The sequence below is a fragment of the Chanos chanos genome, chromosome 8 (assembly GCF_902362185.1).
Source record: "Chanos chanos chromosome 8, fChaCha1.1, whole genome shotgun sequence".
Lineage (NCBI taxonomy): Eukaryota > Metazoa > Chordata > Actinopteri > Gonorynchiformes > Chanidae > Chanos > Chanos chanos.
In genome coordinates, this window is record NC_044502.1 from 27,327,106 (window position 1) to 27,449,001 (window position 121,896).

The 121,896-nt window shown below is 41.1% G+C and overlaps 6 protein-coding genes and 1 long non-coding RNA gene across 7 annotated transcripts; 1 reads left to right on the forward strand and 6 right to left on the reverse strand.

The window, feature by feature from the left end:
• Positions 1-8,324: 8,324 nt before the first annotated feature.
• Positions 8,325-9,203, reverse strand: LOC115819846 (uncharacterized). Its single transcript, XR_004025549.1, has 3 exons — positions 9,097-9,203; positions 8,791-8,995; positions 8,325-8,429 (listed from the first exon to the last, which is right to left on the reverse strand). It is a non-coding gene; the product is annotated as an uncharacterized LOC115819846 (long non-coding RNA).
• Positions 9,204-9,382: 179 nt separating this feature from the next.
• On the reverse strand, positions 9,383-16,789 carry cchcr1 (coiled-coil alpha-helical rod protein 1). Its single transcript, XM_030783035.1, has 16 exons — positions 16,726-16,789; positions 16,033-16,183; positions 13,625-13,721; positions 13,235-13,426; positions 12,971-13,134; positions 12,732-12,846; positions 12,199-12,309; positions 11,592-11,729; positions 11,084-11,194; positions 10,808-10,914; positions 10,521-10,633; positions 10,316-10,391; positions 10,050-10,171; positions 9,669-9,836; positions 9,475-9,576; positions 9,383-9,387 (listed from the first exon to the last, which is right to left on the reverse strand). Exons 1-16 carry the CDS (start codon positions 16,787-16,789, stop codon positions 9,383-9,385), a joined length of 1,836 nt encoding a protein of 611 aa, XP_030638895.1.
• Positions 16,790-21,867: 5,078 nt separating this feature from the next.
• LOC115818072 (THO complex subunit 2) lies at positions 21,868-43,557 on the reverse strand. The gene is made up of 32 exons (XM_030781327.1): positions 43,470-43,557; positions 40,515-40,570; positions 40,250-40,341; positions 38,670-38,721; positions 38,464-38,534; positions 38,071-38,192; positions 37,758-37,891; positions 37,167-37,327; positions 36,864-36,956; positions 36,362-36,517; positions 36,021-36,193; positions 35,622-35,817; positions 35,473-35,511; positions 34,753-34,883; positions 34,455-34,556; positions 34,118-34,202; positions 33,501-33,594; positions 33,147-33,227; positions 32,846-32,942; positions 32,553-32,670; positions 31,505-31,684; positions 30,877-31,041; positions 30,066-30,341; positions 29,832-29,973; positions 29,503-29,660; positions 29,230-29,358; positions 28,882-29,013; positions 28,205-28,389; positions 26,537-26,709; positions 25,795-25,891; positions 25,407-25,603; positions 21,868-22,529 (listed from the first exon to the last, which is right to left on the reverse strand). The coding sequence occupies exons 1-32, from the start codon at positions 43,532-43,534 to the stop codon at positions 22,459-22,461; spliced, it is 4,023 nt and encodes a 1,340-aa protein (XP_030637187.1). The 5' UTR covers positions 43,535-43,557; the 3' UTR covers positions 21,868-22,458.
• Positions 43,558-45,473: 1,916 nt separating this feature from the next.
• stag2a (STAG2 cohesin complex component a) lies at positions 45,474-64,178 on the reverse strand. Its single transcript, XM_030782268.1, has 34 exons — positions 63,996-64,178; positions 62,468-62,600; positions 62,177-62,255; positions 61,834-61,974; positions 61,278-61,374; positions 60,887-60,963; positions 60,340-60,544; positions 59,876-60,027; positions 58,903-58,976; positions 58,623-58,746; positions 58,276-58,374; positions 57,742-57,821; positions 57,401-57,508; positions 56,639-56,747; positions 55,404-55,521; positions 55,029-55,132; positions 54,816-54,908; positions 54,574-54,663; positions 53,839-54,042; positions 53,626-53,696; positions 53,399-53,486; positions 53,083-53,163; positions 52,076-52,168; positions 51,294-51,468; positions 51,008-51,147; positions 50,427-50,528; positions 50,029-50,177; positions 49,725-49,853; positions 49,311-49,519; positions 48,625-48,844; positions 48,141-48,233; positions 47,788-47,917; positions 46,698-46,775; positions 45,474-46,605 (listed from the first exon to the last, which is right to left on the reverse strand). Exons 2-34 carry the CDS (start codon positions 62,509-62,511, stop codon positions 46,582-46,584), a joined length of 3,780 nt encoding a protein of 1,259 aa, XP_030638128.1. The 5' UTR covers positions 62,512-62,600; positions 63,996-64,178; the 3' UTR covers positions 45,474-46,581.
• A 2,607-nt stretch (positions 64,179-66,785) lies between these two features.
• On the reverse strand, positions 66,786-81,504 carry acsl4b (acyl-CoA synthetase long chain family member 4b). The gene is made up of 15 exons (XM_030782269.1): positions 81,381-81,504; positions 77,541-77,775; positions 77,009-77,186; positions 76,387-76,496; positions 75,832-75,970; positions 75,206-75,356; positions 73,174-73,297; positions 71,723-71,794; positions 71,302-71,441; positions 70,723-70,895; positions 70,428-70,502; positions 70,063-70,251; positions 69,760-69,874; positions 69,200-69,357; positions 66,786-68,437 (listed from the first exon to the last, which is right to left on the reverse strand). Exons 2-15 carry the CDS (start codon positions 77,766-77,768, stop codon positions 68,280-68,282), a joined length of 2,010 nt encoding a protein of 669 aa, XP_030638129.1. The 5' UTR covers positions 77,769-77,775; positions 81,381-81,504; the 3' UTR covers positions 66,786-68,279.
• A 4,480-nt stretch (positions 81,505-85,984) lies between these two features.
• ercc6l (excision repair cross-complementation group 6-like) lies at positions 85,985-92,305 on the reverse strand. The gene is made up of 5 exons (XM_030783036.1): positions 92,286-92,305; positions 91,293-91,334; positions 88,904-90,662; positions 87,110-88,270; positions 85,985-86,848 (listed from the first exon to the last, which is right to left on the reverse strand). The coding sequence occupies exons 1-5, from the start codon at positions 92,303-92,305 to the stop codon at positions 85,985-85,987; spliced, it is 3,846 nt and encodes a 1,281-aa protein (XP_030638896.1).
• An 8,664-nt stretch (positions 92,306-100,969) lies between these two features.
• arap1a (ArfGAP with RhoGAP domain, ankyrin repeat and PH domain 1a) lies at positions 100,970-121,685 on the forward strand. The gene is made up of 36 exons (XM_030783038.1): positions 100,970-101,091; positions 101,275-101,391; positions 101,549-101,618; positions 101,772-101,892; positions 102,346-102,539; positions 102,701-102,807; positions 103,030-103,229; positions 103,610-103,695; positions 103,893-104,075; positions 105,047-105,221; positions 105,548-105,655; positions 105,751-105,886; positions 106,359-106,461; positions 106,565-106,742; positions 106,888-107,100; positions 107,268-107,480; positions 108,122-108,227; positions 110,922-111,069; positions 111,274-111,342; positions 112,820-112,937; positions 113,247-113,354; positions 113,446-113,581; positions 115,085-115,187; positions 115,645-115,822; positions 115,968-116,180; positions 116,813-116,954; positions 118,031-118,178; positions 118,410-118,478; positions 118,575-118,658; positions 118,763-118,880; positions 119,184-119,297; positions 120,119-120,249; positions 120,444-120,526; positions 121,303-121,338; positions 121,448-121,511; positions 121,653-121,685. Exons 1-36 carry the CDS (start codon positions 100,970-100,972, stop codon positions 121,683-121,685), a joined length of 4,527 nt encoding a protein of 1,508 aa, XP_030638898.1.
• Positions 121,686-121,896: the final 211 nt, after the last annotated feature.

The window sequence follows — 121,896 nt, forward strand, 5'->3', positions numbered from 1 at the left end:
AATTTTTGTCTTTTTACTCTGTCCTGATAAAATATTAAAAGTGCATAAAAAATATCAGATTTGTTAGAATCTGACTTAAATCTTTAACACACAGCTGTCTGTCTCAGTAACCACTGAGTATGTGTGTGCCTGTGTGTCTGTATAATGAGTCTGATACTTTTTATATTATCTGCTGTTGAGGTTATTGCATCACCAAAAAAACAACAACAACAACAACAAAAAAACAGTGTTATATCCTCCTACAGCATGGAGAACTATGGAGAGCTAGGTTCAGGCCCATGGTGAAATAATTCTCTATGGCACCTACCATTCAACTGAGTGCCGTTTGTAAAAAGTTGCACCTTCTGTTTTCCTGTTCAGTCTTTGCCCATTTAGCACTGCCCAATGTGGAAAAAATGCACTACAATTTTCAACTGTGACTTTTTTAAATATTTAGAGAGAAATTCATGTAAAATATTGTAATACCTTTTCCAAGAGTAATGATCTGCATGTGCAAAAACTTTTTCGTTTTTTAATTATTAACTTATTTATTACATGGTACTGTGTGAAGTAGAGGAGAAGTGTATTATCAAACAGGTTTTTTATGGAGTAGCAACATATAGAGAACAGACAACATGAGTAGAAAATTCTGTTTATTTTTGAGAACGCTTGGGTGAAATCCGAATCAGCTCTGAAAACACACAAGAAGTCACCAGGATGTTTTATCAGCACAGCTGATAAGAGAGAGACTGATTTCCTGTTTGTTTGTGTGTGTGTGTGTGTGTGTGTGTGTGCCTTTATGCGGGCTGAACCAAATTGAGTTTCCCTGTCAGACTGGGTCATCACACTGAGACAAAGTCAAGTCCATTGATCTCTCTCTCTCTCTCTCTCTTTCTCACTTAGCCACACGACACTACATTTATGCTTTGCACAGTGAAGTAAAACTAATAAAACACAGCACAAAAATTCATAAAGAACAACAGCTATAGCTTATAAAAGACACATTGAGTCTCTACTTGTCAGACATTTATGTTGTTCCAGACAAACCTGAACCACACACACACAAACAGATGCATCTTAAATCTAAGTGCTGTCTTAGACCACACAGATGCAGTTTTTCTCTCTTTGAAGATATTAGACAGATTACTTGCATGGTCAGCTGTGCTTTAATCTGTGTTTGTGTTCTTTCATTTCACATCTCTTTGTCAGACACAGCAGTCCTACACAGTTAAAACTGGCTGTGTTCATTTAACATGTCAGAGTTCACCTAAACATTCACTCTGAATCAGTTCACTCTGAGAAAATAAAAACACAAATTACTCATGTGTTTACTTTCAAAAAGCACTTGAGGACTGAAGCGAAGGTTAAATTGCATTTAACATAGAAAACATACGCCACTTCCATTTAACTTGTAAACTCATCAATATAAGGACAAACCCAGTGATGTGGAGAAACTCCTCACATTAAGGTTATTTATTTGTTTTTGTTTGTTTGCTTGTTTTCTGTACTCTGTTTGTTTGTCTGACACAGACGCAAGTTGTTGATATGAACTCATGTGTTGTCAGTGTATAAGGCATGCCTGAGGACAGTTTGTGTCCATAATCATTTCTGAGTTGCTGATGTTGTTTTGTTTTTTGTTTTTTATAATGTTGTAGGTTATTTATGTCAGCATTAGAAAAACATGTAATTACATTCAAAGCTACACTGAACCCAAAGCACACCCCGAGGAACAGTGTTGCAGCAGTTTCCAGCCAGTTCTCTGTTTCTTCACCAGTCACTCCCAATCTGGCCTTGCTCCACCTACCCTGATTATTAGAGACACCTGCTGTTCGTTGGTTCACTTCCACTGTTTTGTATATATGCATGTAGATAGACAGATAGATAGATAGATAGATAGATAGATAGATAGATAGATAGATAGATAGATAGATAGATAGATAGATAGATAGATAGATAGAGTACTCACTGCATTTGCTAGACTTTCCTGCTTGGGTTTCTGACTTGGGCCTGGAACTTTTGGTATTGAACTTTATTTTTACGCTTTGGATCCAGACTGTTTCCCGTGGATCGATTCAGCCTGTTTGTTATTGACTTGAGACGGTGTTTTGACCTCAGCTCTTGGATTAAGTTTTGGATTTTTATAACCTATACTGTAATGAACTTGTGGCTCTGCACTTAGATCTTTGCACGTCTTCTTTCCACACACTCACACACACACACACACACATACACACACAGCGACAGAGAGAGAGAGAGAGAGAGAGAGATTTGCAGATTGCACATTGGCGTGATTCCTATAACAATGAACGAGGAAAGATCTACATTTACACAGCATTAAAAAGGTTAAAATGTAAATGCCACCCCCCTACACACACACAAATTCAAACATAAAAATATAGCTTTTTTTCTTTCTCTCTGTCTGTCTGATTTTGATACTAACTCAAACCAAAGACGTTATTTATGGTCATTTAGCACCTTGTCTAAACTCCTGCTCAGCCTCAGCATGCTTTCTGTGAAAGAGAGCTCGATTTATTTAAAACACACATGCACACACACACACAAACACACATGTAACACACACACATACGCGCACACACACACCGTGGAAGCCTGAGGGACATAGCTGGCCTATATTCAGTTGACTGTTCAGTGTTCAGCTCTGCATTAAGACGGAGAGGGAGAGACCAAACCCTCTCCATTCCTCTCTAATTAAGACTGTTGAAAAAACCTGCTTACTCTCTCTCTCTCTCTCTCTGCATTTTATTTTTGAGTAGGTCAGACTCATGAATTTTGCATGATGGGAGATCAGATGAAATGTTCAGTCTCTGCTTTACTCTACACACAGTGTGACGCAGAGGGGGTCCAGTCATGGCAGTGTTTGGAGCTTGCATGAGCTTTTGAACAAGTGTGTGTGCATGCGTGTGTGTGTGTTTATTTAATCTCTGTCAGAATCCAATTGCTTCCATACGTTGACCAGTCTGTGAGTACGTGTGTTTGGCCATCTATTTCTCAGAGAGTGGGAGTGTGTGTCGTGTGGTTATGTGTGTATACCTCTCAGACAGCTGAGGTGTGTACATTACAAAGTGAGATTATGTGTCACCCCAGGAGTATGAAAGTTTGAGTGTGTGTGTGTCTGTCTTGGAGCACGAGTGTGTGAAATTGGATTCGGCTGTTTGCTCGCCTCATATGTCTTAGTGGTGACTCTTCCCCTCAGATAGAGGGTGATGGAGTTTATGAAAGTGTGTGAGTGTGTGTGTGTGTGTGTGTTTGTATGTGTGTGTGTGGGGCTGGTGATAGAATTGGCAGACACAAACTAAAAGGAACTTGGTCGCTCCACTGCTCTTGCCACCCTCCTCAGGCAGGCAGCGTATGTGTCTGTGCGCGTGCGTGTCTCCGTGAGTTTAATCAGACTCGACTCTGACTAATTAAAGGAGATATACGCATTCATAAACATGCTCTTCTTCTGTCTCAGTGGGCACATCTCACCATGGCGACAACACAAAAATACGCCATGCAGAAACATTTTGAGCGTGACCCGTTGGGTTGGCGGGTGGGCCGCTGTCCAGTCACACACGAGGGAGACATTTATCATCTAACGGCGAGAATATTCACAGAAATTAATAAAACTACAAACCACAATGCTGTCATGTCCTGTTACATCACATTAAAATTACACGTGTTACTATCTGTGCAGAGAAAATATCGCTTGATTAATTTATTGAGAGAGGTTTTTTTTTGTTGTTGTGTTAATCTTTGATAAGTATGATTATTAACATGTAGTTTGGCTGATTTTTTCTTTATCTTTGTCAGATATAAAACACAAACTATGAGAACAGTGAACAGAATAAGTCCATTACTTAAGATATAGTTTGTGGCGGTCTAGTCTGATTTAATGAGTATATGTGAGTTGAAAAAAGTTGTCTAAGCAACGCTGAAAGCTGAAATATCATTGCCTGAATATATTTGTGTGTGTGTGTGTGTGTGTGTGTGTAACTTACTCATGTAAGTCATTCTGTAATTATACATGATGGCTGACACTGTTTATTAGTCATTTTTCTGCTGAGAACACACACACACACACACACTCTCTCTCTCTCTCTCTCTCTCACACTGATGGAAAGTTGTTTCAGTGACAATATCCCATGTCTAATTCGGTCTTGGCTGATGCATTTTGGCAGGTTTAAAACTAGTTGGCTTTTACTCACAATGAAAAAATCATCAGCTATTCCCAAGATATGCTTAATTAGTTTTTCACTTTTATACCATGCAATAAACTGACACAGGTCACAATGTGTCCCTACACACCCGCCTCGATCAGCTAATATACAACACACCCGTACCTGTACACCATATAATACAGTCTACAACAGTACCACTAACGGATACCATTACTACCCATAATACATGACATACCACCATGCACTACACTGTAACAGATGATAGTATATTAATACCATATTAATGTCCCATGACTCAATGACAGAGTGTACTGTGGAACACGGTAAAGCACACCTCCACACATCCGTCCTTCTCTTCACAGTGTTCTTCCTCTTTTTTCTTTCTCTCTCTCTTTTCTTACTTCTTTGCTTATTTCTTCTTTCTTTCCATCCTTGTTTTTTGTTTGTTCCCCCACTCACTGAAATTCCATTCTTTGTCCTTTTATCTCACCTCTCCCCTTCCACCCGCTTCCCTTTCTTATTCTCTTACTTTCTCTGTCTTTATTTTTTTTTTCCGGCTGATCTTTCCTTTAGTTCCGGGCTAAGACGGCTCTCTGCTTCACACTCAGTCGAGCATTCAATCCTCCCCTCAGCAGCTCGCACACACACGCACGCACGCACACACACGCACGCACAAACACACACACGCACACGCACACACATCCACACGCGCACACACACACGCACACAGAGAGGAAAGTAGTCTGTCAGGAACACAGACGTGTTTCTGCTGTCTCCTACAGTTCCTCTCAACTTCAGTGAACAAACACTTGAATAAAATATATGAGACTGAAAATCTTGTCTTTTCTCTCTGTTAAAAAATACAGAAACTGCAGAGCCAAGCAAGCACAGCGCACAACTCAATCACTGCACAGTAAGCAGCAAAGAGGGAAAAGAGAAAGGTGAGAGACAGAGAGAGAGAAAGAGAGAGAGGGAGAGACAGAGAGACAGAGAGAGAAGGGGAGTGGGAAGAGAGAAAGAGAGTACATCAGACTAGCCATTAAATGAGGTTAGTTTGCTATTGCACTGTATTTCATTGTATAATGAGTAAATATTTATGTTTTTGTCCCTTTTTTTTACTATATTTTGATACCATTGAGCTTCAGTTTGGTTTATTGCCAAGAAACTTAAGATAATGTCGTCATGAAATTCAGTGTAGTGTTTTATTTTGTTATAGTGCTTCTGTGTGTGGTTTTTATAGAGTGTAGTGTGTTTTCTTATAGCTAAGTCTAAGAATTTAAAGTTTTGCTAAGTTTAGCATGGTGTTAAGTAATGTAATGTATCTTGCTGTAGTTATGTTTGCATGTGATTTGATTGATTAAATTTGTAACTATATCTGAGGAGAGATTTCGCTTTTTGAAGTCACTGGTGACACGCATGCACGCACACACACACACGCACACACAACCACACACACACCACAAAACATCTTAAAAACCTAACTTACACAACCACACGGCCGCACTGACAGCTTGATCGATGACATCACTAAGTGTAAGTGATATCTCTCCATCCACCTCAGTAGTTTCAGAGCAACACATAGACGCGCATGCACATGTGCACACACACACATGCACACACACACACACACACACACACACAAGCTTGTTTCGCTTATACATCACACAGAATAAAGTCTTCATCAATCAACACGTCCGTCCTCTATAACAGCCCCCGGGAAACAACAGGAACCTCTAATGTTCCCACAGAAGGGAAAGAAATCAAGCATCCATCAGCATGTCCGTCCTTTAAAACAGCCCCAAGGGAAACGCGTGACCCGTCCTTGCATGTCTTGCCTTTGGTGCCTGCTCAGCACATTCGGGTTGGGTCCATCTGTTCGCCAGAGCAAAACCCTCAATGCATGTGTCAGTACACGGCCCCCAGGGTCCAGCTCCCCATGTGGGAGAAAGAGCGTGTGCATTTAAGTGTAAGAGCACCTCTGAGATGATGAAAACCTTCTCTTCTCTCCTTTTCCCTCTGTAGCATTTGAAAATGAAGCGCTTTGCTTCTCTTTCTCTCACATTCTCTGCATTTTATTTTTGAGTAGGTCAGACTCATGTAAAAGACTCATCTTTCTCTCTCTCCCTCACACACACACACACACAGAGCAGGCAGGTTTTATTGAGGCCCAGTAATGTTTGTAGTAACCAAATGAAATTAGTAAAATCATATTAAGGCTTTTAGATGCCTGAGCAGGACATTTAACTGAAACAAAAGCAAGTCTCTCTCATTCTTCTTTCTTTAATCCAGGAGCTAAGCAGACCAAAGAGGCTGCAGTGAAATATGAATCATGTCCTCAGCTGCCAGGCCATTTAATGCTTTTAAATCAAATACCACTAAAATCAAACCAATTTTATAGTATACAGGAAACCAATATAATTATCCATGAACAGATGTGAAAGTTTTTTTTCAGTGTAGTTAGAATGTGTGGATGGTTACAGAGAGAGAGAGAGGGAGAGAGAGGGAGAGAGAGAGAGAGAAAGATTGCTGGCAAAAGAGAGAGCAGGCAAACAATGTAATCTGTAATTACACCCCATCTCTCTAATCAGCAGAATGGGATAGGACAGACAGAATGGGATAAAAAAAAACGTTTCAAGGTCAAAGCATTAGGAGAAAATGGTTTTATGATAGCTAGAACATAGTCAGTATTTTAATATCAGAGTAATCATAGAAAGAGAGACATGACTGCAATTAAGCCCACAGGAGACAGAGGCAAAAGTCAAAATACGTTTTCTTCATCCCCCTCTGTGAAATAGCTGTACTTTAGCAAGGTTTGTAAAGATCAGATTCAGTTGCATTTTTTTAAAGTGAAGTTAAAACAAGCCTAATATTAAGAACTCTTCTGTCAGTCAGCAGACAATCTTACCTGTGTGGACCTCAGATACCAATGCCAATCTCTCATTTTAGTGGCTTATACGCATGCGCACACACACACACACACACACAGTCCCAAATCAACAAATACACACACACACAGAGTCCCAAATCAATGAATACACACACAGTCTCAAATCAATAAATACACACGCACACACAGTCCCAAATCAACACATACACATGCGCACACACACGCACTCACAAACACAGGAACCAGCCCAGTTATGTTGGTTATAGCCCACTTCAGATCATTGATTCAATAGAACTGGGTCAGATATTCATTATAGGTCCTCCCACCCCTACACATACACACACACACACCATTTCTAAGAGGAGGGTAATATATTGATGTATTGACCTCCTTCCAGGCATTAGGAGAGCAGACTGTTTGGTCATCAGTCACAACCTCATCAGAGAGAGAAGAGAGCGAGAGAGAGAGAGAGAGAGGAGAGAAACAGCCAATAAGAGCAGCCAATCTGTGCTGAAAGCCTGTGGTTCATTCAGAAGTTCAAAGTGACTTTAATATCAAAATGGCCACAATCATCAAAGCTCTCACAATAATAACAGTTAATGGGAAAAGTAGTCATTGCAATGCATAGAATATAATAACTCCTGATAAACCTTAATCTGGTCAAACTGACCACGCTGTTATACAGGATTACTGTAAATATTCTGCATCAGTGTAAATTTACTGTTAAGGAAAGCAGAACTGTGTTTCATCAAAAACAGATTCAAAATAATCCATAAAATGCTTCCATAAAACTGTAAAAGGCTCCAAAGCTGAGCACAAATAACACATGAACACCGTGGATTCATTTCTGCAGACATTACGACACCCTCGTTTAGTCACGTGGGTCTGGCGGTAGTCATCGCCAGCGTTTACTTCATTAATAAAGTGTCTTGGTGCACACATTCCTCTTCAGAGCAGAGACTTCTAGAATGTGGCCACCTGGTTGCTAGGTGATGACTATATCACTTTAACTGCATGCTGATACATTTTTTAAATTCATTCCAAGAAGTATAACTGGGTAAGTGGCAAGGCGACAGGAAATCACATTCACAGACACTAATTTCAGACTTTAAATAGTATTTTTATTATGGTTGTATAAAACATTTTACAATGGCACACACATTTGGGTAAAGCATCAAAAGTCAAATTGGCACAATCCTCTGTCTTTTAATCTAATCAGTTATTTTCATGTGTCTGTGTGTGTGTGAGAGTGACTCCAGTTTTTCCCTTTCTGTGGAAAAGAAGACTGTCGCCCTGAGCACCTTCATCTTCCTCAGTAGAATCAGAACTGTCAATCACAGCAGCACTCAGAGACTGCAGTTCACCCAAAACATTCAGCAAAGAGTCTGAGAGAGAGAGAGAGAGAGAGAGAGAGAGAGAGAGAGAGAGAGAGAGAGAGAGAGAGAGAGAGAGAGAGACAGATTTAGGTGGACATTTTATTGAAATACAGTCTGCTCTACTGAGGATGCCTTGTCAAACTGGGGTCCAAATCATAGTCACCACTGGTAAAGAAAAAATGGCACTGATTTTTTTTTTTATATAGAGGATATTGTTGTTATTGTCAAAACTAAAAGTGTGGAAGTTGTTATTTGGTTAGGGTGAGAGTTCTTATGCTGCACATTTGTTAAACGGAAGTCAATGGAGGGTACCCAGAATCTACATAAGGTGTGTGTGTGTGTATATGACAGAGAGAAAGGACAAACTTACCTTTACACAGACTTGGCTGTTCAGACACTCCTCTGTCCATTTGCTCCACCTGTAGTCCATCACCACCTGGACTGTGCTGGGACAGTCTGTGTTTGGGTTTGGGTTTGTGTGTCTGTTGGTTTTCCAGCAGGGCTTTTGACGTGTAGATCGCCGCCTTTCTCATCCTCTTATACTCATCCATGAAACCTCGCTCCTGTACCACAGCCTGCGTAAGCACACACACACACGCACTTAAATGAAGCACGTGCGAACGTGTGTATGGGAGTAAACGCCTGTCAGTGTGTGTGGAGAAGGTATGACACTCACAAGCAGTATGTTGCAGTCTCTGTTCTTGTCTCGGAGTTGAGTGTGTAGTTGTTTGATTTCTGTCTGTGTATGTTCAGACTGCAGCCTCTGAGTCTCTCTGAGTTGTTCTCTCTCCCTCTCTGCCTGTCTCTGCACCTGACGCAGAGCAACAACTACACACACGCAGAGAGAGAGAGAGAGAGAGAGAGAGAGAGAGAGAGAGAGAGAGAGAGAGAGAGAGAGAGAGAGAGAGAAACACAAACACAATGTTTCTACACAAATCAATGTGCACATAAAGTTGTCTGTGTTAAACTTTGTAATGCACAATGTTGGCCCTCATAAATAAAGTATATGAGTGTTTGTGTGTGTGTGTGTGTATGAAGCAGAGAGTGTACATACCTGTTTTAGTGTGTTCTCTCCTGGCTGTGTTGAGCTGAGACTCCAAATCTCTGAGCTGCTTGGTACAAGTTTTTTCAACCTCTGACAACCTCTCCTGTAAAACTACGCAGACAGTCACACTTACACACACAGTCACACACAAAACACACACACAAACACAGTCTCAGGGTTTTTCCGATAAAAACTCTTCTTACCTCTCGCACTGTGTTGTTGTAAGTGGAGGGCCTCAGTGCGGAGCTCCGTGATGGTCCCCTCTAGTTGCTCACACTGTGTGTGTGCCTGTACACGGCCTGCTTCACACTTTTCCAACTCCTCCCTGCTCTGGGCCAGAGCCTCCGTCAGGCGCCCCACTTCCCTATCGCCTACAGCACAGTACACGCACGTGCACACGCATGCACACACACACACACACACACACACACAAACAAATACGCGCCTAAGAATCACGGTGAAGCTGTGTATCAGTGTGGCTGAGTCTACTGAGGCTCTAAAGGAGATGTTTTGGGGTTTAGGGTGTGTATGTGTTTGTCAGTGTGTGTTTGTGTGTCCGTGTATTTCTGTGTGCATGCTCTTACGCTGCTGTTGAAGGTCTGAGAGGGCGTTGTGGATGAGCTCTGGAGTTTTCTTCAGTTCCTGTGCTAGTTTATCTCTTTCCTCACTCAAAAGCGCCACCTGTGCCTTCAGGTCATTAATGCAACTACGACACAGAGACAGCCAGAGAGACACATGAGAAAGAATGAAATATACACAAACATTCATAAAGGAAAGAGAAACCAAGAAAAGAGTGAGAGAGAGAGTGACTGGCTGTGTGTGCGAATATATATCTATAAAGTTATAGCACCTCTCAGATGGGTCATGTCCTGGAGGTTTAGTGGCCTGCTGGACTTTCCGTAGAGCCTCTCGTCTCACCAACAACCCTGTCAGAGCACATACAACAAACAACACACACAAACAGTCATCATTAACTCCTCAGTTTTACAGGTTTCACATCTCCACACCAGCCTGCGTGGACATTTCTGTGTGCAGTTGACTGCACAAACACACACCGTGTACAGTGTCCAGTCTCTTGGTGGCAAAGATGAGTCTCTGGCCCAGACCACTGAGATGAGACAGGGCGGAGTTCATGAGCCCTGCTCTCTCCTCACAGACAGCACTCAGCCTAAAAGAGAGAGAGAGAGAGAGAGAGAGAAAATGGGCGCTGATGCTGTTTTTGTGTGGATTGTGACAGTAATAATAATGGTAATAATAATAATAATGATGATGATCATATTCAGATGAAGAAAATAACAGGTGTGGCAGTGAGGAACTGATGGTGAGGATGAAGATGTGTTACCTGTGTATGGTCTCTGTGATGGTACTAAGTGATGTTTCCAAGGTCTGGTTCTTCTGCTTCAATTTGTCCTTCTGCTCTATAGCACTGCTCAATTCCTGCTGCACTGCCTGACAGTACACACACACACACACACACACACACACACATCAGGACCAAGCAAAGAACACTGATAACAGGAGCTGGAATGCCACAGACAGGGCACAGTCTGACATGTAAGAGGTGTGTATGCATCCTAATGGGAAGGTTAAGACTCTGTAGGCTAGGGCAGAGAGTGACCTGTGTTTGGAGCACCTGCAGCTCCAGCTGGGCTGTCCTGTCCTGTAAACTGTTCTTCAACACACTGTTCTGTGACCTCAACCCCTCAACCTCCTCCTCCAGAGCATACACCTGAACACACACATACACACACACACAGAATCTAAATCAGAAATGCTCACACTTCAAGTTTCAAAAGTCAACTACAAACTCTGACTCAAATCCAATAACCAGTTAGTTTGAGTAGCTATGTGCGGGTCTTTGAGGTGCTGTGTAGCTATTAATAATCTGCTCTGGGTGAGAGTATCTTGAATGGAAAAGTGTAGTTATTTGTGGATCTAGTCAGTGTTTCGAGCAGTAATTTGACTCTTTGCCATGTTGTGTATAGAGTGGGGTATTGACTATTTACCATGTTGTGTAGTTGGTGTTGTTCTGCTCTGAGTTGTGTTTAGAGTGGTGTATTGACAAGTTGTGTAGTTGGTGTTGTTCTGCTCTGAGTTGTGTTTAGAGTGGTGTATTGACTCATTACCATGTTGTGTAGTTGGCGTTGCTCTGCTCTGAGTTGTGTGTCTCTGGAGCGGAGCTGCACTAGCAATGCAAACACCTTCTCTCTCCACAGACGCAGCAAATGAGTGCTTTTACTCCCACCTTTCAACACTGTGTCATACTGCAGACACACACACACACACACACACACACACACACACACACACACACTCGATTAAATACACTCTAGTTTTTAAAACATCAAAGGATCATAACACTGTGACACATAATCAGAATGTTCCATGAGACATTCATTAACACGTCGCAAGGGTGGCTTTGGATCGCCTTGGCTTGTCACCGTTTATTACAGATTTTAACAACAGATATAACAGAGTACAGCAGCATATGTCCTACATTACGTGGATCAGTCATGATACAGATCAAAGAGATGCTGGCTCTGATGTCATACACCAGTCCTGACAAAGCCAGTCAGATATAAAAGAACACTTGGGATGAAGCAGAGGACTCACTCCTGATTTATCTGCTATGTATTTGTTCATTTCCTGGTGTGAAGCATGTTTCTCTCAATTCAGATTTGTTGCCTTTGTAAGCAGAGCTGTGGTCAGTTTGGTGAGTCAATGACTTCTTACCTGTTCTCCCAGTTCCTTTTCCTGGATGGCCAAAATGTCGTTCACAGATTTTACTCGCACATTCAAGAGTTCCACTGACAACTGCAGAGCCTCTTTCTCCTTTTCCAGCCGCTAACACACGTACACACACACACACACAACTTCACATCAGTTTGAACTCGTATGTTACTTCTATTTATTTATAGACATAATTGTGGTAGGAGGCGATATTTATTTAGCATTATAAAACACTAATGCATGCCCATATAAAACATTACACCAGAGCGTTACAACAAAAATACCAAGCCAAGTTTCAGCTGTAGGGATTCAGATAAGTGAGCCCAACTCTTCATGGCATAATTCCTCTGTGTATATTGTGCTGGACTGAAGTCTACAGCATGTGCGAATATTAATCAAACTTCTGAAAGCCCTATCACACACAGAATATTTGACCAAAGCATAAGTTGTATTACTGATTTGGTACAGGACATGGTGACCATCTGTGTGGTACACCTATAGCATTTTTGTCTCCTTCTCCTTCTTTCTTTCTGTACCTTCACTTTATCGCTGAGCTGGTCTTCGGCCCCCCTCTCTGCTGCGAGCGTTGCGATGTAGTTGCGTAAATTCTGCAGTGTTTCTGACTGACTGGCCAAATTGTTCTTCAGCTGACTGAACCAGGAAATCACATTAGAGAAGGAATATTAATCATTATTATTAAAATCGGGATAGTTCTCCATTTCCATGGGGGCACGCGAACTCAGGCTACCCTTAAAGCAGTAAGCAGGTTTGTTACCTCAGCTGGTCTCTCAGCTCATCTCTCTCTGAGCTTGTGTCTTCCAGACATCCCTTCAGTGAGGAGACCTCCAGTGTAGATTTGCTAAGCCTGTTCTGTAGGTCTCCAATAGTCTGGTTTAGAGAGGCCACTTCAGTACTGTGGCTTTCATTCAAGTGTTGTAACTGGAGGTGGGGGACAGACACAGATGCCTTAGTCTGTTTGAAAATTCCCTGTGAAACACAGTTAGATGTGTGCTGTGTGTGCATATAATTGAGGTTTTACCTGTGTTTGGTGTTTACTGGTCATGTCGTCCAGGTGCTGCTGAAGCTCCCTCTCTCTCCTCATGTGCTCCCCCAGCCGCAGGCTCTGCTCCTGGACTTCACCCTTCAGGCACTCTGCCTCCTGTCTGGAACTGTGGAGCTCTGTCTGCCAGCTTTCACGCTCTGTAACACGCTGTCTCTGCAGATCAGCCAGCTTCACACACAGACACGCACACACATTCAAACACACACGCAGACACACACGCACACACACACACACACACACACACACACAGAGTAAGCAGAGGGGCTGAGGATCATTAGGCCCTGCAGTAAACCAGATTGTGTTAGTGTTTACTGGTTGACTTGTGATCATGCTCGACTGCGTGTAGTTGTTGACTAGCAGTCTGACCTTCTTCCGGAGTGTCTCCTGCTCATTTTGACTCTGTGTGAGTTCAGCTCTACAGCGACTCAGCTCCACACCTAGCTCCTCACGGTCTACCGACAACCTGCAACACACAGAGACAGAGAGAGAGAGAGAGAGAGGGAGAGAGAGAGGACCATTTTCTGTTAGGAGAGTGTTTGTTAACTAAAACTACAACTGTATGTATCCACAGACTGCGCTTATATATTACTTGTATGTATTCACATTTGCATGCATGTGATTGCTTTCTTAGAAATGAATCAGTTATTTGTCACAGAATCATTGTGCTGTTACAGTGCAGTGTGTTTCTACCTGTTGATTTTGCTTTCTCTATCTCTAATCTCCTCTCTCTGTTTGTCTGCATTCTCTTTCAGAGAGTCCAACTGTCCTCTTAACCTCTGTGTCTCATATCTCCAATGCTCAACATCCGTACCCCACTTGTCATCTGACTGTCTGCTGAGAAAGAGGGAGAGAGAGAGAGAGAGAATTAATTCCTCACATCCAGAGTAAAAAGACAAACAGCACAATAATACAAACAGAAAAACAGACTGTCCCTGACTAATGAGAGTTTCTGCTCTGACAAGCCAGAAAGTCAAAAAATCTCCTTCTATTATATTAATCATAAGGATATAAACAATTAACATGCATGAATACTACATTATACAACTGGGCTTTGTTATATTTTTCACTAATTTCACACATTGTTCCTGTCACAATAATACTAATGCAGTACAAATCCTATAAATGCACTGCAGTAATTATACAATGAAAGGTAATTCTTGAATAATGTGGACAATACTACACAGTGCTATTAAACAATTAATGCATACTGTACGGTGCTAATTAACGAGTAGTGAATACTACCGTGGACTTACCACGGATGCAGTCAGCTTCATGCACCGTCTGTTTGAGTAATTTCTTAATTAAACATGTAAATCAATTGGATGAAGCAGAAGAAGACACGGCTGAGGATGGATCTTCAGTGCCACTCAGTAAAACAGAGAAATCTGTGGATGGCTAACGGCCTTCAAAGGCACTGTCAGAGAGTCTTGAGTTCTCTTCAGTGGATGAAGAGACAAACATGTCCCGTTTAGACTGCACACATTGCCTTTTCTTCTCATTAAAAATCTCCATGTAGCAGGCAAGTCCCTCTCGGATCAGTTTGTCAGCTTTAGAAAATCTCTCTATGTTAGGATCCATTCCCTCTAACATTTGCATTCCTTTATTAATAGAAGCAAAAGCCTCTGCCATTTCATTAACTGAAAACCTTTTGGGGGATTCAGCAACATCATCTTTTTCTGCACTTGGTCTCTCTCCTTCCTCTGCAACTATCTGTTCCTCCTTGATTGCCTTCAGGCCAGGCATGTTTTTTGCTTCTTTGTGGACATATGTATGCTCTTGGTCAGGCACAAACTTTTCCTGGAAAATGAGACCGTCTGGCTCCTTCTTCAAAGCTTTCCCTGCATGCACATGAGCACTGGCTGCCTCTCCACCGCTCAACTTTACACTGCGTAGATTGTGCCTGTTTTTAAATCTTTGGAACCATCCATGACTTGCTGTAAACGTCTGATCATAGTCATCACCTGCCTGTTCTTTTAGGGTTTCAAAAAGGCTCCTTGCTTTAGCCTGTATGGTCAGAAGGCTTAAAGGCACATGCTTTCTGGTCTGTTCTTCCATCCATGTCACTAGCAATTTTTCCATTTCTTGAATAGGCCCTTGTCTCTTTTTCGTTATTATCGTAGCTTTAACTGGCGCTGATCCTTTCACTGCTTCACGAATTCTCTCCTTGTCCTTTAAAATCGTCGATACCGTCGAGTTAGAAAGGCCTACGTCACGTGCGATGGTCGATACCGATTTCCCATTTTCATGCTGCACGATTATTTTCATTTTCATTTCTAAATCTATAGCTTTTCGCTTTCTCGTTTCAGCACCAGCAGAACACTCGCTTTTTCGCTTGCTAGCCATTTTAAATAAAAAGTAACTTGAACGGAATCACAAACTAAAAGTTTTATAAACAAAACACACCAGGCCAGACACCTAACCACACTGAGACCCAAACATTAACTAATATGGCTGTCTTGTTTTCGTACAGCAGATGGAGAGGTCTTCGCTAGACTTTACGACCAAACGTCGCGACTTGAAAACAATATAATAAGGATAACAGGACTGCCGTCGTAAGTCTGAGTGCTGGTAAGGCGCATACGTCGTAAGTCGAGAACAGTCTGTGTATATGAACATTTGAGCGAGAAAGTAAATGACCCACTGAGTATTCTGATGTCACTAGCTATACATCACACAGCACTTGCTACTGCTTCACTGTTACCTCCCTTTTCACTGTGAACGTGCTTTTGCTTCCTAGCTGTGTGTGTAAGTGTGTGCGTGTTTGCGTATGTTACCTGACTGCTCTGTTGTCTCTGTACTGCAGTAAGATTCTATGGTTCTCTCTCCGGAGCTCCAGAATCTCTTGTTGGAACTGAGCGACGGCCAGCCAGGGGTCCGAAGTGGTAGAGGGCACCGTGGGTATACACCCCAACCCTGCACCCCTCCCTCTGGAGGATAAAGACTCAGGGACCACAGAGACAAGGGGAGGCTCGTACACTGCTCTTGTAGTGGGTTTAGGTGCAGTAATGAATTGAGATGGAGTCATTAAGCTAGGCGTTGTCTCGTGTGCCACCCCTACTGAGTAAAAGTGACAAAGGGTAATTTATAAAAACTTCCCTTGCTAAGAAACAAACCTTAAGCTGTTCTATAGCTGGTCTGGCATGGGTAATAGGCTACACACAGGGGGTACAAGGTACTGCTAAACAACGTCATCTGATCTCCAACAGATGTCTTAGCAGTGTATCAGTCTCACGTTTATGCTAGCATTGACAAGTGTACAGGTGTGAACCAAGTTACTGTAAGCAACACAAATTTGCGACGCTTTTATCAGTGCTATGTTAAACATAACTATTCGTTAATATCAAGTTAATTTCAGCAGTGACGAACAACCAAGAACATAAACTTACAACTTATAACGACAGCTATGTTTGTGTTGTTAATCGTAGCATATTTTCGTTAGCTTCTGTAACTAACCTCAGCTAACTTACTTTGTGCAGGCGTTGTCACAAAGTCGGAAGGCGCGTTCAACTTTTCAGATTGTGGGCGATCCATTCTATGTTTGTTTCACGATTACACAAACACCACGTTTAATTTATAGATGAAAAGAATGCCATCTCCCTACAGACAATTTTCATTAAGGTTCAGTTATGGCGGTAGACGCTCCAAAACATCTCAACAGCAACGGTTCCTAATAACTTACTGCGCATGCTCTACACACACTACATCCATTCGCTCACGTGTTTCATACCAATACATGATATTTAAAAACAGACTTGTAGTAGTAGTAATCGCCTTTAAAACGAGAATGAGAAAATTTAAGGAGACAGAAGAGAGCGACAGAGCAGAAACCTATTTTTATTTTTGCAATTAATTTAGCACCAAACAAACTGATTCGCTGGTCCTTCGTTACTCAACAATTCAGATTATGTTCCAGAGCATCGTGCAATGTACGTGCCTATTCGAGCAACTCAGATTAAGGTGACACAATTCACTTACAAGTCTGTTACGTCAGAAGTAATTTAAAAATTAAAGCCTTAAAATTTGAGATCGAAAAAATTACAATAAATTAAAATATCAACGCAGCACAGATCAAGCCGCGGTCTCTTTTGAATAGACATGCTGGACTCTCTGTTTAAACTCACAGTATATACGTTGGACCATGAGATTATGTGAGTAGATGGATCAGATTGTTAACTGTTAGTTAATCGGCTATAAAGTGTACCGGCAGGTGAAGTGGACGAAGAACGGCGCACACAATGATTTCTTTAGTTAAATGACCATTTAATTTCATTTAAAAAGAAGAGGAAAAAACCTGCATGCAGACAAACTACCAAGGTGGATTCAGGAAAGCTGACTTTCTCACCAATTATTTCAGTCATAGAGAAATAAGCATTTTTATTGGTTTGTACAAAATGTTTAAAATCCTGATGGATGAAACATCGACACAAATTAAAAAAAAAAGGAACATACTTTACATGAAACTCATTTTATTAATATTAACAAATTAATCGTCTATAAGACAAAAAAAAATACATCAATTAAAAACAAAACCAAACAGAGACATGATTTTCTGAGTTGCTGGTAAAAGCAACACTGTCTGTTCATGTGTGTGGGGGGAAAAAAGAGTCAGAGTAACCATAGTGAACTAGTTAAAAATGATTATCACTGCATGTTTGTCCCTGATATAACATGAGCTGCATTTGTTCATTGCTCTGTTTAGTCTAGGAGTGAAAGGATGTCCCTGATCATTACTCAAAACTGTGACTACACTGAAATACAAACACATACACACACACACACATGCATGCATACATGTATGCCCATGCCCACAGCCACACACAAGTGCAAGCGTGCACACACGCACGCACGCACGCACGCGCGCGCGCACACACACACACACACACACCCACACACTCACTCATGCATTCATGCCCATACCCACAGCCAAAAACACACTCACACACCTCTCTAAAATTTAGTGAGATAAGTAAATACAGTTGAGAGGAATAGAGAGAGAACAACAACAACAAAAAAATCACAAATGTGTAACACCAATACAGAGGAACAAAACATCAGGGAGATATTATATGGCTTATTTTTGGAAAAATAAATGAAGGAAGGGAAGAGGGAAGGACAAGGTGTACAGCTTGCTGGGTTAAGATGTCAAAATCATAGCCTCTCCAGGTTGGCGATAAGCCTCAGTAGAGGATTCTGACTGAAAGAAAAATAACACACACACACAAAATAAAGAGCAGTATTAGCTCTCAGTCCAGCACATTTATCACTGCAGTCTCATCAAACATTTTTCCTCCACTATATAAGTTGGGAAATACAGTGTTGTGTGAAACTGGGTTTTCATTGCGAGACGTATTTAAACACACTATTTCTGGGCTGTGCTCTCACCTTGACTGTGTCCACAAACACAGGTGCACTATCTGTGCTTTTCAGATTTATGAGTGTCACAGTTAAGGCCATAAAATGTCACAGGGGAGACAATGGTGAAGCACAGCTAACAGTTGTGCACAGAAACGTCCTCATTTCCTTAATTAAACAGCAGCACACCTCTAACCGAATTTCACTATTCCAACACAGAACAGACATACTACATTAGACCGTTAGCTGTAAAACGTGTACCTGTCAGTCACCAACTTACTAATTAGGTTAGCACTGCGCTCACTAGTTGTTGAGGTAAATTTAACATGTCTGTTCCATGACAGCTGACAGAAACCTAAAGCAGTGCACTCTAAGCAACGTAAAGGTTTTTAAACCAGTTCTTACTGGGTACAAGACAAGGATGTATTAATATATGTTAGTATCTGTTGGGTAAGTTTTACATGCCACTACAAATAAGTTTCTGTATTCTTGAAAGAGTTAGCCAGCTAGACAGGCAGTCAACCATGCACTTGTCAGTGCGCGCTACAAAACTTTTGTTATTTATTTTAGAATGTGTAAAATGTCCTTAATGTTCTCATTCTATTTATCAAATTATTACAACATCTAATAAAAGACCAAACTGTTGTATTCAAGGACATGAGCTATCATTACTTTATGGGTCACTGCTTTTTAAATAGGTCATTTGTTTTTATTTATTTTTTTTTTTTATTTCCAGATTGATCCTAGAATGAAAAATTATTCATTCTAACACAATAGTAAAATAGTAAGCTCACTGAGAAATTTGAGAAATGTCACGTTACTTTCTGTTATTAATAGAACAGCAAACAGTGCCAAAAGGGTGAATAACAAGTCTGGTTTAAGAGATGCAATTGAAAGGATATTGTTTCTTCTCTTCCTTTCCTCCTAAGCCCTCTCGCTTTTCTTTTTTCTCAGACTTTTCTTTGCTGTGCTTTGACTCCTACACCCAGAGGGGGAGAGAGAGGGAGGTAGAGAGAGAGAGAAAGACACACACACACACATACACAAATAGGGGACAAGTGAAAACCATGAGTGATTCAACATTAACAAAATGACTACACAAGCGCAAATGCACACCTCTGTGGCCAGACTGCTTTTACCTTCTTTCCCCCAGTCAGGCTCCGGTCTGAATTAGGCGTCTCCTTCTTTTCTTTACTTCTCTTCCTCTTCCCCCTCTCTGCACTGCCAGGGCTATCACCGGGGCTCTTACTGTCACCGGGTAAGACTACAAAGAAAGACGGCATGAGGAAGCAAGAAGAATGCTACGCTAACGGAAAAAGTTTCTTGGAAAGCAGGTCAGGTTTGTGAGGCCGGTCAATAAAACTGCTCTAAAAAGGTAAAAGAATGCAGAAACAGACACTCACTGGGTCCGTTCTCTTCTTTGCGTCGTTTGGGCTCTACGCTCCTGTCGTTTTTGCTGTTCTCCTGAAAAAACAAAAGTAGCGAGCAAATTGAAAACACCAATAAATGCCTTCTTAGTCTCAAAACCTCTAGATACTGAGGTAGAAGCACTCACTCTCTTCCTGTCCTTTTTCTCTTTCTCCTCTTTCTTCCCTCGTTCACTGGATCGACCCCGTGTGCCATCTCCATCGCCATGGATACTATGATTCTGGTGGACACGTGTGCGCACACACTGACATTATTGTGGGTAAGCATGCAAATGTAACATGCATTCACCTTAAACACCTCTCTCTTCTTTCTCCTTTGCAGGTTGGCCATCACTACACAAACATTACGACTCAACCTTACTGTAAGACATTAGAAAATTTTGCTTCTAAACACATTATTTGATTGGTCGATTTGTGTACCTTTGAGCTGCTGTCCTTAGGTTCAGTTGAGTTGTCCTGTTGAGATGAATGGAGAGCACAGGTCAACAACTGGGAAGACGTCACAAATCCCCCGTGACCTCTGACCCTCAGGGGTTAAGGCTTTCCACATGGTTAATAAAGGAACTCCATAAATCAAACAGGACAAAAGAATATAAAATACACCATTAACGTGAGACTCTGAATCTAAGGAGAAATTTTTATATTACATAAGAATTAAACTATAAAACTGTCATTGTGTGTGTGTGTGTGTGTGTGTGTGTATGTGTGTGTGTGTGTCTGTGAGTGTGTAATTTTGAGTGTGTGGAAGGGAACAGGAGTTTATGTTCATGTGTGTCATCTCTTTTTTTTTGTTTGTTTGTTGTATATATAATCTTAACTGAAAACTCCTAGTTTTGAAACTTACAGTTTGTGAGCTTTTAGACAATCAGGTACTGTAAACACACAAACTGGGACAGCCCACGCGTTGTTACAACTTCTCTCTGTTCTCTGTCCCTGTTTCTCTCTCTGTCTTTCTCTCTCCATTTCTTGGTCCAGAGCGGTTGTTGTTTTTGGTTGTTGTTGGTGCTGGTCATGACATGGCTTTGTTCCTGAGGTCTTCTGAATGGAGTTTGTTTTCCCTGACTTGTAGAAGGTGAGTGGACTGATGATATAAGGGAAGAGATGGGGTTTGGTCGTGAATTAGAGCAGAGCTTTGGGTTAGAGAGAGTAACGTGTCTTCAGGTGACGTGATAAGAGACCGCTCCCTCCCATCTTCCAGTGTGATAAAAAAAAAGTTTGAAGTTTTCCATAAACATCTGAAGTGAACATATGGATCTTCTGCTGTACATAAGGAGAGAGGTAACACTCCTTCTCTGAGGAAAAGAAAAACATCTTCCACACGTGTCTTCACGTCTGAGAGGAAGGTAGGAGATTCCAGTGACAATCAGGAGATGAACATTTGGATTGTGCTCAGAACAAAGCAGGAACGTGGGCCCACGCACAGAACCTCCAGATGCACATGAATGGACCGGAGAGGGTCTTCTAAGGAAAACAAAATTCCTTTTCTATTGCTTGTAGTTTTCATTTATTTCTTCAACTTTTTATTTTTCAATATGTTCTTGATCTTCCTCAGTTTTTTCCTCCTTTCATTTTGCATTCTTCTTTTCTCCTGTTCGGTATCCCTCCACTCTTGTCTATGCCTTGCAGTCTTCCTCAGTTGCAGTGTTTTTCTGCATAATCTTCTTTTATCTTCTCTTATTCTTCAGGTCTGTCCATCTCCCTCCATCTCTCCTTGTCCATCATTCCTGTTCTTTCTGCTGTCTGGATTCTACATCAGATCACAGTAAGATGAGTCATAGATTTTGCGGTGAGGAAGGGAAACTGACTTCAGTGTCATGTCTTGAATAATGAAAAGCCCATTTCTCATGCTCCAAAAAAACATACAAAACAAAGTAGTGGGTACAAATCAAACCAGTGCATGTGATCAATTCTTTAGCTTATATAGAAAAATTCCAACTGACAAAAATCTTGCTTTAAGCAAACAGTGCACTCCAAAAAACAGGGCCCCATGTAAAAAAGTCAAAAAAAGAAAGAAAAAAAAACCATCCAAAAATCTTGAGGTACTTCATTTGACTTCCAAATAACTGGCATTCAATTCAAACTACACTATGTAAAACAAAGTCCGTGACTGACATCCTTGATAAGAGAATTTCCAAAAAATTTAAGCTAATGTGGACTGGACTTTAACACTTCAAAATTCTCCCTGTGGCATAAACTCTCCAACAGGTTGAGTTGCCTTGAATATTAACAATGCTTCAGAATTCTCCAGAACTTCTAGCATCCCACAAAGCTCTCCAAAATTCGCTTGAACAATCCGGAATTCCTCAGAACCTTCCATGAACCAAGGGAACACTGAAGAATCTGTGCAAACCCTCCAGATCGATTTGGATCCCTTGGGAAATGTTCCGGTGGGAGTAGGCAGGAAAACAGGCACAGCGTCGATCAAGCCATACTAACCTTTACCGGGGACGAGAGGGGAGGAGAGGGTGCATCCAGTCTGCGTCTTTTGGGCTCTATAAGAAGTGAAAGACATTCATTAGTCACCACGGAGGGACACAGCCAATAATATGATGCACAGTGGTGAAGAGATGTAGAACACATGGTTAATTGTATAGAGTGTGTGGTATATTAGTAGTGATGGTGTGTAGAGTGTGTGGTATATTAGTAGTGATGGTGTGTAGAGAGTGTGGTATAACAGTAGTGATGGTGTGTAGAGTGTGTGGTATATTAGTAGTGATGGTGTGTAGAGAGTGTGGTATATTAGTAGTGATGGTGTGTAGAGAGTGTAGTATATTAGTAGTGATGGTGTGTAGAGAGTGTGGTATATTAGTAGTGATGGTGTGTAGAGAGTGTGGTATATTAGTAGTGATGGTGCGTAGAGAGTGTGGTATATTAGTAGTGATGGTGTGTAGAGAGTGTGGTATATTAGTAGTGATGGTGTGTAGAGAGTGTGGTATAACAGTAGTGATGGTGTGTAGAGTGTGGTATAACAGTAGTGATGGTGTGTAGAGTGTGGTATATTAGTAGTGATGGTGTGTAGAGAGTGTGGTATATTAGTAGTGATGGTGTGTAGAGTGTGTGGTATATTAGTAGTGATGGTGCGTAGAGAGTGTGGTATATTAGTAGTGATGGTGTGTAGAGTGTGTGGTATATTAGTAGTGATGGTGTGTAGAGTGTGGTATAACAGCAGTGATGGTGTGTAGAGTGTGGTATATTAGTAGTGATGGTGTGTAGAGTGTGGTATAACAGCAGTGATGGTGTGTAGAGTGTGGTATATTAGTAGTGATGGTGCGTAGAGAGTGTGGTATATTAGTAGTGATGGTGTGTAGAGAGTGTGGTATATTAGTAGTGATGGTGTGTAGAGTGTGGTATAACAGTAGTGATGGTGTGTAGAGTGTGGTATAACAGCAGTGATGGTGTGTAGAGTGTGGTATATTAGTAGTGATGGTGCGTAGAGAGTGTGGTATATTAGTAGTGATGGTGTGTAGAGAGTGTGGTATATTAGTAGTGATGGTGTGTAGAGAGTGTGGTATAACAGTAGTGATGGTGTGTAGAGTGTGGTATAACAGTAGTGATGGTGTGTAGAGTGTGGTATATTAGTAGTGATGGTGTGTAGAGAGTGTGGTATATTAGTAGTGATGGTGTGTAGAGAGTGTGGTATATTAGTAGTGATGGTGTGTAGAGTGTGGTATATTAGTAGTGATGGTGTGTAGAGTGTGTGGTATATTAGTAGTGATGGTGTGTAGAGAGTGTGGTATATTAGTAGTGATGGTGTGTAGAGTGTGTGGTATAACACTAGTGATAGTGTGTAGAGAGTGTGGTATATTAGTAGTGATGGTGTGTAGAGAGTGTGGTATATTAGTAGTGATGGTGTGTAGAGAGTGTGGTATATTAGTAGTGATGGTGTGTAGAGAGTGTGGTATATTAGTAGTGATGGTGTGTAGAGTGTGTGGTATAACACTAGTGATGGTGTGTAGAGAGTGTGGTATATTAGTAGTGATGGTGTGTAGAGAGTGTGGTATATTAGTAGTGATGGTGTGTAGAGTGTGTGGTATAACACTAGTGATGGTGTGTAGAGAGTGTGGTATAACAGTAGTGATGGTGTGTAGAGTGTGGTATAACAGTAGTGATGGTGTGTAGAGTGTGTGGTATATTAGTAGTGATGGTGTGTAGAGAGTGTGGTATAACACTAGTGATGGTGTGTAGAGAGTGTGGTATATTAGTAGTGATGGTGTGTAGAGAGTGTGGTATAACAGTAGTGATGGTGTGTAGAGTGTGGTATAACAGCAGTGATGGTGTGTAGAGTGTGGTATATTAGTAGTGATGGTGTGTAGAGAGTGTGGTATATTAGCAGTGATGGTGTGTAGAGTGTGGTATATTAGTAGTGATGGTGTGTAGAGTGTGTGGTATAACACTAGTGATGGTGTGTAGAGAGTGTGGTATATTAGTAGTGATGGTGTGTAGAGAGTGTGGTATAACAGTAGTGATGGTGTGTAGAGTGTGGTATAACAGCAGTGATGGTGTGTAGAGTGTGGTATATTAGTAGTGATGGTGTGTAGAGAGTGTGGTATATTAGTAGTGATGGTGTGTAGAGTGTGTGGTATATTAGTAGTGATGGTGTGTAGAGAGTGTGGTATATTAGTAGTGATGGTGTGTAGAGTGTGTGGTATATTAGTAGTGATGGTGTGTAGAGTGTGTGGTATATTAGTAGTGATGGTGTGTAGAGAGTGTGGTATATTAGTAGTGATGGTGTGTAGAGTGTGTGGTATATTAGTAGTGATGGTGTGTAGAGTGTGGTATAACAGCAGTGATGGTGTGTAGAGTGTGGTATATTAGTAGTGATGGTGTGTAGAGTGTGTGGTATATTAGTAGTGATGGTGTGTAGAGAGTGTGGTATATTAGTAGTGATGGTGTGTAGAGAGTGTGGTATATTAGTAGTGATGGTGTGTAGAGAGTGTGGTATATTAGTAGTGATGGTGTGTAGAGAGTGTGGTATATTAGTAGTGATGGTGTGTAGAGTGTGTGGTATATTAGTAGTGATGGTGTGTAGAGTGTGTGGTATATTAGTAGTGATGGTGTGTAGAGTGTGGTATAATAGTAGTGATGGTGTGTAGAGAGTGTGGTATATTAGTAGTGATGGTGTGTAGAGTGTGTGGTATATTAGTAGTGATGGTGTGTAGAGAGTGTGGTATATTAGTAGTGATGGTGTGTAGAGTGTGTGGTATAACACTAGTGATGGTGTGTAGAGTCAAGCGTGTTAGATCAGGGCTGATGTGTTAGATCAGCTGGATGCTACACGACTGGACTTGAGCACTCTTGATCTAAATGGGCTTTATGGTATAGATGTGTTGATGTACAACAGCATTTGCTTTAACAGCTAAGCTCCTTACCTCTCTCAGAGTCAGTAGATGCAGTGTTTCTTCCGGGTGTGGCACTCCTCCGTGACTCCTGCTCCTTGGGCGATCCCTTTGTCCTCTCCTTCCTCTCTCCTTTCCTCTCTGGAGTGCTGCTGGTCACTGCTCTCTCCCTTTCTTTCTTCTCTTTTGCAGGATGCTCACTCTCATCTTTCTCCTTGGCAGTCTTCGTGCTGCGGGACGAAAAAAAAAAAAAAAAATAAAGAGCTGCTTTTGCTCAAGCTGACAGTAACCTACGGCAACGCTGATTAACTAGGACAGCGCATGACATCACTCTCCTCAAGGAACAAAAGTCTTTAAAACAGTCGAAAAATAAACTCAGATCAAGGCGTGTGAGAGTGAGAGAGTCTGTTTGCTGGCGTACCTGCTGGAAACTCCGTTGCTGGTGTGGGCTTTGGCTGCACTGGTGCTGGTTTTATTCGATGATTTTGCTGGTGTCTGGGCCTTTTCTTTAGAGTTGTCTGAAATATATAGAAAAGAAACAAATGCAGAAACAGGATAAGAGACAGAATAGGCAATTAATGGTGTACACTGAGGCTGTTAATGGCCAGTGATATGAGATATGTTTGCTCTGCCAGCCCTATATCTATAGGCTCCTCTGACCACTGTTGTGATGCCTATTAGTGTGCGTTTAGTTTTGTCATGATAACCAAGCTCTGACCTTGACACCAACTGTGGCCTTAGTATTGAGATATCATCACTGAAATGATAAGGCAGAGAGAAGGAAAATGACCGTTTTTCTGATATTTTCCCACTTCCCTCCCAATTTGGAACTGAACACTACTGAAAATTCCTGTCATGTTATGAACACTGTGGTGAGAGTATGGTATCAAGCACTTTTTTATTTAAAAAACAAACAAACAAACCAAAAATCTTGTATTGACTTATTTGTTCCAAATTAAGTTATTACAACATTTTTTTTTTCAAAACTAGGGCTCTGTGCTAAACTGTGAGGGTATGTGTGTGTTTGTTTGCTAACGTGTGATTATGACCATCTGCTAGTGTTTGTGTGTGTGTGTGTGTGTGTGCATGCATGTGTGTGTGTCTGCCTGCTTGTGTTGATGCCTGCTGTTTGGGGAATACGCCTGTTGTTGTTTTCTTCTCACCTGTGTGGCTGGGGGGTGTGTCCTGGCTGGCACTGGTGGCTGGTTTGGCAGGTGCAGCAGCACCAGGGCCGTTCTGCTGGGCCGGCGTGTTCCCCCGCACGGGCACGTCCTTCTGGTGAAACTCACTCTCAGGAACCATGTGCATTTTCCTGCTCTTCATCTGCCCATAGTATCTATTCACACAGGCAGACATCCACAGGTTACTATCATAGGCACACATACACCAACACAAAATGGAACGAGCGGCAAACCAAAACACAGAAGAAAACAAAGCCAGAACGTCCTGCAGTCTGGAATTTTCTAGTACCTAGTTTCAGTGAATCATGTTTTTAGTTGTCCACCTGCAATGATACTGCTGCCTAATATTAACAGTGTATTGCTAGAGCAGGATGTTTCTTGCTTGGGTCTAAACAACAACTGCCTAAACTACATGTCCCTTACCTGTATCCACGCATCGTTTTATACCAAACTGAATCAGAACTCCTTAGCACTGCCCTGACAGCTGTGTCCTGTCTATGAACTCAGTAATAAAACAGTGCCCCTGCACAGCAGTAAAAAAAAAACCCTTTTACTGTGCTTTTAGTGAGAGAGTGTGACACTGATCAATACACAGAGTTCAACAGAATGATGGCAACAAAAAAGACTATCCCTCCGAACACACTGACTCAGACAGTGGCCATGGTCTTTGAATCAGAAATGTCCTCTTGAAAAGACTGACTTCAATAATAAAAAGCGTTTTTTCATTGCCTTGCAGTTTTCCAATTCAGTTTAATTAAAAAGTATATATCAAAAGGACAACTAGTTTCATTTATGAGACAGTTCAAAACCAAATACAGGTACTTGGTATTTGCCACAGTGTTTCCTGAAATTTGGCGTGGGTCTCAGCCAGGAATGCTCATTTCTGTGCATTGCTATTAAAAACCAGTGGCAACATGTAACAACAGGTAATACACAAGCATGTCCAGAGTCAGAGCAAGCTTCTGTATTCAAACCCACACTGTCTATGACAATGGAGAAATCACACCAGGCTCTGCTGATGAAAGTCGACTTAAAGTTACATCAGTAACTTCAACCCTACATATATAGTTAAAAAAAGGCTATATGTACATTAAGATCTCTGCTCTCACTCTTGCATACATCTCTAGCCCTGTATTCCCTTCCACTTCACACATCTGAATATTCACAACATGCACGACTCATCACAGCTAATTTCCTGTTACATTACCAACGACAAAGGAAAGCACCATCCATATTCTCCTTTGTAGGAGTGGCGAGCCAGCCAAGCCATCTGTGCTCCATTGTTTGTGTATTTATAACGATCACTCCACTGACTAAATAAAATCCTTAACTCCAGATTAAGTCTCATTATAGTCACATTTATCATTTTAAAGGCATTCAGGGTAAACTCATTGCTATAATCGCCTATTTTTTTCCATGTCGGCCAGCTCTATGATACAGAAAGTACTGCAAAGTGATATGAAAAAAAAAAAGAGAGAAAGAAAAAGAAGAACAAGATGTGCTGAATCCCACTGGCCAATCAATTTCTCAACTTTAAAACTACAACGCCCAGCATGCATTGTGAGGAAGTGGTGAAGAGTGCAGAGGTCAGATCTGTTCACTCCTGTATTGAGTGAATGTCCCAGAGGGCTCTGTGGTTTGTGTTGTTACCCCATGGCGAGAGCATAGAGGTCTGGTCTCCTCTCTTTCTCCTCCTGGCAGATCCGCTGCACCCGAACCTCCAGTGCCTGGCCCAGGTTCAGCACTTTGGGATAGAACGGCAGGATCTTTGTCAACACCATCAGAATGTTCCGGATGTGTGTGTATTCGCCCGTCTCCAGACAGTGTACGGACGCCTGAGGACAGATAGAGGAAGGGAGAAAGAGAGAGGATATGAAAAACAAAGCGGGAGGACAAAAAAAAGACAGCCCAAGAGACATTGTCTATTCATGATTTATATATTATGTGATGTTTCAAAGGTAATAACAAACAGCTTCTGAGGATTTACAGAGAAGTACCCTTCTGTCTATTTCTAAGACACACTTTCTAGGTAAAATTCTATCGTAAACAAGTTGTAAAACTTCTCAGTTTGTGATAAACTCATAGAAAATCACTAGAAAAACCCATATTATTTGGTTAGAAACACTCACTTCAGGGAGTTAAGAAAACTTTCCTCTGGCAGTATAACTCTCTTGTATCCTGTTCCCTTGTATTGAATAATTCTCTTGTGAACACGTTAACGTTTTGTTTGTTCAGTTATTTGTGTATTTTCTGGCTCCTTTACGAGGACCTACACAGGAGTGTGTGTGGACGCTACTTCACTTGGTTTGTAAATCTGTCAGATTTACCTTGGTTAGTTTGTAGTGCCACTTATGGACCACATGTCTGAAGTTCTCATAGTCCAACTGGTCGGCTTTATTTCCACCATCAAATCCTGAGGCACGGAATATGGTCAGGAATCCTGGGTAATTCCCACACTCCTGAGAGACAAATGGAGGAGCAGGAATTAAAGAAACAGTTACTCTGCGGAACATCACACAGACCTTGACGACTCGATTCAGATGGCAATCACCTCCCACATACACACACTGAGCACACTCACACCCACACAGACTGACAGTGGAGAAAACTAACTGACAGCTCTCTGGTGGCACATAAACACGTAAACACACACGCACAAACGTACGCACACACACCTTCTCGTAGATGGCTCGGTCACTGTGCCAGCGTGTGACGGTTTCCAGCATGCTGCAGAGAAATCGCCCGTACCGACGAGACTCGTTCTCTGTGCAGCTTGCAACAGTGAAAGTGATGTCAGAGAACACCTGTGATCGAAAACACACAGAAATTCATTATACACACACCAGACAAACACACTCTTACACACATATAAACAGTAATATATAAACATATTAACACTAACATTAAAGTAAACACGCTAACACACACACACACAGACATACACTGACCCGGTCATAGCAGAGCAGGGTGCAGAAGTTGGGTGTTTTCTGCTGGTGGGCAAGCTCTATGAACCGAGCGCAATACACAGCATCGCTCGCTGAAAACACACACCGTGGAAACACACACAGCTGCAGGAACTTTGTGATCACCTCATTCTTTGTGGACTCTTCAAAAAAAACCCAAAACAAAACGACAGCAGAGAGAAAAGACAGATACATTACTTACTGCATTAGAAGCATCTTTAAGACAAAGGCTCTATGAGGACAATGCTCAGTAGGAGAGCAATACGTTGTGAGGCATGGGAGAATCAGGGAGCATTTCAGTGAATGTGCCTTACTTGCGAATAGCCAGTTGTCTTTCTCTAGTTTGAGTCTGTGTAAGACTCTCTGGACGTGCTCCAGCTGCTTCCTCTCCTCCTCCTGCAGTTTGTCCTGTAGAGCTGTGCACCGCTCCTTCTCCTTCTTCTTTTTATTCAGTGGCTGTGAACGAATGCAATGTCACAATCATTCACCAAACCCCATACACCCCATCCATCCTTCCCCCTCTCTCTCTCTCTCTCTCTCTCTCTCACCATGTCAGTGTTGTCTTCCAGGGCTTTGACCTGACTCTTCAGCTTGTTGACCTCTCGCTCGTAGGCGTCGTGCGGCACGGCGAGATCATACATACTGAGCGACCAGAACGTGACGTAAAACTGGGGTCTGAGGTCGTCCCAAACGCGAGGCGGGTGCAGCGACATTACGGCCTCGTGGACAGGTGACATCACCATCTCACAGGCGCTGACGTATTTCTGGAGCTTCTGCTGGCCGCGGCTGCCTTTGTCTGCACGCTTCAGCTCCTCAAACTTAGACTGGGGGACAAAAGCCATTCAACATTACGCACTGAACTAAGCACTGGCACTTATGCAACAGTCAGCTCCATAATGGCTATGTGCTTTGTTTATTTTTTGCCTGTCGTGGAAGTCGCTTTGGATAAAAGCCTCTGCTAAATAAATGAATGTAAGTGTAAAAGTAATTATCAATACCCATTATTCCAGGGAACTTACACTAGTCTTAATTTAACTGTATGTGTGTGTGAGATGTAGAGAGAAAGTTTATGTGTGTGTGTGTGTGTGTGTGTACAATTACAGAATGGTTTATGTATGCCAAGTTTGAGTGTCTGAGTGTATATGTATGTTCCCATTTACCAATGAACATATAAGTGTATGTACATAGTGTATCTGTGAAAGTGTGCATATACACATGTGCACAATGCGTATGTGTGCATATACACATGTACATAATTGTATGCATTTAATGAATTTGTGTGTGTATGTAGCTGCTCATTTCCATACATATGTTTCCATGAGTGAGTGAGTGTGCGTGTGTGTGTGTTTGTGTGCAAACCTGTATGTGATGTGAGTACATAGGTCTAGAGAGGAAGAAGGCAGCGTCGTGAGGTGTGTGGTAGAGTTTACAGAGCACGTCTATGGAGGGAACGCGTCTCACGTAATCATCAGTGCTCAGGTTAGAGGCCAGGAATCCCCCAAACTGTACCAGTGTGTCATGGCACTATAAAAGCAGAGAGAAAACACACACAGGCACACACAAGGTCATTGCCAGGTCATCTCTCACACCCACACTTTAAGCCCTCATTACTACAGCAATGAAACACAGTTAAAGCTTATATATGAGACAACAGCTGTGTGTGAGCGCTAAACTCAAAAGCTATTTGTAAAGGTCACTGAAACAAACAAAAAAGAGGCAACTGAGAATGAGTATGTGTGTTTCTGAGTGTGTGTGTGTGAACGTGCATGTACCCGCATGTAGGACTCAGTTTTTATTTTGATGTGACTGTGCATTGTAAAATGATCCGTATGGGCAGGTGTGTGTGTGTGTCTATGAGAAAGAGTGAGTGATGAGAGTATGTCTGTATGTACCTTGTACTGGACACCGCTCACTACTGAGAAATGCTCAGAGATGATAAATGTATGTATGTGTCTTTGTGTGTGTGTGTGTGTGTGTGCGCGTATACCTGGTCGTACAGCTTGCCCACTAGTTTAAGGTGTTTGTGCTGGCTCTCGGAGAAGACCACTCCGTGTCTCTGCTGGGCCATGAGCAGACAGAGAGGCAGAGCCAAGTCATGTTCCAGCAGAGCCTCCTTCAGACGCTGGGATGGCTTCTTCATGTTCCTCACCTGACCAAAGTACCCTCCCTGACACACACACACACATCGGAAAAATCCTCACTCAAATCAAAAATCAATTCAAACAATATGATAATAACTTGAAAAAAGTGATAAATGCTACATGACCGATCATTTGTGTATCTGTGGGGTTGTCGGTATTCTGCTCTGGGTGAGTAACATGTGTGTGTATGTGTGTGTCAGATCCTGAGCATGGGCAAGGTCACTCTACTACAGCACAGCTGTTAGGTCACCAACATGGGAGGAAACTCTTAGCTTTAGTTTGTGTTTAGTTTGGAGCTGTGAGATGTGTGATTAGTTTGTGTTTAGTTTGGAGTTGCAAGCTGTGTGATTAGTTTGTGTTTAGTTAGGACCTGTGAGCTGTGTGATTAGTTTGTGTTTAGTTTGGAGCTGTGAGATGTGTGATTAGTTTGTGTTTAGTTAGGAGCTGTGAGATGTGTGATTAGTTTGTGTTTAGTTTGGAGCTGTGAGATGTGTGATTAGTTTGTGTTTAGTTTGGAGTTGCAAGCTGTGTGATTAGTTTGTGTTTAGTTTGGAGCTGCGAGCTGTGTGATTAGTTTGTGTTTAGTTTGGAGCTGTGAGCTGTGTGATTAGTTTGTGTTTAGTTTGGAGTTGCGAGCTGTGTGATTAGTTTGTGTTTAGTTTGGAGCTGTGAGCTGTGCGATTAGTTTGTGTTTAGTTTGGAGTTGCGAGCTGTGTGATTAGTTTGTGTTTAGTCTGGAGTTGCGAGCTGTGTGATTAGTTTGTGTTTAGTCTGGAGTTGCGAGCTGTGTGATTAGTTTGTGTTTAGTTTGGAGCTGTGAGATGTGTGATATGTAAAAGGGTGAGGTTATGAGGAGTGAGTGTGAATGTGAATCTGGTGTAAAGTCACTGTTACCTCTGCTCTGAGTAAATCTCCTCCTGTCATGGCCTCCAGCTGCTCTGAGGTCATATCATCCGTAATCTCAATCCCAGACATCTTCTGCACTACTTCCTTTAGGATCAGCAGGTCGAAACTACAGTACAAAACACAAACACAAAATGTATAATCACAGATATATCATGATAAATTTAAAAGTGGAAATGTGCTGCAGATGCAACTGTCTTGTGAGATGTGTTATGAGAAGCCCTGTCTGATGTTGTTTTATCTGACTGACACTGACAACCAATCAGGTGGGAGAAGGGACGTACCTCTTGCCAGCTTTGAGCTGATTGGTCACATACTGTAAGAGGCCAGCCAACTCTATTGGGTACTTCCTGAACACTGCCCCACAGAGACTGGCCAAACCTGAACATGGGAACAACAGTGACACACAAACAGAGAAAGGGGGAGACAGGTCAAATTTTATGTCGGTGGATGATCTGACACTATCCAAAACAAAATGTGTCGACAAAGTCATGCCAAAAATCTGTCATAAAGAACATAATATAACATCAAACATTGCAGAAAAATGACATCATAGCTGTCCTGATGTCTGAATGCGTGACTCACTCTGTAACCAGGAGGAAATTGTGGTGTCATCATGTTTCATCCTCTCTTTCTCTGGATTGGCCAGTGCCTCGATGATGCAATCTGAGCATGCGAAGTGAAGGTTTTCTCAACAGTATCTGAGCAAGTGCATGTCCTCCCCTCATTTGTCATGCAAAGGCTTTTATATAAACTCAGAGGAACCATTCTTTAATTACCAAACAATCATGAAACTCATATGCCAACTTCACCGTTAAATACACAAAAACACTGAGTGGGTACTTAAGCTTTGAGTGCTGTCTCTCTCTCTCTCTCTCTCTCTCTCACACACACACACACTAAGACAGGCATTAAATCTCATTTTATTATGGTGGATACATGCAAGAGCATCATAGCTGAGAGAGGTGAGATACTTCAGAGAGTCGACCACTGGAGAGATCAGATTATCATACCACTGAATCTGAGACAGCACCTGAGAGAGAATGACACAGAGACAGTGTGTGAGAGAGAAAGACAGAGTTAAAGTTAAATGTGTCTATGTAGGTTTGTCTAGGTCTTCGTATATGTGTACGTGTGTGTACTAACAGGTCTGATGTTAGAGACACATGCACACATGGTCACAATACCCAGGTGACTCAGCATTACAGACTGAGTGAATGAATATCAATGTGTGTTTCCTGCACTATGAAACAATTCCACCAGCCCCGACCTGATCGTTGGGGCTGAACGAAAAAAAACACCACGTACGTAATCGTAGAGAACCGTGAACGGGAACAAACACCACGTATGTAATCAAAAAGGACCGTGAATGAGAAAAAATACCATGTACGTAATCAAAGAGGACCGTGAGTGAGAAAAAACACCACGTACGTAATCAAAGAGGACCGTGAATGAGAAAAAACACCACGTACGTAATCAAAGAGGACCGTGAATGAGAAAAAACACCACGTACGTAATCGAAGAGGACCGTGAATGAGAAAAAAAACACCACGTACGTAATCAAAGAGGACGGTGGGATTACTGTGACTCAGCTTCCCAATCTGTCTCCCAGACTGCTTCACGTTCTCCTTAGTCAAACGCCTGCGAGAGGGAGGGAGAGAGAGAGAGACAAAGGGTGGGATGTCATTTTTCACAGTGTGACATGATCCACCTCAAACACCATTGTGTCCTTATGTGTAGGTCAGGTTGCCCCTGAGGTACCAGCCAACAGTAACGTAAAAAAAAAATAGAGACACCATTTATCTCCGTTCTCTTGTGCTCCCAGAGGGAAGAGACTGAGAGAGTGTGTGTGTGTGTGTGTGTACGCGCGCACGTGTTCTTCGGAAGACTTACTTCATGAAGTATCGGGCTCTGTCCACAGTCTGAGCTTTGACTTTGACAAGCTGAGGATGGTTATTGTACGACTCATTTTTCCACTGTCCATACAGACGATACCTGAGACAGGGAGAGAGATAGATGGTGTAATGAAACAAGAGCGAGCGCCAGACAAAAAAAAAATGTATAAGGACAAATGTGAGAATGAGAGTCTATGTGTCTGTGGCTACACAGCTGTTTGTAGTTCAAGAATGTATTATACTGTGTAGGCAGAGTGTATGTGTGGGGGTGTGTGTGTGTGTGCCAGTGATTGTACCTGTGTTGGTAAGGGAACAGTTTGAAGAGTCCCCAGAGCTCCTCAGACATGCAGGCATTGGCCTCCATCAGAGACAGAGAGGGCAGAAGGACCTGATCTGTAATGCTCAGCCAACAGCTCAGCAAAGGGTCCTACAACAGCCAAGCAAAAACTACATTACCCACAAATCATCACCAAAACAAGCTTCCTGCACCACACGCCTTTTTTAACTGCCTAATCTGCAGCATTATAGTCATATATTGTAACCTTAACAAAAGTTGGAATTCATTAACTAACTAAATAATGTGTATTGCCATGTTCCACGCTGAAATTTTCTAGTGCAAAAAGGGAGAACACACACTCCTCATTAGGTCCAACAGGCTTGGTGACTCATCACACATTCCTTTTACTGCACTCAGATCAGTTATAATTAACCAGGGATTATCACTCAAAACTAATAGACTACGTCATACTGGACAGAACTCATGGTATGTTAATTTACATATTGGTCGATCCAACAATCATAATAACAGTACTACTTATCATAATTATTATTGATATTAACTACTGTTATTATTATTAGCATTATGTTAATAATAACAAAATGACGAAGAAGAAGAAGAACAACAACAACAATAATAATAATAACAATAATGTTGCCGGTGTTATTACTATTATTATTGTCATTGTTATTAATTATTGATTACTATTAATAATTATTGTAAAGAGAAACCAGCTTACCATCTTGGCCTTTGTATCAGGGTTGCTTTCATGCTGGTACTATGGAAGGAAATGGAGAGAGAAAAGTCAACACCAAGACGGTCGTGTGGCTAAAAGCCAGAGTTCCGTGTGAGAAACGGGGCAGAGCAGGTAAGAGGTGTAGAGGTTACCTCTCTCATGAAGGCTTTGCCCAGGCGGACCAGCTTGGCATAGAGAACAGGCTCGTGTGACAGCTGAGGACCCAGGTAACCCAGCATGCAGAACACATCTCTCCTCAGATCCTCAAACGCCACGGCCTGGCACGGGGCACCGGGCACACGCAGGGCCTTAAACACAGCACCTTTGGCCCCTTTGGGCATCCCGACCCTAATGCCACACACACACACACACGCACACACACACACACACACACACACACACACACACACACACAGTGAACACAAACTCACTCTTATTCACAACTTTACACAGTTCACTATGTACTGCCATGCATTATTCAGGGCACTTAGTAAAGAATATATAGGTAGATGTGGTAATATTTGTGTGTGTGCGTGTGCATGAGTGCGTACCTGCGGTACAATGGTTCAATGGTGGTGTGTATGAGTTGGCAGAGTGCAATAGCCACTGGTTTGTGTGATGTGGCATAGAAAGCGGGCATCTGATCCATCACACTGCGGGCATGGTGCCAATCGCCCACACGCAACAGAGCCTCCAACAAACCCAACTTCTGATTATCAAGAACCTGCAAGAGAGAGAGAGAGAGAGAGATTAACCCAGCCCTTAAGAATGACTCACATTACGGGCGAAGGTTGATCCCACTGGTGGACACCATCTTTACCTCGTAGCTACCAAAGCAGTATATGTCACTGTGTTACTTCTAACACACTCAAGCTCTCTGACAGCGAGTTACCTTTTCGCTCTTCTCCTCCTCTCTCTCCTTTTCTTTGTCTTTGTCGTCGTTTTTCTCAGATGGCAGCACTACGGTGGTGAGTCTGCGTGCGGCCTGTTTGGCTTCTGCCGTCCAGCGTTTATGCTGCTCGACAATGGAAGAGTCTGCAGGCGTCAACTAAAACACACACAGAAGTCCAGGGACACGGGTCAGGCCTGCTTCTCTCACTCACTCACACACACGCGCACACACACACACACACACGCACAACTTATGCTGAACACACTTTAACACTACAGCACAACAGAGAGACTGTTTGGTTGTCGGGAAACCTAGGCCTTCAAATTACAGCAACACAGACAACTGTTGGTGTCTGCAACCAAAAAACTGGCCAGAGGTTCTAAAATGTACTACTTTATGCAGCTTTCTATGTTTGGGAGTAGAGTGGGATGCTAATCTAGGGCAGACTGACTGAGTGGTCTGGGAAACAGGGGTGTAAACTGGAGACTTTGCGCGGTCTTACGTGTACGTAGAGCTCTTCCAACTGGACGAGCTTGTGCTGAAGCAGGACCGCCGCTATCTGGTACAGAGAGGAGGGAGTGGATTCGCTCGGCTCCTGCGCGGGACACAGAATATACCCATCATCCCTCTGTTAAGACCTATTTAAGCTGACACAGTTTGACTCAACTCAGGTAGCAGAGCGACAGAACGAAACAGCCTTGGTGCTCTCCGTCTCGCTGGCAAACTGGGACAGGGCTGAGAAAACGGTAGTGGAGTGACAGACAGAGAGGTCAAACACAGAGAGACAGCAGTGGGGATCTGGTACCTGGTAGAAATGGAATTTGAAGCCCAGGATGTGACAGAGTGTGTGAGGTTCACAGGCATACGACTTGATGAGGGGCAGGAAAAAATCGGCCTGGTCCCAGCGGCACTCAAACACGCCTAGGATCACGTCCAGCACCCGGTTTGGGTCCAGATTAAAATAACCTGAGCAGACCACACGATAAAGCTCGGATTACATGACCACACTCATTTGATTAGATGACCAAGCCTACTGTCTCTACATTTAATCAGAAGAAATGTAATAAAAAGTAAATAAATAAAGACACAACCAAAAAACATGCTTTGGGCTTATAAGAACCCTCACATGAAGGTATACAGTCATGGATGCTTACAGGTGAAAGGAAAATGTTTCTCAGTCTATTCAGAATGTGGTAAAATTGCTCACAATTGCCTTTTGACCAGGCCTTCCACCTCATTTTGACTAGTATCATTTTTTGTGTTTATATTCGATCGTTTTGTCCTACTGATTTATTGTCGGACAAAATCATGTGCAAATGACATACTGCGTGTACAGTAAACAGCTTTCTACTACAGAACACAGAGCTCCAGACGTTGCCATAGTGATGAACCGTACCGATGAGTGATTGGACGCTAGGCAGGAGAAGCTGACTGCTCATGTTGCCTGAGAGGTCCTGACCTAGTTCAGTGATGAGTTTGGCATAGCCCTCGTTCTCTTCCCGCAACAGATTAAACTTCTGCTGCTTATAACTACAGAGAGAGAGAGGGACAGAGACAGAAGCAGAGGAAGGGAGGTATTAAAAGGAAACTTTATAAACATAAAATTTATAAGCTTTATATAATTAGTAACATATTCACAGCGACTGACACGGGGCAATTCTAGGGGAGCGTGTAGGGTTTATGAGGACGAGTGAGCAGAGTGAACATACAATAGTTTGGTTTTAATCTTGACACTTTTCTGGTTGAACTGATGAGCCTGTTTAATGAGCCCAACTGCCTCCAGAGTCTCAGCATCCAAACGTTCCTTCAGGAGCACCTCCGGCATAAAGAGCTGAGAGAGGAAAAAAAGACAGAGAGAAATGAGAAATAAAAGACTGCAAAAGAAACAACAATCTGATTGGCCTCTTGTTCTCTCTCTCTCTCTCTCTCTCTGACTCACACAGAGAAAAACATGCAATTTAACACCCTTATTTCTCTCCAAAACTCCGTGTTCTTGCTTCCAATGTGCCACATTAGATTTTTCCATTGAGCAATTCTGCCCTCTGGTGGCTAGTCAGTCACATTACAGATGTTCACAGATGGCACACAGGACCAATTCTCACCAGGCAAGCTCCAACCAGCTGGATGTAGCGCTCTCTCTGCTCTTTCTCCTCCACAGCACTCGTCTCTATATCTGAGGGAAAGACAGCGGAACATTTGACTTAAAAACTCATTTTCACACAGCTCAGAGCTTTATTTGTTCTACCTTGATTTCATCCAACCTACAGTGTATCGACAGGAAAAGATGAAGAAAGAAAGAATTACTCACCTAGAATGCTAAGCACGTCCGCTAAAATAGATGACATGTCTGCTTGCAGTTCCTGAGGATAAAAAAAAAAAATAGCAAAAAAAACATAGTAATGACTATTATGCTGGATGCCACATTCCCCTCCTAGCTTCTGTACTTTCTCAGAAACTGCACTAAGTTTCACATTGATCAAACTGTTTGAGCTCATTTGTTGCCAGATCATAAATCATTTCCCAGTGAGATCGACAAATCAAATCGGCATCCGCCCAGGACATTATCATAAACAAACACAACCTCAAAAAATGTCCAGCCTCTGAGGAAACTGTAGAGCAAACCTCACAATCTCGTCCCATCCCTGATTCACTAGCCTCTGTCAGTCCTTTCCAATATTCAAAACACATCAACGTAAAATGAGGAGACCAGTTCTGGGCTTTGCATGAATAATTCTCTATTCATATACCTACAAACATAACGTGTAACTTCAAATGCTTGCGTTTCAATAGGTGACCTTCTGATCTGTTGACGTCAACCTGTGTTCAGGCTGATGTGCATAGACACAGTTAGGCCTGCCGTGATTAGTCAAGGTAACTGATGACGTCGACAATGAAAATGCATTGACAGCAGTATTTTAAACCAGTGCATCATTTTTTTTTGGTTTGTTTTTTTATGAATTTAGCTTTTTGACTTCTAAAACGCTTCAATTCAGTATAAGAAATATTTTTCTTCAACATCTCTATGTAATTGTTGCTAGGGCTGCCACTATCAACTATTTTTCTATAGATTAGTCTACCAACGAGAGATTACTCGACTCGACTAGTCAGTAGATTAATCTACAGAACTATAGCCGGTAGTGGCAGCCCTAGCAACATACTGACATAGTGATATAACAAAAATAACAAAAGAAAAGCACTTGTTATAATGAATTGAAGCCTTTTAGAAGTCAAAAAGGTAAATTCATGAAAAAAACCAAAAAAACGCCCGATGGGTCGGTTTAAAATACTGCTGTCGACACATTTCTGTTGTCAACGTCATCGATTACCTCGACTAATCTCGCCAGCCCTAGTCAAAGGTCTTGTCACATTCACATAATTGGCCCTTTATGTTCTGAACGTGTTCTCAGTTCTCTGTTCTTTCCGTTGAACCCTGTGAGTGTTACATCATAAGACTTCACGCCTCTCACTGCTTAAAATAAAAATGTACAAACTGAAATATCGTTATGGTGCGGGCAAAGTGCTCTTTTCATCCAGATTTTTGATAATGGACCATTAATTGTTGGTTTTATTCATACTAGATCTACATCTTAGCACCCCAGATTATCAATCACATATTAACACAGATGTACGGAAAAGCTAAGGTTATTAAGTTTTAAAAGTGACTTTGCAGGTTTGGGTTTTTCTGCACTGTCCTGTATGCTGAGCGGAAACTCTTAGATCTGTGAATAAACCCATAGGCACACACTCCAAGGCTTATCACAGTCCTGCCTGGTCTCCAATATTTCATTAATCAGTTATATGTCTTAAAGCACAAACAATGGTGTGTTATCAGGAAAGTGAAGATGGATTGAATGCTTTGGGATTTCTGTTAGGTGACACAGGACTTACTATGACATCACTGAGAGCTCTGCTGGCAAAGTCCAGCTGTAGGCTGCCCTTAACCATGTGCACACACAGTTCATACAGCACTGTCTGGAGATCTACACACACACACACACACACAGAAAGAGAGAGAAAGAGAACAGTTAACAGATACACACATCTATCACATCTTATACAGAAGTGTCATTACATGTACAGAGAAAGTGAGGCGAAGGACATGCATACACTCACACAAACACAGATGTGACGAGTCACCAGCGTTAACACTCACCTTGTGTTGTACGATCATGATCTGTTGTCTCTGTAATGTTCTGACACAACTGTATACTGTGGATACAAGAGAAGTCAGAGCATAATTAAAATCATGTCAAATCTTATTTTCAACAAATGTCTGTACCAGATTCTGTTACTGAGTGACTGCAAGCTATCCAGGCAAGAGCTGAGAAACACAGTGACTAGGTGCATGGCGCTGAGTTTGTTAACTGGCAAAAAACGCAATTAATTAGGGAAAACTAGAGACAGCATATTCTTTTCCTGACTCAGGCATAACGTAAGGTACCAAGATACCACTTCTGATGTCACCAAATAATCTTTATCTTACAGAAATGTTGTCCCTACCAAATGATAAATACCAATGAAAGGCACATACTCAAATCAAACTAAGAGAACGCAATTTCTCATTACAGATTACAGATGCACAGGCAGAGAATTTGCCCTGACAGGCTGATGGCACTGCCAATGGAGTGGCTGTATGCATTGATCTAACAAAGCCAAATGGGAGTACTGACTATTGGCACAGGCAAGGTGCCAGACCCAAACACCGAAATGCTAAAAGGTCCGTTATTACCTCAACACCGGTAAACTCAAGTGTAGCCAGACCTGTGAACCCCAGGCATCATCACAGCAGTACAGCCAGGCCTGCAAACTACAACAGTGCTCGTAGTCCCAGAGGAAACCCTCAGTCCCTAAGGCTCCGGAACAGATTTGAATGCCTCAGAGACTTGGGAGAGGAATTTCCGAGGGAAGAGACTGAAAGTAGAAAGTGATCAAACCACAACACCAGAAAGGTAGGCGCAAACAAGAAGCGGCTCTTGACACCTGCTTAACCCAGAACCCTAATTCTTGATGTCTGTGCTGTCAGACATGTAGATGGAGAAGGGGTGATTACCTGCTGCCTTCCAAAAGCATCCATCTCTGACACAAAAAACAGACTTTCAGAAATAGTGTCAAAACATAAAACTATCAAACGCATTATTGTGCATTATTGGTGCAAATGACATTTACAGGAAACAGTACTACCTCCAAGAAGATTTTAAGGAACTGTTTTGCGCCCTAAATGAGCTAGGAATGCAAACTTTTGTCAGTAGTCCACTCCCAGCACAGGACAGTTTTGTGTTTTCCCGGCTGCTCAGCCTAAACAACTAACTCGCGAAAACATGTTTTTCAACTGGAATTAACTTTATAGACATTTTCAACCTAGAGAATATTTCAGACCAAATGGCACAGAACTCAGCTGCACAGGGACCAAAGTTCTAAGTGACAACTATCTTTTCTCCCTCCATCACCAAATAACCTTGGGGCCCTCTGATAAGTGTTCGGCAGCTGTCCAGAGTGAATGAGAAGAAAACAACAAGAACTCTGTGGAACCAAAACATCTGCCCCCACAAGTTGAAACAGAGCTGGGGTACCCAACCACCTCCACTGGAATGACAGAAAGCCAATCATCTGCTCCAAACTCCCCAGGATCTGAACAGTCAAATGGACATCGTGAACATATAGAAACAGATAACACTGGCGTGCATCAGCTGTCATTATCACTCCCCAAGCCTGAGGACAGGCTATCTGACAAGGAGGGCCATGCTGAGGCACCAGTGTCTGACCCACTCAGGGAGAGCCATGCCGAGGTAGACGCACCAACATCCCTCCCCAACTTCCTTGACCCCTTGTCACCATCCCCATCCCATCATCTGAAGTTCCCTAAAAGTATGGAGAGGCTGCTGTCAATTGGCAGGCTGTTTCTTTCTAGCCCGAGACCCAAACCCAGGGGCCGAGTACCCAAACCACCTACACCAATTGTAGCCAGTTTCAGATCTAAACTTAAAACCCACCTGTTCTCAGATGCTTTTTGTTAATTGAACGAATGCATTCTACTTTGTTATTTCTTTCCTATGTTCTTTTAGTTGATCTAACACACTGTGTTTTCTGTGTTCTTCCGACTGTTTAAACGCACTCTACCATTTTTATGTCTTATTTTTCCATGCTCCGTTATCTGCTCATTTGTAAAGCACTTTGAATTACCAATGTGTATAAATTGTGCTATATAAAGAATCTATCTATCTATTATAAACAAACTTGCATGGCCTTGTAGCGACTTCATTAATACAGCTATGGCGACGTATTAAGTGTGCTGTGGGGGAGATGATAGCACCTTTTACTGTAGTTCAACTGACAGATAACAACTTGTTTACAAACAAATCTGGGTGCATATTTACGACACAGCTAACGTTAGCCTCCATAGCTTACTACACTTTCAGTAACAAACAACGACTTCACACTGGTGCCTGGCTAAGATTAGTAAAATGGATCGTAGTTAGCGTATCTCGTAAAATTAAATTCTATGGCTAGCTAATGTAAGCTACACGAGGAAAACTTGACCTGTTTACACTGCAACGTGCGCTAGCTGAGATTATCTTGTTAAAACTATTTAATTTAGAGATATAAAAATACCAGATAAACCTAGAAAACAGCACCGCAGTTCTGTAAATTCGTTGAGAAAGCATGGGCCGTTATACTGTAAAGTACTAGGACGTGGAAGTTATTAAATGAAGTAACCACACAGCTACTGTTGGCGGGGTACTGAACAACTTCAACTCGCTAGCCAGCTAAACTAGCTAACGATAATTTATGCTTACTCTTGAATTAGGAAAACTGTTTAACAGTCAGCTCTTAAATGGCCCGACTGGGAGATTTTTTGTCAGGTTCGGAGAAACTGAGATAGCAAGCTAGCCCTGTAGCTATCCTAACTCACACATCGGAAGCTCCATTAGTGGGTACAAGTTATGAGGAAGCTAGCATAGCAGCTGGTCTAACCAGCTAACTTGGGGGATACGACAGAGATAACGCGACCTCTAACCAAATATGCTGTAAACTACCACTGTTTTGCAAAGCGTATGAAGACCTACCAAGCTAGTTTAGGGTTGCTATGTAAAGATACGTAAATACTTACAAATCATGTTTCCCCGATTTTTCCCAGTTTTTGATCCAATCATTAGGGAGCATAACTACCGCCATGTTTCATGCTCATGTCACCCGTTCCCCGGATGTGTAATTAATGTTGGATTTCAAAGGGTGTGCGGACGAAGGGACATTCCTGCGACAATTTCATAAGCGCACGTTCACTGCGTGGGTCCCACTGTTCACGGTAATCATAGACAAATTCTGTCGGTTCTGCGCATTGTCAGAAAAATAGCTGAGTGAAAGATAATATGTACAATAGAACGTTAAAATCATTCTGATTCTAAAACCCATTACTACTTCGCGTGAACTTAGCGCGATGCAAAAGATGGGAGTTTTCGTACCTAAACATTTATGATACCCGGAACCTGTAATGGTTCAGAATCTAAATTTACATTTACAAATTATTGACAAGCGCTTGCCTCGGCAGCAGTTTACTTCTCCGTTTTCATCTTATCGAAGCCGCATCACAAACAAATGAAGTGACTTACGTATACATTTAAGACATCAACTAAATCATATATCTCAGACTCGAAGAACATTCTAGACACAGACATACAATGCTACAGGAAATATATTAAATTCATTACTTGTTATGTGATATACCTGAACATCCCAAATTTGTGTGCTTGTGATAATGGTATTTACTTATTTATTACAACCACTCAACAGTTTTCTTGTGTGTTCACTTCTTTTTCATTAAGCGCAGTATCTTAAGTTTGATAGTAACCACCAGACCAAAAAAATGTTGAGGACACAAGCCATGTTTAATATTTAAAATTGCACCAGACAATCCGTTTTAATTTTATTATTTGTAAAAGCAATCCCTATATGGATCACTCAGGTAGGACTGTTAAATATGAATAACCTTTATTTTTTCCCCTGCTGGACAACCCTAATTCTGTATGGTACTTTAACAAAAATTAGCCACTTTGCAAAAATTAGCCACTTTGCTTTAAAGTGATCACACATTAGTCTAAAATCATAAGTTCTGATAAACAGCTGGTGCCTGTAAGAATCAACTGATTTTTCTTGAATTCTCTAAAGGACTCAATTTACCAAAGGATTCAACTCATCACACCTGCAGGGGGGGTTTATTTTTGTTCAAAAAGTTACCATCTTCAGACATAAATACAAACCAGAAATGATACAGTGGACACTTTGTAAATAGAATAAAAAACACTTGGATTTATATACAGTCAGATATATATTATACATGTATGTGTACACATACACGTCCACATACGCAAACATACTCACACACGTTCAGCAGTTTCAACACAAATACAGAAAAGGGGGAGTCAAAAGGAAAAAAAAGTGACAACTATTTGAACGTAAGTGAAAACAAGCACATAAATATTCTTTTTAAATTCTAAATGGCATTACCATACAATGTCTTATCCCTGTTTGAGCCTGTGTAACTGTTCAGTGTTGGACCCCAGTCTCTTTAACAGACCTCATGGGGCGGCACTGCCTAAACAGCCTCCAATGAGAAAACCAGGATGAGCCCCCAGGGTCCCACCCACTTTGAATCACCACGGTTACCACTGTGGACTCATTTAAGAACTCTATGAATATTCATGATTTCAAACCCCTTTAAGAACATACCACCATCAAAAACAAAGAAGGAAAAACATAAACTTTAAATTCAATCTTTCAGTAATAGCACAATAAAGAAATTTGCAAAGCAAAAGAAATGTACACAAAGGAAAAGCCAAAAAAAAAAAAATCAAAATGCTAAGAGTTGTGAGGACAAGAAAAAAGATGAGAGCAATACAAATGTAGTTACTGTGTGCATGTTTGCTCGTTATGCAGTATTACACAAGCATGTATGTTTTAAAACCCTATACATTCTAGTGGACCTGTATCTAGGGTGGATTTTAAAAGTAAAAAGAAACTAAAACAGATACAAAATCAGCACCGATTCACATTATGTCACACAAGTTGTTATAACAGTATAATATATAATTATATATTTCCATGATATATAACAATATATTATAATACCCCAAGACCAAACTCTAAATGCAGTGTTTTTTTTTTGAGACATTCTCCACAATTTTTTTTTCCTCAGACACAAAAATTGCAGGGAGTGGAATACGGGATGAGCTCATTCACATTCGGATCTACCCTTTCAAAGAAAATTCAGAGCAAGGAAAACAAAAATAAAAATAAAATGAAAATGTCTAAATGGCATATTTCAGCATACATTATGATTCTTTTTTTTTTTTTTTATCATCTTCCATTCACCTAACCACTGCATGACTAACCTGAGCAAAGCATTCTGGGTTCCACGTAACATCTGAGGGAACGGTGGGTTTTACCCAATCAGATTAAGCGCTTTGGGCTCCTCAGGTATTAGGACCACAAGCAATGTGGACGTCACTCTCGGCCAATCAGCACTGCCCCCTTTTAAAGAGACAGGCTGTCTTGGTAACCCAATAAGAGGAGCGATCACTATGTAACTCATTAAAAAGGGGAGAGCAACAAGAGAGAAAGACAGAAAAAATACTGCAAGCCTCTAAAATCTCCCACACAAGAAACTTCAGTTATAAATGCTGATTTAAATACTCACCTTGAGTAATTACACATTTATAAAGTACTGATTTACATCTGATTGTCATTACAAAATACCTATAAATCAAAAGTCTTCTATAAATTACAAAAGGAGACCAATTGAACCTCTTTTTAAAAAAGACCATGATTAAGAGAAAACTCCTTATTCTATGGAAAGGTGTTTTTTCTTCTCTTTCTTGATATATGAAGACATTTCACCTTTATCTCTTGCTGTTTATATGTTAAGATGTCTACTGTCTATGGCTACATGCCATGCCTGTTGTAATAGTTGAACATTAGTTACTGTGTATATACACAATAGACATCTGGGGTAGAGGAGGGATTTAACTCACAGATTGGCCAAAATAAAAAAAAAAAAGGTTAAGCTTAAAGGTATTGCCTCTGTTGGCAACTGCAGTCTCTTGTGCATTGAGTCCTTTGTGTGAAAACATAAGAGGATTCTCTGTACTGAGCGAGTCTCCAGGTTAAAAGAGGCTCTCTGTAACATTACATGAGTTCTGATTCTTCTCCGGTCCGTTCACGTCCACTCAGAACATTGAAACGTTTAGGACCTGGAACCAGAGAATGAGGGATCATTAGCAGTTTTTATCAAAAATGTATCGGGATATGGATGTAGGGATTAGGCGAGTGAGTGAAAGCTCACCGAATCGTCCATGATCGAGGCTGGGTCAAAGTAGTCTGGCTTCAGCTCGGAACGCTCTCTGCGGTTTTTAGACGGCGGCTAGGGGGAGAAGGGAAGACGTGAAAGAAAAGTGAGTTTAAAAAAAAAAAAAAAAGGGCAAAAAAGAAATGCGTGACTTCACTCCTGTTGGCTGACGTCAATTTGTTTTCAACAACTACATCACAGACAACACAATACACCACATACTACTGATTACACCTCATCTTTCCTTTTTACATCACATACTACTGATTACACTTCATCTTTCCTTTTAACACCACATAGTACTGATTACACTTCATCTTTCCTTTTTACACCACATACTACTGAATACATTTCATCTTTCCTTTTTACATCACATACTACTGAATACACTTCATCTTTCCTTTTTACATCACATACTACTGATTACACTTCATCTTTCCTTTTAACACCATATAGTACTGATTACACTTCATCTTTCCTTTTTTTCCTCTTCACTAAACAACGAGTAAACCACTACAGAAATACAGCTTTAATTTTATATATACATATATATCCCCATCCCCCATTAAATGACACTGGTAAAATTTTCTGCAGTTAGCAGTGTAATGGTTTTGTACCAAATCAGAAAACAGTGGCTCTGTAGTCCTCATCTCAGAGCCATGCATTTTTCCCCTCACTTCTCAGCTCTTGTAAGTTTTTTTGTAAAAATTAATTTTATTCTTGTTTTTTTTTCCAACTTCATACCAAATCACAGGGAATACATATTCTTGGTACAGAAGAACATTCCACACTGTTTTATGCTTTTGATCATTAGCAATAACATGAATTAAAAACTCAAGCCAGCACGCCTCTCTCTTTTTATTTCTCACTGGGAGAAAATACATGCATCGTTCTTATCCTTCAGGGTCTAGATGCTTTCACTGAGTGGATGATTACAACAGCTTTAACAACAGCTATGACAAACGTGACTCTTAATGATCAAAAGCACAAACTGTGTGGAATGCTCTCCTGTACCAAGAATATATACTGACTGAGTTTGGAAGTTCTGTGATTGGCTCTGTCGCCATATGATCTTCATGGTCAGTACCAGGTCAATGTCCATGGTGTCGAAGTCCATGCCCTCGTTCAGATCCTCGAGTCGCTCGTCCGATGACATCATCACGTCTTCGACGATAGGCTGCTGCTCGTCATCCTCCATCAGACCGGTGCCCCGTCGCCTGGGGGTGACAAAAAAACATCAGGTTGAATTACGGGTGTGTCCCCTCAGTGTGGCATCTCAGGTTAGATATCAAAACATCAAACAGAGTCAAACAAGGCTGAATAGAAAACACTTCCTATGAGAGTCAATGACAGATATTTTCATCTGCACTCTAGAAAAACTTCTTGCAATTAAAATGTTGGATTAAGTTAGACTGAGTTTTTTCAGTAACGTGGTCTTACATGGCGTGTGGCATATGACTCCTCATCTTCACATACTGCATGTTTCCTCTATCCTGCTGCTGCCTCTGAGCCAACATCCATGTCACCTGCGTGCTGAACACATAAACACCCATACAGTCACACAACAGAAACACAAGTGTGTATTTGCTTGTGTGTGTGTGTGTGTATGTTCTTCTCTTCACGGTCAACTCTGAGCTGTCGTCGTGGTGTTAGTAAAGGTGTGCTTACTTGTAGTCGATGTTGGGCTGATGGTGTTAGTGAAGGTGTGTTTAGTTGTAGTCGATGTTGGTCTGTGACGGTGTTAGTGAAGGTGTGTTCACTTGTAGTCGATGTTGGTCTGTGACGGTGTTAGTGAAGGTGTGTAGTCGATGTTGGTCTGTGATGGTGTTAGTGAGGGTGTGTAGTTGATGTTGGTCTGTGATGGTGTTAGTGAAGGTGTGTAGTCGATGTTGGTCTATGATGGTGTTAGTGAAAGAGTGCTTACTTGTAGTCGATGTTGGTCTGATGTGGTTGCTGAAGCGGTGTGGGCTGCGGCTCATTGCTCATGGCATACACGCCCATGTAGCCTTCCTCCGGCCGTAGTTTCTTGGCATCTCGGAGGACAGTGGAGGTGAGGTGGGGAGACGGCATCATGACTGGAGTCTGAGCGCCCTGCTCACGGCCCATCCACACACCAGCATCACTGCTGCTACAGCTGCTCTCCTCTGAGACACAGAGAGACATGAGAAAAACCATCACACACTAACCACAGCATCCCCAAGAGCTTTACAGGGTCCCTTCCTCATCAACAGCTCAGTCAGGACATGGACTACGTCCCTGTCACTCCTACGGATTGACAGACACTCGCTCTTAGCTCACATTTACACTTCACAGACCAAATACCTGAAACTTTAGGACACATTAGGAAAACTTACAGCTCAGAGGATGTTGAACCATGCAAAACACATTTCCAAGCACTTAACAAACTCACCCAACAAACATGTCAAATCCACAATCATCTTTATTATTATCATTATTATTATTAATATTAATTCCCAGCTTTTTCGCCCCAAATAAATGTCCTGACCAAACCTGCTATTCCAGCGTACACTTGTACACTCTCTCTCTCTCACACACACACACACACACACACACACACACACACACACACACACACACACACAGACTCACCCTCGGGCAGTTTCCTCTTGCCCGTGCTTGCTGGAGGTTTGGTCTTCTTGCTGCGGGAGGAGCCTCTGCTGCTGATGCCACTGACGATGGACATGGTGTCGTCGTCGGCACCGGCCTGGAGGGAGTTACGGTAGGAGATGAGCGGAAGCCAGCAGTCCTCTCTCTGTAGAGCCATCTGGAAGGTCATAAAGCGCTCCAGATACAGGTGCCTGCAAGAGACCCACACTGCCTCAAACACCACTCAAACACAACATTCACATAGACATGTATGTATATGAAATGATGTGTGTGTGTGTGCAGAAAAAAAGAAGAGGAAAAGAAAAGAAGAGAAAGAGAGATAGGAGATAGATAAACAGTGAAGAAGTGGACAGAGGGCATAAAGCTAGGAGTTGAGGAAGCCTGGTTAACCCTTACACTGTCTTCTTGTCCTGGCGCAGCAGTTTGGAGGAGAATTCGCTGAGAATGTCAAGGAATGCCAGGTTCAGAGGTGGGTGACCCTCACCCTGCGGACTGGGCTCTTTAAAGGCAAACTCGATACCGTCCCTACAAACATACAGAAGCATGTCGGTCTCCTGACAGTTCATTGGTTTGTTATCCATAGAGTTTGACAGTGGGCGTGGAGTTTGTGACAGTGGGCATGGAGTTTGTGACAGTGGGCATGGAGTTTGTGACAGTGGGCATGGAGTTTGTTACAATGGGCATGGTTGTTAGCTCTTACTTGTGCAGCATTGCAATGGCCTCTCGGGTCTTGAGCTGGTCCAGTCCGAAAGTGAGGGAGAACCGTCTGGCCAGCTCCTTAATGCCGCAGAATGCCGATGAAGAGCGGTCGAAATTACAGCCCAGATCAGACAGCATCTCATTAAACAGCTGAAACACAAAGGCATTCATTTATGCAACAGGCTGAGCGCGAATATTGTAATAACATTAAAAAAAACACAATGGCTGAGATTGAATATCTTCATTTATGATTTACGCAGTCAAAAACCTTCTGTATGCAATTATATTCAAGATGGATAAGCTTCTTAAATGACAATGTAATTTCCACACAACCCCACTGATTTGAAAATAATGATTTTAATGTTTTTGGAGATGGAGATGGAGAGTGCTTTGTGGTACCTGCTGCAGACTGAGAATCAGAGTTTTAGCACACTGAATCTTATCGATCTGTCTCGTCTTGCTCATGGTCTCCTTGATGATGTCACCATAGTCATTGTAATACTACAGAAAATGAGGAATGAACAAAGAATTTAATTTGATTACCTTCCAAACACGACAAGCTAACAAAAAAGAAAGAATGCTTGCTGTCCCAAAAAAAAAGTTTTTTCAATTATGTTTTTTCAAGCCTAGTAACATTTGCCATACAAACACGTTTGGCGTTTATACTTCTTTAAAATGAACCATTATACAGATCAACACTGATCAAAAACAAATGTGTCTTCAACATTCCATCAATTTTACATTCTGTTACATTCTTACATTCAGTAGGACGTCTTAATAGAAAATACTGCTTTAAACAGCAAAATAAAATCTGCAAACTAAACACCATAACCAAACCCTGAAGCCCATATGTGTATTGAGAGGTAAAAGCCCTGAGTCTGGGTTTGTCTGGTGGTTTTCAGAGACTGAGTGATTCAGTAGCTGCTGATTAAACCCCTGAACATATCCTGATTGGGCTGATATGAGAAGTCTCTACTCACTCTCATGTACTGTTTGAAGATGTCAGCGCCCGTGTTAATCTCCACCACGTTGTAGATGATGAGTTTGCAGTACGCTGCCAACAGGTTCCTACGCTTGTGAAGTGCTTCGATTTTCCCTGCCTCGTCATCCTGCTGCCCATCTTTCATTAAAACACAAAAAAAGCCAATTTACCACTTCCTCAACCTTCACAAAGTAGCCTGAGGTAACTGATTAACAGAGACAAAGGTTTGCGTGTGGGAGTCGGAGGTGGCGTTGTGGGAAAGGCGCGCGGCGCGGGGGTCTAACCTGTGCTGTTGCTGTCGTCGTCCTGGTCGATGAAGACGTGGTCCAGAATGAAATTGAGCAGTTCTGTCTGGAGAGAGGAGTCTGGGCTAAAGATCAGGGACTCCAGAGCATCACGGCCGTTCGCCACGATCTGATGACTGAAGATCATCAGAGCGTCACACAGGATGGTGAATGCCTGCAAACACACCCCCACACACACACACACACACAGAGAGAACTGTAAACACACTGCTTAATTAAAGAACAGGCAGTCTTTATTGAAGAGGGTATGCCATACCAACACTAAAATCAAAGCTGGATTTATTGATTTTGTGTTAACCATGACATCATTTTTGCCTGTACTGTTGACTATTAGTAAGAGGCAACAATTAATGAGTTCCTTTCAATTATACGCCCACACTGTTTAACAGTGGCACTAAGCAGATGGAAGTCTGGGGTGAAAGAACAGATCTGTATTGAGTACACTGATCAACCACAGATTTTTATGAACTGTGATTTTTATGAACAGTGGGTGTTCCCTTAGTCATCTGACCAATCACATGAGTGCTTGTGGTCTGAACAATAACAAGTTTTGCTTTGAGCAGCTGGTGATGAAAATAATTCTGGAACATAACTCTGCTTTTTGGGTGACTCAGGGCAGCAGAGTATGAACGGAATAATCTCCATTAATCATAAATAATGACTGTCATTATCATATCAGTCAATTATAGTCACATTTAGTATTTTTGTCCTCATTATGACACATTACTAACCACGCTGTATTGTTAGTAGTGGTAACTGACCTGTTCTTTGACTGCAGTGTTGACGCTGGAGAGATATCTCTGACACATGTGACAAAACGCTCTCATCTGCTTCCTCACAGTCATCAGGTCACCCTGTCAATACAAACACATCCAGTCAGTTCAAACACATCCAGTCACAATTCACACACATGTCTCTTTTCCACTACGACGGTGCTGGTGCCCGTGCCCGTGCCGGTGCGGAGCCAGTGCTGCCTTGGTGCCTTTTGAGAACCGGCCCGCATTTCCACTGGTTTGGGAACCGAACGCTACATAGCGAAAGTTTGGGTAATTTCCGTGGGGAAAAAATAATGTCGGACAGAACGCATTGCTTGCTCTTTGTAAATTTACTTTTACGCTAGGCTTCCACACAGCGAAACACCTCACGAATTTTGTCCCAGAACTTTTCGCTCTGGGGGCAAAATTCATGAAAATAGTAAGTCACCTAGCTCAGAAGTTAAAACGAGTGTTTAAATGAAGGTCTGCATGAAGTGGTTTAATTGCACCAGCCAGAGCCGAGAGAGAGAGTGTCTTTTTCTACCACTCTGGGTCTGACTACGTTCATGTAACATGTAAACAACAGCCCGTATTGATGGAGACACAAATTGTTACTCATGCATCTTTTAATCATATACATATTTTCATGCTACAAATATCCTTTAGCCTACTGCTACTTGTCAGACGTTTTTTGTTACTCCCGCCTCTCTAAAGAACGTCATGTATCAAACGCTGAACTGATTGGTTCTCGCGTGGTTTTTATTTGCATAGCCTCTGACGTCAGCGGTTCCAACTTTTGGGACCAGCAATTCTGTGGTGCCGTGCCGGTGCTGGCTTTTCGGCTCCGGCACCAGTATTTTGTCAGTGGAAAAGCGCGGGTGCCGGTGCTCGATCGGGCACCGGCACCGGCACCGCGGCAGTGGAAAAGGGGTAACATTCAGTCAGTTCAAACTCGTTCAGTTAAGTCAAATTCAAGTCAAACTCTCCCTGTCCATTAAGCACAGGGGCTGTACCTTCTTTGAGCTGCCCTCTGACACTTTGGCCAGATTCCACAGGATGACATAATGAGTGCACTGGAGAGCGTGGATTACAATCTGTCAACAAACACCAAACACAATGACATCATCATCATCAAGAACAAAACAAAACCCCTCCAAATCAATATGCACACTGTTCTCTCAAATTACAAATAAGTGAAAGAAGATGTGACGATCAGTGTGGAAGACAAAGATGAAGATTTATCGGAGGGGGGTATGAGGAGGATGAGGAGGAGATGTTTGAGGATCAGGCAACGCTGATGGATGTCCTGGGGTGGGGACAGGGGCTTACCTGCTCAGGCATGTCTCCGTTCTGAAGGCCCGTGTTGAGAAGCCTGTAGTTGCTGGTGAACAGGTCCCACTGGGACAGATCATGAGCACTGCAAGACAAACAAGGACAAAGTGACTCCTCATGTTACAGCACTGAGTAGTAGTGGGAGAGTGAGGTCTTGCTTAAGAAGACAGTTTATGTGTAACACTGATGCGGAGTGCGTGTGTGTGTTGTATAAAATGACTTACTTATGGAAGGCGGTGATTCTCTTGAGTGTAGACAGGACCTGATAAGCATCATCTTCATCTGGCTCCTCCCCCTTAAAGCAGAGGAAAACAAAAACTTTTAGAAACTCTGGCACAGGTCCTACACAGCACTACACATACACAAAAGTGCTACAAATAAACAGATTCCTCTCTCTCTTTCTCTCTCACACACACACACACACACTCTCCGCTTACCTCCTGTAGAAAGTCTTCCAGTAGTCGGTTGAACTTGTCCACCTGTTCATCGAGTAGCTGGCTACGGGCGATGTCCACCCTGTTAAAGATGGTGAACTCTTCATTACAGAGGGCGTGAAAGGTCATGGAGCAGGCCTCCAACACATCCGTGTCTGTGTGCTTCTCCACCACCTCACGGATCTGACGTAGCAAGGCATCCAAGTGCTGAAAGCAGGACAGACAGGTTATTATGTTACGATAACCTCGACATAAACCACAAAGCTGTAAGAGAGTGTTATGCTTGTGTTAAAACCTTGATGTGAGCTTCATGTGAGAGAAAAGTTAGAACCTAAGACTGTTCCACAAGGCTTAGGGAAACAGTAAATAAATCAGTGACATGTGAGAGATGAAACTTTATTTTACATTACGTATGTTACTACAGTGAGCATTAGAGCAGAGTTAAAACAGAGAGAAATTCTGGTACAGACAGCATGCCAGCTCTTTAATTTTGTATTTCATTCATCCAGCCTCAAACATCCAGTGCATGGTTCTATACACCTCCATCCACTATTGGGATGGAGTGTTTTATCAATGTATTTAAAGACACATACATCTTAATTTTGAACAAAGTATGGTTATTAGTGGAACTGATCAAGTCACTAGACACATACATGAATTTGAGTATAACTCATACACATCAGACTTTTTGTTTCTGTGTGTTCGCACATGTGTGTGTGTGTGTGTGTGTGTACTGACCTTCTCCAGACGGCCTGTGGTGTAGATCTCCAGATCAAAGTACTGTGGTAACTGCAGTAAGTTTGTGACCTTCTCAGCATCCACACAGTACTAAGACCCACAGAACAGGACAGAGAGTCAGAGAGTCACAAAAATTTGATTTTGTTTAGCATCAAGTCATATAGGTTTTATCAGTTTATACCAAACTCTGTCACAGAATGTGACAACCAGTCAACACTCAGTGTTTGTTGGCGTAATCTTACTTTGGCCAGTAATAGGGGCAGAGCGACGGCGAAGATCTCCGTGATTTTCGTGCGGTCATCCAGCTGTGTTTTTTTTTCCTTGGCAGTTAAGACCTACGACCACCAATACGTATGAGAACCAATGCAGAAAAGAAACAAACACATGTGTAAGAGTGTGTGTGGGTGCGTGTGTGTGTGTGTATGAGAGAGAGAGTGTGTGTGTATGCGTCTCACCCTCTTGCCGGTGCCTCTGCCCACAGGGGGGTGACACTCGCAGGCCTGGCGCACGGCACACAGCATGATCTCAATGAGAGCCGTCTCCTGTCTGTCTGTCAGAGCTGGCCAAACACAACACATCCACCATAGTTAACATTGTGCCAACAGAAAGAAACACAATACACTACACTATCACCTGTCCTTCTCTGGACGTTGAGTCAAGCAAGATATTCCACATGCCTGTCTTCCATAACACACAAAATCTGAAGACTGTGAATGTAGTTTGAAACGTAAATGACATCAGAGCTGAGGGAAAAACTCTAGATTAGCGCTACACAGGCCCATATTGAAAAGCATAAATAAGGATATTTATTTGGGGATGAGTGTCAGTACCCTCCTCTCCGGGGAAGGGCTCGTCCAGCAGTAGGCTGATCATACTCTCCCAGTCCTTCAGCAGGTCTGACGCGCAGTCCCACATACTGTCCACCAGATATGCCCCGTGTTCATGGAGCTACAACACACACACACACACACACACTTTAATACACACTCAGACATGCACGCATGCATACACAGTCTAACAGCTTCTCAACACAAATATGCAGAGAATATAACAGCTCATAAACTATGCAAGTGTTTTCACAATATGTGGAGCAAATTATATGTTATATTTAACGTCGTTAAGTCCAGCTAGTAAATTTCTGAACAGTCAGAGCCCAGCTAGTAGAACCTCAGCAGTGCATTTAAGAGAGGCTGTGAAAAAAGGCCAATAAGGGACTATGAGCTGTAAAACTGGTTTATTCAATATGAACACCACTGGCTGAAATATCTTTGTCAGGATTTGACCTAGAGGTTGTACTGCTTGGGCAGGGGAGTGCAAGGCAAGTCCAACTGGTATGTGAGAGCTGAAGGCTTGAGAGCACTGTTACAGACACAGCAGTGAACTGTATACTACAGCACTGGTACAGACACAGCAGTGAACTGTGTGCTAGAGCACTGGTACAGACACAGCAGTGAACTGTGTACTACAGCACTGGTACAGACACAGCAGTGAACTGTGTACTACAGCACTGTTGTAGACACAGCAGTGAACTGTGTACTACAGCACTGGTACAGACACAGCAGTGAACTGTGTACTAGGGCACAGTTATAGACATAGCAGTGAAGTGTGCGATTCCTATGAAATGAAATCAGCGTACTGTCATCTCTGGAGATGACAAGTCTGACTACTTTTTAAGAAACTTGTTATCAAATATACCTGTCTCCAACACTCATGCCTGACTTTAAAAAAACTGTGTGTGTGTGTGTGTGTGTGAGAGAGAAACCAGACGTCGATAGAAAGAAAATCTTTCTAGTTTTCCAATTCCTTTAAAACTGTTTGGTATTGTTCATCGTATTAAGCTTCTTTCTAAAATAAACTTCCCTGTCATGCTGAAAGTTTTAGTGACTTTAATATGACAACCTGCTGAAAGAGAGACAACTCCGCAGCCCACAAACCAGAGTCTTTTTTTTTTAACCTAAACTATGTGACTGGTGAGTAATGCTGATTCTATGAAGTGGTTTAATTTTGAAACATGAATGAAGGCACATTAAAATACAAACATTCCCACACACACACCGAAACGTACCTCACTCTCCAAGAAGAAGAAAACGGTGGTTTTGATGAGGTTGGCATTGAGGCACTGTCTACCTCTCCTGGGCAAACCTTCATCTTCAGAACCTCGATGACTAAACAACCTAACACACACACAGAGAATCACATATGCACTCAGTCAGACTGCAGGTTAAGTACTGTCCTTTCCACTCTGACACATGTTGTCATTTCACAAGCTCACCACATGATGGAGTCAGTGAGCTAGAGATGTCTCTCAGCCTCCCTCTCTGGCTGGACTTAATTCCCTCTTAGCAAACAACAAAATAAACGCTATCAGTGGAGTACCGTCCCATTCACAATTCCATGACTAAGTGCCTCTGACCTTTTTTTTCTACATCAGACCTCAGCCTTGACAAAGAGGAAGTATGGCTCAGCCAGGCAAACTGAGGGAAAGTCACCATAGGGATGCAAACAGCTCTACTCCCTGGAGCCTGGTAGTCTAAATGTTATGTGACTATGACTGTATGGCCAGAAAAGGCTTCAAAACTTCCATCAAAGTACTGCTTTCTGTGGTCTTAACATGACCACTCAAGGTACATACTGAGTCACTTTTCTTTTTTAAAACTTTTACAGAAACTAATTCGTCTTGCAAACAGTGACTCAGTTCTATAAATTTGTCCTTTGACAGACAAAGATCTTATTAGGTAAACTTTTAACATTTATATCACTCCTAACCCCAATAATCCAAACAAAGGTCTCAGAAAACATTGAGCGCCAATTTGATCACTCAACCCACTTTTTGTAGAGGAATTCGCCTGCTGCCACGGCAACCGGCCGATGAGCAGAATACACCAGGTGATAGACACTCTCACAGTCTTCAGCTGTGAGGACTTCGTCGCTGCTTCTGCAAAAAAAAAAACGCACAAATACACCAACACACACTTCAGACAAATTCAGGAAAAAAAAGCCAACAAAATTCCCACCTGTCACGTGTATCAAGTAAGAACACTCAAATCTGAAATCTGAAAACAGCACAGTGAACTGTATTCAGTCACGGACCTGTTCCTAACAGTCCTGAACAGACTTTCCCTCGAGTTTGAGCTCATGCGTGTTAAATGCTCTAAAGACTAGACTTACTGTAGAACCAGAGTGAGCAGTTTGATGGCTTGAACAGCGACGTCGTACTCCTTATCTAAAGTCATGGACACAATACGATCCTGAAGGGGGGGAAAAAAACCACTTACTTAGACCATCAAATATCCCACACTGATTCAGTGATGGTAATGTACAATCTCTGCACTACTGTACAGGTAATCAATATATACCCATACGTACAACAGATCATAAAAATTATGCGTGGTATCTTTGCCTGTGGCTGTATTTCATTTTTTTTTTTCCTTGTCCTTCCTTAATGTCATATGGAAGGTGCTTATAATTCTTGTTTCAGTGAAACACTCCACTTTGCTAGCGACAACACGAATAGTCTATAACAGTGATTGCAGTGTGTGTGTGTTGGGTGTAACTGTTTTTGAGTTTATAGAAGCCAGTGGGAACAGGGTGGCTTATTGGGTGATAGTGCGAACACAATGCCGCAGATTCATATTATGTGTGATGTTAACATAAAGGCAATAGGGTTTGTCTGTAGGATTAAAGTAAGAGGTGAGAGCTCACCTTGAATCGGCTGGTGAAAAGCTCCAATCTGGCATTGAGCTCTCTGTTGTAATACAGACCCTGTAGGGCTGTTAAACACTTCAGACGAACCTCCCCTTGCTGAGAGAGAGAGAAAACAGGAGAGAGGAGAGAGGAGAAGGAGACAGAGAGAGAGAGAGAGAGAATATATGGTGAACAGTGATTCAGGAGTAAAATGTGAAATTTCCAACATATGAATAGTTAATGTTCGTCAGCCAGCCTGAAAAACAGGTCAAGTCCAAGATCAATGATACTCTCGCAGACAAACGCACTTCTGCTATGAGCCTGTACATGCATGTTGTGTTTTCCGCAAGTTGTTTATCGCCTACCTTGTCGTGCATGGTCCAGCCAACGTATTTCAGGTAGCTGTCGTTTAGGAAGGCATCACTGTACATCTTCATCCACACTCCGATCTCCTCAATGCATATGGCTCTGATTTCAGCAATCGAATCACTGCCAAAAAAAAATTCAGTCAGGACATTTTGGCCTTTAAGTCACTCAAATATGTCTTCAATTTCAAACCATTTGTAAATGTACCCCAGCTTCATTATACGATATTAAATGCTGAGCCCAGATGACTAATGAAATATTGCATTTCTAAGCACATACCGATATCGATGTACAAAGACGCCTTTGAAAATTGCATTCATCATGTTCTCAATTTCATCCTGGTTCTCTTGTAGCTGAAAGTTATAAAAAGAAAATTACATTTTGTTCACTTTGAATACAGAGCACCTGACAAGGCTTAATTGCTCATTAATATTCTCCGCAATTTTCTTTTTTTATTTAAAAAAGAAAAACAATAACCAAAAAAAAAAAAAACCAAAAAAAAACCACTTTGTTAAACTCAGACAAATTTCTATTATGGTAGATCATACGTTTGGATGTTTTATCAATGGAGGAACACACTGGGTGACAAAAAAAAAAAACCTTGTTGCCCAGTGCTACACGGTTATAGCTCCCATCACTGTTACAGTAAGATTCTGTAGTGTTAGCTAACCAGCAAGACAGGTTATTTTGTGTATTAATCTGTAGCCACAGCTTTAGTCATGGTGGGTGATGTTTCTGTTGCATGGCAACAATAAGCATATTGTTTACAGTTCCCTCTGTTTGTCAAGCACCACATTCTAGCAGAAGGACTTATTAGAAATTTTAACAGTAACCTCAACCAGATCTTTTTCTCTCATATAAGTTTTCCCATTAGATCTAGACCAAACCCAACACAGTCTGTTGTCTGACAGTTTTTCACCACTAAACTTTCAACTCCATCTTCCATCAAGTCTTTAAACAACATGAAACGGAACAGACAGACTAAGCAGTTAGTTGGTGGTCTGAATATACAATATACTTCCATAGCCAGTAATTTGACCGTAGCTCATTTGCTATGATCTTGAACATTTAGCAGTAAAAGTAAACTCTTATTATGAAGACTGGAAATGGCAGTAAAAAACAGAACTGTCATAGACCATTCATGAGGTACTTCCACTTTACTGGCCCACCAAACACACACACACCCACATTGAGAATCCCATGTGTGAGTGTAGTAGTGAAGTGTTGAAGGCTTAACGTGTAATGTGTTTACCTCTTTCCTTTTCTGCAACAGTAACTCAAGGCGTTCGTTCGCTCGTTTTCCCACGCTCTTGTTCCTCTCTGTTTCATATTGTCTCTGAGTGTTGTCCATGTTGATACTCAAGTTTAGGGCAACATTCACTAGAGCAGTCATCAACTTCATTGCTGAGAAACACACACACATAAAAGCCTCACATCATCAGCCATTAATTAAACCTAGGCATGCCTTCATGATTACAAATGTATTATATGCATCTCAATGTCTTTATACTCAAGAGTAAACAACAGAACAAAAAGTATTCAATATGGTATCAGTATGGAGTATGGATTCAGAAGGTCAACGTAAAGGGCCAGATTTGGGCTAAGGCCCCGTTGAAACGTTGAGGGTAGGGTTAAATAGTAGTCTTGGGATCAGGAGGTCATGGTCAAGGTCAAAAGGTCAGGGCGATGGGGTTAAACTTGGGGTCATGTACTGACCTGCGAGTGTGCTGGTGTGTCTGAAGGCTCGGACCTGCGAGTCGGACAGTCCGGTCAGCAGCGAGATGACTGTGTCCATCATGTACTCGTCGTAGATGATGCTGTACTGGCACTGACGCACCAACACGCCGATGAACTCACAGAAACTGGACTTAAACTTCTTCCACACAGGCCCTGTCATGGTCAGAGGATAATCTCCACTGTCCTGCACACATACAGAGAGAAAGAAAGAGAAATATAACACAAAACCTTCAAAAGTACAATATAAAATATATTACAATAATGGCTATCAGTTAAATCATTTGGGTCCAAGAACAATTCTGCGACTGCACGGGTCTGACAGCACTATTAGTATGCTTGAGGGACATAAAAATCTAATCATCACTGCCTCGTTAGGTTAATGTAGGGAGCATTAAACAGTAAACAAAATTAAATGGGACTAATTATTTTGACTCAGTCGCAAATTCTGACTTATTACAGATGTCACACAATCGATACAGAATACAAGAAAACCCAACAGGCACTGCAGGGTACAATCTAAACCCACCTCGTCAAACTCCTCAGTCATCTTTCTGATGATCTCAGAGTTCTGCATGTGTCTGAACATTTCTGAGCTCACAGCACCTAGAACGCAACACGGACGTTACTTTCACCTACCCACAGCGCCTAACACATCAAATGCATTCATTTCACCTAACACACATCAAATGCATTCATTTCACCAGCACACAGAAAACACTGTATATATTTTTACCCACACATAGCACCTAGAAGAAAAGACAAACACATGATACAAACACACATTTCCACAGATAAAAATGACATAAACCAGCATACACAAGCTCTACAAACACGTAAACACACACACATATAGCTAAATTCCAGCACACACACAGAGAGAGAGAGAGAGAGAGAGAGAGAGAGAGAGAAGCACGCACCTTTACACCCAGAGCACTGGATGAAAAAGTTGATGAGCTCCAGCAGAGCGATGTCGCGGTCATTCTTATAAGACTCGATCCAGTCATCGACCACTGACTGTACAAACAGAGAGGAGAACAAACGTCTCACATGTCACACTGCTTTCCCTGTCACCCTGCACTGAACTGCTGGGTTTCCTGAGATTACAACCACACATCCTACTCACTTAACATTTACTAATATGAGAAACAATTTTTAATCACTCAATTACATCTGTTTTGGTCTCCAAAGGTCACAGCAAATTAAGATGCACAACGTAAGCTTGTGGGATCAATTATATGACATTACCAGCATGCTTTTGTCAAGTAATGTGTGTGGCGAGGTGTGTGTGTGTGTGTGTGTGTGTGTGTGTCTGTTAGAAAGCCAAGGCATATCCCAAGCAGGTGTTTATGTGAGTGAGTGTGTGTGAGTGTGGCTGTTAGAAAGCCCATGTGTGCCTAGAATGTGCTTGTGTGTGTATGTGTGTGCATGTGGATCAGGGTCAGGCGAGTTGGTCTGTGTCCTTAAATAAGGTACCTGTGTGGCACTCTTGCCCAGTTTGACCACCTCAAACAGGCTGAGGTTCTCCATGCCATTCTCCTGGTGGTGACCATTCACTCGACCTTGACCTTTGGCCCCCGAGCCCTTCCCCTTCTCTCCAGGACCTTTCTTCCCCTTCTGAAGAGACAAAACAAACACACAGACAAAAGAGCAAAGACATTAAAAACCCCTTAAGAAAGCTACTGAGATTATGCACACACACACAGTGAACAGAGTCATGGAATCTCTGGAACACGGAACTGCCGGCATTCTATAATGCTGTCACTGGCTCAGAGAGAGCCGAAACGCTAATTTGAGAGTGAACTGTCTAATCAAGTACCTTTCCTTTCCCAGGCTTGGCATTCCTCCCCTCAGGATCCTCCAGGTCCGTGTCGGAGGACAGCTGCGTGTCTGCCTCCCTAAGGAATTCACAAGACAGTGTTAATCAGATCAATTAGACCTCTAATAAGTTAATGATTTGGCGGGGAGTTAGCCTACCGACTGGCCCTGCCAATAGGTCACATTAACCACAATAGAGCAGCTGTGTTTACACATCTTTGCTAGGAGAACTATGTTACTACTGGAGGGATAGAACAAAGAATCTATATGTCAACAGTGTGAGGCTACTTACTGAGGGAAGTGAAAGTCTGTCTGTAGCTCCTGTGCAGCTATCATTTCTTTAACATTTTCTGTTTGCACTCAACGTATTGATCTCCAATCTGCAAGTATCACTGAGGGTGACAGGAAAGGCTGAAAAGACCAGCCTGAAACAGAAACAGTCAAGATAAATGTAACTATGTTACACTGTAAGAATTTAATTCTAGACAATATTAATACAGCCTCTGAAATAGCACTCTTACTATTCAACAAAGCAACAACCAAACGAATCAATAAACAGTCAGGATCGGAACCTGCATTTTTCAAGAACACAATTCAAACGTCATGTGGACAAAATGTTTTACCATAACTCTTGCAAGCTAAACGTCTTGGTTCAAGGGGTCCAAAGAGCGGTTACGGATCTTTAACATTTTTTAAACAACCAACTTTATTACGATTTAGGCATGAAAAATTAGCACAGCTTACGCTTGCATAGGGTTAATTACGAAAACTTTCTTTATAGGAGTACTGTTCTTATACCAGGCAACAGTAGTACAACATTTTCGATATTGCTATCAATTCTTGCTCTCCATTTGTTCTGCCAAAAATGTATGCATTGGCATTAACTATGGTTATTAGCAGAACTACGACAAAGGGTTTCAGTAGCGAAAGGGACTTTGCTCTAAGAAATTTCACAATACTAGCAAAAGTGCTCTTCCCTCCATTTCGTGGCCTACTCTCGGTTATTTCCTGACAAGCCTTTTTCGGAGTACACCATTTTGATTCATTCAACGGGTAGCTAACTAGCATGCTAGTTCAGTGGCTAACCTACTTAAGGTGGTTAGCTGGCTTGCAGTCCGCGGCAGCCGTGGGTTTAACGAATAAGATATGACGGGTTATAAATTGCTTGTTTCTACACATACAAATCCACACCGCCACCTTATACACACAGAATAAATGTCTATTTCATTTGCTAATAAGCTAATTAGCTTATAAGCAATGTAGCTGAGGTCTGCTTTCGACGACTCTCTTCCGTAAACATTGCTTATGTTGGCTAGCCAGCAAAGGCTAGAGAAATTGGTGTCCTCCATTTTAGCCTCCCACTCACTAAGAACCTAACCTAACTAAGTTAGCAGCCAACAGGGGCTGCGATAGCCAGCTAACTATCACAAGCTAGCTAACTGACACTACAAGAACATTTTGTTCAGACAGTTAATATGTGACCAACGCGTTGAAAGATAGCTAAGGAACTGCAAGAGATATCAGGAACGCTAAGAACCTCTTCAGGTCGGCGGGCAAAATTTGCATTCAATTCTCAGCCTCAAAACAAAACGAAGCTTGGGATAATAAAGTTAGCTCTGTTTCCCTGTCTCGTTAGCTAGGTGGCTAGGAAGGTGAAGTTAACCACTTAGCCACGCTGCTATTGCTAACACTGCTAAGTGGCAAACGAAAAACGTCCACATTTCCCTCCTGACAAACCCTCCAACATACAGTTAATTGAAGCCACATAAATACATAAAGCAAGTTACTCAGAGGATCGTATCCGCCATTTTACAACTTACCTCGTTGTTAGGATAGAATACAGCAATCAATCAACACAAATCCAGATGTGACAATAGACTTGAAACTATAGTTTTCTAAACGAAGCATTGGCTGTTACGGGCATAAGTAAGGTTAGAGAAATCGCACTCCGTAAAATACTAAAGATCACTCTTTTTCCGCTGCTGGCACTGCACAGTTTGTTGTTTCGACAGTCGGGCAGACTCACGTTACAGACGCGCCACTCGCCGGTGAAATGAAGTACTACACACAAGAAAGTCGTCCTGATTATGAAATCAGAGAAACGCCGTACTGTACGGTGCCTGGCCAAGCCGTTCATCACGATGGAACCTTAAATATTTGCAGAAAGACCTTAAAATTGTGAACTTCCAAATGATTATTAGGTTAAGGCTGGACCAAAATAGTTTGCAGATATTAAAGAGAAAATATTTCTGCATAAAAATGGCACTATTATTTCTTTGTTATTGAGACTAATTAAATTAATTTGTAAATACCGTTTGACAGTGTATTACATTTCCTCCTTTAAAATGTAAAATGACAGGGATTGCATCACAAATTAAAAATATTTTTAGCAAAACTCTCTTAAGTATTTGCACAGTATCTTGCAGTGGTCTTTCCAAATATTTGTTGGTTATTCTGGAATACAGACGATCATTAGAATACGGTCATTCGCACATTTAGGTTGTTTGACTTTATGATCCCTGCCTGATTTCCTTAATCAGTTCCCTTTTCTAACTCTGTTGTCCTTTTGGCTGCAACTTTAATGCACTTCAACGGGCAGTTATTTATTCTACATGTTCAGTTGCTGTTTATTGCAAATAAGTGCCAAGGCAGGGACTGCCGCTGCATCTCTCTGTGTCTCCCCACATATACAACTACCGTTTATGCATTTGTAAAGCGGGACTTAATAAACATGCTATGATACGTTTTAAACCAGTGTTTTGAACTTCCTGTCTTGAACACCAACGGGCTAAGACATTATTCCAGCCCTGTCAGGCATTCATTTGCTGTTTTCGAAGCGGCGTGCTCACGTGTTCGGTCCTGGCGGATTCTGGAGTGCATACGTGATGTCAAGTGTCCTCCTGAGTACATGCCCCAGAGCAGGGGACTGCTGAAAGCGCAGAAACAAGAAAGACACTATGCAAATATGCGAACAGTTTGCCTACGTCACTTGTCCTATGACCCTCCGCTGTGAAACTGCTCGATGTCAAGGGTTATGTTGTGACACAGACTGAATATCGGTTTTGAATATCAATTTTGTTATTCTATTTTCACCTTCAAATGATGCTAATAACAATAGCAATAACACCACCACCACTAGCATCAACATTATTATTATTATTATTATTATTATTATTATTATTATCATTATCATTATTATTAATACATTATTATCATTATTATTATAATAATAATTATTATTACTATTATTATAATTATTATTACTACTATGATTATTATTGTTGTTGTTGTTGTTGTTGTTGCTGCTGCTGCTGCTGCTGCTGCTACTGCCATTGTTAAAGTGAACAATTGCGTTGTAGGAATCAACATCACATTGTTTTGTTTATTTCTCCTCTCGAACAAACAGCAAAACTGTGAAGTCTTCAAACAGCAAATTGTGAAGTCTTCCATACTTCTTGATGTATATATCTAATAACGAGTGAATTTAACACTCACATTTTCTAAAATTCCTTGGTCCAGCTGTTCCGGTTTTTGTTGGCATGGATGTCGTCCAATTGTTTTGCCGTTTTCAAAAGTTACATATCAAATCGCATGACGGAATACCACCTCTCTGGTGGAGTTCGCATCTAGGCACCGTCGACCAATAGTTTGGAGGCGACATCCGGGAACTTTGATCCATGTTCGGCCGTCCACACTCGGGATTGGAATCTGTGCGCACTGCACAGAGAGGGCTAGGCTGATAAGAATAATTTCTTCAGTTATATTAGTGATTTGCTAGGTTGGTTGTTGTCTCATGTTATGTAACTTAATATATTCGAATGTCTTGATTTTCCCCCACCTCTCTTAATTCCCTTCCTTTTCAGTCTTATTAAGCCCAGCGCCTCAGTTTGTACTCAGCCTATATTTACTGTTTCTACCATTTCTATTAATAAATTAGTGAATGAATGAATAAATAATCCGTTTTTTAAAACTCCGGAAACATTTCTATAGCTGTAGTCTGCAGTCTGGAGTTAGATCATTTTCAGTTCAAATATACATGTGAAATTCAGATTATGTATAAAAATCTTTACATTGTGGGAAACTGATTTGAAAGTCAATTCCCAAACTTCATTTTTCGGTAAATTATCATTGCTAATAAAACCTTGTTAAACTACACTGCCCTGTACTGCAAAAAGTAGACAGCCTCTCAGTCTTGTGGAGCCTTTGTTTCACACTGATCAAGCATTGGGTGGAGCCAAAGTCTGATCTAACTCAAATTATTCTCGAGTGATCTGTATTTTGTGTGCATGTCCGATGAACAATTAAAAAAAAACAAAAAAACAACCTGAGTATTTACCACAAACTTTTCTGTTTATTCAAAGTACTTACAGATAAAAAGAAGTGTAAATTCAGTTGAACTTGCATTTATCTTGACATATTTTCCCAGACAGAATAAATAAGATAACAATCAAGGCAAAAAATGTTTGTAAAAAAATAGGTGCATTATTTTTCTAAATGGAATCCCTTGTTCAAAAACGAAAGGGTGTCTCCAAGCAGACAACAGGTGTGCATGTCATTTACATAAACATAAAAAACATTTTCTCATTAAAAAAACAAGACACAGAGGGGTTTTACCTATAAAACTGTAAAAATACATATGTACTATGCACTAAACCTGAATGTTAGAAATGGGGGAGGAGATACTTAAAAGGAGATACTCTAAAAGTTTTTCAATCCAGCCACTCATGGTTAAACCCATTCATTCCACCATAACAAACCAAACAGGCTAATAACATCAAGACTTTTCTTACAGCTTCTTCAACAGGTAGACTTCCAGTTGGTGCAAGTAACCTTTCAAGTACTTATCAGTTTTTTCTGTCTACTTTATCTTGGACTGATCATTTGCAACACATATACAAAATTTAAATTATGTAACATTCTTATGTATGGATACCCACGCAATAATATACACTGAATGCTCTCACAGTGTACGATTCACAAGAGGAAACACGTTAATGCATAAACAAGATCTATAGTGTCTGAAAGCATTAGTGAATGATCTTTAGGGGGGAAAAAGTTGACCTCTTGATCAGATACTGTATGTAGCAGCAAAATGACAAAACTGATTGTATTTAAGATGTATGGTAAAGACACGTCGGCATGTGATAAATTGTGTCACAGGGAAAGTCTTAGTTCTAGGCAGTTTCCAGTGATGTCCTTCTAAAAAGGACCTTATTCATGATGGTGACTTTGGAGATTTATTATGGTCACTGATGGAGTGAACTGAGTTCTTAAGTACTGATGTCAGATGTCTAATTTAATGTGTCTTGACAGACAGCAAATTTGTCAAGTGTTGGTTTGGTTTAAGTGTGTTCATGTGTGTTTAAACCCTAACTTGTTCCTGTTTCATCTTGATAGCTTTAGGCAGTATATCAGTAATCAGGCATTTGTTTGGACAGTGTACATTCTTCAAGGATATAGCATGGTTCATCTGGAATGGACTGGAATGTTCTGTAACGATCATACTGGTTATAAAAGATAAGCTGTTTTGTCTATTATTTTGTTAAACTAAAAAGTTTTGCTGATGACATACACAATCCTAACCGTGTTTGTAACAAAGTGTGCTCTAATGAGTCTCTCCTGATTAGTTCTTTTTCTCCTCATAACCTGTTGAAGCTTTTTGTTTACGCTCTCTTTACAGCCAGTCAGTCAGCTTTCAAATCCAAAAAAGGGGTGTTAATCTCACACAAGCTAGTGAAATCTACCGCATGCTGACAGTTCATTGACTGGGTATGCAAATTTACACACCTCAGATCACTAATTCTCTGCAGCTGATATTGACTTCTATTGCCACTAGGGGGCAGTAAGAAACAAGTGACCCTGCTTTGCTATGTAAATTTTACCTGGTTTGTGATGTCATTCAATTGTTTATATAAAAACTTTATTCCAACGGACAAAGAGCAGCAACATTGCACCATTATTTGAAACTCTGAGGCCTCCCTCAAGGACGGTAACATATGATCCATTTACAATATACACAAAATATGACAATTGACAATTACAAACAAACGCTCAGCTAAATACATACAGACGCGTTCTGGCAGCTTTGTGGGATGTGATGGACGTTATTTGCCCCCATACATCCTCTCGATGTCAGGCTGATAGTGCTTCTTCAGCTCCTTCCTCTTCAGTTTAAAAGCATCTGTCACCAGCCCTGTCTCTGGGGTCCAGGGATCAGCGCTCAGACGGACTTTCATTGGGATCTCAAACTTCTCAAGCTTATCTGTGACAGAACACACATACATGCACACAAACACATGCACGCGCACACACACACACACACACACACAGAGCAACAACAACAAAACATTACAGACAGCATATATTGATCTCTTATCGCTGTTGTTAATAATGGAAGGGGAATGAGAGAGAGAGAGGGAGAAAAAGGTGGAGAGAGAGAGAGAGAGAGAGAGAGCAGAATCATGTGCACATTGTGGCAGAAGAGAGGGAAGACAACTTTTTCTAGTAATTTTCAAAACTGTCTTGTCTCTAAATGTGAGGGAAGTTCCAGACTGACCAGTGTGACTGTGTGCGTGCAAACGTGTATGTGCGTGTGTCCTTCAGGCTGAGACTGTGTGTGTGTGAATGTGTATGTGTGTGTGTGTCCTTCAGACTGAGTTACCACAGACCATGAAAAATGGAATAAGTCTCTATCCTGTAGCAGTGGAAGCTACAGGCTAAACCCATGATTGCAGCAGAAAACAGCGTGTAGTTGTTAATGTGTGGTATTTAGCAGAAAGTAGGAAAACAGGACAGTGAGGGTACAAATTATGCTCTCTCTCTCTCTCTCTCTCTCTCTAGGTTTAGAGCTGTTAAGACCGTTACAGGAACATCTAAGCTTCAGTAGTGACGTGTGTGAGAGAACATGGATGAAGATGCAGTCATGTGTGAAACGGTGTGTAAGTGTGTTTCAAAGGGTTTGAGAGAGAGAGAGAGAGAGAGAAAGAGAAAAGAGAGACAGAGAGAAAAAAGTCAGAATACTCACTGGAACTCGCAACTTCTTTGATGACTTTCAGCATCTCTGCCTCTATCACAGGATGATTACAAAGCTCCTCCCACTTGCCTTCAACACCATTCTTACTGGCTAATGCAGTCAGCTGCTTCTGATTGGGCACCACAAAGCTGATCACATAGTTCTGTTCACTGATTGGTTGAAGAGACAGATAGTATAAGAGAGAGTTACACAGAGAGGTATGAAGAGAAAATGCAACTTTAAAATGCATGTTCATGGGACATGATACAGAATTTGGTCTTCTCTGACTATGAACAGTTTTACAACATTAACAGCAATTTGGAAAATACAAACAATACATACTCCTTACCCACTACATATAAAGTTTGGTTGAATAAATAACAGAGAGTGTAAGAGATCTGGTTTATGTTGTGATCATCTAGTACTGCATTAAACACAGTCTGTGTGAAAGATGTTGGGATCTTTGTAATGGAACAGTTCACCCGTTCCAGGGTTATATTGGGGCTTTTATGGGGTTATGGTAGAATTATAATAATGCTCTGTAGGTTAATGTAATGTAAACAGTAGCGTACCTGTTTGCATAAGCACAAATGTTATCGATGAGAGGGCAATTTTTAAGAGCTGCTTCAATCTTCCCTAGTGACACATACTCCCCTGCCTGTAACTTCACCAGGTCCTTCTTACGATCTGAGGGGGGGGGGGGGGGGGGGGGGGGGGGGGAGATGGAGAGAGAGAGTGAGAGAGTGATAGAGAGAGAGAGAGTGAGAGAGAGAGAGAAAAACAAACGATAAGTTGAAAATGTTGTTTCAAACAACAAATTATCATTTCTTCTGCCGAGGAATACCTCTGATTGGTTCAAACTTGCTGTAACTCACCGACAATTTTCAGACAGCCATCTGGATGCACCTCCCCCACATCCCCGGTGCAGAACCAGCGCTGTCCTGCCTCATCCACCCAAAAATCCTCATTCAGTTCCTCATTCTTATAGTATCCCATGGCAACATTGGGGCCACCAATCATTATCTCACCACGTGGATAGGGCTTGTCTTGACTCGTGTATCCACCTGAGAAACAGGGAGATGTAATACTGTGTGTTGCCCCCATTAAATGGTGCTATTTTTTATAACAGAGTAAAAATCTGTAACAAAACCACAGCACCATGAATTTTTTGTAATGACATGACTTTGGGCATATCAGTTTATATGGTTTGTGTGTGTGTGTGTGTGTGTGTGTGCCTTACCCTCAGCCCAGTCCCGTAGTTTAATTTCACAGCAAATGAGTGGTGCTCCTACTCTCCCAGTACTGTAGTCGGTATCTGCAAAAAAACACAGACACACACACTGTCACACACACAAACAGGCAAAGACACATCATCATCATCATTCTTATTATCATTTCTTTTTCTGTAGAATCAACCACAAGAATACCAGAGAACTCGTAACAAGCTGGGACATGACCACAAACCTGGATTTCTCCAACTCTGCTTCAGACAGACTTAGTATGTAGTGTGCGTGTGTGTGTATGCATGTGCTCACACTCTGTAATCGTTCCAGCTCCACAGGTTTCAGTCAGTCCATAGCCTTGGCCCACCGGACAGCAGAAACACACATTCATAAAGCGCTGGGTCGCAGCAGAGAGGGGAGCACCCCCACACAGCATGGCACGAATGTTCCCCCCTAACAACTCACGGACCCGCCTAAATAACAACCTGACAGATACAGAGAGAGAGAGAGAAAGGAAATTAAGTTCTCAGAAGTAAGAACCATCAGGAACACAGATAATTTGACCACAAACGAACACACACAGCATGTGCATATGCACAGCACAAATGACTCTATGTACAGTAAGTTATAAACACACACACACGCACACACACACACACACACACACACACACACACACACACACACACACACACACACACACACACACTGCTTTCTCAAAGGATTTCTATATTATTAGAACAGCTTGTTCAGCAGATGTTTGTTAATATTGAAGACATAGTGTTTGTTCAGTAGATGCATGTCAGTATTACAGATATAGTGTTTGTTCAGTAGATGTTTGTTAATATTGCAGACATATTGTTTGTTCAGTAGACTAACAGGGTGACTCACTTATTGCAGAGTGGGGCGTCAAGGCCTTTGTTGACTTGTTCCAGTTTGTAGTTGTATCCAAGATTAAACAGAGTCCTTTGCAACATTCCCATCTCCTGTACTTTACTCATCACATTCTTATAGATACGGTCCATTATCTCCTATGAGACAACAAAACACACCCAACACCCACACCAATTTACCAACCTACAACTCATCTCTCTCCAGTCTAAGAGAAGAAACCATCAGAGACTACATTACAAACCATTTCATCAACAGATCTTAATCTTGGTGTAAAAGCTGTTTGCTAAGTAGAAAACAGAGCGTGGAAGCAATCTGTAGACGACACTTGTAACATCAGATATTAATGACCCGCGAGAGAAGAGGGGTTGATTTGGCTGACATAAAATAAAAAAAGAGAGATTATGGCAATGATCCTTACTGGAACTGCAGCCATCAGTGTGGGTCTGAGCACGGAACAGTCTCCCTTACTGCCTTTCTTTATCTTAGTCGACTACACACACACACACACACACACACACACACACACACACATACAGAGAGAGAGAGAGAGAGAGAGAGGAAAGAGAAAGCATAAATTAAACATATAAACTATCACTATGAAGGAAAAAAACAGTGTTGTTCACAAATTTGTTCACAAATTAAAAAAGAAAAAAAAAAAGACAACAGGCATAAGGCAGGGCATTTAAACCGGACATTTCCCATCTAACTCAATAATAGGTAATCAAGACAGATATATATCTCACAATAGTCCTACACCCTCACTGTGAACCCAAATGCTAGTTTGATAAAGTCAGGCCAGTGTGCTCTCTAAATCAGTGACAGAATCATAAAATTCTGTAAATGCTAATCTGAATGTACTGTGTTAAACTGTGACCAATGTTACTGTGACCATGTTACTGTGACTATGTAACTGTGATCGTGTTAGCTTTACTATGTTACTGTGACTGTGTTATTGTGACCATGTTACCGTGACAGTGTTAGTGTTGCTACGTTACTGTGACCATGTTACTGTGACTATATTGCTGTGACTATGGTTTCTTCTTCTTCTTTTTCCAAATGTTGCATTTTTAAAAAGTGCACAGACTGTCTGTGATGCAAAAAGACTGATGTTGGACAGATACGCATATCAGACGTGGATAATAAACAATTTCAAGGCTTGAACTGCACAACCGTCTCTGTTTCTCAATTTTATAAGCATAAACTGCAGATGATTTTCATAATTTGAAGGAATTCATTTGCACCTCTGAGATTTGCATCAGAGTGTCACACTGTACTGTTTTTTTTGTCTTTTTCTGTAACAGTAATTCCCTAGAACCTTCCCTCCCTTAACTGTCAGGGTGGAACTTTGAAAACCAGTAGCTAATAGCATGCGACCAGATATAAAACAAGTGATCACAGAAAAGCAAAAAGCAGCATCAGCACTCTCATTCAGATATGAGTGAGGTCCAACTTTCTCCATACAACACCACTTTATTATTTTAATGAACAGTACTGAGTGTCCCATAGGCTGTGCCTGTTTATCCTTTAGGTATTTCATATTAAAATTCAGATCAAAATTCGTACAAAAATTTCCCATCTCTGTTTCACACCTATTTTAACTTGTTTCTCAGTCATCTGGTGATGCTGCATTTCCCATTGACTTTTAGGTAGTGTTCGGTAGTCAGCTAGCACACTGACGTCTTTTTAATATGTGTGCTTTGCATGAGTAGGATTGTTGCTGATCTATTTGCATGATCTGACAGTTTTGCCTATGAGCATATCTATCAACTGAATTTTCATTCATACCTTTGTGTCAAGCAAGAAGAAAAGAAAAGAAAAGAAAAGAAAAGAAAAGAAAAGAAAAAAAAAGAGAAGAGAAGAAAGTATTACCTGATCTGAGAGTGTCTGAGGGGAGGAGTAGCCGATTCTGCATCCATATGTCAGACAGGAGATCTCAGCAGTCAACTCCAGTACATGTGCCAGGGGCAGATAGCCAATATATGTGTCCTTATTACTGATGAGAGGACAGCACAAAATTTGATTATCATCCCATAAATACAATACTTAATGCACAGTTAAAAGTTAACATCTTATTTATATACATACATACACACACACACACACATATATATATATATATATATATATACAGTCTAGATTAGAGCATTCAGTTTGGTTTTCACTGTGGCAACTACACCAAGGACAACTTGCAGTCTTGAGCTGAAATAATCGGTCACGTTGTGGGCAGTACAACCTTTGGGTTTTAAATTTCACTGTCACATACACACCGATGGAAGCATTCAGATAAGGATGAATCACAGGGCGAATAACTTTAAGCAGGGCGTTCACTTATATCTTTTGCTGCATGTGATATGATTATCTGAAACAGCAATATTAATGATATGAAATAGCATGTCACAAAACAAGGTCAAAGGTGAGACCATGTTTGTGAGTTGGGTTTGTAACATGCTATGTAGTATCAAAGCCATTCATGGGTTTTGCAAAAGCCCAAAGTGTTGCTATGAGAACTGGTATCAACGTGAAAATTAAGATCGCCGTTTACAAGAATTCTACAATCTCTCGTAATGAGAGCTGATGGAGGTTGCGATATTTCAGAAAAAGTGTGAAAAATTCCATTTTGGATGCTCAGTAAATGGTTAAAGATTAAAGACTAAAGACTAAAGACTAAATTTCTGTGATTGCATACACACTGTGAGCAGTGAGAAGTGCATTTAACCCATTCTTACACCCAGTAGTGAGCACACACAACCACGTTTGGTCACAAGCCCGCTTCTCTGACCCTTAGGCCACGTGCTGCCCTCTTGGGGGGGTCATTGCTTTCGTTTAAGTACAAGAGTCAAATACTTGAATGAGGAGAGAGGGTGCAGTGGCAGTGAATGTGTTTACAATGGAAAGATCTGGAAAGGATCAAGGTTAGACTACCTCACTTTTCTGCTTCATCAGATGAACTAAAGCCACGCTGTGTTGGGGACGACTCGACAAGGGATGCAGTCCCATCTGAGCCCAAACCAGATTTTCATTAATAACATTAATCTCGTTTTTTTTCCTTCTCGGATATAAGTTACCTAAGGATGACAGTCTTTTTAAATAAACACTGTTGCATTTAGGAAGAGTCATATTCAGTATTTTTTGAGTCGTTGTTAACTGACTCGTTATGTTAGAAACTTCCAACAGTCTCCTTGTTAATCTCAATTAGGCCAGTATACAAATACAAAAGACTCTGTGCAGTAAAAGCCAGTGCACAAGTGAGAGATCACGTCTCCGTGCATGTGTATATACAGACAACAGTGTTATACGCTCCACTGATAATTCCTGATATTACTCAGAGAGGGAGAGACTGTTCACCAATTCTCTGTGTCCAATTTTACTAATGAGTCACAGTCCATTCACAGAAGATGAAACCACTGAACTGTGTTGACTTGGGTGCAAATCACCTCTTTCATAAAAGCCCGGCCTTTTATATAATAAATCCCTGTTACTAACAAATTCCAGTTTGGGATCTGAAGACAGCAGAATCAGTCCTTTGTTTAGGGCAAAAGGTCAGCCCCTTCCCGCTCCTAAACATGTGCATGGCCGCTGATACCGTGGCTATCGTGATTCTTGTTTTATCTTGATTTTGTCGAATAGAGGTCTTTTTCTGAGTATTTCTAACTGGTGGTGACAAGTGTTTGTTACTGTGTAGTGACTTAATAATACAATATCCATAATGCAATTAAACAGTATGCCTACAGGTTTTACACAACAGCATTAAGTGTGTGCATGTGTGTGTTTGTGTGTGTGTGTGTTTGTGTGTGCATATGTTTTTGCGTGTTTATATTGTTTTTGCGATGGAGCTCACTGTACATGCGGACATTCCCTGAAAGCACTGCTCTTATTCAGCTTGCGATTGGCTGCAGCTTACCCCAGCCCAGGGATCCTCTGGCATTGGCCAGCCATGCCAGCAATGAGGTTGCTGTGAATCATCATCACTCCTTTGGGCCGCCCCGTGGAGCCACTGGTGTACATCACCACAGCCAGGTCAGAGGGACTTGGCCTTTCAAATTCCACATTCACTGAGAAAGAGAAGAGAGAGGGTGGGGGAGGGGTGGAGGAGGAGGTGAGAGCCCGCAAGAGAGGAAGTGAATTAAATAAAACCTAGAACAGGAAGTGCTCTGATCTGTTATTAAGTGCTTCCGAAGCACTTAAGGTTCAGATAGCTTTTAGTTATAATGCAGTTCTCGTTTAAACTCAAGTTTTTACTTTAATTTAGCTCTCGTGTCACTCTACTTAAAATTTTTCAACTCCATTTTATGTCTGGTTTACATTTTAAGAGAAAGATTAGTTTTGAGTTCTTCTAACAAATTCTAAAAGAACCAACAAGCTCAACAGTAGTTTAAACGCTTATTTTGGATTAAAGCCTTGTTTATCTGTGGTGAAACTCTGGAATAAATTTTAATGTAATTTCATGTTACTACTTTGATTTAAACTTAATTTCAAACCGAACTGAGCCTTAGCTTAGGCTCAAGTTTGGGTCCTGCTGGTACTCACAATTCTCAGGTTTGGCCCCCAGATCTAGCACTTCCTGCATGGTGTGGACGGCGAGGGATTCTGGGTAAGCTGCCTTATTTACACCTTCACGGTCCACACAAATGACATGCTGCAAACCAGACACTCGGGAAAACACATTCTGAGAGCAAGTGAGTGGGGGAGAGACAGTGAGACACGGAGACAGAGAGGGAGAGAGAGAGAGAGAGAGAGAGAGAGAGAGAGAGAGAGAGAGGGAGAGAGAGAGGGAGAGAGAGAGGGAGAGAGAGAGGGAGAGAGAGAGTTACATCACTTTTTTGTTCAGATTTTAGAGGCAGTAAAAGAAGCACATTAGTTGTGATGAAAGAGATATGCAGGGGAAGGTTGCAAGTTGGGAGGAAATATTATAACATCTATTGATGATGAGATAAACAGTCAAGGACACATGACTCAAATGCCTGTGGCTGTATTGTATTTTGACATACTGTGCAGTACTCCCCAAAAATTTTAAATATACTCCATTATTGGGGGCCCATACGGGATTAAAAAGACCTATAGTGATGACACGTATTAGCTCACCTTCAGTTTCGTCTCCATCAGCTCTTTACTGGTGATGAGATGGGTAGCACCACACTCATTTAACCCGTAAGCCACGGCATCTTCACCCAGCGTGGCATACAATGTCACCACTATGTGCACACACACACACACACGCATTTTATATAAATATACATATAATAACACATAATCAATACTGACAAGCACAGAATAATTTTGAGCATACAAACAGTAAATTCATAACATGCATGTAGTCTCTGAATGTGGTGTACAGCATACTTGCTAAACACATAGTATTTACAAATACATGGCCCACGATGTGAACAAACTAGACAGAGTTTACTAAACATGCAGACAGCTTCCTTCTCCAGGGAATACCCCAGGCCTAGCTAAACACACACAGTACTCACACAGTACATACTGATACACACAATATGACTCAAAGTATGACTGTGTGCAGAGGCATGCCTGTGTGTGTGTGTCTGTGTGTGTGTGTGTGTAGTGTGTGAGTGTAAAAGCGTGTGTGTGTGTGTGTGAGCATGCGTGTGCGTGTGTGTGTGTGAGAGAGAGAGAGAGAGAGAGAGAGAGAGAGAGAGAGCGTATATAAGTGCATGTAAGACAACCATGGAAGGGGAGTGTTTACATGGGAATTTGCGTCTGAAGCAGGCTTGAACAGTGATCATCCACTCCGCCCGTGTCTCACAGAAGATGGCGATGGAGTTGCCTGGCTTTTGACCAAGGGCTGCAAGGCCACTCCCCAACAACCCCACCTCACGGTCTACATCCTCATACGACCTCCAGTGGTAGTCCCCCATCACCAGCTACAGACACACAGTATATACTTTATATTATGTCACATTATATTTTATTTTACACTGACATACATTCTTCTCATTAAATTCCCTGTAAGTGACTGCTACATGGCTGAAAATTCAGAACTAAACTTCACAAGTGTGTAAACAAGCCCTGAACATAAATTAAACAGTTATTCCCATCCACACAGTCTCAAGAACAACCACTCTAACTTCTATAGCAAAATAAAGCTTTTTTGAAGAAAGAATTAGGAAACATTCTGGAACATATCCATGAGTACATCTTATCAGCAATTGACCAGATTTACACTGATTGGTCCAGCTGTTTCTCTCAGAGATGTTCTGACCAGAGAGAGTGATTACCTTCTTAAACACTTTCCCGCTGGGTTGAGTCTCACTCTCCTCGCTGAGTATTTCTCGTGTGCCCAGGCAGTCTGCCTGTTTAAACCTCTCCACGGAGAAATCAAACAGCTTGTCCAGTGTGTCTTTGCCCTCAAAGTTCATCGTGGCCAGTCGCTCCAGGCTTTCTATCGCCCGATATGGGCCCTCTGGTTGGCCGCTAGTGCTTCGAGCTCTCTCAGGTGCGGTCATAGCTTTTCTGTGGCGGGCATTGAGGGATGAGGGACCAGAACAGAGAGGTGAGCAGAGAGCAGGTATGTGAGTAAGAACATGAGGCGACAGACAGGGGAGAAGGCTACATAACAAGAGTCCACCCTCTGCTTCATAGCTGTCGCAGTGGTCTCAGATGAGTCAGGACGACATCTTGAGGAAAGCACTTGTGCCCTTTTACAAGGCATAGATGGACTGATCAATAAAATCAGGTTTATAGAAGCAGGGCATGCAGACAGAGAGAAAACGCTTGTCTGCTGGAGAGACAGACTTGAGGCCAGGAGTGGTGTAGTGTCAGTGCCGAGCAGGAGACACGAGAAAACAGGTGCATTCTGAAGAAGAAAAAAGAATAAGAAAAGAGAAAAAACAGACAGTCAGACAGACAAGCACACAGACTGCCAGAGAGATGGAGAGAGAGGTCAGCTTTTCATGTATTGAGGACAGACAGAGAGAGAGAGAGAGAGAGAGACAGAGAGAGAGAAAGAAAGGTCTGCAGAAACATGAAGGAATCTTAAAGCAGGAGAAACAGTAAAAGGACAGGCGAGAGAGAGCAGTCTAATGTCATCACCGGTTTTCTTTGACTCAGGGAAAGTGGAGGTAAACCAGACTAGCGTGACACAGTAAAAATCTCAGTTCTGTTCTGATACAGGTCTGCAGTTTTCCAGGTCCCATTACACACACTGCTCAAACATATTCACCTGTGCCTGTGAAAAAAACCTCTTCTAATCAAGAGTTTTATCTAAATATTTACACTGGATAGCTCTCATCAACATTCACATTCCTCTTTTTCCTTAGACCCCTGTGTCAGTGTATCTGAGTGTGTGTTTGTGAGTGAGTGAGAGAGAGAGAGAGAGAGAGAGAGAGAGAGAGGGAGAATGTCTAAAGGCTTCTTGCATTACCACCCAAATTCTTGCCCCTTAGAGATTCCAGAATGGCAAACATCTCAGTAAATGAAGTGTGTGCTGACCACAGAGATGTCTGGGCTAAAAGAACCGACCACGGAAACATTCCGTGATGACGTATGAAGGAGGCTCAGGAAGTCAAAACATTTCAACACACTTCAAACCACTCTCAGCCTATCCAACCTGTCTCCTGCCCTGAGTCAGGATTACGTACACACTGCCTTTGCGTAAGCTCCAGGCTGTGACGGCTGTGAAACAGAGCACCCTGGAAAAAAAAACATGACTCTTAAATTCAGAACCGATGACATCACACACTTCTTTTTTTCTATCTTTCTTTACTTATTTTTGTACAGAACCACTCAGAAAAAGTAAAAGAATGATTCCTCTTCAGGAAAACTTCTCAGGAACTGCAGTATTAAGAAAAAAACAAAACAAAACAAAAGCCACCAAAAATGGTCTGGTAACCCTGCTAAAACACTGTATATCCCAAAACACAGCACACACCCATACTCTCCCATTCATGCACACGTACACACACACCTACACACCTGTGTGTGAAATTCATTAAATAACATTACTGACTTGACACTTAAGATAAAGCGATACCAAATACATTCAGGGGATTTGCTTTGTTTGGAACTGCTTTTCCCCCGGTCTCTTATGAGACCTGACATCCACTTCCAGACAAACCACAACACAGCACAGTTACTTCATCTGTCCTGAGTCCTTTTCTGTCAGAGCGCTGTTCTTTAGCTGTTTCACTTCTTTTCCTCTCTGACTTCATCCGGCTTACAATAAATCTGAAATCTTTATCCCTCATCTGGTTTCCCTGGGTAACGGTGATGAGAGATAGGCAAGTTGCTAGGTTACCAATGTCTTTTTTTTTATATATAGGGAGAGCTCTAAATAATATTGTTTTTAAAGCAAAGGCTTTAAAAGGTTACATGTAACGTTCTCTAAGTCTCAAACTGGGACATACATTGAGAGAGAATTCTTTAAGCGTTTTGTTGTTAGCGAGTCCATTTGATGAGATTGTGGGTCAGAATGAAAAATGAGCTTCCCACTGAGGCTTTTATTCCACTTTCAGGTGGTTATCTGATTGATGCTTTGCCAAAATAACCTAACTAAACATAATTGCCTTGCTTTGCCTGCAACACTCTAGCACTGCAGTGTTGCTGGGCTAACCTATACCATTTTCTCAATATGTAGAATAATGCCAGATTTCTGATTTTGCTCCTTGTCTGTCAGCAATGATATCACCATTATCATAATCATCATCATCATAATCATCATCATCATTATCGTCATCATCGTGATCATCATCCTCATCATCTTGGCTGTAGCTGGCATTCCTTTAATACCTTGTTCATTCTGTGTGCTAACTTTTAATGTTGCATCTTCAAACAGCGGCTGTCAATGTCAAGTGCGCTCTCTCCCTGTGAGCTCACAGTATTTTCACATAGCTGCAGTCTAAAGTACACATAACACATATACAATTCTAATATAATAACATAGCAAAATAACATGGCTGTAGTCTAAAGTTAGCTCTCTCAGGATGATGCACACATGTAACACATAGGTGTACTCTTAACAAAAGTACCAGCCCTAAAAAATATCTATTATTCATTGTTTTTTTATTTTCCATTTTCAAATGAAGGTACTTTGATACTTTTTTCAAAACCTGTACCCCCACACAACTCTACATAAAGTGACACTACACATTACACACACACACACAAACAACCAAATATCTAGTACACGCAAACCTCAAAAATGACCAAAATCATGACACACCCAGTTTATACAGTAAACATACGCCTAAAGCAACTCTTATAGACATTGACACCTGGCTGTCCTCCATTATAATGAGTTATACAGCAGACAGTACTTAAATAACATGGCATGTGAGTCAGACTGAGGCAAATAAGCCTTTGATTAAACTGGATCAGACCTAAATTCTCTCGGACTTTACAATAACTGCATTTACATCGGGCCAGTGCTGAGATACTATACATTGGCCAGTGGTTTATTCAAGTGCGTGTCCATGTGAGGGAGAAAACGAGAGTAGGATTGGGCCTTATGGCATGCATGTGCCTTTGATATATCTAATTGCATTTACTATGCATGTGTATGTGTTTGTGTGCGTGTGTGCTTCTTTCTCTCTCTCACACACATATACTCTGAGGTTATCAGACCAAGGCTTCAGAAGCACACAGAATAGCATAAATTCAAACTGAATTCTATTCTAAGTGAGCTCCCCGGATATCAGAGCAGAGCAGAAAAGAAAGGGAAGGAAAAGAAGAAATATATCCCACTTAGCTTTCATGCACAGGACAGCTCACAAATACAACACTCAGACATGCAGTAAGTTAGCACCACTGCAAACAGAAGTAACGTGCAGTCGATACTAGTTTAATGCACCATACACAAAGTTACTATGCTTAATCCAATGGTTTTATAATATACTCAACATTAATTCCACATAGACTATACTTCACTAATCCCTCATACATAAAGTAAAGATAAGCAATCGTAAAGCTGGTTGTTAAACTGTCAGAGGAAAAAAAAAAAAAAGACGACAAACACAACACTAAAACAATGGAGTTTGGGGGTAAGTCTGGAAAAAAAAAAAGAAAAAAAAAAAAAGAAAAAACATAACCCCACAAAATGAACAGGAAACGCTAAACCTTACCTACAGTGTGAACTGAGGAGTAAACAGATGGATTGTTCGTTTTTCCTCTTCAGGCAAATTCCTCAGACACTGCAATTACTCCACCAGATGTAGGCAGTTTCTTCTTTTTCCTCTTTCTCTCTCTCTCTCTCTTTCTCCCTTCCTCTGTTCCTCTTGCTCACTTCACTGTCTTTTACGATTCGACAGAGTTGTGGCTAGGGTAGTCTCCACCCATCTCTGACCCAAGCCAACAGGGGCTTTGTAAAGAGGAAGTGATGCATTACTTCTGAGTCAACACACAGACGCACATACACACACACAGAACACCAGTATTCAGTAGGAGTTTTGTACCTGCTCACGCAAGAGTAGAACTGAGAATTATTCACTGTTTCTCCCCCTCAATTCTCTTCTCAGACATTGACTAATAGTATGCATTAGTGATATTCTTCCACATTACAATGAACAATGACTTTCTCTGTCTTTTATACACTGTTTCATCAACCCCTCTAATTTGAACAAAACTATCATCTATGGCTCACTAAACACAAATAGGAGTGTATTTACATAAATATTTACTATATATATATATATATATATATATACATACACAATTTTACATACATACTCTTATGTGTCAGACTTTGTTAAGTTACTTTATTGATCCCCATTGGGAAAATTGCCCTCTTTCTTTCATCCACCCTAACTAACTACTTAAAAAGGCAGTGGACAGACACAGTGCAGCATCCAGGAACCAAGATCAGTTCTTAGGCCAGAGCCTTGGTCAAGAGTAATGGCAGAGCAACCACTAATCACATGAAACAGTAAAATGATCCCCACATTTTCAGATAATGTAAGAATATAACACCATATTATCTCCATTCTCCTAAAATCAGAGGACATTCATTCATTCTCTAAGCCGCTTATCCTAATGAGGGTCGAGGGTGGTGCTGGAGCCTATCCCAGTGCTCACTGGGTGAAAGACCAGGAAACACCCTGGACAGGTCGCCAGTCCATCACAGAATCAGAGGACAGTACGATTTTAGGACAGTACATGTGTAGGATATAAATAACAAGCTTAGTCTCAAAGTCAAAGTAGTAAAACACATTGCGGAAAGTTTCTTTTCTTCCCACCTGTATATTGTGTGTGTGTGTTTGTGTTGTTTTGCTTACTTCCACCGAGTAAGGGCCAAGGTGATACCACTTCCCACACAAATGACAGGGCAGAGAGACCTCAGTGACCTTGTGGGAGAGATCAGTGACCTCTGGTTTATGTAACAGCTGAGAGAGAGCATGACCCTTGTATCAGATGATTAAATGCTGAAATAATGGCAAATGTGAAGTAATAGGAAAACAGTAACAGGGCCAATAGGAATTAATAGTTTCATCACAAGACCTCACAAGATATTTCACTAAAGAGAGAGATATTCTGAGAATTAATCTCAGTAGATCACCATCCAGTCGCACAAATAATAGCCTCAGACTGATTCGCCCTATTTATTCAGTTCCATAGTCGCAGTTTAAGCTATTTTTCCATTTAAATTCACGTGCCACTGCAATTTCTTTTCTAATGTGTCATTTACAAATGACTCAAGACAAATGCTTAAACAGGGGTTTATCTGTCCAAACATAAAATAGTTTTCTCTCTTTTCCTCACAAGCCTTTCACACATTTAGCATTTTCGAGGTCATCCTCACCTCTTTGTGAACGGTTGCTATGTTCCAGCATCAATCTATCAGATACCACAATGACTTTCTTACACATGATAACCTCGCCTGAAGAATAAAGCTAGTCAGTGGGATAGCCGGCCTCCGTTAGCAGCTTTAAACGGCTCGTTTACCACTTCTTAGAACGATAGGTCTCACTCATTAGCTGGTTTAGTGCTGGTCTTGCTAATCCAAATTCGTTCAACTGATGCAAAGTTTAATATGTCCGCTGAATACTCATTCACGTCCAGTAATTTGATTTATCTGTAGAATCTGTATCTTTCAAGACATCCTTCGCCTTCGGTTATTCTTTATATCTTATAAAGCGCGCCGAGTTAATGCAAGTAGAGGAAATAAAGGTTTATGAGTAGCTACAAAACTAAAACAGAATAAAACAACAACCGACCAATCCAACAAACTCAGACTGCTGAGTAAACAAATCAAAAGCATTAACATGCGGTCCTGACTCATCTTTGACCCTTTCCCTACACTATATTGAGTAAAATCGTGCTGAACATTGAGTAAAATCGTGCTGAACATTTCCCACCAAAAAGTCTTGCGAAATTATTCTGAAACGCTGTTTCAAGGCAGTACACCGATGACGATTTTAATGAGTCATCTGTTCTTCTCACCCGTTAAGAAAATAGGTGACGAGGTTAGAGGCTGCGGTAATACAAAAAGGCGGTAACGAAGACCCAAATGCAGTACAGTACAAATTTCGTTCGCTTCCTTGAAACCTAAAGTGTATTTCCTGCGAAGAACATTCAAATGCTATAGAGCTTCTACACCATAAAACACAGAAAAAAGATCACTCAAAGGCTTGTATTGTATTCAGTCACAACAAAATGTATTTTTAACGTCACACTAATTGCACGAACAGGATCCGTCAATACCTCTGCCGACCAGCTGCCTGCTGCCCATTTTTACGTCTCAGTGTCAACGACTGGGGGGAATCTCCCGAAATGAGTGGCCGAGAGTAACCTTACCGCTTACGGACACACAAGCCACATAAAAAGGTCACATGAGCCCATCCTTCCAAACAGAATAATCTACGGTATACATGGCGAACTGCCAACTGTCTCCCTTGGAACTGATGGTATTTACTGACGCCCAACCCTTAAGGACATGTCCTTGGATTCAGTGTCAAAAACCGTCACGCATTAATCAGTCCCGCAATCAGGCTCAAAACCTACGGAGTTTCCATTTTTTTCTTTAAAAAAAAAAAAGCAGCCTACAGTGCCAAATTACGCGGTCAATACTTATGTAACAAAGACTTTTAAACAAAGTGACAAACTGTTTAAATGAGTATGTGGTCAAAACGGACTTTTCCAGAGCACCAGACACAGCAATGTAAATCATACCGACATCTGAATCATTAATTTGAAGGATTGTGCATGGTTTTGTCAGACGGAAGCATTTTTCTCAGTGCTTCCATTAGTTTGGACATCCCTTGTAAAAATCATCACAGACTTTCTGAGTGTCAGACTCAAGGAGTACTAAAACCAGGCTCAACATATACACACACACACACACACACACATATATATGTGTATATATATATATAGCCTGTCTCAAATCTAATAGGGACATAACAACAGGCAGCTTTCTCCGGTTGAGAGTCAAAAACAATTGGACAAATTTTAACTTTCTTCGCTAGGTTTGCTGAATTTTAACCTGTAGGTGAACTCAAACATTTTAATCTCTTTGCAATATGTGAAAACAAAACTGAATATGGTTATATTTTTTCATGATACAAATTATACAGTGTGTGGTACATTTGCTCACAGAAATTCATCTGTCATCAGAGAGGCGAGCCATGGGCTGTTTGAAGATGGTTACCAAGCTTGTGTGAAATTTCAGCTATTGAGGAACTCCTGTTAGGTAACAATTTCCTATCCTGACACAACTTCCTGTTTATGAGTTGTTATTCCAAAAATGTGGGACATTTTCAGTAAAAGTGAATGAGCTCATCCAAAACTGTGTGGTCTGCATCACACCTACATATATCTCTAACCTTTAGTGCCCATGCACTTTGAATAGTGGAATTCTGATTAAAAATATAATTTCACTTCTCTCAGCCCTTTTGCCCACAAACACACTGTCGTTTGAACTTCTTACTGTGTTCTCCTCACTAACATCACGATCACCATTAACGTTGTGTGAAAGAGTCACAAGGCATCTAACTAGTCTCATCAACATTAAATTTCTATCTTGTTGTCTTTCTTTCCCCTTGGAGTTTTGGACTGGGCATTTTGAAAAAGAATTTAGATAGGTTACCCAACAGCTGTGGTTTGGGTAACCTTTTTTCAACTGCTGATAGTGAGGTTTTGGACTTAGACAATATTTTTCTTTACTTACAGTTACTGCATATCAGAAATTTGGAAATAACTCTCCAAAATTGTTGAACACTACTGTTGGATTAACACCTTTTTTGAGCAACACTTGATAAAACAGAGTATAGGCGCCCCCCAGTGTATTATATATAGAAATGCATCCTCAACTCACAACAAAGAAACATTCAAGAGATTTGTGGTTTATTGGATTTTTTTTTCATAATGTTAACACTGAACTACTCAAAGCGCATAAATACTAAAGGATTTTCATGACTCTTTGTCATTACATTTACTACATGCAGTTCAATAAGTAACAATAGAAAAAGAAAAAATAAATTGTATGCAATAAATTCTGAACTATCTGAAAAATGTCCAACGTGTCAACATTTCAACAATAACAATAAAACGTTAAGCTGCAAATACATTTCACTAAACTCCTATGGCAAAAGAAGTATTGTATCCACAGAGTATAGCACGGATAAATAGGTCTTGACTGACTTATTCAAGTTCATTCATTTGCTGTCATACTGTGCTTTAAATAGTGTGTGTATACACAATCCCCTATGTGGCTGAGGGAAGCTGTCGTCCCTCAAGGGTTGTTCTGCTGGCTAAGTTGGCGGTAGAGCTGAATAGTGAGCAGTTGGAGCTCAGGATCTCCGCTACGAATGTCAATAGCACTCAAAAACATATTCAAGGCCTCCTGTTTTTTTCCCTCAGCCAGGCACTGTTTTCCAGACTGTACCAGCGAATTGAACGCTTCCTCCTCGGACACGGCAGGTGACTCCGGCACAGCAGAACCATTTGTAGAACCAGAGTTTACAACATGTTCTTCTGGGGAACGTGCTTTAGGGGCGCACTGGTCCATGGTCTCACTGGAGGATAGCTCCACATCTCCAGTGGACTCCTCTAGAGGGCTCTCTTCTTCCTCATCTCCCTCCTCCTCTTCCCACTCTCTGCTCATCCCTTTTTCAGATGTACTCATCATTTTGCTCTCCTCCTCCTCTGCGGTCTCATATTCATTTTCAGTGTTCAGCGTTTCTCCACTGGGCTCCTCCTCCTCCATTACCGAGAGGTCACCTTGGGTTCCGCTGGCTTCAGATGCTTGACTGAGCTTGAAAACAGAACTGCTTGTGGACTCGTACATCTCCTCATCCAGGTCCTCCATGACGGATTCGATGAGGGACCGTCGGGATGCCACAGACGTGTTCCCCCCAACACTCTTCCTGCGGGAAATCACATCAGGCATGCGAGATTTTGGCGTGGATGAACCAAGTCCTACAAAGCTGTGAACCAGTGGACTGCTGGCGAGACACGGTCTCTCCTCTTCCTGTCCTGCCTCTTCCTCTTCATCAGTGTCACACAACACATGGGCTTTTTTCTTCTTCCTCCTGACCGAATGCAGGAATGAATCGTCCCCTGGGGTTTGCGGGGCAGGAGTGTTCCCGAAACTCTGCTCTCGCGTGGAGAGGTCTTGCTGAGCACTGGTCTCTCTTCCTTCATCCATACTGACCTCCTCCTCATCATCACCTCCAAGTCTCTCTCTGGCCTCATCCTTACTGACCTCCTCCTCCTCATCACCTCCAAGTCTCTCTCTGCCCTCACCCATACTGACCTCCTCCTCCTCATCACCTCCAAGTCTCTCTCTGCCCTCATCCTTACTGACCTCCTCCTCATCATCACCTCCAAGTCTCTCTCTGCCCTCATCCTTACTGACCTCTTCCTCCTCATCATCTCCAAGCCCTGTTCCACTGACCTCCATCTGCAGCTGGAATTCCGCATTTCCAGCCGACACTTCAGCCTCTTCATCCTCGTCTTCCTTCCCGTCTTGGAACATATCGATACTGTCCTCCAGCTGTAAGTTGAAGTTACCATGGAAAGACTCCAAGTCAGCGTCAAGTTTTGATGATGTATCTGCATGACTTCCTTGGCTAAGGGCGGACATTTGTAGAATAGACAGTTTTGGGTGTTTGAGAGACTGTACAGCTGAATCATTCTCATCCTCATTCTCGAGACGTTCTGTGTGAATGGATGAATTCTCTACCTTAAGGAGCGGCTGGTCATTCTGTTGCTTTTCAGAAGCATAGCTGGAGCATTCATCTTCCAGGTTTAAGTTATCCTCCACGACCAGTACACCTGGATCACTGGATCTTGATGTGTCTGCCTCTGTGTTTGCCACCATCTCCTGAACGGATGAGTCTGCAATCCCCTCATTTGAGAGCAAAGACTCATTCTTCATGTTCATCTCTTCATTCTCATCGATTATCTGGACCTCCTCAGAGGAAGAGAGGTAATTCCGATCCTCCTCGCTCTGTGCACGGTCCTCGGAGCCAGATTGGGTTAGATCCACCACAGCAATTGGGCAGATGCTTTGGCCACTGTAGTGTGGGGATAGGGGACTCGGTTTAGGTTTGGGTTTATGTGGGCGGGGCTCCTTCTCTGTGGAACCCTGTGAGCCTCTCTGATTGGACAACCTCAGCCAGGCTGGCTCAGTATTCTGAGCCATGCTGTCCATCAGTTGTCCATGCAGCTCTGACTCTGCCTTCACAAGCTCCTGGGCCTTGAGGACGCGGTTTTGGATGTACAGGCCAGCCTCGACGTCTTCAGGATCGTCCTCGTCCGCAGCCGCGTCCCGTGAGAACATCAGGTCGTGGTCAGAGAGCCCAAACATCTCCATGGTGTGAAGGTAGGCAATGTGTTGGTCCAGTGAGAGGTCTGATTTTCGGCTGCATCCGTGCAGGGCCTGCAGCTGCTGCTGTGTTGAGGACGAGCGAGTGTCCTCCAGGGTAAAAAGCTCCTTTAGCTCTTGCTTGCTGAAATACCGAAATGGGTTTTTCTTGTCGCCCGTCGTCTGTCTAATAAGGGAGTCTTTGAACACCTGCAATCAAAAGAAGCCAAAAGTTGGGACAGGTTATGATTTTTTTTTTTTTGTGAAAACAGATACTTGATCTGTTTGACACTTTAAACAATGCAGACACCCAAGGCAACGCTCTGGATACACATACTGTACCTTATTATAATTATAGTCTGCCAAATTTGATTGATTGCTCTCTAACTTTGAGAGTAAAAGAGCAGTTTAATGTGTGTTTGTCACTTGCCATGCACCACAATCACTGAATGGTTTCCTATTAATCTTTACAAACTTTGTGTCATAGGTTTGTATATTAGCACTGTAATTCAAAGTACACTTCAGAGCTCAGGTGTTCTAGGCTCTGTTTAGCTGCCTGCTCACACCATTTAAATATGGGAGACGAATATGACCTAATTAAATATTGATGATTTTCAGCTCTAGCTTCATTTACAGAGCTCATATAGTTGGTGTCAGCTGACCAAGAAGGACCTGTTTGTGTATGCTCCTAAGATATTATTAAAAACCAAGCACACTCTGTAAAGGAAAGTCTTCATAATAAATGAAAACTTGACAGTTGTTTCACTTTCTTTTTTGTATTCTCACACGAATTCACTCTTAACCACATACCCCACATACAAACACACAAGCATACACAGGTACCTGTCGTCGGTAGATTTTCTCCTCCACAGTCCCACATGTGATGAGGCGGTAAATCACAACGTTCTCTGTTTGGCCAATGCGGTAAGCTCTGTCCACCGCCTGGGCATCCGTTGCAGGGTTCCAACTCGGGTCAAAGATCACGACCCTGTTAGCCGCGGTCAGCGTGATGCCGACTCCGCCCACCTGTGTGGTGAGGAGGAAGACGGAGAAGTGTTTGTTCGTCTGGAATTGCGTTATCCGTTTCTCTCTCTCCGCCAGATGAGTGACTGTTCCATCGATACGCAGCAACTTGAAGCCTTTGTTGACCAGGACACGCTCGATGATGTCCAGCATTTTCCTGGACTGGGAGAAGACGAGTGTGCGTTTCCCTTCCTCCCTCAAGCGGTCAAGTAGAGATATCAGGAACCGCAGTTTTCCTGATTCGGAGATCAGCGTCTCATCCGAGATGTTATCGATGCGGCTGGCTGCGGATTCGCTTTCGTCTTCCAGAGCAGCACTGTTAGACCCCTCTTCCAGGCCCAGTTGAGTGACGGCCCTAGCAGAGAGGAGTCTGGGATGGTCACAGAGCTTCTTGAGGACTGTGAGCTCAGCCAGTGGAGAACGTGTGGTCATCAGTAACTCTTTAATGTGGTCTAGAGAGATGAACTGATTATAAATGTGTTCCTGGACCGAACTGAGATACGTCCACACAATGAAGTCGTTCTTTCTCGACAGTTTTGGCATTTCCAGACTCATTCCCTGGTTAGGGTCTTTATTCTCCTTATCTACTGTTTCAAAGTCTCTATTGTCCTCTTTGTGTTTTCTGTTCTGCACCTCAGCTTTTGTCCTCCTGAGGAAGTATGGGCTGATAATGTTCATGAGATTCTCAGAGATTTTAAGTCCCAAGGCTTTCTCCCCTGGCGTGGCGTCCTTCTCTCGTGCCCGTGTGATCGGGTTCTCATACTCCGTTTTGAAGGTTTTGGAAGTGCCAAGCAGCGCACCCTGGCAAGCGAAGTCAAACAACGCCCACATCTCGCGTAGGTTGTTCTGGACGGGCGTGCCGGTGAGCAGTACCCGGTGCTTGGCCGGGATGCAGTGGGCACTCTTTGCCGTCTTGGTCGACGAGGTCTTGATCTTATGCGCCTCATCCAGGATGACGTAATCCCAGCGGAACTCCTGTTCACCATATGATGCCAGCTGCTGCCAATTGTTGATCAGCATCTGATATGTCGTGATGAGGACTCCGCCCCGGCGCTGGATCCGCTCCAGGTTCCGGTTTCGCTCGGCCTTGCTGGTGCCGTGGAACTCTTTGACCCTCATTCCTGGAGTCCACTTGGCGAACTCTCGCACCCAGTTTTTAATGAGCGAGGTGGGCATGATTAGCAGCGTGTTTTTGACCAGCTCGGCATCATACATTCCTGACAGGAAAGAAATGACCTGAATGGTTTTCCCCAGACCCATGTCGTCTGCCAGGATTCCGCCTTTCCTCCCATCACGATACAGGCTGTACAGGAAGGCCACGCCCTCTTTCTGATGATCATAGAGTTTGTCATAGAGCTCCTTATACAGCATCAAACCGCTGTTGTTTACGTTTACAAACTCTTCCTCCTCCTCTTCCTCGTCCGACGAGCCGGCAGCCTGCTGCCGAATGGCCTCCTGCAGCGTCTGTATCCTTCTTTTCAGTTTGTCACTGGGCCGAATCTCACAGGCCTTGCAGAACAGCTCCAACGATTTGGATAAATCGCCCTGACGTGCCGCCTCCTTTCCCTGACGGCAATACCTGCAGGAAAACACCAACAACACCATCTCGGTTCCACATCAACTGAAATAAGAGTGAATTACAGAATAGCTTGAATAATTAAAATCAGCTTATCATGTAAACATGGGAGTGGGTAAACAACATGAACATACACAACCAAACAGTAACATCTAATACATTTACATTTAATATACAATAAAAATGACAGCTGTCAAAATTGTCAGTTGCGTAGCCCTACAAATACACTGAAAACTGTAATCAACATTATAAAATAAAAACTACACAAAATACTGTTATTTATTTACTTTCACACCTGCTGATGTGTAATCATTATAAGTGAGCGTTAATACAAAAGATTCATAGCACCTCAGATTGTTGTTAAATTCATTATTAAGATTTTTACATTAAAGTAAGAATTCAATGACCAATCAGCAGCTGTATGTAGGGCTACCATTTTTTTGGACCTAAAAAAAGTCTGATATCAGTAATGTTTTTGTCCAAATATATGTAAATGTATCCACATTGAACTGATCTTGTGACAGAATGACAGTTTAACATCTGGATTATAAGAAACATAGAATCTCTAAAAAGATAATTAGACATTCCGTGTGCATATGTGTGTGTAAAGCAAGAGTAATAGTCATATTTTACCTCTCATATTTGTCCATCTCATCAGTGTCTATAGAGAGTGATCTGAAACAGGATATATGCTGTTAGTCTTTCTTTACATCCATAAACAATCCACGTCTGTTCACTTGTATAACTGTGCCTATAGAATAAATAAATCTAAAATAACTCTCTAAGGACCTTCTATAAAAACAAACAGAATATTTCGACTTTGACATTGGCTTAAGGGTGTACATTCGAAGTAGCCTCATCGCTTTTATCGCAATTATTCTGACACTTAGTACTGAATGTTTCAAGGAATCATTCCTTGTAATCTCAGTAAGTGCTGGATTCATCCCTGTTTTGTTATGATTCAGGTATCTGCAGATCAGTAAAACAGCTAATGGCGTAATCCATCATTCATACTGAGAAACGAAATGAAAGCGTAATTATGAGTTGCGCTAAATGAAAGTGTAACTTTTCAGAGTGTTACTATCTAATACGTTTATATTAGGCAAATCTCTGCTTAGAGCCAAATTGAAACGTTGAATTTATTTCACACAGTTTTGAAACGACAAACGTAGCTGCCGTCGCAGTGCTTTCACCACTGCTGCGCTCGCTGACCTGCTTCCTACTGCTCTCAACTCTTTCAATGATTAGCAAAGAACGATTTGACGGACAGCATAAATTCTACCCTTTCTAATGTACTAGATATGGCAGCACCATTAACTATAAAAATAGGCATGTAAAGCCCTTTTAGACTATAAATAGTGATATTGGGCTCTAAATAAACGTATTATTATTATTATTATTATTATTAATTAACCATGATGTTTGTGCTGGTAGTTTCGAACATGAATTTTCCCTTCAGGATCACATATGATTAATTAATCCTATATAATTTTAGCTATATTTAAAGATCAAAATCACTTATTTTGTAAAGTCATTTTCAATCGCTAAACAAAGCAAATTACATGTAAGTCTGATCTTAGTCAACAGTAGCGAACCAGCAACATCCATTTTAAAATTCCATCTTACTCTTTTAACTTCTCTGTCATTTCTTCAACCCGCTCCTTCTCTATGTCTTGCGGACTTTCCATTATCACAGCCAATTCTCCTTTTTTACAAAACTGAAAACTAAACACAACAACTACTAAACATACAATTACGTACTGCAACTGGCTAGATGACTAGACAACTACCATTCTCACGGAAAGTAAAGCACACGGAAAAGTATTTAAACTCAAACGCTTCTCCCCGCCAGGCTCTAAACCAATCGGAGTCATTATTACCAAGCATGCGTATTGAATACAAAATCTCGTTCTCCGTGGGCGGAGGAAATGCTCGGGCAAAATGTGCTCATTTGCTTGTACACATGGGGCAGACTAGTGGAGACAGGTGGTTTTGCACATGGTTTTACACATACCTATCTGTAACGTCACATACTGGGCCAGTTTAAATCAAGGTTTAATTTACAGAGTTTCAGCCTGAGAACAGATAACATTCAACTCTTCGTTTGTGATATCTACGTGACGACCATGGCTCTATGCTAATCTTCCATTATTTGAACTTTCTTTGGATGCATTTGGAAATTTTCTATACAAAAGAGCGATCTGACCTTTGGAGACAGTGTACTTTTTATAAAAGGGTGAAGGTTTACTTTTTAAAACATTGCTTTTTTAAAACATAATTTTTAAAAAGGTGCCAATCTCCCTCATATTCGGACCAGTTACAATTACAATTGCCAAGATCTCTAGACTAGAGCACAAAGGACAGCGGAGATAAGAGACAGCTCTGATGGGTTCCATGAAGTGGGTTACAAGGCTTAGAAACTAGAATACTTGTGAAAACCTAAGCCACTGATCAATGGACAGGAGTTTAACCCATTAGCAGATGTTATTGTAACCCTCAAAACAAGAGAGTGCATCAAACATGTAGATAGAAAGCAATGTCAAAAGCAGTTCCACATGTAGAAAGCAATTGTCAAAAGCAGTTCCATATGGTGACTAGCTAAATGTATTCAGCATAGCAGTTTTCCTTGCTAAAATCACCATGCTTCAATGTTCTGTTAATGTAACACAGTGAATACCAAAAACAGTGGGTTTTCACAAGGATACTAGTACTCAAATACTATGATTACTGCAATACTAGGATTCAGGTTTACCATTTAAAAAGGGCATTTATTTTTTCCTGGCCTCATTAAAGCAAATAAATTAACATTTTCGATCACACAGATTAATTGCTAGAGAGCAACACCTCATAAAAATCACACGTAAAATGTGACAGACAAAGGAAGCAGCTCATTTAGCCTCTCTGCTAACTCTTACTGGCTGCATACAGGGACATTTGCAAGAGCCTTTAAAATGCGTGCCAAGACCAGTGTGTTTAGTTATTTATCACAGTCACATTTATATATATATATATATATATATATATATATATATATATATATATATATATATATATATATATATACACACACATACACACACACACACACACACACACAGACATACATACATACAGTAATTTATATATATAGTGCAGAGAGCTCTAAAAGGCATGGTGAATGCTGTATGTTCTGTGTTAAATGACAGAAAACATTGAGCTCCCCAGACACATCAGATTGTGTATCTGACTGTTCAAGCTTAATGTCCTTAAAAACTTTTGGAGTCTTAATTTCTTGAATCAGACTGGAAAGGCTCAGCTGTTTATACTGCAGACTTCAGACACGCACATATCTTTTTGTAACACATCCATGCCTTTGGAAAGTTTGCACTTCATTGGTCAGATGGTTTAGGAGTTTGAGACATTTTTTGTTATTGCGTTCTTATAGTGCCACCTGTTGGTAAAGGTTTGCTGAATTTGGTATGCAGCGTTATTTGAGCCAAGTTTGGTGTGGGTTGGGCAAAGTATTTATGCGTTTACACTGTTTATACAGGGTCTTATCCACAGTATCTGATTGATGTGTGGCAGCCATGTTGCCTTATGTTGTATAATATTTAAGGTCGGGCTTCCTGAGATTCTTCCAAATTTAATTTGGGGATGTCTGATTAAATGACTGGTTGATCCCAAAACCACAACAACAACAACCACAACAACAACAACAACCACAACAACCACAACAACAACAACAACAACAACAGCAACAACAATAAAAGAGACCATGTAAATGTGATATTAATTGACATACAATTTGGCACTGCCTTGTGTCTATCATTTGTATCATAATAACATATTTGTTACTCATTGTTGTTATTTCACCTGACACCCAATCTCTGATTAATTTAATTCTTAATACTAAATTCAGTGATGCACTCAATTTTCGCTTTAAAAGTATCATGTAATAGAGGCAGGTTTAAATGCAACAGTTATGTTCTTCACTCTATTTCAGTTTATTACAAAACAGAGGGATGTAGATAGCTATCACCATCATGCTGGAAAACTCACTGTCCACATGTCCACAGCCAAGGCCTCAACATGAGAAGTGCAAAATCTGTCCTTCACTGAAGTGTGACTGGCATAGATCTACTGGCGTGTCACATAAAAACAAGTCAAACCTTCAGACTGTCTGGTCTAGTCTAGACTTTCCAGCTCTGGGTCTCAAACTAGAAAATCTACTGTCTCAATCAAGAATGTCTCAACGCAGATTTCATACATGTCGTTGGATATTTCTTTGCAAAGGCATGATTTAAAGAACCAGAACAAAACAGGCTACACTGCTGAGAGGGGTTTATATGTTCAACATTAACTCTCGTTAGCTTTGGTATTGGAAGAGAAAACATCAGGCCTAATGAAAGATAAATAATAAAATGGTAAATAGAACTGGTCACCACTAGTTTTGTTCCTCTGTCTCACACGATCACTTTTGCTTCTCCTGCGTGACTTGATTTTTGATTGTTTGACTGCTGCTTGTTGTTTTGCCTGATTTACCTGCAGGCCCAGGAATGCAACCCCAGTAAAAAAAAAAGAAGAAAAAAAGACTAGATCAGCAGGTGACGATATTGACATACACAAGACGGTCACCAAGCATAAAAACACTAGAATTACTACTGAGCAAACTGCCATCTTGTTTATTTAAAAACGGAAATCTACATTGCCAGGCCTATATTACTGTACTTGGCTTAATAAATTATGAAAAAAACAAAACGGCCGATTTGATGACTAACTTCCTAACATGCAGGTGCTTCCATGATGCTGTAAACATAGTGACCAATTCTTGGAAGACAGTTTGTGGAACAAGGGTATACAATAAACAGTGTTAGGGAAGGAAAGTAGTCCTCAGAGGAATGAAAACAATAGAAATCCCTTCTGCACTCCAGAATGTCATATAAAGGTCCAATGACATTTAGGGCTGGTGTTTGAAGAAGGCTTGTTTAATTCCATTCACGCATTCCTGAAACAAACATCAATTCACCCTTCATTGAGTTTGTTTATTAATATGGTTGTTGGGGCCATTATCATCTTTGAATATAAAACAACTTGCAGTAACAATGTTTACACCGTAGTTTTTGCTGGATCGCTGGGTGAGGCTTTGTGATCTATGCTGTCACTCAACAATGTAAATCAGCCATCACACCCAATGACTCCACTGAGACAGCCCATGCCATATCAGATCCATCAGCATGTCTAACAGTTGGTAAAAGGTAATGTGGATTAAAGATACCCTTTGTCTTTCTCCATAAATAGACTGTAACATAAAGCCATCTGGGTTGAGGAAAAAGACTACAGACACCACCCAAGAAAGAGCTGTCCTACCACAAAATATCTGCTTTGAGAAGCTTGCATTGCACAGTTTTTATTTAGTTGATAGAGGTTCAGTTCTGTGGTAATGTTTAAAGCTGTTTGTAATTGTAATTGTAATTGTAATTGTAAATGTAATCCAGGTAAACACTCACACCTTTTGACACTATGGGTTAATTACAACCCTTATAACCCCAGTGTCTGTCACTGCCAGTTTTTTCCTCACGAAAATATGAAAGCAAACGTATATTTTGTGTGTTTGCGTGTGTGTGCGCGTGTGAGCGCATGTGTGCATGTGTGTGTGCGTGTGCGCAGGTGTGTGTCTGTGCCTAGACACATACATTTGTGTTTTCCTGTGTATTTTAGTTTACAACAAAAATCAGCTAAAGTGTGTATAATGGTGGTGAATTCGTTGTGTGTATCACAATGCTAAATGACATTTCAATCAGTTACCTCAACAAGGACTCTTTAGTCCATATTGTTTTCCCGAGCCTTTGTGTTGCCTTTCAACATCTTAAACAGAGACAGTTGTGACAAGGTCATCTCCTCCCCCGCCGACTTCAGCCATTCAGCCATCAGCGTCGCTGGGTTTCTAATCACCGGTCTATTCACTCATCACCCGCACCTGTCTTCACTTTCATGCACGCAGTCACTCTCTCCTACTTAAAGCCCTCTGTTCCCATTTAACACTGCGAAGTCCACACTTACCCCATGTGTTTTCTGAGCGCTTATACTTACGTACCTGATCTATCCATTAGCTTTATCAAGTCTGTTATTCCTTTGCTTAGTTCAGTATCTTGTTTTGTTTGCTACTTTCTTTTGTTTGTTGTCTTATAATTTTGTTAATAAACCCGCTACTCTGCACTTGCATCCTGCCTGTTGGTGATTCGTGATAACACTATGTGTTTTTGTACAAGACACTTGGTGAACCTCATTGTTGCCACCACTTAAACATCTGTTCATAGGTAAGACATGTTGAGCATTGCTCTGAAAGTGATCTTAAAGTAAACCAACATATTTCATAACATCTAGTACAGCAAACAGAGGGCGTCTGCTACATGTTTGTCACTGTTAGACCACTGACAATTTGTTTTATTTATTTATTCATTTTTTCTTCGAGAGGCTGAGTATTTGACCTGTACTGTTAAACGATAAGAGGTGGTCCAGTGTAAACGTTTGTAAAGTTAAGGTATGGTGGACAGGATTTTACCATCTTATGACTACCACTCATGACCATGACTCATGACTGTGACACTGGACCATGAGTTTGTAAGTCAAAAAAATGTCTAGATTTTCTGATGTAATCATCCATGATTCACGACAATGACTTTGTTAGTAAAACATATATTTCGTGATGCAAAATGGTATTGCGCATAAATATGCTGTCAGATGTTATTTTTATGGTTTGATTTCGGAGCAGTTGTGTAACACATTTCAAAAAACTCTTTTTTACCTCCACATATTCATCTGAAAAAAAAAACAGAACAGTGAAAATGTTAATATAGTCATAATAAAAATGTTAAGTAAATAGAATAAATGTAGTTTTTGTTTGAATAACAATTAAGCACAGACAGTGGAATAGTACCAGAGAAATGAGACGACCGGGTTAGGAGCAACTGTGACAAAAAGTATTACATCAGTCAACCAGAAACCAGTTCTGTGAGATTTCACGATGTGACCAGCAAACAGTTTTGCTCCCAGGAATAATGTTGGCATATTACTGGCATCTTTCCTAGAAAGGTTAGACTGGCACAGTTTTGTTTCCTCTAGACCATGTGCGAGTGAGGAGAACAATGAGTAAGATCTGATAAGATAACCTGAACTGACCAGATACCGTGTGATTCCATGTTCCACTTCAGTGATTATACAGACTAACATTGAGCTGTGAAGTGATGCCAGTGCTAAAAAAAAATGTCTGGCAAACATGCTCAATAAACTATTTTCCTGAAAGCTCTGGGATATCTTTTTTTCAAAAGCCTGTCTTTCATTTGTTTTTCCTACACCTCAGATTTGTATAGAAGTTCCGTCTGTGTGCTGACACATTGTGTGTGTGTGTGTAAGTGAGTTTTTTGTCTGTTAAGAGGAGTAATAAAAAGGTTTTACACCAACTGCAATTGTACTATAGTTGCAAAGTACTACTACAGTTAATTAACAATCAGAAAAATACAGATATAAGAAAGAACATTATCTATGGCACAGATTACTTTTTGTAGTTCGTAACCTCTGTGTTTATGTTTATTGAACACCTGCATTTTTCAGTTCACTTCCAAAATACTTAACAGTTATTTTAAATAGTTTTGAAGTTGACCTGGCTGTTTTCATGGTTAATGAGTGTGTGTGTGAGAGTGTGCATATTTTTTTTTCTGTGGAAGACTTCCTTATTACTCACAAGAGGCATGTGTCTGTGTCCGAGAGAGAGAGAGAGAGAGAAAGAGAAAGAGAAAGAGAGTGATGTCGGCACCTCTTAGGGGAGCAGCAGGCATAGCAGGACCACAGGTAAATTCTCAATGAATCTAACTCTTTGTACTCTTATTAAATCAGACGTATTTTTCAGATGTACTGTATTGAAATCAATTACACATTTGTATAGTCATTTTTTTAAAGCATCTATCAGAGCACAGACACTGAATGATAAACATTCCTTATACATTTACCATTACAACCTACAGCTTCCAAAAGGTTCTATCCTGTAGCTGAATATAGAGTTTGATTTTAATTATATGCAAAACATATGCAAATATCTTTCTCCATGGGTCCGCTTAGTACCAGACATTATTAATGACCAAGTTTAAATTTACCTGGCATTTGATGAAAGAGGAATTGAAGCAACCTGTGGAAGATCTGAACACTACATTGATTATCTGTAAACAGAAACAAATGAGTAAGTGTGTGTGTGTGTGTGTGTGTGTGTTTGTGTTTGTGTTTCTGGTTTCATAACAAACCTACACTGCGATCTATTTCCCCTGTCCACTTCCCCCAACCACCGCAGTAATCAGAGGGCTATTGTGATATCTGAACTTTGTTATTTTAGCAGCAGGTTCATTTTGAAGAAATGCGTTGGGCTGTATGGTAAATAAAGATGGAAAGAGTAGCACGTGATCAGCGAAAGCGATGCGGAATGCCATAAAACCAGACAGACAGGCTGACACTGACTGGAAGGTTCTTTGCATCATTGCCATCTGTTATGAGTCTCTATTATCACATGAGATCACAAATCATGCCATATTTTTGTACAGATGCGTGAACAGAGAGATTTGTGAGTAGGAAGTGATTCATGGGTAAAATGATGTGTTTTCAGAGTGCAATAATCTGTGTGAGTTTTGAAATCAGAAGCATGGCTGTGTTTTTTTCAAGCATGTGTCAGATTTAGTCAGCAGTCTTAGAATGTATCTCTGTGAGTGGCTTTTTTAAAGAGCAGAGCAGTAGATAGTTTTAGTCTGACAGTCTCAGATCTACTCTGCAGGGACTATGGGATGGCAGGTTTGGTTCCTAACAGGACACAAAAACTCCTGGATGAACTTACCAAAACCCCAGCAAGTCATGAGTGGTTTGCACTTTTAAAATGCTTGGATGATTGGGAGAGAAAATTGAGGGATATCGATTTAGGTTCTTTAGTTTGCTGTACTTTCACTGTGTCCATTGCAAGTAACCATCAGAAGTGATTTTCTTTCGTCTGTTGTAGTAGTTGCTATGCAGTTATTGGGGTATAAAATATATGTAATTGTAAAGCTTTTTAGTGTTTGCGACTGAAAGAGCATGATTTGCTGAAAAACTATGAATTGGTGACGCTGAATCAGAGACTGCAAAAAACATGTCCTGCAGCATTTAAGCCATTACCCAGCCAGAAAACGTTGAGAGATAAAATCTCTTTACACTTTTACACTGACTGGAGACACAGAGAACAGCCTTGTGTTATGTGTCTGTCTCAGGTGGAATACAACAATCCTTTGCAGGTAGAAACTGAACCTTAATTCCTGCAGCCTTTAAGTCTAATCACAAATGTGCACCAATCAGGCTTCACTCTGAGCCTAGTTAAGTTTGAAAATGAACCCTCTGAAAAACAAAGTTTAGATTTTTAGAAATGAGCCCCCAGGAGAACAAAACCAAACCGCCAGCAAAGTGTCATATTACACAAACCAAAGAATGAAGGTGTGAGTGTAACCTCTCTGTGAGTATGAATGTAACTACTCACAGTGGAGATTAAGGGATTCGTATATTCATACTAAGTGTTAATATTATCATAGAAACATATGAAGCTGTGTGTGGGAGGAAGACCCCATGGAAGAGTCTGGAACGATTATATGGCCAGGGTTTCTGTGACTTATAGAGGACATAAATAAGGCTTAATCAGAGTTCAAATTGTTGCCGTAAATGTATGCTCCAGCCCAAAATAAGCAGTTTTTTTATGTTCATTGAAGTTCATATTCTTACAGACAGTCCACAATATGATGATAGAATTTATTTACAATGTCAACTCAAAGTTTCATGGATGGGTTGAGTAGTTGTACGGTCTGAGTGAACAGAGAACTGCATTTTGACTTTGGACTGCTGTGGTGGGTGTTTTTTTTAAGTGGAGCAGTTTTACTGTCTTTTGAATGTGGTTTAATGTGCTGGGGGAAAAATAATGTAAGTGATTCGTGTGAAGGGCACATTGGTCTGGTGGTTGGGCATGTAGAACACATTGGTTGGTCTGTTTTTGATGGTTCAGACTGTGTTTAAAGTGCTGGCTTTAACATTGTATTTAATACTGAATATGATGAACTCTCCTCTTTCTCAGTGCAGTCAGCTGCTCTAAATGGATGCAGCACCAGCTAATGAAATGGCAAAGGTGAGAATATCCAGGCTTGTGTGCGTGTGTGTGTGTGTGTGTGTGTGTGTGTGTGTGTGTGTAGGTGTGTGATGTCTTTGGTTCCTCAGAGGACTCATACATGCAGTAAACTTCCACATCCCACAGTCACTGTGTTCAGTTTTAACATACGATGGCTAAAGCTCGTGTTCTTACTGACGGCCCTGTTCTGCAGTGGACTGGTCCAATACAGGACATGCAAGAGTGTTTCCGCACCCTGAAAGACCAGCAAGAGGAGAGTGAAATCTTAGAAAAGCCCCGGAGAACAAGGTGTGTGGTGTGTTGGGTTGGTGATCTAGACTCTATAGATTGTCTCAGCATACCATAGAGTCATACCATCTCAGATTTAACAAATGATCAGAGATATGAGAATCACTCTGTCTTTAATTAAGTGCTTGTGGGTTTGTGTTTTTGTGTGTGTGTGTGTGTGTGTGTCAGGGCACAAATTGACAGTATAGAGCTACCCTGTTTTTCGTTACCTGACAGTTCAGAGAACCAAGAGCAAGGTTCCTCGTTCATCAAATGCGGCTGGCTGGACAAGACCCCTCCACATGGGTAAGGCAACATGGGTAAGGCGTGTGTGTGTGTGTGTGTGTGTGTGAGTAGAGAGAGAGAGAGAGAGAGAGAGAGAGAGAGAGAGAGAGAGAGCGAGAGAGAGAGAGAGAGAGAGAATGTATATTGTGGTGTAAGGCATATGTGTTATATTTTTCAGGGGTATAATTTTTCAAAAGAGATGGGTTCAGCTGGATGATGAATATCTGCGATATTTTCAAAACGAAGAGGTTCAAATATAAGTTCCCTCTCTCACATAACCAACATAAGTCATATAGTCATTGGCATTTTAAGAACTCTTAAATCAATCATCTCTCTCTTTCTCTTTTTCTCTCTCTCTGTCTTTCTCTTTCTCTTTGTCCTCCCCCCTCTCTCTTTCTCAGGAGGTGTACTCTAAAAGAATGATATCCCTAAGCAGTCTGTCTGCAGTGGACAGTTTGGGTGATGTGAAGTTTGAGGTGATCAGTAAGAACAGAACGTTTCTGTTTCGCGCTAGCAGTAGCCGTGAGTGCCTTCACAAATGTTTCACACTTAAAAGCTAAAGCCCTTCTTCATTTTTAGATTACTTTAACAATTTGATTTTGACTTGTGGTAAATGTAGGTTTATAGTGGGTAAATGTGTGGTAAATGTGGGTTTATAGTGGGTAAATGTGTGGTAAATGTGGGTTTACAGTTATGTCAAGTTAATGTGTAACAGTGGTCACAGTATGTGTACTAAAATGTAGTTAATATAGTAATATAATAAAAGTCCATTTATAAGGAACACCATATTCTAACACAGATTATTTTTATGATATATAGCCTGTGTGCTTATGCTTACTTCATATCTAAAATGGTAACATTTATACTTTTTTGTTGTATTGGCTACTTTAGACGTTCTTTAAAGTTGGCCTCACAATTGTATGTGTTAATGTTTGTGTGTATGTGTGTGTGTGTGTGTGTGTGTGTGTGTGTCAGAGGAGCGAAATGAGTGGGTCAGTGTTCTGCAGGAGATACTGTCTGCCAGATATGAAGTGTGTACTGAAGACCTGTTCTTTGGCGGTAATAGTCCTGAGATACGTAAGGAGGGCTATCTAGACATGACTTCCCCAAAAGCCAAACTCTATGTGGTGGTTTGTGACGACCAGGTCTACCTCTTCAGGAACGCTGAGGTGTGTGTGTGTGTGCGCGCGCATGTGTGTGTGCGTGTGTGTGTGTGTAACCATACAGTTATGACTGTATCTGTGTATGGAGTGAGTGAGAAAGGGTGTATGTTTATGACTGCAAAAATGTTTATGACAAGTGTGTATGTTATGACTGTGTTTATTGTTAGGAGTACCAGCAGGGAGTGGGCATTACCTCCATAGATATGAAGATGGGTAGTGTGAAAGCAGGAGATAAAAAGTCTTTCACCATCAGCACACCATACAGAACATTCAGGTCTGACCTCTCACCTGTACCTCCTCTTACCTGTAGCCTGCATAGCTCTTGTGTTGCAAAATGCAGACAAATTTTTTTCTCCTTACGTCTGCTGTTGCACAACTTGGAGTCTTTGGGTTCAGCATTTGTGATTATCACTGTGGTATTTGATTCTTATCAATACAAAAAATTACAAACAGGTTTCTCTCTCTCTCTCTCTCTCTCTCTCTCTCTCTCTCGTAGTTTTGTGGCAGACTCAGAGAAACAGAAGCAGGAGTGGTTCTTGTGTTTGCAAGCGTGTGTTAGTCGTTCCCTGTCCTGTGACTATGTGGCTGAGATTATGTGGAGCGTGGAGGCCAACCGTTACTGTGCTGACTGCAATGCATCCAAACCAGAGTGGGCTTCAGTCAATCTGTGTGTGCTGGTGTGTGAGCGCTGTGCAGGTACACAAATGCACGCTCACGCATACACACAAACACACATACTCATATTAACACACATTGACAAACACACTCAGTTAGACATAGACATAGACAAACACATACATGTACACACATATACAGAAATGCATTAGAGTTTAGCAGACAGGTTAAAGTCGGAATGTTTTAGTTTTAGTATGATTGTGGATTCGTTTTCGTGTATGTGGGTTTACATTGGTCCAAAAATGCAAATTGTACGATGATATAATTTTTCTTAGCAATATTACTCAGCTCTAGTGGACATACATAGGAGTCTTTGGTCGTACATGAGCTTGTAAATGTGAGTTTATGGTTGGATGTAAATTTATGATTGTGGGTCTGTGTATGTGTGTTTTCTGTCCCAGGTGTCCATAGGAGTTTAGGTGCAAAAATATCAAAGATCCGTAGTCTAAAAATGGATGAGCAAGTGTGGACTGACAACCTCGTCAAGGTAGAACAGTGTCTTCTGAATTGGACTGCTTCCCCACCTAGTAAAATGCCATTGACTGGAATTAAACAGTGCAAGTGTTAAATCTCTACTTCAGTCAGTTATTTCTATGACCCTCTTAATAAAAATTTTGTATCTTATGAGAACTTAAAGTTGTGTTCCTGGTTGGGCACTGATGTGGTCATTTCCCTCTGCACCAGGTTTTCCTCTCACTAGGTAACGGCAACGCAAACCTATTCTGGGCGGCCAATGTTCCCCCCAGCGAGAATCTCTCTCCTAGTGCAAGCACAGAGGAACGCAAAAATTACATCAGCTCAAAATACACTGAGGGAAAATACAGACGCTACCATTCCCTATATGGCCAGCAGCAGGCGCTCAATAATGTAAGAAGTTTTTCGAACACCAAGTGGTCCTTGGGATACCATTATGAAACTGAATACTAGTATAATCAAGTCATACCACAGTATGCATTTTTGCATATTGTGGATACCATAACAGCAAGTTTCACAACAATTTTGATGGTAATACATATCACATTTATCCTCAACTGAAAAACAACAAAAAAATACTTATGTTAGTCCAAATGTAGTTGATGCAGCTTTTTATGGAAAAAATGCAATCTCAAACAATTACCCATGGGTTTTAAAACTCAGAGCTTCACCCACGTTCCTAACAAGCTACTATCTGCTTTTGATATCTAATTCACCAGTACACTTAGAACTTAAGACAAAAATCAAAAAGAACGATGTGACTGTACAAGAGAAGGAAGAAAGACAGGGCTGACAAAGAATTTGCATGTGTGTGTGTGTGTGTGTGTGTGTTTTAGACCTAATGTGAAAATTGAATGAATTCGAAGTATCTTTCACAAGCTGTGTTGGCAGAACATGGTGGCAAACAGAGTTAATACAAGCAATTTGTTGCCTGCAATCTGTTTTGCACAACAGTACTGTTCTCTTGCACATTTTACCTCATATCTCAGCCTCTCTTGATCGAAATGGTATAGAGAATATGTGACCTTTACAAAAGTAGTATTGTTACCAAAATGGTTAATAAAAATCTATATATCGCGATATCATATCAGCATTGTACAGAATGTGAGAAATATTGTATTATGAATATAAGACCATATTGCTCACAGTTACATACACAGCTTATACATTAATGATACATTACAGAACATAAGCTCCTCCACATGGGATACACAAGGGTTTTCAAAAATATTATACAGTGTATGCATCAGGACATGATGCAATAGCTACTACCCTCTGAGCTATGGGTTAAGATCACCACTTCTTTCTCTTTTGTTCTCTCCCTGTCCTTATCCTGTCTTTTTTTTCCACTCTCTGTCTACCAGGCTCTGTGTCGAGTTGTTCAGACAACTGACGTTTTGGAGACTCTCTCTCTGCTGTACTGTGGGGCACAAGTCAACTGTTATACAGGTGTCCCAGAATGTCCTACTCCCTTGTCCTTGGCACAGCGTAGTGGACAGAAACTACAGACAGAATTCCTCCTGCAAAATCAAAATACAGGTATGTTATCTCACTAATTAACAGCCTCACAGAGCAAAATTTAAGCCTCAATCTCAAGCAGAAATAAATTGTTCATCCCTTTTGAACAGAGGTAGAACAGAAGTATCTGACCACCTGCAAACTATTAATTTATCATGATCCACAAAACATACCTGCTTCTTTCATTTCCAGTCATTTGAATTTGTATGTCTGTATTATTCTACTTATTGACTGCATGTGAAAACAAATGAAAAGTTTGTATGACAGTAACTTGTAAAAACTGCTAAAAATTCATCATTTAGTTCCAAGTATTTGTAAGAAAATAATCCTTATACTGAATTCTCTAGAATGCCCAGGATCAAAGGTGAACTCCCAGCCCAATCTGTCAAACTCTGGATATCTCCACAAAGTTTCCTCTTTAACCCGACCAATCACAGACAGGAAAGCCAAAGGAGGTGGGGGTCATGACTGATTGTGAAGTAATGACATTTAGACATTAAAGAATACTAACACAGAAATAAACATATGTCTTCTTTTTTTTACTTTACAGAGTTCACTCAGCGCTGGTGTAGCTTCAGTGATGGATTATTAACTTACTACAGGAATGAGAAGAGCTCCAATGTAAATGGAAAGATCAAAGCCAGTGATATTGTGTGTCTGGCTATTAATGCCCCAGGGAAACATGGGTAAAGAAAAAAGTGCTACTTATTCTCAATTTTGCCTCAGAAAAAAAATGCCAGCTGTATTCAATTCTGTCCTAAAGTTCATTTCTGGCACACCTGTGTTCCCTCTTACAATGCTGAAAACCTCAAGTTGAGTCATATTTCTATATCTTTTTCATATTTCTATTTCTGACCCAAGTAACACCACTGGTAACTCAAAAAGGTGGCAAAAATTGCAATGTTTTCAGTATTAAGGCAGTAGGAGGAACAAGTACCACTCAAAATGTTTCCATTGTTTCTGATTCCTTTGTTGTTTTCAACAGCATACACTGTTTTGGTTGCTATGTGGCAGCAATAAGGGGATGTGTTGTTAAAAGACTGTGAGGGTTTCTGTTTCTGACTCTTTCTTCAGAACATCCACTGGGGTTTCTGAGGTTTTTTTTTTATTTTTTTATTTTTTTTTTATCTTGTTCCCTCTTCTCTGAATGGTTTGCAGCTTCGAGCACACATTTGAAGTGTATACAGAAAATGGGCGACTTTACTTGTTTGGAACTGATGACAGCAATGCCATGAAAAAGTGGGTTAGAATTATCACCAAGGTGAGAAAAAGTAATGTATAAATCAAAGTTACAGTCAAAATGAACTAAAAGTTAATGGATAGAAGTCAAAGTCCTGTCCCACTTCCTTCTCTCCCTGGGTCAGAGTGTGATGCCCCCAGGTTTTGGGGATATAGGAGGTGGGGTGTGTGATCGCCTGGGACGCCTGAACTGTCCTGAGGGGAGCTCAGGGATCGGATGGTTCTGTCTGAGTGGGTCTACACTCCAGGTGCTGCTTCAAGATACAGTACAGAACATTGATCTGCGCAAACTTCACCAGCTCAGTAAGTCAGAGAGAGACTAAGAGACTGGAAAGAAAAAGTTGTGAGTTGTGTTGAAAATTGTGTTCAACACACAGCGTCAGTGTGAAAGTTTTTGTTGGTTAGTGTTCAGTTCAGAATGTGTCTCTGTATGTGTTTGTTTTCTCAGCTTTACCTAGCACTACTAGTGGTGCTGTGGTGCTGGTTTGGAGAGGAGGGACCATCCATTTGGAGCAGGACCGTCGGCCGCACTTTCCAGGATGGATCAGCTCCATTCAAAGTGTCTCAGGGGGAGGAGACCAGCCACTGTCCCAACAACAGCTCACAGACAGTGACATCCCAGTTGTCGTACACCGTTGTGTGGATTACATCACACATCACGGTACAGACTTCCACGTACTGCCTGATTTAATGCTAATAACTATGTTTAAACCGTAAAAATGACATTACATTATTTAATTTATATAAAACCTGTAAATATTTTATATTTTATGTTTGATTGAATATATAATGAACTGTGTGTAATTTGCTTTTCTGTGTTGGTTTCAGGTCTGACGTCTGATGGTATCTACAGGAAGTCCGGAATTAACTCCAAGATTGCGTCACTGATGGATAGTTTTCGAAATGATGCTCGAAGCGTTTGCATCGGGGAAGAGTTTGAAGTGGATGATGTGGCAAACGCACTGAAGAGGTACCTCAGAGAGGTCAAAGGTGGAGTGTTTACTAGCGAAGAAACTGGCTTGCAATGGCTTGAAGTTACCGGTTAGTAAAACGACTGCAAATGTCCACTTTACTATAGCATGACAGAAGAATCTAATAAGTACATATGAGTATGTCAGAACATTAGGGCAAACTGCACTGCAATATTACACAGCACTTTCATAGCCACTGATAGATACAGTATATTTTATAGCACTACATGATTTTTCAGTTCTATAGACCTACCAGTTGAACTGAATACCACAGGTTGTATAGCCAGATGTGTGCATATGTGTGGTGTGCATATATGCATATGTTTGTGTGTATTGGTTGAGACAGATTTTAGCATAAGCAGCTAAAACACTGAATGCTTAAATATAAACTTTTTTTGAGAAAGCAAATGAATGCTTTTATTTTTGTTTTTGCCACTCTGTGCTCAAAGATCTTTCTATCAGTTCTTTATATCCATTAGATATGCCATACATTTGATCAGTTATGTTTTAGTGAGGACAAAGTTGAGAGCTAATGACACCAGTTAACTATGACTAAGGAACTTTTAACTATATGTGTGAGACCTTTTATATGTGACAATAAAAACTGCATACTTCAGTAAGGTACACACCTTTTTTGCATAATTGTAGTTCATGTTTAATGGAGGCCTTAAAACACATATTGAGGTTTACATTGTGTTTTAACTGTTGCAGGTATACAGGAGAAAAGTGTGAGGATCTCCACATACCAGTCCCTCCTCAAGAATTTACCTGAGGTCAACTGTGAAACACTCAGAACTCTTCTTACCCATCTCCACTGGTAATATTTCCTTCGATGCGTCCTCGTTCTTCAGTCGTAAACACAACCTTAACAATAAACACAACCTTATGCACACAGCCTAAAATATAAAGTTCTGGAGAACTCAATCCAAGCAATAAATTTATTCTTCTTTTTCTTACCTGTTTCCTTAACTGAGAAACAATCGACAGGAATGGGCATTTTTTCAAATTATTCCTCTATGTAGTACCTTTAAGTTGAAATGTATTTGTGAGCAATTTATGTCAACAACATCTTTTTTTAACATAGTGAAGATACAGAACACGGCAAAAGTCGCTCTTGAGATGTTACTAGAGGTACCTGTATTGTAATGTTGGTTAGGGCAGAGCCAAGAAATGGTCAGTCAATAAAAATCTCAGTCATTTTAGGCTGTTCTGATTATCTGACATAATTCTTATCACCACATCTTATTTCTGTGATTAATTTTATTGATAAAATATACATTTTTACACTGTTTTGTCATTTCAAACAGTTTACAACCCACCAATGCTGGCTGAAGTGTGTTAAGTATTCTTTAAAGTGTGGGTGCTGGTCAAAAAGGTTTTAATGGAACCTGGCTGTTAATGAATCCTCTTGAAGCAAGATGCATGTTTTTGCAAAACACAAATTCTCCCATTTGAGCATGTTTCAGTTTTTAAACCCAAGGACAATGGAAAGACTGCTAATTTGGACAAAGAGATATTGTTATGTCTTTGCCTCAAAATATCCATCAAAGCTGCTGACAGCAAGAAACATGAGAGACCAACTAATTTTTTGCAGGTACAACCTGACTGATTAGGTCCATTAGCAGGACGTAGACGTAACGAATCCTTTTGCTCCCATGTCACTGGGACAGCAATGGCACAAACATCACAGTGTAGTATTTCACTTGTTATTTGGCAGCCTGTGTTCACACCATATTGTTAAAGCACCTGGAAAATCAAACTGGCATTCGTGGCCTGGCCCTCTCTTGGTTTACATCTTATCTCTCAGAGAGAAAGCAGTGTGTCCACTATAATAACGTGACATCTGAGTACCATGAGCTTAACTATGGTGTTCCTCAGGGTTCAGTTCTTGGCCCTCTCTTATTCTCCATTTACATGCTCCCTCTGGGCGACATTATTTGTAGTTATAACATTCCATTATTCCATTGTTATCCTCACGATACTCAAGCACAATGACAGTTCTGAATTGGCTAACCTTGAGGCATGTCAACCTTGAGGGTTAGATGTCCTCAAATTTCCCAATGTTTAATGCAAGCAAGACTGAAATGCTGATCATTGGTCCACCTGCGCATAAGAATTTTTTTAGTAAACTTGCCCTACATTTTGACAACTGCGTTATCTCTCAATATTCTACAACTAAAAACCTTCGTGTGATCTTTGACTCCAGTCGCTCACTAGTCACTCATATCAAAAACACAACCAAAACAGCTCTTTATCACCTCTGCAACACCGCCAAGATTAGGCTTATGATAAGTTTGGCTGATGCCGAAACCATTGTTCATGCATTTGCCACATCTCGCCTTGACTGCTGCAATGTGCTGTACTCTGGCCTGTCTGCCTCTAATACAAGAAGTCTTCAGTTAGTCCAGAATGCTGCTGCCAGAATTCTGACCAGAATGAGGAAGTTTACCCACATTACACCTGTCCTGACTTGCCCTCACTGGCTCCCAATTCCAGCCAGGGCTGATTTAAAGGTCCTCTTATTTACGTTTAAAATTCTAAATGGGCTTACATCCTATAAGCCCCCCCCCCCCCAGCACACACACACATACACACACTCTATGCTCTCAGGGTGCTAAAGTTCGCTGGTCACCAAGCCTTTGCCTGCTGCTTTCGCCTCCTCTGGAATAGTCCACCTATAGAAATTAGGGAAGCAAACTCTCTTGATTTCTTTTAAATCAAACTTAAGACTCATGTGTTCTCTCTAACTTATGGACAACATTAATTCAAACTGACCATGGAGGGAGGCTCAGTCTCCGCTGTAGTTTCTCCTGTATTAGTTTAGTTTAGTTTCTTCCGGTTAGATAGCTCTCACAGTCTCTCTTCCTCTCTCTCCCCTCTACTTTCTGTCTTGACTGTGTTGTTCTCCTCTGTCTGTCTGAGTGGTTGATGTCTGTGTCTTGCTGCATGGATGTGGCTTCATCCTTGAGTCACCGGCCTGACTTTATCTCTGTGCCCTGCTCACCTGGCACCCTCCTCTTTCTGTGGTCCTTCTCAAGATTTCTTCCATTTTTTCCTGTCACACCTGGGTTTTTTGGGAAGTTTTTCTTGCCTGCTATGAGAATTAAGTGACATCCTGTTTTGTTTGCTATAATCCTGTGGGTTTATAGCAAACAGTGTAAACAGTGATATTGGGCTCTAAATAAACTTGAAACTATGTGATGTCACAAAGGGGGTAAAACATTCCTTTTGACAAGCTGGCTTTTGTTTTATGATTTTTGATCTATGTTGGTCATAACTGGGGTATGAATTGAGCGTTAACTAAGTAACAATGTTAGTTGAAAAGGAAGAACAAAATATGCTTTAAATTTAAATCACAGATCACTAATTGACAATTGTCAGTGTCATGATTGGCCAAGCCTTACTGTGGGAAAAATATGCAAGTTTAATATTTTGGGGAAGAGGATAGGATCCCACCCTAAACAGATTTCATACATGCTCAAGCTCCGTTTTCCTGTCTTTTCACAAACAGCATTCAGCACCTCTCAAAAGCCAACCAGATGACAGGAAAAAACCTTGCCATAGTATTTGGGCCGACACTGTTTCAGATGGATGGGAGTGACAGAAGAACAGGACTGGTGGTTGAGGATCTGATCCAAAACTATTGCACCATCTTTAATGTGAGTGAGCCACATTTGTGACTTCAGAGCCACAATGAATAATTTAACATGAGACAGAGGCTTTTCACCATTGTAACATATTACAATGTCGCATGTATTGTACATGTGTGTGCTGAACAAAGGTTTTTCTTGTGTGACAACTGATCTTAAATTTGAATAAAATCTGAGTCAATATAAGTCTGATGCAGAATTTCATTTCTGCAGGTATCAGAGGAGGAGCTTCAGGGACAGTTGGATTTGGCATCTGTAATCCTTGATGAAAATCTAACTCAGGTCAGGGATCAATTGTTACTTGTTTCCTGTGTCTGTGTACCCTGTGTACGTGTGTGTAACATTTTCCACCCTCTGTTGTAGGGACATTGGGCTCACACACCCTCACGTAATGTGTCTTCCGAGCTTGTAACAAGACAATGGACAAGAAATGAATGTTTTAGTCCCGAGTTCCGTTTATCTTGTCACTGCTCAGTTTGGGTCCTTTCTTCAAATCTCTTGATTTTTAACCATGTAACAGAGTGACAGAGCTCCAAGATGAACCTAGCAGAAACCTTTTTAGCCCTTTTGGACCAAAAGTTTCAACTGAACTGGCTGGAGAGGCTGCTTGAACAGATCTTCTCCGGTGGCCAATCACTATCCCAGGCATTCCTCTGGTGTCACCTGATCCAGCAGCCCTCCAAGTCTTTGAATATCTCTGGCTCCCTTCAGCACTTCCCCTTTACTCCCAACAACTCTCTGTCGGCTCCCTAGTGGCTCCTGGGTTCATCTGGGAGTGCCCCTCAGTCTCAGAGTTCCCCTCAGATTTATCCCAAGTGGTTTGAGGCACCCTACAGTTGGCTCCTCAATTTCTTTGGTCCTCTCCCTAGTGGCCACAGCCCTTTTTACCCAGAATCCCTCCAGGCTTCTCCTGGGCAGTCAGAAACATTGATACTGAACTTTAGCAGTAGCACTCATGCAACAGACAGCTCCTTAATATCTATATGTTTGGTTTGTTAACTGCCTGTCTTGGAAGTTGTTTTGGATATATTTACGCTAAATGCATACATGTAAACACAGAGTAAATTTACAGAGTCTATCCTGGTTCCTCTGAGTGGCTTAAGTCTCCCTTGATGTCTCACAAGTTGCTACTGGTTTTGCCCCAGGGGTTCCCTGGTTTCTCCTGTGATGATCTGGCCCTCCCTTGCCTCCCCCAAAACCTTCCTGGGTGTCTCCAAAACCTCCTGAGTCCCCCAAACCTTCCTGAATGTCCCCTAAACCTCCTGAGAGTCCTCCCACCCTTGCAGAGTGCCCCTTAAGACATATTCAGTGTCACCTGCACCTTCCAAAGGGTTTCCCAAGTCTTTGCAGACTACTCTCAAGGACCTGGGCTTGGGTCCTTGTGTTTATTGATGTGAATTCCCATGTCTGTCCCTGGAGAAGCAGCCCCAGGAGCTGTCGCTCACATGGGGGTTGAGGGGTCACCCTTGAGGACTAACAGAAGTTGACATAATCTTGTGGATTTTGTGCTGATTACTATGGATTACACCTGTGTTAAATTGAAGACAATTTCTTTTTTATTGAATCATGGTATGAAACCTGTGCTTCTTGTTATTTAAGTTCTGTTGACGTTTCATGTTTGTTGAGACCTTTCAAGCTCAGAACTATATGTCGGAGGAGAAATTATTTCTGAGTCCGGAGTTTGCTTTTTTGTTTTTTTTTCCAGTCTCTTGAGCTCTTGAGTTTTTGCAACATCCCTCTCTCTCTCTCTTTCTCTCAGACTGTGGCAACTGCGAGTGCTACAGAGATAGCTTCAGAGATTCTGAACCACAAGGAGACTAATCTGAGTCAGAATGGGGTTTTGAGTTGTCATGAGGCCCAGGAGAACGCAGACATGGGTGAGAGAACAGCCAAACTCCCACTTTTCCTTTTAAAAAAATGATTTGATCAGCATAGACTCAATAAAACTTGACAAAAAATGTCTTTCATTCATAAGATTTTTTTATAAATTTGTTCTGTTACACCATATTGTTTTCATCAATTTTACCTGGTACACACATGGTACATAGTTCTTTTGCACATAATATTAGTGTTTGTAACAAATTCTAAAGAGGTGTCACTGATGTAGTCAGTCTCAAAAACCACAGTCTTCCCAGTTCCTCAGTTTTTTAGCGGTAAAACAACAATCCTTATTCTGAATTCTATAGGATGCAGAGGATCAAAGGAGAGCTCCCAGCCTATCCTGTCACACTCTGGATATCTTCACAAAGTTGCTTCTACAACTCGACCAATCACAGACAGGAAAGCCAAAGGAGGTGAGGTCATGACTGATTGTGACATAATGACATTTAGAATACTAGTACAGAATTAAATATATGTCTTTGTTTGTGCATATTAACTTTACAGAGTTCACTCAGCGCTGGTGTAGCTTCAGTGATGGATTATTAACTTACCATAGGAATGAGAAGAGCTCCAGCATAAATGGGAAGATCAAAGCCAGTGAAATTTTGTGTCTGGCTGTTAATGCCTCCGGGAAACATGGGTAAAGAAAAAAGAGGCCACTTATACTCAATTCTGCCTGAGAGCTCATCTCTGGTACATCTGTGCCCTCTCTTACAATGATTAAAAACCCTTGGATCAATCATATTTCTATAGTCTAATGTAGTGGACTTCAAACTTTTTGGGTCCAAATACCACTTCTGGTCAAACCAAACCATCCATGTATCACCTACAAGCCACTATCACACAGAAGCCAGAGAAAATCTCAGTGACCAATGAAGTATATTTGGGTTTTGCAGTTAGAGGCAAAATTAAATTTCCGCATTCAATTTTGCCCTTTAGTTTGTGGACAGTACTACGTTTTGGCTTCACTAGATAAAATGATATATAGCAATTAAGTTATAAATTCGGCAATTTATAACTTTTTTTTCACATTAATTATCCCAAAACAAACAAATAAAAATGTTCAAGACCATCAACACTAAAACAACGCTAAGAACTGTCTTACTCTCTAACAAAGACATTCCAGTATTTAAGTGGGCTCTTACAACGTGATGGTTGGCCCTAAAACAAAAGAAAATTCAGATATTTGTATACTGATATCAGTTCAGGATTTTAATTTGCAAAGGCAAACTACACCATTTCAGCACCTCTGCTTCCCTCGCAATCATTAATGCAACACATGCCGCTAACATGCTACCAGACTGAACATAGGAGAGCTGCAGGAAATTTCCTCCCACATTTCTAACATACTGTTACAGCGTATTCATGTTGTGTTGGCAGTTCCTGGCTTTTGGAATTATGTGTAGTGACTATTTTGTGTTCTTCAGAGTAGTTTTCTTCTGAAGTGTTAAATGTTATGGCCTGTTCTGTGCGTGTGTGTTTAGAGCGGGGTTTTGAATGTAGTAATGGTGTGTGTGAGTGCAGAGTTACCTAGTCACTGTTATGGAGAAGCCTAACGCCGCATGTTAAGTACAGTGAATGGCCATTGAAACAAGAGAAGTTCTCCCTGCTCATTTCACTAATAAAGTTATTAGCAAGGTTCTGTTTAGCTTGAGATGTTTTGTGGTCTATTATTCATGCCCACTACCACAACTTACATAGGCTTCATGATAGATGCACCAACGTGTCTATAAGAATATTCAAAAAGAAGGTATTAAAGTCTTTTCAGGAGTTTTGAGAATTAAATAGTTATTAATCCAAATAGTCAGCAAGAGAAACCCCACCTTTAAGGGCTCCATAGGTTTCCTGCTTTATTATCCCATCGTTATATTTTACAGAATTAGAAAGGTGCCTTGCGCATTAGAGGGTAACTTTCAAGTTTTAACTCATCAAGTATCAGGGGCTTCATGTAATGCATGTAGCATCGGAATTCCCCTGCCTACCTGGTAACAAACTTTTTCTGCCCCATTCTAAATTTACAAAAGTATATTAATTATGGCACTTTCACAACATCAGAAAGCAGTCAATCTCTTCAGAACGTCCACAGGGGTCTCTGTGGTAACAGCATTTTTTCCTTGTTCCTTCTTCTCTGACTGGTTTGCAGGTTTGAGCACACATTTGAAGTGTATACTGAAAATGGACGACTTTACTTGTTTGGAACTGACAATCACAATGCTATGACAGAGTGGATCAGCATGATCACCAAGGTAAGGGGCCTCTGCCAATTTTGTAGCACATAATGAAAAGGAATGACTCATAGGAAAGCACCAATTCAGTTGCACTGCTTTGCGTATCAGTCACAAGACATAGGACACTGGTATTTTTGTAGTGACATTTATAGTTTAGGTATAGGACAACCAGTGTTGATTAAAAACAAAACAAAACAAAACAAAACACGGACACTAGTGAAAAACAAAACATACACCACTTTACTGAGGACATAAAGTTTATACAAAGTTTCTCTCTCTGGGTTGCATCTAAGCAGCCTATCATTTCAGTGATAGTTGATTAAATATGCTATATTAGAATGCTAAAAAAAAAAAAAAAAGCATGTTGTATTGCTACAAATAACACTTAAGTGATAAGTTAAGCTTTACAGTCAAAGGAAATTCAGGTTCTTGGGTAAATGTTCATTTCCTCTCCCACCTCCTCTCCCTGGGTCAGAGTGTGATGCCCCCAGGTTTTGGGGATATAGGAGGTGGGGTGTGTGATCGCCTGGGATGCCTGAACTGTCCTGAGGGGAGCTCAGGGATCGGATGGTTCTGTCTGAGTGGGTCTACACTCCAGGTGCTGCTTCAAGATACAGTACAGAACATTGATCTGCGCAAACTTCACCAGCTCAGTAAGTCAGAGAGAGACTAAGAGACTGGAAAGAAAAAGTTGTGAGTTGTGTTGAAAATTGTGTTCAACACACAGCGTCAGTGTGAAAGTTTTTGTTGGTTAGTGTTCAGTTCAGAATGTGTCTCTGCATGTGTTTGTTTTCTCAGCTTTACCTAGCACTACTAGTGGTGCTGTGGTGCTGGTTTGGAGAGGAGGGACCATCCATTTGGAGCAGGACCGTCGGCCGCACTTTCCAGGATGGATCAGCTCCATTCAAAGTGTCTCAGGGGGAGGAGACCAGCCACTGTCCCAACAACAGCTCACAGACAGTGACATCCCAGTTGTCGTACACCGTTGTGTGGATTACATCACACGTCACGGTACATACAACCGGACTTCCACGTACTGCCTGATTTAACCTTAAGAACACAAACTGTGCCAGAAAAAAACAATTTCAACTGTAGAAATGACATTACACTATTTAACGGTACCATTGAAACTCACTATATTTTACGTTTATGAAACCTGGGGAAAACAGAGTTAGTAATACAGACTGTTTCATGGCTAAAATGCATGACTGAAGATAACTCTGTAAATTAGATGAACAATGGTCGAATGATTTTTTTTTAACTCTGGCTAACTTAGCTGACTAGAAAAAATTGTGAACAAATTGAAAGTGAAAGTGTTCTTTTCAGGAACATGGCTGCATAGCAGGAGACAGTAAAGAATGGTTTTTATAGACGGGTCTTTGACAAATGTCGATGTTTTTCTTAAAATGTTTATCTGCTTTTCTGACTCTACTTGTCTGAAGGTACCCCAGTGATTTTCTAAATGTGTGGATCTTTCTATCTATCTATCTATATGTGTGTGTGTGTGTGTGTGTGTGTGTGTGTGTGTGTGTGTGTGTGTGTGTGTGTATGTATGTATGTATGTATATATAGAATATATTACATTTTGTATTTGATTCTATATAGAATGAAACGTGTAATTTGGTCTTCTGTGTGGGTTTCAGGTCTGATGTCTGATGGTATCTATAGAAAGTCTGGAGTTAACTCCAAAGTCACGGCACTGCTGGATAGTTTTCGAAATGATGCTCGGAGTGTTTGCATCGGGGAGGAGTTTGGGGTGGATGATGTGGCAAGCACACTGAAGAGGTACCTCAGAGAGGTCAAAGGTGGAGTGTTTACTACTGAAGAAATTGGAAAGCTATGGCTTGAAGTTACAGGTTAGTCAAGGAACTGCAAATGTCCACTATACTATAGCATGACAGAAGAATCTAATAAGTACATATGAGTATGTCAGAACATTAGGGCAAACTGTACTAGGATATTATTCAGCGCTTTCATAGCCACTGATAGATACACTATTTATAGCACTACATGATTTTGCAGAGCTAGACCTGCCAGATGAATACAACATGTTAGTCTAATAACACATGCATTTCTAATGTATGGTAGGACAGTTTTTACAGCCAGACTGGTGTGTGTTTCTGTGTATTAGTGCTTAAATGTTACTTTCTTTTTACTTTTGTTTTTGCCGCTCTGTGCTTACAGATCTAACCATCAGTATGGCTGGTAGTGCGTGTGTGTGTGTCTAACCCTACATGTTGTACTTGGTCATGCACTGTCCATGTTTAATGAAGGCCCAACAACACACACTGAGGTTCATATTGTGTTTTAACTGCTGCAGATATACCGGAGAACAGTGTGAGGATCTCCATATACCAGTCACTCCTCAAGATTTTACCTGAGGTCAACCATGAAACACTCAGAACTCTCTTTACCCACCTCAATTGGTAATTTTCTTTGTGATCAACTCTTCAAGTATTCCTTCACCTTCAGTTGTAAACACAACCTTAACAATAAAGACAAACTTAACCATGAAGCCTAAAAAAATAACCTGCTGTAAAACTCCACTCCAGCAATGAATCAAATTTATATTTCAAAAATCATTTAATTTCACTCTATCCTAATTAATTAAGACAATCATGATGGATGAAATTTGTTTTGATTGAATTGTAGTTTATTTTCTTGATTAAATATATTTAACACTATTTCATCATTTCAAACAGTCCAAAAACACTAATATAAATATATATATTTCAGTCATACTCAAGCTCTGTATCTCCATTTTCCCAACTTTTAATACTTTGGGGAAGAGGACAGGATCTCACCCTAAACAGATATCTCAAACATGTTCAAGCTCCATTTTCACATTTTTTCACAAACAGTGTTCAGCACCTCTCCGAAACCAACCAGATGACTGGAAAAAACCTTGCCATAGTATTTGGGCCGACACTGTTTCAGGTTGATGGGAGTGACAGAAGAACAGGACTGGTGGTGGAAGATCTGATCCAAAATTATTGCACCATCTTTAACGTGAGTGAGCCACATTTGTGACTTCAGAGCCACAATGAATAATACCCAATGGGACAGTTTTTTTTTTCTTCTCTGATTTAGTCGTTTTCGCTCTTGCAACATAGTAGAACATTTCATGTATTGCACATGTGTGTGCTACAGAACGAAGGTTTTTCTTGTGTGATAACTGATCTTAAATCTGAATCAAATCTGAATCTATGCAAGTTTGATGTGAGAAGTTCATTTCTGCAGGTACCAGAAGAGGAGCTTCAGAAACAGCTGGATGCGACATCTCTACTCCTCAGCGGAAATCCGACACAGGTCAGGGATCAATTGTCATTTGTTTCCTGTGTGTGTGTGTGCACGTGCATGCGTGTGCATGTGTGTGTATATAACAGTTTTCGCCCTCTGCTGTAGGGACATCGGGCTCTCACACCCTCACGTACTGTCTGTGCCATTTACTTGGAGAAGAAAGATGAAGATACAGAAGTTCTCATACCGGTCAGGACCAAATGACAACAAAACTTAAAACAAGTAGTTTTCCTATAGTTTATTTCCTAAACCATTAACACTCTCTCTCTGTCTCTCTGTATCTCTCTACTCAGATTACAGCAAGTACAAGTGCCTCCCAGCTGGTTTCAGAGGTTCTGGACCATAAGGGAATCAGTCTGGGTCAGGATGAGGTTTGGAGTTGTTATGAGGTCTATGAGACAGCAGAGATAGGTGAGAGAACATCATAATTTTCTAAGAAGCCACTAGATCAACACAATAAAGTAGCCTCAGTAAAACTTAATAAAAAAATTTGGTTAATTTTAAACCACTTTTGTTAAGGTCCTGTTCTTTCTCTCCTCATCTTAAAATTATACAATAAATGGTAATATGAGAAACCATAAAGAAGTACAATCTGGCTGTGTACAGTAATGTTCCCTTCTAGACCCCAAATTGCCTTAGAGTTTTTACTTGTTTTGGGGTATTCTTAAGACACAAAGGTTATTGGTTCCAGCATCACATTCCTCTTATTTCCAGAACGTGCGCTGCATTATCAGGAAAAAGTATTACCGCTGTACTATTCACTGACTTCACATAGCCACCTAGTGGTGAAGAGGAATAACTACATGAATGATATGACAGCTTACCTGGGTATGTTGGATCTTTCTTTAACTGATATTGTGTACTTGCAGACATACATGCACATATGTATACACAGAGTTTATTCAGGTTTAGGAGGTTTTGGAGTGAATTTCTCAGAATGGTACACAAATAAATCAGTGTTTCCACAAGTGGAAGTGGGATGAATGTGTATGTGTTATAACACAGAGAGGAAGAATGGGAATGAAAGGCTTTCACTGTCATAGATAACATTAGGAACTTAACACGGTTAACATTTGTGTGAGGTGAGACGGAAATTTCTAGATCACTACCAAGAGCTAGCGGCATACTAATTCATGAGTCATTAGTCCTTACAGATTTGTTAACTGCAGCTCTGGCATGGCGTTGTGATTTGTGGCTAGTTTATAGAAATTCATTCTCAAGCAATGTCTCAAATAATTTTATCACTTTTGTCGACAGACATGCTGAACAGTTCAATGGACGTGTACATTTTTTTAATGCAGTCTTTCATATCAACACTTAATATTGCTAAATCTTTTTTGTTATTGTTGTAATTGGTGGGCATATAGCAGATCTCCCACACTGAGTCCACACATCAAGCTTACTGCAGGTTAACCACAGTCAATGCCTGAGTTTGATATCTGGATTCTGTAACTCTTTCTTGTCAGCAGGCTGTTGGTTAACAGTTCTCCATAAGTTTCTCTTTGCTGAGTAAACAACTTTATCGTAGTTTGAATAAGGATAAGATAGGTGCGAGGAAGTTGCCTATGAAGTGTGTGCTTGTCTGTGTTGAAATGTATGTGAGATTTATCTGGCAACTCTTTCATTGCTCTTGTCTCATAATTTCCCAGAAAGTAAAAGGGATATATCCAAATGCGGAACACTGCGTGTGTGTGAGGTCAAAGGTGGCAAAGGGTGTGGCTTCAACACACGATACTGTGAACTCGCCAGCACCTCTTTCAGGCTGTTCAAGGAAGCGCAGGTGAGGTTTGTGTGTGTGTGTGTGTGTGTGTGCACGCACTCTGATGTTACTGATTGTATGTGCATGTCCATGACTCTGAATTTAGAATTTAAAAAGGAATAGACCATTTAAAGCACAGACAAACCTGATATCCCAGGATATGTACATCCCTAACCACTAAATGACATCACACTCTGTGTCATTGTCATTATCAGAGTGGTCAGCCAGAGAAAGAGTGGTCCATCAATAGTCTGAAGATGTATCAGGGTTACAACAGCAAGCTACAGCCTCCCACACCGTGAGAATAACCTCTCTCTCTCTCTCTCTCTCTCTCTCTCTCTCTCTCATACACACGCACACACACACACACACACACACACACACACACACACACACACACACACACACACACACACACACACACACAGAAATACACACACATGCCCAGTCAAATAGTCACGCGCGCACACACTCACACACACACACACACACACACACACATACACACACACAGAGAAATACACACACATGCACAGTTAAATAATTGCACACACACACACACACACACACACGCACGCACACACACACACACACAGAAATGCATACACATGCACAGTTAAATAATTGCACACACACACACAGAAATGCACACACATGCACAGTCAAATAGTCGCACATACACATACACACACACACAGAAATACTCAACCTCACTCACATTGTGACACACATAAGGAAATATCTATGAAAACACACTCCTACATTAGAGACTGACCTTGAATTTGATTAATATTTAATCTTACTGATAAAACCATTAAGTACCTTTGGAACAATAATTCATCTGTCTTTTCATCAGCAAGATTAAAGACTAAAGATGGAAAAGAAAATAGGTCAATGTGTCCTTTAAGAATGTGGCATTCTACACATTACTATGGTGCTGCTTTGGAGAAGCCAGCATCTTTGGGATTCAGCTGCACTTACTATATGACTTCAGATAGAACACTCTATGCATGTGTGCATATTTAACATCTTTTAAAAGTTTCTTTTTTGATTTTTTTTGTTTGTTGGTTTCAGTTGGGGCCTGACACTAGTTTATGATACACAACACTGGTGAGTAACACATTCTAGAGAGTGTATGTTCATTTGATATATTTTTAAAAATGATTTTTAAAATGTCCCCCTTCATTCATTCAACATCTCTCTCTCTCTCTCTTTGTAGGTATCTGTGCTGTGATTTTGAAGATGAGTTGATTGAGTGGTCAGCTACTTTCATGAGCCTCAAGGTAACTTCTTTCATCAGTTTTCTAACACAATGCATTATATATAATGTTGCACTATATTCATTTTAGAAACCTGCATAATATATTAAATAATGACCTCTCTCTCTCTCTCTCTCTCTCTCTCTCTCTCTCTTGTTCTCTCAGTACAATGGAGATGTCTGGCCACCGGTGCTGTAAGCTGCTGAGGAGCCCACTTGAAGAGACTGTGTTTCCTACACAATCTGCTGTATTTTATGTTCAGAAAAAGAAAACTGTGATTAATGTATATAATACATGACATAATACATACAAAATATATGTGACTGTTTGACTCTAACAGAGCATAAACCCCTTTTATTGCGTGTGTGCATGCATGTGCGCGTATGTGTGTCTGTGTGTGTGAGTGTAT

Excerpts from the sequence above, each read along its gene's own strand:
- LOC115818072 (XM_030781327.1), bottom strand. The coding sequence starts at position 43,534 with ATGGCGGTAGTTATGCTCCCTAATGATTGGATCAAAAACTGGGAAAAA. Across the intron at positions 34,884-35,472 it reads CTGATACAAAGGCCAAGATG|GACCCTTTGCTGAGCTGTTG; the intron begins GTAAGCTGGTTT and ends TGGCTGTTGTAG. Across the intron at positions 29,014-29,229 it reads ACCGAGCCATCTACGAGAAG|GAGTGTGGGAATTACCCAGG; the intron begins GTGTGTGTGCGT and ends TTTGTCTCTCAG.
- acsl4b (XM_030782269.1), bottom strand. The coding sequence starts at position 77,768 with ATGACCGCACCTGAGAGAGCTCGAAGCACTAGCGGCCAACCAGAGGGC. Across the intron at positions 75,357-75,831 it reads GGGGGCCAAACCTGAGAATT|TGAATGTGGAATTTGAAAGG; the intron begins GTGAGTACCAGC and ends TCTCTTTCTCAG. Across the intron at positions 70,896-71,301 it reads GACGCCCCACTCTGCAATAA|GTTGTTATTTAGGCGGGTCC; the intron begins GTGAGTCACCCT and ends TGTATCTGTCAG.
- ercc6l (XM_030783036.1), bottom strand. The coding sequence starts at position 92,305 with ATGACAGAGAAGTTAAAAGA. Across the intron at positions 90,663-91,292 it reads GAGATGGACAAATATGAGAG|GTATTGCCGTCAGGGAAAGG; the intron begins GTAAAATATGAC and ends GTTTTCCTGCAG. Across the intron at positions 86,849-87,109 it reads GAGATGATGAGGAGGAAGAG|CAGAGTTTCGGGAACACTCC; the intron begins GTCAGTAAGGAT and ends TCCACGCGAGAG.
- stag2a (XM_030782268.1), bottom strand. The coding sequence starts at position 62,511 with ATGATAGCTGCACAGGAGCTACAGACAGACTTTCACTTCCCTCA. Across the intron at positions 54,043-54,573 it reads CCACAGGCCGTCTGGAGAAG|CACTTGGATGCCTTGCTACG; the intron begins GTCAGTACACAC and ends TCCTGCTTTCAG. Across the intron at positions 48,234-48,624 it reads CAGACCAACATCGACTACAA|CACGCAGGTGACATGGATGT; the intron begins GTAAGCACTCTT and ends TTATGTGTTCAG.
- arap1a (XM_030783038.1), top strand. The coding sequence starts at position 100,970 with ATGGCTAAAGCTCGTGTTCTTACTGACGGCCCTGTTCTGCAGTGGACT. Across the intron at positions 101,619-101,771 it reads GATATTTTCAAAACGAAGAG|GAGGTGTACTCTAAAAGAAT; the intron begins GTTCAAATATAA and ends TCTCTTTCTCAG. Across the intron at positions 107,481-108,121 it reads GCAATGGCTTGAAGTTACCG|GTATACAGGAGAAAAGTGTG; the intron begins GTTAGTAAAACG and ends TAACTGTTGCAG.
- cchcr1 (XM_030783035.1), bottom strand. The coding sequence starts at position 16,789 with ATGGATCGCCCACAATCTGAAAAGTTGAACGCGCCTTCCGACTTTGTG. Across the intron at positions 13,135-13,234 it reads CCAGTAAACACCAAACACAG|TTACAACACTTGAATGAAAG; the intron begins GTAAAACCTCAA and ends CCCCACCTCCAG. Across the intron at positions 11,195-11,591 it reads AACGCCAACTACACAACATG|GTGTATGCTCTGGAGGAGGA; the intron begins GTAATGAGTCAA and ends GTGTGTGTTCAG.